This window comes from Chlorocebus sabaeus, chromosome 26 (assembly GCF_047675955.1).
Source record: "Chlorocebus sabaeus isolate Y175 chromosome 26, mChlSab1.0.hap1, whole genome shotgun sequence".
Classification (NCBI taxonomy): domain Eukaryota; kingdom Metazoa; phylum Chordata; class Mammalia; order Primates; family Cercopithecidae; genus Chlorocebus; species Chlorocebus sabaeus.
Window position 1 is genome coordinate 14,256,423 of NC_132929.1, and position 144,179 is coordinate 14,400,601.

Here is a 144,179-nt window from a genome sequence, read left to right on the forward strand (position 1 = left end):
GGAAAAACACTGCTCCTCACGTGGCAGAAGAGTGGAAGAGCAAAGAAAGACAGAGCCCACTTTTCAAAGCTCACTTTTGAAGGCATTAATCCCACCCATGAGGGCAAAGCCCTCATAGCCTAATCAACTCTCAAAGGGCAATCCTCTTAATACGATTACAATGGCTATTAAATTTCAACTTGAGTTTTGGAGAGGACAAACATTCAAAGCATAGTAAGTGGATACAAGGAGAGCCAATTTCAAAGACATGCAACCTGTGCTGTTGCACAGAACCTACTCTTAGCATAACTCCTTGCTTGGTTTAATACTGTGCCATTGCTGTCTTGAAATTCTTAGTATTTTTTCATTTTGCAGTGGGTCCCATATGTTATGCAGTTGGTACTTGGTATAAGAACCTTTATTCTTCTAATCAAACAAATCAGTGTCTTCCTAATGATGCTCTGCACCATTACTAATGTCTTGAGAGTAAAACTCCTCTGAATGAAATCTGGGAATTGCCATAGGAGTCAGTATCTCCTGAAAACAGGTGATACTAAATGCCAGAAGTTTTAGAATATTCACAGAATTCATAGGTATGACCCCAAAAGCAAATACAACATACATAAATAAATAGTACCTAATTAAACTAAAAGCTTCTGCCCAGCAAAAAAATAATCAGCAGAGTAAACAGACAACCCACAGAGTGGGAGAAAATATTTGCAAACTATACATCTGACAAAGGACTAGTATCCAGAATCTACAAAGAACTCAAACAAATCAGCAAGAAAAAAAATCAAATAATCCCATTAAAAAATGAGCAAAGGACATGAATAGACATTTCTCAAAAGAAGATATGCAAACAGCCAACAAACATATGAAAAAATGCTCAACATCACTAATTATCCGAGAATGCAAATTAAAACCACAATGAGATACCATCTTATTCCTGCAAGAATGGCCATAATTTAAAAGTCAAAAACCAATAGATGTTGGAGTAGGTGTGGTGAAAAGGGAACACTTTTACACTGTTGGTGGGAACATAAATTAGTACAGCCACTGTGGAAAACAGTATGGAGATTCCTTAAAGAACTAAAACGTAGAACTACCATTTGATCCAGCAGTCTCACTACTGGGTATCTACCCAATGGAAAAGAAGTCATTATATCAAAAAGACACATTCACATGCATGTTTACAGCAGTACAATTTGGAATTTTAAAGATATGGAACCAACCTGAGTGTCCGTCAACCCAATGAGTGGATAAAGAAAATGTGCTATGTATACACCATGAAATACTACTCAGCCATAGAAAGGAAATAAATAATGTCTTTTGTAGCAACTTGGATGGAGCTGGAGGCCTTTATTCTAAATGAAGTAACTCAGGAATGGAAAATCAAATATTGTATGTTCTTACTTTTAAGTGGGAGCTAAGCTATGAGGACACAAAGGCATTAGAGTGATATAATGGACTTTGGGGACTCGCAGTGGTGGGGGGAAGGTTGGGAGGGAGTGAGGGATAAAAGACTACATGTTGGGTACAGTATACACTGCTTGGGTGGCGGGTGTACTACAATCTGAGAATTCACCTCTAAAGAACTTATCCGTGTAACCAAAAACCACTGGGATTCCAAAAAAATTGAAATGAAAAAACTAACTAACTAAATAAATTAAAAAACAGTGTATGACAGTTCCAGTGTTAACATTTTTGCCAATATTTGATATTGTCAAGGTTTCTTTTCTTTTCTTTTCTTTTTTTTTTTTTTTGAGGGAGGATTTTAGCCTTTCTTTCTGTATATGTAGTAATATGTCATGATTATTTGGATTTGCATTTCTCTAATGCCAATGAGCTTGAGCACTGTCTTGTATAGGTTTTGGTTGTTTGAATATTCTCTTTTGTGTAATGTTTATTCAACTCTTTTTTCCACTTTTCTTCTCCCAACTTTGAGTTTGTTGTGAATTGTCTTTGTCTAATTGATTTGAAGGATTTCTTTATACAATCTGAATAGGAATCCCTTGTTAGATACATGTATTGCAAATATTTTCTCTCATTTGTGTAGCTTGCATTCTGGCTTTTTTAATGGAATGTTTTTCATGAACTTAATTTAATAAAGACCAAGTTGCCAACATAATATAGAATATCATCATGTTCTGTAAAATATGCAAATCTTTCTTTTCTTTTTATGTTTATTTTTCTTTTGAGAGGGAGCCTCGCACTGTCACCCAGGCTGAAGTGCAGTGGCACTATCTCAGCTCACTGCAACCTCCGCCTCCCGGGTTCAAGTGATTCTCCTGCCTCAGCCTTCCGAGTAGCTGGGATTACAGATGCATGTGCCACCACGCCAGGCTAATTTTTGTATTTTTAGTAGAGACGGGGTTTCACCAAGTTGGTCACGCTGCTCTCAAACTCCTGACCTCATAATCTGCCACACACTTTTAAAAAACCAGATCTCACGATAACTCACTCACTATACAGTGCCAAGGCAGAAATGGTGTCAAACCATTCATGAGAACTCTGCCTTCATGATCCAGTCACCTCCCACCAGGCCCCTCCTCCAACACTGGGGATTATAATTTAACATGAGATTTGAGCACGGACACAGATCCTAACCATATCATAAACTCACACATACATTTATATAATGACTATTTTTACTGTATATTTTAGAGCTGTACAAGGCTTACTTGCAGTTTAATGTATCTGAATTCATCTCCAAATAAGGGAGAGGAGAACGTATATTAGTGGTTCCTGCCTCTTGTCAGAGTTGGGGTGTCATAGAAGGTACTAGTCTTAGTAATCTTGGCAAAAAGTCTTTGTAAAAATCCAATAGAAATGAGGTAACTGTTCTTTATTATTGTTGATCTTGAGTGTTCTGCTGCTGGTTTTCCTAAAAAATCTAAATAAATGAATAACAAAAGTTATGCACAGAAAAATAACTAAAAATGAACAAACAAAAAAGCATGACTGGTCAAGCATGGTGGCTCACATCTGTAATCCCAGCACTTTGGGAGGCCGAGGTGAGAGGATCACTTGTCCAGGAGTTTGAGACCAGCCTGGGCAGCAAAGCGAGACCATATCTCTACAAGACATTTAAAAATTAGTCAGGTATGGTGGTATGCATTTGTAGTCCTAGCTACTGAGGAAGCTAAGGCAGGAGGATCAGGATTGCTTGAGCCCAGGAGGCTGAGGCTGCGGTGAGCTGTAATCAGGCCACTGCACTCCAGCCTGGGCAACAGAGTGAGACCCTGCCTCAAAACAAAACAAAACAAAAAAAAGCATGACAGATATTTGAAGAAACTGAAAAAGTCTAACATAGTAAATGGAATAATTTGACTCCAACAAGACCATTGAGAAAATGAGACAGAAGCAAGAAGAGACTCTGCTAAAAATTTCCTGATGAAACAACCACTGATCCAAGAGTACTGTTAATGCCAACCAGGATATACACAAAGAAATTCACAATTTAGGAAAATTTTAGTAAAAAACAAAAGATAGAAGGAAAAGCTTAAAAGCAGCTTGAGAAAAAACCAAACTTTAACATCATATAAGCTGACTTTTCAAAAGAAACAATGGAAGCAAGAAAATAATGGAATAACATCTTTTATATGCTTAATAATCACAAATCCAGAATTTTACACAGTGGAAATATCCTTAAGAAACGAAGGCAAAATAAAGATGTTTTCAGATAAACAAAACTAATATAAATTGTTTTTAGCAGACCCATGTCCAAAGAAATATTAAAGAGTGTTCTTCAGGTTAAAAAAAATGATGCCAGATAAAATCCCAATAGTGCAAAAAATAATGAAGAGTGCCACTGGAAATGGTAACTATGTAAGTGAAACAACATAAATATTGACTATTCAAAACAGTAATAGTAATGACTTCTGAAATGTAAACTATAGGGATAATTCGGGGGGTGAGGTGCTGACAAAGAGAGTTTAAAAACTATAATATTCTTCCACTGTCCAGGCAGTGGTAAAACAACGAATTAATGGTGGCAAATCAACGTTGCATATTGTCATCATTTAGGTAACCACTAAAGAAATCATGAAATAGTATATAACTAACAACTAAGAAAAGGGAGAAATGGAATAATGAAAAATACTTATTAAATCTAAAAGAAGGCAAAAATAGAAGATAAAATATCAAACCAAAAGATAGCTGGGTAGCAATATTAATATCAGAAAAAATAGCTATTAACACAAGAAGCATTATAATATTACAGAGAGATAAATAGGGACATTTCATAATGATAAAAAGGTCATGACAGCAGAAAACCATAAGAATCCTAAATGTTTATTTGCTTAATAACCAGCCTCAAAATATATAAACTTTAAAAGCCAACAACTTAAAGGAGAAATAGACAAAGCCACAATCACATTAACTAATATAACAAGCAGTCAAAAAAAAATCAGTAGGCATAAAATATTCCAAGTCAATAAGAGTTGGAAAACATAATTAATAAATTTGACCTAATTGATACACATAGCTCTCTATCCCTCCCAAAACTTCAGAATATGCATTTTTCAAGGGCACATGTAATTTGTAAAACTTAACCCTATAGTGGATCCTAAAGTAAGTCTCACCAAATTAAAAATTGAAATCATAAAGAGCATGTTCTCTGACTAAAGTGGAATTAAAATAGGAATTAATTCCCTGAGTACGAGATTGTAACAAAAAAAAAGGAATTAAGAAATCAAAAATAAAACTAAAAATATCCCTTAACTAATTGATTGGAATTTAAGCAATACACTTCTAAATAACCAGGCATCAAACTAGAAATTATAATGGATATTAGAGAGTTTTGAACTGAGTGATAATAAAAACACAACATATCAACTCATGCAGGATTCAACATATGAGGACTCATTCTTAGAGGAAAATATATAGCATTAGGTGTGACTATTAGAAATGAAAAAGATTAAAAATTACTTATCAATCTCAAGAAGCTGAAAAACAAATTAAATCCAAAGAAGCAGAGAAATAAAAATAATAAAGAGTAGTCACCAATGAAATAGGAAGAAAATGCAATAGAGAAAATTAAGCCAAAATCTGAGTCTGCAAAGACTAATAAAATTGACAGATCAAAAAAAAAAAAAAAGTGTGTGGCACCTCCCTGCACCCTCTCTCTTCCTCCTACTCCGGCCATGTGATAGCTGCACTCCCCCTTCCCCTTCTGCCACACTGTCCATTTCCTGAGGCCTCCCCAGGAGTGGAGCAGATGCCAGCATCGTGCTTCGTGTACAGCCTGTAGAACCAAGTGCCAATTAAACCCCTTTTCTTTATAAATTACTCAGTCTCAGGTATATGTTTATAGCAATATGAGAGTGGACTACTACCGCTTACCTTTGAGTGTTTTACAAATTTATGGGTATGCTTTTTGTTTGTAACTCTGACTAGGAAGGTGAGAGCATTACTGGTCTTTATTGGACTGGGGCTACCAATGCTATGTAGTCTGCAATGCAAGGAATAGGTCCATACAAGGGATCAATAGTTACACTTCTTGCAGGATTTTCAACAGTTCTGCTGGAATATTCATGTAGGTGACATGCCTGCTAATAATGATCTAACCTTATACTCTTAGTACCTTTTACATATGAACCCTAAAATATATATTTTAAATCCTTTAGATAGAGATTGAATTCTCCATGGATAGTACACAGAGGGTATATTATGTTTTGTTTGTTTGGAACTTTGTGGAGAGTTAGCCACAAATTTGGAAAACCACATCAGCTACCTTACTCTGCTATTTGTTGCTTATACAACTGATACTTTGTCAGCAATGAAGCGCATCATCTGAATATGCATTTGAGGGGTTTCCACATAGATAGATGCAAGCATCTGATCCCTTCATTGGTCTTCTGCATTTCATTAGGAGAAAAATACTACTTTGTTATAAATTACGTACCTTCCTTGTTTCCTTAAAGTTGAAGCATCGTCGTGTATATTGATTTAAAAATTATGTGTGTAGGCATGTGATATTAGTTACTAATTTTAGCTGAAGATAATTATAATTTCATTTCAGATTTCTGTTACTTAAAAGGTCTGGAATCGGATAGGTTGAGATCAACTCGATACTACGATATTTGCTAAAATTTATTTGAACACACAGAAAAGACCCAACACAGAGACCTCTTTATTACTATTATTTCTACTATTCTTTTAAAAAATTATTATCGTTACACACAGCGGTTTTAGGCACTGTCAAGCGTCCATCGCCTCGGGGCTGGGAACCTTTGCGCCCTTCTTCAGCTGTGCTCTTAGGCAGTTACCGGCGAGACCCGGACCGGAACCTTGGCGCGGTGACGCTAGTTTCCGGCGGGTTACTTAGAGCGCGGAACAGCTCTGGGCCAAAGGACCATGAGAGGGCCGGAGCTGGGTCCCGAACCAACGATGGAGGGAGACGTGCTGGACACACTGGAGGCGCTGGGGTGAGTGCTTTTGGAGACGCCTTTTTCCTGAAGACGCAACCTCTCCTTGGCCTGGCTGCTTAACCTACTTCCCCTGGGTCTCTGTGGGCCTGGGCGGCCCTGTGCAGGCCTCCTTCCCTGCCTCGATCCCTCCGGCGCCGACGGAGTTAAGCGGGAGGCGGGAGAGAAATCTATTTAGGGGGTGGAGCAGGGCCGGAGAGCTGGGGTTCGTGGCCCCCTCTTTCAAACTTCTTGCCTCGGAACTCTGTTGCAGGAATCCGCGGGGTGGCGCGGAGCGGCCCTTCTGGCACCGGTTTTCTGGGCGAGCCCGCGCCCGCGATATTTGTGATATTTGTGTTGACGTAGTTGTGGCGCCCGGAGGGAGGTGCTGGAACCTGAGCTGCTGTTGAGGACTGTTGTCTCCTACAGTGTACAACTTGTGGCTTACTTGGGGCTCTGAAACGAATGGCTTCTACTTTGACCGGAGAAAGTGTTGTAGTTCATTGCGAGTTCATTCTTTCAACCATTTCATCTGTTCGTCAACGTGTATATTAGCTTGTATGTGCATTTACACACATTTACGTTTGTAAATTTCCTCTAGGCAAGGGAAAAAGATAGTTTTCAGATTGCTTGTGGCTTACGTAGTCGCGCAGGCTACTGCAGGCTACAATGCAGTGTGGTAGGTGCTGTGAGAACTCTTAGGATGGAGGTGGGAGTAATGTTAATACTTAATAAGTGTGGTGGTTAGTAATCTCCCCCTCAACCTCGTCCTGTTTTTTTCCACACAGCTGTTATCCCCATCCCAAATTATCATGTCCTGCCCATTCATTTGTCTCTTGAACTCCCCTTCTCTCTCGTTTAATTCCTCCTCCTCCCCAAGTCAGCTCCTGGAAAACTGATGCTTTGCATATTTTATTCACCGATGTATTCCCAGCCACACACTAGAACGGAGTTCTTACAGTAAATAGTTGGTCGAATGAATGAGTAAATGAATGAAGAACAGCTTAGAGAAGCGAGCCCACAACGGTAAGCATAGGACCAGATAGTTGAGTCATACGGTGCACATTAAATAAAGAGCTTGGAGCCATCTGCACATTTGTTTGTCCTGCTACGTGCTGCTGTTTCTTGATAGGGGAAGCTGTGCCTTTGCAGTGTTGTTATGAAGCTTGAACCAATCCCACAGCCCACATTATCTTCCCTAAAACTGCATTTGCCCCTCTATCAACTGTTTCTTTAGCTGGACCCTGATAATATGTACTCTGCAGTGATCCAGTGTTACGGAGTCTTGCAGTTAGTAGATCGTGAATACATATTTGTCCAATGAAAGAACAGTGCCATTGGTTATTTAGGGGGCATTTTTACTTCTGTGAGGTCCCTTGGAAGTTCTCCCTTAACTTGGTTAAGAAGGAACCAAAACAAGAACTGAAAATACTTAGTAGAATTATTTAGGCTCCAAAGAGTTTGAGCTCCCAAGTACTTCAGGTAAGAATACTGGGATCTCATAAATGGTTTATGAAAAAGGAAAAGGCAGTGCTTTTCTTCTTTCTTCACTTCTTGAACTTGTTGTTCCTATTATAAGTGTTTTGGAAAGTTCATTGCTATAATCTTGGTTTTTATCAAGGAAAACTAGTTTCAGATTATTCAACATGGAAAGTAAAACAGTTTACGCACTCCAAAATTAGTTTTTCCTGGAATAACCATGAGGGCAAAATTTTGAAGTTTGAATTCTCTTATGATAATAAGATGTGAAAAAAGTAGTTATTTACAATATGTGTTGTAATGCAACACTGTGTTTTCAAATATCCATGTAGATGGTGAATAATGCATTTTCTGTTGTAAGGTATTTAGGATATCAGGGAAGGTACTTCAGTTTGTCGTGTAAAATAAATTAATGGGAGGCATTTGAAGGGAAAAATCTATGTGAAAGGACAATTTAGTGATACAGGTGAAAACAGGATAGGCTAGGAGTCGGTAAGTTTTGTCATCTGTGAAAAGAGAGGACTGGAGCAGATGGTTTTAGAAGTCTCTTTCAGTTCTGATAGTCTCTGATTTTGTGGAATAGTAGATCTCCGCTGGAAGTACATCAGAATCATGTGGAACTTATGAAAACTGTTCCAGTCTGGTATATAACGTAGACTGACCGAATCATAATCTTCAAGAGGTACAGTACAGACCTACATATTTTTAAAAAGATTCACAGCCTTGGTTGAGAAACACTACTGTGGAGAGAAATTTCCTTTAAATATTTATTGAACACAACTGTATATTGGACCTCATTCTGAGGAGTCAGTGGTGAGCAAAAGAGACTTGGTTCCTGCCCTTGTGGAGTTTACAATCTAGTGGAGAAACAGACATGATCACAAAAATAATTATAAACTATAATAAATGTGTCAAAGGGAAAGAACAGGGTGATATAACAGGAGGATCTAAGAAGTCTTAGAGGTTAGTAATAGATTCCTGAGGAAGTGACATTTGAGTTGAAATGGGAAGGGTGAATAGAAGTTAACTAGTTGAGGTTGGATAGATGAAAAAGGGGAACAAAGATATCCTTACAGTGAGAAGAAAATGTGAAGACTGTGAAGTGGGAAGGAGCTTGCTGTATTGGAAGAACTGGAAGGAGGCTGATGTGGTTGTAAGGTAGAGTGTGAGGGGCAGAGTGGTGGGAAATTGGATTAAAGAATTAGGTGAAAATTAGGGCATGCAGCCCCTTTTAGGCTGTGTTGTGGATTTTATTCTTGATCGTAACAGCAGTGGGATGCGATTGAAGAATTGTAAATAAAAAGGGAGTGATTAGATGTCTAGTTTGAAATTTACATCTGTCAGCAAGGTGGAAAATGGATTGGAGAATTTAGTTAATAGTCTGGGAAAGAAATGATGGTTGCTTAGTGGCAGTGGATATGGAAAGAACTACATTACTGGACTTAGTAATTGATTGGATATTAAAATTCAAAGATTCATTTCTCTTTATTTTAAAAAAGATTTATAGACACAGGGTCTTGTTATGATGCTCGGGCTAGTCTTGAACTCCTGGCCTCAAATCATCTCCTGCCTTGGTTTCCCAAAGTGTTGAGATTACAGGTATGAGCCACCAGGCCCCACCAGATTAATATCTTCAGTTGGTATTGAGCACCAAAATGAAATGATACACCTTAGAATCTAAATTGGATACAGAAGAATGTGAAGATAGGAGAAAGTTGGTAAATATGGAGAATGCAGAGGGATCAATGAATGGGGGTAATGATGATATCAGAGAATAGTTGTAGGTGAGTGGTCAAAGAAGCAAGCTGGAAGGGTAAGTAAGAGGTTGTGGTCAGGGAGCCACATATTTGGATGAGTGATTTTGGAGGTAGAGTAGTTCTGGGTAATGACAAGGGTGCAAGAGGGGGCTGAGTGACACGTGCAGGTTGAAACTGAGAGCTCAGGGTGTAAGACAGGGTATACATACAGACTTTAAAGAAACTCAGTATAATGGCAAGAACAGAGGTGGAGAGGAAAACTGAGCAAAGAGGATGTTGGGGAGTGTCCAAGAGGTAATAGATGAAAACCACAAGTGAATGGGTGATAAATCTGCGTGGCCTGTGCCTCAAGAGAACAGGAGATATTTATAAGATAATGGGAGAGCAGTGATAATGATGCTATTTTGGTAAGTGAGGAGGCCAAAACCCCTACTATCTGATCTTTAGGAATTTGCAAAAATAAAAATAACTAAGGCTAGAGATGGTAGGAATAATAATCTTAGTTTTTTTTTTTTTTGTTGTTTGTTTTTTTTTTAAGAAAGAGAATTTTCAAACAGAGTCAGAAGAATAGAAATTAGTAATCTGTTCTCTTCCAGGGTGGGAAGAAAACCTCATTCCCCATAGGTTCAAGACTATGGCTAGATGGTGAGGAAGGGAGCTCAGTACCCAACCTTGGGGAGACACAGAAAGGGCCCATGCCAGGCACTTGCCTGGAGGCAAGTGTAGCTTTTGGGCCACAAGACCTGATGGCCGCTGGGTACTGGCCTGGAAACAAGTCCTCATCTTCCCAGAAATGTCTTATTTTTGTCTGCAGCAGCTGGCTGGAGAAAGATTTTGGAAAGGTGTGTACCTGGAGCACCCAAAGGCATAACCTTCCCTTTTCCTTGGCATAGGCCTGATAACACTGAGGAAAGGCCATGGTTTGGCAACGGAGTGTTCAATAGTCTTCATCCCTGTAGAGTTCAGTGGCTCTTAGGGTGACAGGAGAGGAGATGACTTGAAAGACCAAGACTCAGCTTCTCCCCTACTGAAACACTATATCCTGGGGCCACAGTTCATGGCAGAACACACACTCACACACACATCTCGGGAACCCAGCAACTCGGGAGCAGGCAGCTCTGGGTATTGTTGGTCTGGAATTTGCCTACTTGGCATCTAAGCTGTCCTAAAGCTCTTTACAATCACTTCTCACTATTTCCAGGCCTATGTGGTGAAGTGCTCCAGCTTCCACTCTGACAGGTGACTGTAAAGGCACAGTGTAGGAAAGACCCCTACTAGGATGACCACTGCTTGGAAGCAGGGAAGGCTAAGAGGCCTGCACCTACCCAAGGCTGGTATAGACATCCTCTGCTCTGCTCTGCTCAAAGACTGGGATCAGGTTCAGCAACTCGGTGTCTGCCATGTCATCAAACCAGGACTGCACAGACACTGCATTCTCTGGGTGGAAGATGTAAGAAGCAGACAAGTTGTCCAGGATGAGGGTTTTCCTCAGGTTCCTCCCCAGGAGGCTGAGGTTCCTGACTTAGCAGCCCTAGTGGAATCACAGGACTCATGGAATAGGTGAGCTCGGAACACCCACACTGGTCCAGCAGATCCGTCACAGGTCAGCATACTTGGCCAGGTTGGCAGTGAAGAGAACACATTCAAAGAGTTCTCTCATTCGTCTCTTTCCGCGTGAGGCCTCTTGAGCACATACACCTGCTTGAGTGGTCTCCTCAATCTCTGTAGGCACTGTGAAGCTAGCATTGTTGCTGGGCTTAAAGATGCACAAAAGTTTCACCCAGGTCAGTGACCACACAGATCCTCCTTTGATCTTCCTCTGTCACCTTGGAGCAGGCATGTCCCTGGGATCTGATAAAACTGGTACTGGAGACACTGGAGCAGATCTGACTTAGCAGTGGTGTTGAATTCCTCCTTATATGCACGAGCTCAGTGGAAGAGCTTGACTGGCCATGCTGGGTGTGAAAATAGTAGAAAAGGGCCTTGAAGATGTTACATCCACAAGGCTTCTTAAGGAGGACTTGGAGACCAGGCCTTGTTTGGTGAGCACCAGGGCGTCTTCCACCTGCGCCTGAGTGATGATGGAACTGTGCTCCATCTAATTCTGCAGGTGTGGGCTGGCTGGGTGGAAGAACCAGTGAGCCCACGGTCTAGGCTGGGCTGGGGGGCCTGGGCTTGGGCTCGTTGCAACTCTTGAGACTCCAACTCCCACAGCTGTTCACATACCCCTTCTCCTTTCCTCCCTGGGCCAGGAAGCGAGGTGGCCTGTACCGAGGGTGAGTGCCCGGGGATGGGCTCCCCTGGGTACCCTGGCTCCAGTCTCCTAGTAGCAGCTCTGGGCTTCTCAGTTTGGGTCCAAAATGGAGAATCCAGAGTGAAAACGAGAGGGATAATCCTTCTGAGAAGAGATGGACAGTATAGCAAAATATATGCCGTGCTGTGGATGGAACATAGTGGACATTTTTTGGGAAGCAGAGAGAGGTGGAGAGTTGGATGAGAGGCAAAGACAATAGGTTGGGTAAATGATGGGAAAAGAAAGGGTCTTCTATTTTGTCTCTTGGCTGATGAAAATAGAAAGTAAATTAGGCCCTGGTTGTGTTGTTCAGGAGAGTTGCCAGCAGCCCTAATGGACTGAAGATTTGGATCACCCTGCTTGAAGTATTGTCCGACCAGCAACTATGCTTCCAGGGTATGAGGCTTTGTGGGAGGGCCTAGGCCTAGGGGAGATGTTCCCAGTGTTTGGAATAACAGTAGCGCTTTGATGATTAACTAAGAATATATAGAACAAACTAGGAGCTTGGTTATTCTCCGTAAATGCAGAATGGCGTTGGAAATCAAAGCAAGTATGAAATAAATGTGGTAAGCACTAAACAGTTGCTAAATGTAGCGTAATAGACTCTTAAATGCACGCTCTAATTTCTCACGTACTGCAAGAGGAGAAGGAGTGATGATAAGTATTGAGAGTTTTTTTTTTAATGAAAGTAAAAAAATAAGTACTGTGCTGCTTAAGAGAGGTCTGTGGACTAGCAGCATCATCACCACCTGGGGAGTAGAAGTGCAGAATCCCAGACTTCATTCCAGCTCTACTGAATTAGAATCTTTATTTTAATAAGACCCTCAGGAGATTCCTATGCACATAAAAGTTTAAGAAGCACTGTTCTAGCCAGAAAAGTGCTTTCATATTCTTACTCAGTTATCTAGCAGAATATTTTGAGACACTTCTGTTGCATAAGACAATTAGATACATTTCTGGATAGTGACAGAACAGTAGGGGCTAAGAGTGCGGGGCTGTAGAGAGAGGTTGTGTGGCTCGGTTCTGGGACGATTGTTCGCTATGATTATGGCCATCCCGGACGAATTATTTACCTGTATCTTCCTGAGCTTCCTCATCTGTAAAATGAAGCTAATAATCGTATCTACCTTATAGGGTATTGTGGCAATTAAGTGAGAGAATTTATATAAATCATTTAGTGCTGACCCAACATACAGTTAGCACTTTATAAATGTTAGCCACTATTGTGATTTTGATTGTTAATTAGATGTTCAGGTATGTTAAATGCATTTATTTTTTCCTCTTTTTATTTTTACTTCACCTGATGAGCTAAGGCATTAAAGATTAGATTTTTTTTCCAAATTCAGAATTTTTTCTGAATTTGATCAGTTTTTGTTGGTTTTTATTATTGACATTTCAGTTAAAAAAAAACTTACACCAATATGAATTAAATTATTTCAAGAGTTTATGAGTTTTGCTTTATTGCAGAAATGAAAGCAAGTAAGAGGATCTAAGATGTTTACTATGAAATCTCATTGAGAGGCATTGTAAGACATGGAGGAAGGCTGAGTCATAGAAGAACAGCCTTGAGCTGGGGGTGCAGAAATAATCTTCTAGTCTCAGCTCTGCCTTTACTTGGCTGTATCAGCTGGACCAGGTTATTTCCTTAGTTTCCTGATAGTTGTAGACAGGTCTAACAAGACCTACGTTAACGATGGAGCATTTGGGTTAAACGTGGATTTAAATGCTAGTGCCATCTTCTGATTCTACACAATTAGGATAATGCTAACTTAAAGCATTGCTGTAAAGATTAAATGAAATATATATATATATATGCATGCCTAGCACTGTGCCTGGCCTGCTACATAAAGGCAGGTTTCCTAATGTCATGAAGTCTTAGTTTCTTTACCTACAAAATGAGGATTTGAAAATACCTGTACTCACCTTCATCTGATATAACTAGAGAATTCAAAGAAAAAGAAATGCAAGTGGCCTTTAAACATATGCAAAGATGCCCTATGTCTTGCTCATAAGAGAAATGTAGATAAAACTATATACTGAGTTACCAGATGGTCAAAAACCCAAAAGTTTGACAACTTTGGTGAATGATGAGGGAATGGGTACCCTGATGCTTTGATGGTACAACCCCTCTGCAGGAGAATTTCATAGTATCTAGCAAAGTTACGTATCTATTTACCCTTTGACCCAACAGCCTCACCTCTAGGAATCTATCCTAGATATAAACTGACAAAAATTTGCCGAATTATATTAATAAAACACTGGAAACAGTCGAAGTGTCCTTTAGTAGATGCTGATTAAATAAAATATGGTGCATCCAGACAGTGGGGTAGTATATAACTGTAAAAAATGGTTGAATAATATCTCTAAATACTGATCTCTACTAATGTAAATGTATGTGTGTGTGAGCATGTATGTGTTTAAAGCAAGGACTAGAACAGTATATAGTAGGCTACCTTTTATCTGAAAGAGGAGACAAAAATGCATATATTTATGTTGAAAAACATGATGGAAGGACAATCCCAAACTAATAAATATGGTCACCTGGAGGGGAGGGAGGGAACAGAGTAGAGGATACAAGATTAAAATTGCAAACTAGATTTTTCTGAAGTACTTTGTTTTTTAAGTTAGACTTTGAAACCGCATTAATGTTTTACATAATTATAAGACAAAAATGAAATAAAAAGAAACAAATCCCTATAAATTAAAAGCTGAACAAAACAAATGTCTATTGATGTATTGAGTAGGTGGTTTAATCACATGGGAATGGTTTTTCTGTATATCCTTACAGGAATACATTGTAAATATAAAAAAATTAAACTGTAATTTTATTGTTGGTAGTAAGCTAGATTTCCTATTCTGAAGCCATATGTAATTTATACCTATTTTAATATATTAGGAATTTGTAAATGTTATTAAAACAAGACTTGTCATTGTAAGAGAAGATAAAAATGTAAAACAAAATAAGTAAAACCCCTACAATTCTAAATGCCAGTTGGAAATAGCAATATGAACTCCTAATATAGTTTCTCTGAATAAAGGCATAGAAACAGTGGTACCAGCTTATGTACTCTAAATATCATTAAAAGAATTGGGGCTCCTTGGAGAAATGCCTGATTCCAAGTCTAAGGCAGGAAGATGATGTTGTAGAAAGCAAGGAAAGTATTCAGAGAGTACGGGGGACAAGACAAAGGGCTCCATTGGCCTATGTGAATGGGCTACTACAAATCAGAGATAGAAGAATTTGAGTATCAAAAGAATAATAACTGTAATGGATTAAAACACATCAAATATATTATCTATGAGTTTATAATGTTAACAAAAGTTCAGTTACAAAAAGAACCATAAAAGTAGAAAACTGATCATCTAATTTAGTTAAGATAGTATATAAAGTGTTTTGAAAATTTAAGATTCTTGTGAAATACAACTTGCAGAAATGTTTAAAAGTGTAAAATTATAAATAAATGAGGCCAGGTGCGATGGCTTCACACCTGTAATCCCAGCACTTTGGGAAGCTGAGGTGGGTGGATTGCTTGAGCTCAGGAGAGCCTGGACAACACGGCTAAATCTCCTTTCTACTAAAAATACAAACATTAGCTGTGTGTGGTGGCAGGTGCCCATAATCCTAGCTACTCTGGTGGCTGAGGCATGAGAATCGCTTGAACCCTGGAGGCAGAGGTTGCAGTGAGCTCAGATTGTGTCACTACACTCCCGCCAGGGTGACAGAGTGAGACCCTGTCTCAAAATTAAATAAGTAAATAAAATAATATAAAATAAAAGGTTTAGATTAAAATGATCTAGTAGGTTCTTTTCAACTTTAGCCTTTTTAAATTTGTAATTTGTATCTGTGCTTTTTTTCACCACACTTTTATTATAATTAATGTAAGGTTATTAGACTTTATGCTGTATTTGATTTTGTGATATCTGTGGAATTTATCTTAAAATTGGTAGATAATTTTACTGTGGAATGTTAAAACATAGGAAAAAAGCTAAATGTTAATTAGATAGAGCAGGAATCAGCAAACCATTTCTTTAAAAGGCCATGTAGTGATCATTTTCAGTTACAACTACTTAGCTCTTCCATTGTAGTGTGGAAACAGCCATAGCTAATTTGTGGATTAATACATTTAATGGCTGTGTTCCAATAACATTTTATTTACTAAAACAAGCAGCAGACCTTGACACAGAGTATTGAAAGTTTTTTTGTTTGATTGGCTTATTTAGTTTTTAACTGGTATTTCTTCCTTTCTAGGTATAAAGGACCACTGTTAGAAGAGCAAGCCCTTACGAAGGCAGCAGAGGGTGGATTATCTTCACCTGAATTTTCAGAGCTCTGCATTTGGTTAGGCTCTCAAATAAAATCATTATGCAACTTGGAAGAAAGTATCACGTCTGCTGGTATCGCTATTATGTTTTATTTACTTTTCTGTTTAATAGTAAGATAAACTGATAACTTATGGTTTATAGTTTTATCAATAATGTGCCCATTGTACAAAGAAAAATCACATATTCCAAAGAATTTCAGTATGTGGTAGTAAGCATGTTTGGATTACATTTTATATTAATCCAAAATTGATACTTAAATTTGCTATAAAACTATAAGCAATTCCTATTTATCTGCTATTTTTTTCTCTTCCTGACAACTCTGATATCTGCTGTCTAAACCTTAGTATAGTTTTTTAGAAAAAGTAGGGTCTGAATTTGATTATTTAAAAGTTTAATTTTTGAATGGTGCTCATGTTGAATTAAGGCTTAAAATACTATATATACATGTAATTACTAATTTGTGTTCCGAAGCTTGTAGCTCAGGATATGGATTCACATAGGAATACCTCTATTAAAAACGTCTGTACTAGTTCGTAAAGCTTCTTTAGTTCATCACCATCTTAGTAACTGGAGTCCTGTGGGTCTTTGGTAGAATTTCAGATATTAATAGTATAATAAAAAGAAAAATTAAAAATTGTGCATTCACAAAAGTAGCTTTTTCTTTGAAAGGTATCCCTTTTTTTCTTAAGAGATGGGGTCTTGTTATGTTGCCCAGACTGGACTTGAACTCCTGGGCTCAAGCAATTCTCTCACCCCACCCTCCTGAGTAGTTGAAGCTGCAGATACGGGCTACCGCACCCAGCTTATCCTTACTTTTCAGTTGTTTTTTCCTTGCCAGATATAACAGTTCACTTGATGCAAAGTAAAATAAGTTGAATTCTAAACATATAATACGACTGCCTACATAATTACATTATGAAATAAAGATAGGCACTGAGGGTTAAATGGTTGCATTTATTTTTCTGAATATATAGAAATACAGTAGAAATGGATCATTTGCTCTGAAGTGAATTAATAATTATAGCCATAATAATGCTTTTACTATTTCAGTTGTTAACATAAGCTTTGTGATCACACATTTAAGGATTTAATGTGAAAATTTAGAAATGAATGTAAAATGGAAATAAACGAGTAGATTTTATAGTATTGTATTATATGGTAAATGCTCAGTAAATGTTTTATAATTTTTCTTTTTTAAAGGAAGAGATGATCTAGAGAGCTTCCAGCTTGAGATAAGTGGCTTTTTAAAAGAAATGGCGTGTCCATATTCTGTACTCATATCAGGAGATATTAAAGATCGTTTAAAAAAGAAGGAGGACTGTTTGAAACTTCTATGTAAGTTATGTTGAACACTTAAATGCATGTGTTTGATATGGTTTTTATTATTTTCAAGTCAAGATTTATTAATGAAGCATTAGACATTTTGTATATTAAAAAGGTTTTAATATTTTACTTAAAATACAAAGCTATCTCAGAAATGTTTATATAATATAGTATGAATTTTACCAGTATACCTTCTAACACTTGTGATTTATTTGGCCAATGTAGAATGTCCTGTGTTTGGGATTTATATAGTGCTTTAGTAATTTTTTCTTTATCTCATTCTGTCTGTTATTATTATTCCTGACTATGTGGCTAAAGTTGATGATCTCCAAGGTCCTATTTAATCTTAAAGCTCTCTGAAACTAGGCACTGGATGATAATTTGTTAAAAAAAAAAATTGTTGATCACTTACTCTTGTACCAGGAACTACTCTGGATACTAGAGATATATGAGGGTTGTTTGTTTGCTTTTTTTTTTTTTTTAAAGATAAAATTTGTGCCTTTAGGACACTTATATGTGACCAGTTTCATCAGGGAGGGATTTGGAATATAGATCATACTGTATTCAAACAATTGCCGTAAATAGTAGGTCCATGTTTGTATTGGGTTCTTTCATCATTTTTTTACTTTAGGTTAATTTTATAATGTTTTTAAAGTTCTACAAACAATGACTAATCTAATACCTTTTATTATTGAAGATTTCTCTTTCAGATTATACCATTTATAAAAAGATTACATGTGACATATTCCTCCTAGGTGCTAGTGTTTTAATAAAGTTTGTTTCATTGGAGATGAAATGTGTGTGTGTGTGTGTGTGTGTGTGTGTGTGTGTGTGTTTAGTGGTGTTAAAAGTATTGGCATTGAAATTACCTTGTATGTGTTGAGTGGGGATAAAAATTATATGCCCTCTCTCTCCATCCCAATACACCGTTCTCCATCTTCCTCCCATCTGGTGCGAGTCACTGATTTAATGAACCACTGTTAATGGGAGATCACAGTAACTCTTAGGTATTTTGGAACAGAAAGGAACCTAAGAAGCACCGACTAGAGGAACTTGCATATCCTTAATATCAGTCAATGAGAATTATGTAATCCATCATGGTTCCCTTTTTTCCTTAGCTGCTAAGAAGCTTAGCAATTGTAGTGATACAGGTTTCTGGTACAAGTAGGAATAAAGAAGAGATTTAAGAGAAGTATATCGTTTTTTCTGATTTTAAAAATAACATGCTCAGGAGGGCGGTGATGAGGAGTTAGTGTTTAATGGGTACAGAGTTTCAGTGGGGAAGATGAAAAAGTTCTGAAGATGGATGGTGATGTCATAGAACTGTATACTTAAAAATGATTAAAATGGTAAATTTTATATGGTCAACAATTACATGCTTATAGAAATCTTAGAAAATACATAAAACATAAAAGCATTTATAATTTCACTCCTTAGAGAGAATATTGTGTCTTTGTCTTCTGTGTAAATAAACACACACTGTCACACTCTCACTCACTCTTAAATAAGATAAAGATCTTGTTACAGCTTTTTCTCCTCCTCTTCATTTGATATATCGTTTATCTCTTTATTTCCCTATCACTTTTTTTTGAAAAAATAAATTGGCTCTGCTGTTGACATAACGTTATGTGTAATAGATTTCAAATTTGGAGGTATTTGGATTTTTTTCTATTTTGAAATGATTTCCTTGTTTATATTTTTGCTTACTTAAACAAAGATTATGAACATTTAAAATAGTCTCTGGTCTAGATGTGTATTGCCATATTTTGCTCCAGAAAGGTTATACCAGTTCACAGTCTTACCAGCATCTATTCTTTCTTCAGTTCAACTGTTTTAATCATATTGATATAATAAGCTTCTTTGTGTTCTCTTTGAAAGTGTTTGCAACATGTATAAAATACAAAGGGCCAAATTCTGTACCATGTAAAGAGCTTTTATAAATCAAGACAAAAAAGATAAAAATTCACTGAGAAAATATGTAAAATACATAAGACATGAACATGCATTCTACAGAAAATTTTTTTTAACTGCTTCTAAGCATGACAAGATGCACAATATCACTTATGACAGGATACCATTTTTCACTCAAAAAATCATAATAGAAGTTTGGGGGAGTAAGCCTTTTCGTATACTACAGACGTTAGACTGTGGTGGGAGAATAGCTTGTACAGCCTCTTAGGAGGACACATTTTCAGTGTCACATTAAAAATCACTAGGCCTTTGGACTTGGCAATTCTTTTGACTTGGCAATTCTTTGTCTATGAATATATATCTATTTCCCTAAGTGTACAAAGATAAAAGAAAACCATGTTCATTGTGACATTGTAGTAGCAAAAAGACCAGAAACCTGAGTGTCCATAAATATAGATAAATAGAAATGGTACCTTAATGCAGTGATGTCACTAGATAGGTAACAGGAAGAATGCAGATAAATCAAACATGCTGATATGGAGTGATCTCTAAGATATGTTGGTAAATACAAAATAAATATACAGAACATGGCCGAGCGCAGTGGCTCACGCCTGTAATCCCAGCACTTTGGGAGGCTGAGGCGGGCAGATCACGAGGTCAGGAGATCGAGACCATCCTGGCTAGCACGGTGAAACCCCGTCTCTACTAAAAATACAAAAAAAAAATTAGCCGGGCGCGGTGGCGGGCGCCTGTAGTCCCAGCTACTTGGGAGGCTGAGGCAGGAGAATGGCATGAACCCGGGAGGTGGAGCTTGCAGTGAGCCGAGATTGCGCCACTGCACTCGAGCCTGGGCAACAGCGCGAGACTCCGTCTCAAAAAAAAAAAAAAAAAAAAAAAAAAAAATATATATATACACACACACACACACACACACAGAACATGTATAGCATGTTCTTGTTTATATAAAAGAAAAGCACGTAGATGGCTACTGTGTATCTTGAATACCTATACACACACATGCCTAAAAGGGTACCCAAGAAATTAATGGTGATTGCCTCTGGGGAGGGGGATCTAAGGATCTGCAAAAGGAAGAAGGCTTACTTTTCCCTACACTGCTTACTATCTGCATGGATTAGCATCGTAAATGCTAGACTCTTGTCTGTACTCTTACATAGGGAACTTTCCGCATGTTTCCATACAGCAACAATAGACTTCAGCCAAGGTTCTGTCTAAAATATAAATTTTTGAAAAACTGATAATCTGTTTAATCAAGTTTTTATTATAAGATGGGGTCTCACTGTGTCGCCCAGGCTGGAGTGCAATGGTGTGATTGTAGCTCACTGGTCCTCTGCAAACTCTGGCTTAAGCAATCCTCTTCCCTCAGCCTGCGTGGCTGGGACTACAGGCATACACCACCATGCCTAGTTAAGTTTTAAAAAATCTTTTGTAAAGATGGGGTCTGTGTTGCCCAGGTGGGTCTTAAACTCCTGCGCCCAAGCTGTCCTCCCCCTCTTAGCCTCCCAAAATACTGGGATTACAGGCCCGAGCCACCACACCTGGTCTTAATGAAGTTTTTAAGTCAAAAGGACCTTAGTATAGTCCTCATAAAGAAAATTTAATATTGGTCTTAAAGTTTAATAATTGATCTTAATATTTTGGTATTTGACTCTTTAAACTGTCATATGTAGACTGCATGGAAAAGTCTTTAAGCCAGTGACTATCAATCTTGCCTATCCTTGACAATCACACTGGGTCTAAAACAAACCACACACAGATGCCCAACTCCTACTTCTGGATCTACTGTTCAGAATCTCAGAGAATGGGACCCTGGCACCTGTACTTTTAAATTGTTTTTCAGATGTATTTGCTGTTCAGCTTAAGTTAAAACTGCTATATTAAATTGTGGCATTTATGTCTAATTTTAACTAAACAAATAAAAACAAAGAATTTTTATTTATTTATTTATTTTAGACGGAATCTGCTCTGTCACCCAGGCTGGAGTGCAATAGCAAGATCTTGGCTCAGTGCAGCCTTCGCCTCTGGGTTCAAGCAATTCTCCTGCCTCAGCCTCTGTAGTAGCTGGGCCTACAGGCATGTGCCACCGCACTTGGCTAATTTTTGTGCTTTTAGTAGAGTCGGGATTTTACCATGTTGGCCAGGCTCGTTTTGAACTCCTAACCTCAGGTGATCTGAGTGCTGGGATTATAGGTGTGAGCCACCATGCCCAGCCAAAAACAAAGTCTTACCTACTGTAGTGAAGAGTCTCTTTAAAACAAGACTATAACCATTTAAGATTTTTGAGTAATTTTCTTAAATATGGCTGTTGAAAGGATTAGATGAAACGGTGAAAGTAAAGGGACTTGTAAACAGTTTGGGGTGGTCTATCCTGACTCAAATTGCTCTATGTGCTTATAGATCAGTTAAAGTTAGAGCTATATGTTCTTCCCTGACCTGCGTGCTCTGTACGTATGAGACAGAATAATTTACCGGAGTCTTACACATTCTTACCTGTTCTTAAATTGTTGATTTGGTGGTGGGTCTCAACTACTGGATTTTATACTCTTTGAGGGTAGGCATCATATCTTCCTTGACTTGGCATCCCCATTGTTCACACCGTTCCTGGCTCAGAACAGGTCCTTGGTAAACATGTACTTACTGAAATAGCAATCTAGATCATTTAATATGTTAATTAAAATGGAACTGAAACCAGCTAGTGTGAAATCAAAGAGAATAAAATAAACCATTTCTCTTTTTCCTGGTGGTATTAAATAAATTCATTTTAGTTTTTCGCTTCTAGTGCCCTTTTTTCTGTACCCATTCATCTGTTTCAAACTAAGTCTTAGGTTAAACCTCTATAGGTAAAGTAGATGAAAGTTAAGCTGCTGTTTTGTAGGGCCTGGATCTTTGCCTGCTTAACTCCAGTAGGAGCTACTAGGGCTCCTCCAGTGTGAAAAGAATCAACCATTTAAAGTACAGTGTAAATGCATTTTAATAGGGTGTCTATTTTATATAGCTTTAGTTGTTTTTTCTCATTTCATTAAAAAAAAGAAAGTAACGCTATGGACTAGGGAATCATTTCATTTATAAGTTTACAGTGTTCTACAGCTATTGGTATTCTTTGGATCTTTGTGAGTTGGCATTATTGGTATTAATTGATACTTGTTTTAAGTGAATAATTTCAGTGAAATATTTTAAGAGATTCTTATGCATGTATTAACATTATTTATTTTCTCTTTATTCTAGTATTTTTAAGTACTGAACTTCAAGCTTCACAGATACTACAGAACAAGAAACATAAAAATTCTCAATTAGATAAAAATAGTGACATTTATCAGGAAGTTCAAGCTATGTTTGATACACTTGGTATGCCCAAGTCGACAACTTCTGACATTCCGCATATGCTAAACCAAGTGGAATCAAAGGTATTATCTTGTTTTATTTTCCCCCAAATTCAACTGAATGCTAACATGTAAGTGCTATATTAAAAATGAAACTATTCCCTATAATTATGCGATGTACATTTTATTTCAAGAGTTTATCTTCATGTTAACCCAGTTTTGGATTCAGACCTAACAGGCTTGTGACCTAATTTGTCAGTAGCTAATATTCAGGAATCAAATCTTAATGCTTCATTTTTGCCAGAGTTTAACATGATAGAAATCGCTTAGCAAAGTTAAGGATCACTTTCCTAACCAGGGTTGTAATGTAGTATAAGAAAGAAAGAAAGAAAGAGAGAGAGAGAAGAGAAAGAGAAAAGGAAGAAAGAAGTAGAGTTATCCTACAAAGTCAAAGGAGAGTAAACTTTTAAAAAAATGGATGTTAATAGAATTGCAGTGTGGTTTCTTTAACAGTGAGCATGCAGTTTTTAGTGGATAAATGTTTAGTAAGAGTAAATGCATTATATAATGAATGGAAGAATGTATTAATTAGGACCCTGATGGGGATAGTTAAAAACAACTACAGACTATGTACCTTATGTACTTTGGCATTTTTTTTTTTTCCAGTTAGTGAACAACTCTTGTTCGCAGTCAAACCATATATTAGAGAGGATGCTACTCTCGCAGACCAAATTCTGGCCTAGTTCCTGGGTTCCATTTGTTAAATATGCAGTCCTCTAGGGGAATAATACAGGATTCATTTTAAAGGAAAATAAAATTCTTGCCTAACCTTCAAGAATAAGTACATAACTCCATTTTTAGACACAGTGCCTTAAACTAAATCCTTGTTCAGTAAAGATCTCTTTTGCATTGATAATTTATGAACTGAAAAATAAGGTTTGTCTTAATGAATGTAAGAGAATTATAGTGTCATTAAGATAAAAACAGAATACTAAAAAAATGTTTTTTGGTAGAACTTGCAAACCAGAGACTAAGTCTGTGAATCTCAGCTCAAAAACATTCTTAGAGAGTTAACAAGTTACTCTTCAGAATTTTTTTCTGTTTTCCTCTGGATGAAGACTGATCTGGGGGTTTACTACATTTTCTGGGACTATTTCAAATTAGACAGATTTCTGAGCTCATCATAATTTTCTAGTGCTTCTCAAAGTGGCTATTCCTTTTTATGGGTTTTATTTAGTATTAACAACATTCTCAATTACCTCCTTTCCCTACTTGGAAGCAGTCTGTAATGCCTAGGTTCAAATACTGGCATACTAATTATAAGGTAGTTGTTACTATGACCATCTTGGCTAAATACTTCCTTAAAAGGTCTTCCTACTCTATTCAGTTTTTAACCAAAAGTAAAAGTTTTCATGTTTTCTTTCTTCTACATGTGATTTGTCCAGAAGATACTTTGTTATCACTGGGGAAGGAAAGTATTATTTTCTAACTTAAAGTTGTTCAAATGTGTAATTATAGTGGTATAATTACAACAAATATATAGTGGTGGTATAATAACAGCAAATATATAGCATTCACTTTTCTAAATGTTTACATGTAATAACTCACTTAATACTAACATCACCCATGTGAGTAAATGCTTATATGTAATAACTCAATTCTCACATCACCCAAGGTTATGGGTAATACATCACCCCTGTGTAGTATTACCTAGACAACCATGTGAGGAAACTGAGGTACTGAAAGATTTAATAAGTTAAACAAGTGAATTTCTAAATGGTGGTAGACCTGAGGTTTAAACCCAGGTAGTCAACCTTCACAGCCTGTGCCCTTAACTTACTCTATAACAAGTGATTTTTCAGATTTATTAAAACTATTACGTAATGTTGGAATCCTAGGAATGGAGCTGAATATGATTACACATAACAAACTACAAGTATACATTGAGAATTCCTCTGGAGTGAGGAGTTACAACTCATACTTTTTATAATGTATGAAAAAACCTAAAATTGGAGATATTTACAATAGTTGGAGAATCTACAGAAATGGTCCGTTTTAAGAAAATAATAATTTCTTTAAAATATGTAACAAATATATCAGTACAGAAATTGTATCATTGTAGATGTAGATTTGCTGTGAAGCTACTAAAGCTGAAGTTTTGGAGTCACTTATTTGCATAGGTTCTTTCTAAGCTAATTTTTTTAAAACACCATTTTTGAAATGTAATCATGCCATAAAATTTGCCCATTTTGAGTGTGTGTATATATATATATATTTTATATATATATATATAGTTCAGTGCATTTTCGTATATTTACAGAGTTCAACAACCATCACCAAACTCTTTAATTTAGAGCTTTTCCATCACCCTCAGAAGAAATCTCCACTGTGCCCATTTACAGTTACTCCACATTGCAACTCCAGCCTCCAAGCTAATTTTGAATTCTTTCCTTAAAGATTGCCCCCAACATTAAATAAGCTTCATGCTCCTCAAAATCTGAACTGCCCTTGATTAGAAAAAAATTATAAATATTTCATTTGGTTTTGTAAATATTTTCTTTAGCTAATGATGGATTCTCCAGTCAGGAAGGTAAATTAATCCTTTAGTTAGGAGGATAAATTACTGAATGACCCTGATATTGCTAAAGGAAAAATAAATGCCTAATATCTTTTTTATCAAAATAAAAATGTTTCAAGTAATTTAAATTAGGGGCTTTGCACAAGTAATGAAAATATGTACATGATGACCGTAATTGAGATAGATGGCTTGTTCCCTTATGTTGTCTTGCTGAACAATGAATGAGAATACTTACAACTGGAATGTATACATAGCATTTATTTGAGAAAAATCAATGTGCTGGTGAAAGGTTTTAGTATACCTTTTGAAAATGTACTAGGAAGTAGGAAAGTGCTATCTTAAGTAGGAACTCCAAAGTTATTTCACTAAGACACAGATTCTCATAGTAGAACCTAGGTACTTCTTTAGCTGTCTGGGTATGTTCATTCTTATGCTGGGAAAGAATGTGTTCTATAGCTTGAATGAATATAATGTGCTTTTTTGAAAAAGATACTCTGTTTTGTAGTGGTATTCTGGTGTGCGATGGTATATTTTAATTATGTCACTTTACCATTTTATTCTGTAGTGTTCAGAGCAATACTTTAAACAAGCATAAGATTGTTTTAAATTAGGAATATACATTTTTCACAATCTTTCATATTTACTTTTAGGTGAAAGATATTCTCTCAAAGGTCCAGAAAAATCATGTGGGAAAACCACTGCTGAAAATTGATTTAACTTCAGAACAGGCGGTAAATCCCCCTTTTTGTTATTAATTTTATGTAATTAAATTAGTAAATATGACTTAATTTTATAAATGAACATCTATTTTGCAATATATAGTATGTGTATATTATTTTGTAGAGTTAAAATTGATTGCTCTTCTGGAGTAATATTTCCTAACATTTCTTTAGTTAAATCACTAATTAATTTTTAAAAATACCTGGTTGAGAATATTTATAATGCTCAATGTGCTAGCACAGCTGTGATCTGAAAAGAACAGAGGCTCAAAGCCAGCAAGATGAGTTATTGGTATTTTCTTTTCTTATTGGTCCAGAGTGCTTAGCAGGTAAATGTTTTACTTAAATTAACATATTTGATTACAGATAAGGTATACTCTGCCAACAGGTGGAATTTAATTTGTATGTTTAATGTCTTCTGGATATCATAAATGTTCTTTCGGTTATGCTTTAGTATTTAAATAATTTACTGTAAAGTCTCATGGGAACAGAAAATGGTGAGTAAGTGCAATATCTTTTGACTCAGTAGGAAGTACTTAGCACAATTTTCACATTTCTTTTCTTTGCAGAATGAAAGAATCTAAAGTTTATTATTTTTGTCTCCAAATTTTTAAGGAACAACTTGAAAGAATAAATGATGCTCTTTCCTGTGAATATGAGTGCCGCCGGCGAATGTTAATGAAACGATTAGATGTGACTGTACAGTCCTTTGGATGGTCTGATAGAGCAAAGGTAAGGCTGTTTTCCCATATGTGTCCTGTAGGTGGTAGCCTATAACAGCTCTTCTGGCTTGCTTGTCTGTTATGTAACCAAGCCATATTTGCACTTCATCGCTATCTCAACTACATGTCCAGGCCAACTACTGGTCTTACAAGATGATCCTGGTCTTGTATAAATCCCTGTTGCATATAACTTATTTTTTCCCCACGGTTTTGACATTTATTTTAAACTCATAGATACTGTGATTTATGCCAGGATATGCATAAAAGAAGGGGCATCATATGAGATAACGAGATAGATACGGTGAGCGATGTAACAAGAAAGCAGGATATAAGAATAGTTGCAGGTAGTGCTGATGCCAACAGGTCTTAAAAGTATCCTAAGGCTGGATGAATATAGAATGTGTTTCAGTTGAGGAGGGGGTTGGGAGGTGAGGGCATTTCCAAATTTGAATCTCTTCAGATAGCTTTCTAAAGAGCTTGTCCCATCACTCCCATTTTATGCCCCTAATCTGTACCCATGCTTAGTCTGGGATCACTCCTCACCCCCGTTCTCCCCACCCTGTATCATCACCTGGAAACTCTCCAGGCAGTAAGCTGAGACAATTACAGGCCTTCTCCTCACTTAGGGATCATTGTCCTGTGTTCCTTGATGTCCATTGTCTGACCATCATTGGTTCATATCACGTGGGTTATCCAGTTTTTTAGTTGTTTCAGGTGGGAGAGTAAATCTGGTGCTGATTATCTTGACTGCAAGTGGAATTTCAGGTATTATTATTTTTACATTTTTTGAATTAACTGGGCAGTTCTTCTGCCCCGTGTTAGACCAGTTGGGGTCACTTATGCCAGCAATTCCCAAACTTTTTGGCACCAGGGACTGGTTTCGTGGAAAACAGTTTTTCCACGGAGGGTCGGGGGGCAGGGAGAGGGTTTTGTCATGAAACTGTTCCACCTCAGATCATCAGGCATTAGCTTCTCATGAGTATGGTGCTTCTGTTACCTTGTCTTTCACATGATGTCTCTTTCCATGTGATGTATTAGTTTCCTGTGGCTGCTGTGAAAGTTTACCACAAATTTAGTAGCTTAAGTAATACAGATTTATTCTCTTAAAATTTGGAGATTAGCAGTCCTGAAGTGAAGGTATTGGCAGGGTTGCGTTCTTCCTGGATGCTTTAGGGGAGAATCTGTTTCCTTGCATTTCCTAGCTCCTAAATGCCACCTGCATAGTTTAGCTCTTGGCTTCATCTCCTCTCTTCAGAGCCAGTAGCCTAATAAAATCTTCGAGCCTTTCTCTCTCTCTCTGCTTCCATTGTCACACTGCCTTCTCCTGTCCCTGACACTCCTGTCTGTCCCTTATGAGGACCCTTGTGATTATATTAGGCCCGCACAGCTAATACAAAATAACCTCTCCATTTCAAGATGTTTAATTTAATCACACCTGCATCTGCAAGGTAACATTCACAGGTTTCAGGAATTAGGATGTGGACATCTTTGGAGGACTAATCAACTTACAAAGGGGCTTCTAAATGAATTTTATTTTTTCTTGCATTGTATTTCTGCAATATGATAAAATGCTTTTTTTTTTTTTTTTTTTTTTTTAACTGTAGTTTGAAAAATTAGGACTTCTAATGAGTTCTCCATTTTGTTTTTTTTGAGACAGAGTCTGACTGTGTCACCCAGGCTGGAGTGCAGTGGCGCGGTCTCGGCTCACTGCAAGCTCCGCCTCCCGGGTTCACGCCATTCTCCTGCCTCAGCCTCCCGAGTAGCTGGGACCACAGGCGCCCACCTCCACGCCCGGCTGATTTTTTTGTATTTTTTTTTAGCAGAGATGGAGTTTCACCATGTTGGCCAGGATGGTCTTATCTCCTGACCTCGTGATCCGCTCGCTTCGGCCTCCCAAAGTGCTAGGATTACAGGCGTGAGCCACCGCGCCTGGCCGAGTTCTCCATTTTCTGTATACTTTTTCTCTGAGAAACTTGCATCCACTTGTTGCAATTTGGGCTGTTTGCATGGCTATCCTTGGCTGCTCTACTACCTTCTAGATCCCATGGTCACTCTTTCTTTATCCCCTTGTTCTGTTGTAGGAAATCCACAAGTAATTTCCAAACAAGGAGTGCATAGGAGGTGATTTTTCTCAATCTCTTGCATTTTGAAAATGTTTAGTCTGCTTTCACATTTGAATATAAAATTCTAGGTTGAAAATATATTTCTCTAAGAATATTGAAGGCATTGCATCATCGTTTTCAAGTATTTAATGCTGCTGTTAAGAAAACTGACTCCATTCTGTGTTTTTGTGTGACCTATTATTTTTCTCTGTAAGCTTTTGGAGTATTTATCCTTGGAGTTCAGCAATTGCACAACATATGTTGGTCTGAGTTTTTTTTTCGTTCATCGTGCCTTACTAGATGAACCTTTCAATATGTAGACTCTTTCAGCTTTTATATTTTCCTTTATTTGTTTTTCCCTTTTGTTTTCTTTATTCTCTTTCTGAAATGCTTTAGTCAGATATTAAACATTCTAGATAGACCCACTTAAGTTGTTTTATTTTTTCCTCTCATTTTCCCTTTTTTGATTCACTCTCAGAAATGTTTTTAACTTTATTTTATAGTTGGTGTTGAATTTTTGTTTCTGTAATTATTCTTAAAATTTCCTTAAATTCTTTTTGTTTCTTGATTTTTTAAAAATATTTTTTGGTATACTATCATCTTGAATAAAGAAACTTTGCTTTTGTAATTTTTTTTTTTCTACTTTCAATTATCTGTTTCCTCCAGCATAATTTTTTGTTTATTTAGTTGTTTTTCTTGGTCTCTCTCATGTTGGTGGCTTCTTCAGCTGCATAGTAGTTTTTGGTTGTCCATATTTAAGAGTAAAGCACCGGCTATCCATGGTAGTGTGTGCCTATAGTCCCAGCTACTCAGGAGGCTGAGGCGGGAGGATCACTTGAGCCCAGGAGTTTGAGGCTGCAGTGAGCTATAATCATGCCACTGCACTACAGCTTGGGCGACAGAGCAAGACTTTGTCTCTAATAATAAAGGCAGTTGGGGTGGGAGGGCAGGTGGTGTGCTCACACGTATAATCTCAACACTTTGGGAGGTTGAGCTGGGATTACTTGAGCCCAGGAGTTCAAAACCAGCCTGATCAACATAGCGAGTCACAGTCTCTTTAAAAGAAAAGAGTAAAGCACGATAAAGCCTGTTGGGAACTACAGTCATTATTAGGGATCATTAACGTCAGACTTTGGAGCTGGCTGATGTGCTGTGGCAATTCTTAATGCCAACGTGTGGTCTTTGTAGTTGCTCATTTTTTCAGGAAAAGAAACCTCATTTTTTTTTTTCCCCCTATATACTGTATTTTAATTTGTCCAGGAAAGGAGTAGCAGCATGTCATCAGGGGTTGGAGGCATGGACTGTTTTACAAATAGACTTTGAGTGTTTTGAAATGTTGGTTCCCTTTTTATCTGTACCTTTTATAATTTAGGATATATGTACCTTTTATAATTTAGTGTCTTCAATATGACTCATTTACCTAGAAATCCTCTCTCATGTGTTTTACATAGAGTCTCTTTCCAAACACCTGACAGATACAGAAAAGTGAAGAGTGATTAGAAGAGGTATTAAAGATCATGATTCATGCATTTTCTTTAATAAACATTCACCACTTTGTATATGTCATGTACTATGTACCTGGTTCAGGATGAACATCTCAGTACTGCCTATGATTAGGTATAGAAGATGTGTGTGTGTAATATCTAATCAGCTTCTTGGGTGGTTAAAGCCTGATTCACTTCTGCATGTGTGCCGGGATAAACTCCAAGGGATGTCTGTGTATTTCATTGGAGTAACTGCTTTGTGCAAGAAGCTCAGATGCTGTTAAGAACTATAAGTTACCAGCGAAGTAGATGACATGATTGCTGACCTCAAGAAATGGAATAGAGTTCAGATGTGTGGGAAGCACCAGCATTACTGAGCTCTGGAAACTTAATAGAGGTTGTATATATGTTGGGTCTCCAGTTTAACCTAACAGAATTTTATTGAGGAAAAAAGAATTTAGGAATATTTGGCAAATTGTGAATGGTAGTGGCATTAAAATTGTCCTACTGTACTTTGATATTTTCAATGTTGGCATTAAGATGACAGAGAAATCCGAAACAAATGAGTTTTGACATATTCTTTCAACATTCAGTGACATAGATTCATGGGCATGTTTGACCCCTTACCTGGACTTCAGTGGGAGCTTTGAGCAAATATTCCTTTAGGAAATATCTTGATATTTTATTGTCTCATCTTGGTCTTTCTTCTTCATGTTTTAGGACAAGGAGGTTGTGTTTTTGTTTTTTTCTTATTTGGGAAGGTTTTTAAAAATATATTTTCCTTAGGCTATGTGTGGATCAGTTTTGACCTTTCATTTGGTCTTTTTCAATTGATTATATGATTATATGTCTTTGTATACTAAGTTTTCTTGTTAAACTTGTTAAATTTATTATATCTTTATCATTTTCTCCCTATTTTAATGATAGGAAAATGTGTCCGATATTGTTGAGTGACCGTTATCAACTTTGTTCTACAGCAGTTTAAATCTTTGCACAATATTTTATTATATGCATATATATACTGTATTGAGAGACACTGAGGTTTTCTCTGATTTTGCCTCTTTGACCCTGTAATAAAATCCTTGACAGCTAAATTTTTGTTCATGTCCATGATGTATTCCTAAAAGTGAAATACCTTGATTAAAGGAAATGATTTTAAGGCTGTTGATGCATACTCCACAGTTGCCCTTCAAAGAGATGATAGTCATTTATTCGAAAGATTATGCAGTTTCTTTACTGTTTAGCTAGTATCGAGATAATACTGTGATTGTAATTTTATAGCATGCTTTTTCACTAAATATATTGTAACCATTTTCCAATATCTCTAAAAACTCTATTTTAGTACCCTTTTTGAAATTAATTTTTAATTTTTTTGCAATATAATTAACATAAAATTTACCATTTTATTTTTATTTTTGAGGTGTAGTCTTGTTGCCCAGGCTGCAGTGCAGTGCCATCATCATAGCTCACTGCAACTCACTGGAGGGTCAAGCGATCCTCCCACTGCAGCCTCTCAAGCAGCTGGGACTACAGACGTGTGCCACCACACCTGGCTAATTAAAATTTTTTTTTTTTTTTTTTAATAGAGACGGAGTTTTGCCGTGTTTCCCAGGCTGGTCTCATACTCCTGACCTCAAGTGATCCTCCCACTTCAGCCTCCCAAAATGCTGAGATTACAGGAGTGAGCCACTGTGCCTGGCCAAAATATACCAAAGTATACAATTCAGTGGTTTTTAGTCTGTTCACTGTGTTGTATAACCCTATATGTAATTCCATAACACTTCCATCATCCCAAAATGACATAGCTACCTCTCAGCAGTCATTCCCAATACTCCCTACCTCCATGCCCTGGCAACTATTACTATGCTATACTTTATGTTTCTGTTGATTTGCCTTTGAACATTTCATGTAAACAGAATCATACAATATGTGGCTTCTGCTTCTGGTTTCTTTGATTCAGCGTAATGTTTCCAAGGTTCATCCATGTCATAGCATATAACAGTACTAAATTTCTTTCCATGTCCTTCTTATGGCTGCATTGTGTTTTATCACAGTGATTCAGTAATTTACTTAATTCTCTTATTTTATACCTTTTTTTTCTATATTAACAATACCAGGCATGTTTCTTTGTATAATTTTTTATATATAAATTTCAAAGTAAAATTTTATGGTGGATTCCTAAAGGAAATTTACTGTGTCAAAGGTTATGTCTCTTAATGCTCTCGCTTCCCATGGCCAAATTGTTTTCCAGTTAAGTTTATATGAATTTAAACTCCTGTCAGTAAGGTAAATGAAATGTTGTCTCACTTTAGCCTCTTTATTGCTAACTTGGTGGTTAAAAAGACTAACTTGTTTTGTCTGTTCTTATTATTGACAAAGTTGAACTTTTTTCATAAGCTTATTAGTCATTTGAATTTCCTTTTTTTAAAACTTTTATTTATATGTCTTGCCATTTTTTTTTCCTGTACAATTCTGTTTTCCTTTTGTTTGAGCTTTTTATATATAAAGGATGTTTGCTGGTTGAATTATTTGTTGAAAATATTTTCCCCAGTTGTCAGTAGATGTTGTTTTATGGCTTTTGAAGTATAGAAATTTTAATTTTTGTAATGTAGTTGTTTCTAAATTTAAAATTAAACCTCAGTTAACATTTTATTCTCTTTGGAATTCCCTTTGTTATATAGTGTGCCGTATTATTGTTATTACAGATAGCCACCAGGTCATTCCAGCACCATTTAAAAGATAATCCTTTCCTTTTCTCATTGATCTGTGATGTCTCCTTTATCATTTATTGCATTCATAGATTTCTGAGGCTCTGAGTCTCAATATACTATTTCATCCACCTTTTTTTTTTTTTCTCCTGAGTTCTAGTTAATTAGATGGAGGTAGGATAGCAAACTGTTATCTATACTAGACCTGTGCTTGCGGGTCAGGTGGGCCTTTTTTAGTAAGTGGGCAGAGCTAGGATTCTCTCTATATTTTGGAGAACTAACTTAAGCTTTCTTTGCCTCATTTTTTTTCCTATCTGCAAAATGGCATAATAAAAACCAACCACTCTAAAAGGATATTTTGAGGATTAAAGAAATAATGCCTTACTAAGTGAACGGCATTCTGGCACGTTTAATAAGTGCTCATTAAATGTTAACTGTTAAGATGATGATAATTTTGTATTATAGCATATTAATATTTGGTAGGATTATTTTTCAAAATGCTTTTAGTTATTCTTACATATTGAGTTTCTGGATTTAACTTTAGATTCTTTTTTTGTTTTCATTCTCTCAAAAACTATTTCTGTAGGATTATAAGTTAATTCTGGGGAAAACTGACAATAATACTTAATGTCCCAATACAGAAACTTGGTGTTTCTTAGCATTTATACAAGTTTGCCTTTTGTTTGCAAGATTTACTGATGTTCCCTTTTGAAGGTCCTGTATGTGGTTTTGGTAAAACTATTTTTTAGTTATTTTTTTTGTTAATATGAATAGAATTTTTTTTGTCATTTTTTAGTGAGTTGTTGCTGGTAGTTACATATTTTTTAACACTTGTTGGTCTATTTTATTTGTTCTAAATTATTCCTAAATTATCAGATATGTGGATGTTTTTGCTCTTTTCTAATTCCTTGCTTATTCTTTATCTCTTTTTCTTTCTTTCTAAGGGTTATGATTGTTTTTGCTCTTTCATTAAAATGTACTTTTCTTCCTTTTTTCCTTACCTTTTGTCATTTAGGTAAAAACAGATGATATAGCAAGAATTTATCAGCCTAAACGTTATGCTTTGTCACCCAAGACAACAGTTACAATGGCACATCTACTTGCTGCTCGTGAAGATCTATCCAAGATCATTAGGACAAGTAGTGGCACCAGCCGGGAGAAGACCGCATGTGCCATCAATAAGGTTGGTGTTTCTTTCAGCACAGTGGAAAATGAACTGATAATATCCTACTTAATGTTTTTACAGATTTTAACCTATTTTTCTTTCATGTCCTGGTAAATATTTAGAAGAAAGAGTGGCAAGGGGGTTCAGTCTAGGCTTAGTTATGTTATTTTTGTGTATGTATGTGTATTCACTTGAATTTGTGTATTCATAAATCAAAGTATTATCTGAATTAGAGGAATTACAGATTGTTTTTGTCAAAGCTTTAGCAAGAATTATTTTCCAGCTTTCTAAAAAGTAATTGTTTCAAGTACTAACAGATTCCTTACATCCTTGGTATAAAGGAAAGAAGAGTTCGTGCTTTAGAGTCAGACCAATCTGGGTTCCCATCCTAGCTCTATCATTTACTTACAGAAATGACCCGGGCAAGCTACTGAACCTCTTTGAGCTTCTGTTTCCTGATTTGGAGTATACATCAATTTCTCTGACAGTAGTCTTAAACTCAAGGAAACTGAATTTTTTACTTTACAACAGCAATAACAACAAACTAATTTAGTATGTTTATGTCAGCTTTACTGGCATGTCTTGTTCATTTAGGTAGAGCACTCCATGGCAAACTTTATTACAAAAGAGCAAAAAATCAGAAATAAGGGATTTGGATAATTTTAAAGCATCGCTTCTCACTCAGTGTAACTTGAGATAAAATACCTTTTCAGAAGGATGGTTGTTTTTAAAGTCATTTTTCTAATTATCGCTAAATTTGGCATCACCAGTGTTTGCCTCTGTGCTTCCACTGTGGCTCAATCCTATCTTCTGAAAGTGTTCTCTCTTTAAATATATTACCTAACATTTTGCATTGGGTTATAATTTAGTCTTGCTGGGTCAAGAGTTCTATTTCTGTAAGCAACATTGGCCATCTCTTCTGAGTTTATAATTTATGGTCTCATTATTTGAGGGTAGTCTTATGATCAGTTCTGGCATCTCCATATGCCCACCAACATACCATGTTTGGTAGAGAGACCAGTGAGAATAATAACCAGGAAAGGCTGTTTTTTGGATTTGGTAATTAGGACATCATTGCCATCTTTAAAAGAATGTTGCATACTTAGAACCTTGTCTCACATTGAGGATATTGCACTTTTTATCTTCCATTTGTGACATAAATCCTAAACTTGGTTTTGATTTAGAGGATCAATGGAAGTGTATAATTAACTGGTCATTTTGGTTGAGGCAGTTGCTGTTTTACTTTCCTTCCTGAAAGGCAGTAGCAGGAAGCTATTGGCTTCCCCTTGTCTGTGGTGAGCAGATGACACCCTTCTTTTTGCTATCTTTCCTCTGCTCATGGCATATAAAGCTGCTGCTTTCTACAGAAGGTTGGATACTTAAACTCTTCCCTAGTGTATTTTTGAAAGGATTATAAAGCATAGTAAAGGAATTATATCAACTGTGTTTTCCTTATAATAACATGGCATTATCATCACTGAAAGTCAGTGAGCTTAAGTTTCTTAAAAGAAGTAGTTCATTGAGAATCCTTCTCTCTCTTTGCCGTGATACCTGGAATTACAGTTTTTATATCAATCTCTGACCTCATTAAGGTCCCATGTTGTATATACTTCATAGATTTTTGAAATGAAATGTGCTTAGGAATATAATCTTTTATTGGATAATCAATTACCAAATCAATGGCAATGGAAAGTCCAGAGTTGTTGTATAAATGGTATGAATGTAAGGTATGTTGTTATATATATAAAAAAAATGTTTTCCTAAAGAAACTTCTTAGTGAAGTGGGTACTACATTTGTTACAGAATTTGCTAAACGAATTTAAGTGAGAAAAAATTAAGCCTTTAAGTTTCAAAAATATTCTCTCAGATTGTTTAAAAATAATATATTCTAGGCCAGGTACAGTGGCTAACGCCTGTATTCCCAGCACTTTGGGAGGCCAAGGCGGGTGGATCACGAGGTCAGGAGATCAAGACCATCCTGGCTAACACGATGAAACCCCATCTCCACTAAAATACAATAAATTAGCTGGGCGTGGTGGCGGGCGCCTGTAGTCCCAGCTACTTGGGAGGCTGAGGCAGGAGAATGGCATGAACCCAGGAGGTGGAGCTTGCAGTGAGCTGAGATCACACCACTGCACTCCAGCCTTGGTGACAGAGTGAGACTCTGTCTCAAACAAACAGACAAACAAAAATATATATGTATATGTATATTCTAAGGAATTTGTCGTGTATCACATATATTTTTTCATATTTCCTTTTTTAAAAAATTCATTTTTTATTTTTTCATCAGACTTGGTAAACAGGAAGTAAAATTATTTTTTAAACTGAAACACAGTAATTGTACGTATGTATGAACATAGTGATGTTTTGATACATACAATGTATAGTGATCAGACAGGGGTAATTGGCATATCCCTCTCAAACATTTATCATCTCTGTGTTGGGAACATTCAATATCCTCCTTGTAGCTATTTGAAGCTATATATTAGCTACAGTCATCATACAATGGTGTAGAAAACTAGAATTTATTACTCCTGTCTAGCCATGATTTTGTATCCTTTAACAGATTTCTCCTTATCCCACACTTAATATTTTTAATATTCAATTGTATTGCCATGTCTGATACTTTCATGTCCTTAAATATTAGCTTCTGTTTATTAGAAACAACATCACTTGAAACTTTTATGTAAACTTTAACTTTTAAAATATTAGAAACTAAAATAAAATGTTTCTTCACACAGGTGCTGATGGGAAGGGTGCCTGACAGGGGAGGCCGGCCGAATGAAATTGAACCACCACCCCCAGAAATGCCCCCTTGGCAAAAGAGACAAGAAGGCGGCGGTGGAAGGGGTGGTTGGGGTGGTGGTGGTGGAGGTGGTAGAGGAGGTGGTGGGGGTGGGGGTGGAAGAGGTGGCTGGGGGGGTGGAGGAGGTTGGGGAGGTGGTGGGGGAGGGGGAGGGGGAGGAGGGTGGGGGGGAGGAGGAGGAGGTGGTAGAGGAGGTTTCCAAGGCAGGGGAGATTATGGTGGAAGAGGGGGTTATGGTGGAAGAGGGGGCTATGGTGGAAGAGGCTACGGAGATCCATATGGAGGAGGAGGTGGTGGTGGTGGTGGTGGATATAGAAGATACTAAAAACTACAAAAATCAGATAGCAGTGCTTGCTTCTTTATAGATACATTAGACATAGTGTTCTAAATAACATACTTGAATATCATCTTTGAAGTAAACACCATGTTAGACTCCCTGGTGATACCATTCTTGAATTGTTAATATGTAAGAACATTGTTTTTTACTACCAGTTGATCTCTCAAATGAAGTGAAGACTTTTTCCATATTCTATGTACCGTTGAGCATGTTGTGTCTTTTTAAAAAACAAAAGAACAAAAATTATTTTTTAAAATGTAAATAATACCATCAAACTTGGAAAATGGAAAGTATTTTATTGTCATGATTGAATTTAGATTGTTACCTGTATTTTGTTCAGGTTTAGACATATAAATGACCCCACCTGTAATGGAAAGGAATATAGACCCTTGCCTCACCTGTATTGCTGTGGATGTGTTTTGTGGGTTTTTCATTTGATTTTACAAAATAGGGAAAGGCATTTCCAGTTGTATTTAGTAGGCAGTTGTTGTGAATCATTTTTATCTCTTATAGGAGGAGATTCCTCTCTAGCCGTGTTTCTGTTAAAGTTTCACTAATTGAAGCCCAAGTTTTTTACTGTACATACTTATTTTCTAATTGGATTTGAAATCTGCATGATTTTGTTTGACAAAGGAAAGTTTTAAGATTGAGGTCAGAAATACTTTAATGGAGCAAAGATACATACCAACTTCACATGATGGTGTGAGAAATAGTCCTATAAACTGGTCTCTTCATCATTTATGCTCTCACTTTAGATATCCAAATATTAAAAGACAGGCTGACCTGTATCACACAGAATTAAGGCAGTAATTTCCTGCTTCAGTAGATCAAGGGTAGGGCTAAGGCATCCCTTGGTAATTCTGATTCACAGCTAGATTTGGGAAACACAAAGTTAGGGAATGGCTATATGTGGTTTGCTAGTTGGAGCAGTCAACGTCTTAGCTATCAAGAGTTGTGAATCTGAATCATGGCACTAGGTCAGGGGTGCTATGGATTGAAATGACCTTAGTTCTCAAGGAGTGATTTGCCCTCATTTGTCAAATGAGGAATGAGACACTTAGCGTCATCTCGGGTTGTTTCATGAAGACCTAAGTACAAATACAATTTGTTAAAAACTTATAGAGGGCCTATTTGAATGCCTTAAGATGTAGGGCAAGTAATGTATTTTTCTCTTAGTGTAGAGAGTTAGAGAAAAAGAGCTGGTCCCGTAAATTTTTTCAATCTCAGTGTAAAATCTGTATCTCATTGTAGGCTTCTGGTCAATACCTGTGCATAACAACTTAATGTGATCCAACCAACTCAACTGATAGAAAGCTGAATTGTTCCCAGTGGACAAGTGGTATTTGATGTTTAGCAAGTTTTTTTGTTGTTTTTTTTTTTTTTGGTAAACTCTGTGGTAAAATCTAAAATAATGTTAAAACCTTAAAAGTAACTATTGAATATTCTGTAATCTTAGACATGTATTTTTCAAGCTAACCCTTTGAAGAAATGTGTTTAAGGTAGGAAAATATAAAATTTTTTGGTTATTTTTTGTGTGTGTATATTTAATGAAAAGATATAATTTCATTTGTGATAGCTGAAAAAAGACTTTCCATAATTAAGAAAATACCTTTATCAGTAGTTATGAACTCTGAAAAATAATTTTTAAAAAATTTTCAGAAAATATTTGAGTAAAATATTTCAAAAGTTACTTTAAAATCTTCATTTAAAACCTTTACTTTCTGCCTCATTTCTTTTTTGGTAGCATTAGTTGCTGATGAAGGAGATTTACAACTACTTTCAACTTTTTTACCGCTAAAGGTTTATGGTAAATATGGCAGACACAACAGTTCATCAGTTTCATTAGATTTTCCGTAAGATTTCTTTGTACCTTTATAGGAGCGCTGCTTGCGTTATTCGCTGCAATCACTTATTTCCTATCAAAGTTTAGCACTTGCTCCTGGAATCATGTTGGAGCTGAAACCACTCCTATGTACACATCCTATAAACCTTAATTGAATGAAAAGCTGAATCAGGTAGACTCTAATATTTTACTCTTTCTCCTGTAAAGTGGGATTTTCCTGATAATCTTTGTTCAGTAAAAACTTCTTTTGTAGAACAGTTTGCTGAGCAGTATCTAGAATAGCAGGAAGGAGATTTGGGGCCTTCATGTGAAAGGCCATAGTGTGAAAATGTTTTATAAATTGAGTGCAATACACCATGGAGTATGATGAATGGCACGCTACTGCTTCCTAAAATCTAACACTTTTTTTGATATCTCCTTTTTATTCTTGTTTGCCTGGTTCTCAATTTCATTTTTTAATTACCTCATTGTCCTTCCCCTTTTTCTTCTCTTTTTGTCCAGCCTGGTATCTAATAGCACATATAGACTTGATCTTACTGGGAATTTCTGCCTAAAGTAGTCCTCTTTCCTTTGGACCACATAAAGAGCATGTATTCGGTCTATACATAATCACCACACTATTACTCATAAGCACGCATTGAAAGGGAAACAAGGGTTTTCTTTGAACTTACTTTTGTTCTGCAGATCAGGGAATTAAACAGAAAAAGGAAAACACTTTAAATAAAAAACGTCTTATTACCTGTATTTGTGACAAGAGGAGGCATGACAACCTAAAAAAAATTTGTGACCAGAAAAATGTCCCGAGCAGTGATACTATCTATACCTTGGAAGGAGCACAGGTGAGAGAAATGTGGGGATGAAAATGGGGGAGGTGAGCAGGCAGTTTAATCTCGCCTTCAGGATCAGGCAGTCAGTGTGACTTCATTACTTTGTATGAAGTATTATGAATTGCCCAAATGATAAATACACACCCATCTAAATGTTCCAGAATGCATTCCACAGAGGAATTTGACTGAAATGTTTCCTCTCTCTCCATTGGTTTGGTTAAACAAAAATTAGCTGGCGATTAAGGGAAAATTGTGGCTATGTCTGATCATTCTAAACAATCATGACCACAAATAAATTGCCCTGAGTAGGTCTGTAACCTGGATTGAGCTGTCGTTACCAATTTTATACATAGCTTCAAAGGATCTCTTCTTTACTTGCTATTTTGCTTAGATGAAACTGTGGAATTAAAAGCCACAGAGAAGGGACAACCTCAAGTCTGTCTCCTTTAATGTTAAGTATTTATAGACTTAATATTTGGGGACCACTGTAAATTATGAATAAGATGAAAAGAGATTGAATATTTCTATAGTGTTACTTCTTTGTGTTGTAAAAAGATTTAGAAAATTTTAAACTGAATAGCTGCTGTGCCTTTCCTTCCAGGAAAACTCAATTTGATTAACAGAATAGGGGAGTGGTCTTAGCTGTGGATTATAGTAAAAATTCAGGTAAAGTGTTTACATGGTCACGAAGTAGAAGAAACACAAGACATTTATGTTGTAGGGATCCTAATGTCTTTTATCATATAAATATTACACAAAGAAAACTTACATTAGGTATCAAAAAACTTTACAATCTGTACATTTGTTTTTTTCTTGCAGTTCTATATTATACATTTTTAGACAGAAATTCACAACTGGTCAGTAAAAAGGTGAGGCAGCAAAGAAAAAGAGAAGTGATCCTGCTGTTAATAAAACAAGATTTGTCCTTGTTTTGGCAGATAAATACCTGGCCAGACTAAAGTCGTGTGAGATGCAAAAATGTGCACTCGGCTTGATAAGCCAAAACCTTGCTTTTGTTTTCTTATTATTTCTGTGATCCCTCTAGCCCCATGTTGCTCAACGCAAATACTATTAACTTGTATACTATACCTTGTTGCCCCTTGCTGGACTGTAAAAACCTGTGATGAAACTGTTTCCTCTTATCCATTTCAGTGATAAATTCTGCAGTACTGGATACTGTTTAGCCATTGCTAATTTGACTAATTAAGGGGACTGTGACCTTTTGAATCCCTATAGATTATTTATATAAAAACTGGGGATCTTTATTTTGAATGCAGAGTAGGAAGAATGAAAAAAATTGTGTTCCTTGACTGTTTTAAAAAATTGGAGTATACCATCTTTGGTCTATATAAAAGGAAAAGAAGAACAGTGAAGAATATGAATTTTAGAGTTTGTCCTAACTCATGTTTGTCCTATAAAAAGCAAATAACAAAGTGTTACTATTAAGTTTATATGCCAGGTAGTGGGCCTAAGCAGGCCTGCTTTGGGTATTTCTGAGTTTAAATTTGGAAAAGGGTAAATATGTGTGTAATATGATTCTTTATAATATAATGAAACACTAACTACAAGCTAGTTCTACATTACTAAAATTCAGTGCAAGGAGGAATGCAAATGGGAACTGGCCTTTCATCAAAGAGAATTCCTAAATGATCTGAATCCTCCAGGTAAGCAATACTGTATATATACTTCGTATTCTTATGAAGACTTGGTGCTATAGGCTTTAGGTTTGGAACTTTTAATTGTTAACATATTCTTGGCAATTGGACAACTTGTTTATGAATTTCAAGTCAGTCTAGTAGCAGACTTAATAGGCATGGAAGCTAAGTACCCCCAAAAAGGAAAATGATCATATGATTTTTTTTTTTTAAGAGAACTAAAAAGAGGCTGACAAATGAATTTGTGAATAGTTGCCCAGGCAACTAAATGAGCCCATTTATTATTAACCTGCATAATAGAAAACTCACAGGATTGTTACTTGTGATTTTGCCAAACAATACAATTTTACCTTGTGAGCAATTTCATCTTGTGACAAACTGAACTTTGTATTTGTGACTTTGTATAAATGAATAAAACTTGTTTTATTCACTTCCACATTTTATGGAGGAAACAAAATTCCAAGCCACATGCATGCCTGATATTGTATATACATATTATATACATATGTACACACAGTCAGCTGTTATTTAAGCCACTGATCCAATTAGCTTATTTCTAAATAGTATTAATAGTGAAGACAGTTAAGCACAAATTCAGTTAAAAAAGAGGACTTTCAAAATAGTTTACTTCAGAGATAAAGATGGAACATGAAGAGTTAAACAGACTCTTCATAGATTTTTTTTTTTAAAGCCATCAATTCCTAATTCTATCCACTGTAGAATATATAAGGACAAACATGTTTGCGTTAGGTTTATTTTAATTAGACAGTAATATGAGATGGTAATAACTACATTTCCAGGTACCTAATTTGATTACTTATTTTATGATGACTGTTAAGTTGCAAGGCTACAACTATGAGTTGACCTGCAATTGGATGATGTCATGTTTAATAGGCCTCTAAAAAGTTGTGGCTACATCGGTAGAAATTCGCTTCTAGGTAGATATGCTCGTGTGTTGTGACTGTAGTGAGGAAGGAGGGTACATAGGCTAGTTGATTAGATCTGAGGTAGTGAAGAAGGAGCCAGGTTCACAAAGTATGCTGGGATACAGAGGAAATCTACTTTTGGAATATGGGTAGTTTTCTATTATTAGCAAGCTTTGGCTGGAACAAAATAAGTCAGTTTGCAGAAAACACAGGGTAAGAAGCAAATACATTTTCCAGAGATTTTAGTTTTAAGGACGAATCAGCCAGGCAGGCCACTGAGATGCCCCTTTGTAAGGAAGCGACAGTCGTGTTTTAGATCGCATACTTTTGATGAACGTCAGTGGTATGAATAGCAAAAGTTTTGCATTCTTTAGTTTTCCCCCTTTGAGTCAACTGACTGAAAAACAATGCTGCACATTACGAATCTTTTAGGTAAATAAACAATAACAGGCTTTTCCTTTTAAAGTACTGTTTTAAAGCTGGTCAATCTAAAGTTCCTCAGGTCTGTACATTACAGTTTAGGAAATGAGATCTCCACTATACTTATCTACAGATTGTGCTACTTGAGTTTCTGGGCTAAGAACAGTCACTCTGCTCCATTTGAGCTAAGACATGATTGCTTTTTTCAAGCTGGAGGGATTCTATTTTCTTCTGTGCATATTTCAGTTGAATCTTTAGGGCATCATTATCTGCTTTCAGAGTATTTATTTCCTAAAGGGAAAGGAGAATGAGGTATGTTAATAAAGCAGCAATGAATAGCAGATGAATTACAAATTGAGAGCTACTTTTGATTGGCATCTCTTATTCACTGTGGCTGAGAATTAAAAACTATTTTCAAGATAGTTATTTTGCCCTGAATAGAAAATAGCAAGTTAAATATCAAATGAGCATTTGTAAGCAGCAGTTAGTCTTTGTTATCATATCAAAGTTTGTGAGTGGTTAGCAGGCAGAATAAACCATTTCCGAGCAATAGGTAGATAATGACAAAACTTTTGGATGTTTTCTTGCGGGAGATCTCAACTTGGCAGAAACTGTCTCTGATCAGGTCTGAGCCGTGAAAGCATAACTGAGAATTCTTTCATGCGAGGTGTTACAGTTAATTTTATCTAAGTTTTTTCCCCACAAATTACTGAAAACAAATGTAACTTTTTGATGACGTTAAGAATTTTACTCCCCCCCCAAGTTGAGATTTAGTGATCTCATTTGTAGTGGTATCATTATAGAGCCAACGGTTGATTTCCAGTCTTCTGATTTTGAGTCCAGTGTTCTTATATTATCCTATACTGATGACTCCAAGAGAATATTATATATAGACAGTGTCTGGGTAATTCGGGATACACTGGGTTGTTTCTCAATCTGAATTATGTAGGTAGCTGTCTTAGCTGCTGTATGATATTGCGCACCTGCTATGTGCCTATACTGTGTGACATGATAATGGAATACCTTCACCTTCACAAATACCCTGAAAATAGGTGGTATACCTCCAGTCTTACAAAGGAAAATGTTGCCATATAGTATAAAACTGCAGAGTTGAACCCTGGTATATCTAAACATAAAAGCTTTTATTTGCTTATTCTTTTGTCCCGTGCTGGTTCAGTGGTGCATTATACTTAAAATAATATGTAATATTTATTAATACTTACTAATTTACATTACATATTGTAAATACTGACAATTTGACTAGTTATTACGGATAGGACTGTTGAATTACACATAGACTAGTCATTGTAAGGATTATACTTAATGGGAAAGTGGGACACATAATTGTTCCTCTAAAATGCACACAGTGAATTCTGGACCTTAGGTCTATCTGACAAGCCTAAAAAGTAAAGAGAGGTGGTGGTCAAAATGGTGAGAGGGTTTACTGCCTCTGATATTGCTGAGTAGGAATTCTAGTCTTCCTACAAGCCACTTCTCAAAGCATTGTTGCCAACCACATTTTTCCCTTTCATCAGCATGTAAAATGTCAAGATTTGAGGCAAACCTTACAGAACATGGAATCCCAGCCCTGTATTTCACAAGGACCAAATAGGTTGTAGAGTTTCACAGCTGGTGTAAGCAATGTCTGGGACTGGAAACCCCAATCTTTGCCTCTAAGACCAAAGTTCTTTCTATTCTATTGAGTTCATTTTTTGAGGTTTCTTTCATCGTTTTAAAGGTTGCATTTGGCAGTTTCTGTCCCTAAAGAGGAAGGGGTTTGTCTAACCCACGTTTTGCCACCTTCTGACTTGGTTTTTACAGCACATCTTAACGATAACTCTGAGCAAGAGAGTACCATTCATCCAGAAAATCTGTTGTTCTTTTTTCGTATGTTTATCTTAATATTATGTTCTTTGTACCAAGCACCAAATCAAGAGTTCCACATACATTGTCTAACTTGTTTCTTCACATGTTTCTCTAATTCAGTTTCTGGGGATCTGACAGGAAAGGTAGAGCATTGAGGACAATGCAGGGAATCCTGAAGCCCTCATGGACAGTTTTTCACTCTGTAGAATATAGAACTATATAAGGAATCTACTAGCTGGATATTGGTTTTGTGTTTGCACTGACAGGTCTCCAGAAACACGGTGCAAACCTTGATGTTTTTGGGACAAGCCAGAAAGGCATTCCTTCTCCTCTAATAAAGTGAATAGTAGTGTTGATATTAATGTGTCCTTGCTTCCCTGTCTCTAAAATGGCTTAGTTACCTATAATTAAGAAACTACTATGCCATGGGACAGTAGGTTCTTACCAATTATAGGTAACCTCTTGAGCCAGCCCTGTGAGTTGTATACTCAAAAAGAAGTATAGTCATGATTGAACCTTCAGAATTGAGTATCTCAACAGTTGGCTGTTGGCTCTTCTTCCTTCTGCTGTTCCCATCTCCTACTTCCCTTTTTTTTTTTTTTTTTTTTTTTTTTTAAAAGATGGAGTCTCACTCTGTCGCCAGGCTGGAGTGCCATGGGTTGGCCTCAGCTCACTGCAACCTCCACCTCCTGGGTTCAAGTGATTCTCCTGCCTCAGCCTCCTGAGTAGCTGGGATTATAGGCACCTGCCATCATGCCCAGCTAACTTTTTATATTTTTAGTAGAGACAAGGTTTCACCATGTTGGCCAGGCTGGTCTTGAGCTTCTGACCTCAAGTGATCCACCCACCTCTGCCTCCCAAAGTGCTGGGGGCAGGAGCCACCGCGCCCAGCCCTGTTTTCCTATGTTTAATGTCATTGTTCCCTTCTCTCAAGCCTTGGTACCATGTTTCCAAACTCTTGTTCTCCTTTCCTTGGTAAACTTTATTTTGTCTTTTCCATTGTCTCTGTTAGGTACCTGGTAATTAGGACATTGTGACCCTAACATTGAAAAGCGGCTCCTGTTGTCATAATTGGTAATATTTTATACATTATATTGCTCTATATTCTATTCAACTGTGCATTTGCTTGCTACTGTTGCTTTCACTATTCTAATATATGTAAAAGATCAGCATATTCCCTGATGTGTTAGAAAAGATTCTCCTCGTTTATGTTAGGAGGGAGGCATTTTCTATGGTGAGCCACAATACACTCACCTTTCTCTTGTTGTTGTTGCTGTAGAACTAAGATCACTAACTTCTCTTAGAAAGATGCTTAGGTAACCGTAACGATCCCAAACCATAACCCTGATGAACATACTAAGGAGACCTCTAGGGAAGGAGGATTTAGGCAAGTTCATTTTAGTTCCATCTAGAAAAGGAGTGGTCTCAGCACAGTAAAGCTGACCAGTAGATACTGTGGTTTTTCTCCATGAGCCTAGTAAACAGTGCTTTGGGCACTGGCACCAGCACTCCGAAATGCCACCACCTATGTGGTGACAGGGAGCCCTCTATAGCCTGTGCTACTTGTGTAATGTGAACCAAGGCCCCCAGTGGGTTGTGAGAAAGCTGGAATGAATCCATCCTTTCTTCCTTCCCTCCCTCTCTCCCTCCCTGTTTCTCCCTCCCCCATTTCTCCCCTCCTCCTTTTTTGTTTTAGACTGCTTGTAATCAGCCTGATCCGAATCTTCAGTTTCCATGCTCTTTCCTGGTTTGGCTCCACTTCTCTATGATAGTCTGAAAAAAAGGAAAATGAAAAGGAAGGTACCTGTTCCAGCTCTTGGTAGGTAGGCAGTCTGAGGTGACGGAGCTCCTCCTTTGATTTTATGAGGGAGTCTTTATTCTCCCACTTGACAAAAGCCCGCTTTCTGACCAAGACTGGGCTGGGACATGGAGAGGTGGGGCTGGGAAGCACATAAAGAGTATCCTGGGCTGTCTTCCTTGGGGAAGATAGCACAAAGGGACCTGAAGGGCTCTCACTGCCAATCCAAGGCTGTGATTCAGTCTGGGTGGCCTTGTGGGCAACAGTCCTCTTCAGCCGAAGAGAAATCTTCTGTGAGGACACTCCCATCAGCATGATGGTCCGATCCTTACTCTCCTCAGCGTGTTCCACAGCCTCCCCATTAGGGAACGTAAAAGGTCCTTCCTCAGGTGCTGTAGGAAGATACAGGACATGCTAGTACTCTGGCTCAGGAAAGCAGAGACTCAAGACTGAGACATTAGTTTCAATGTGACCTTTCTTATTGTTACAGGAGTTCCATATGTTCAAAGAGGACCCATTTTCAGGCACCCAATTTAGGGGGTAAGTGAGGGCTGAAATCCAGGGGCTTTGCTGGCCAAGACATGGCCACTGGTGTCAAGCTACATCCACCCTGAGAAAGAACATCTTCTGTTTGCACACGGGTTGCCTAGAGGGTTTCTGTTTTTGGAGGTAAGTTGAAGCCCCTGCCTCAGTGCTATAGAATTTCATAAAATAAAGAGAATAAGAATACATAGACAGAAATACTCCATACATACTTTTTTTTGACTCTGAAATTTGGGAACCCTCAGCATTCGTGTCTCAGTCTTGATATAGATACCCTCTAACAGATAAGAACTCTCTGGGGACCCGTTTGTACAATGGGCACAGCTTAACCATGAGAAGGAAGTTTTAGCTTTGTGGAAATGTACCTTAAAATGTATTGCCCTTGTTTGATACTGAAAGGAAAAAGGTAAGTTTCTCTGGTTTTCTTCAACTAAGACCCACTACCCAGGACCCAGCTTAGTAATGTTAGCCATAAGAAGTAATTTCCTGGAAAAGTACAGTAAGAGCAGATGTATTTGAGGTGAGTGATAGATAGGCTTTAAGATAAGCTGCAGATCATCTCAGTTTACTTTTTGGAAAGACTCAGCAGTAATTAAAACATTGGATAGTCTGACTTTGAAGACACTGGATTAGTATAGTCAAGATGGCTTTAAAAAACAACAACAAAAGTTTTCTAATTAGTATTTGACCAGAATCAACCAGTTGTAAAACTAGAAATCTTACAAAGATCCTAGTTTAACTCTTGCCAAAGAGAACATAATTTAAATTAACATTTAATATTTATCCATTAAAGCTCAAAATTGTATCCATTAAGTGCTCAAATATTTAAATTGTTATGGTCACCCTAAAATAATTATTGTCTTTTTTGGAGGAGTGTTATGGGTGATGATTTTTTTCTATCTCCATTTTCCAACTTTTCTATAATAGTTATATATTCTTTTTACCAAACATAAATTGTCAAATTATGAATATAATCCCATCCATTACTTAGGTTGAATTCCTAGACATACAGGGAGCTTGGGACAGAAATTTGGGCACTATACACTTTGAGGAGCAAAAGGAAGAAAGCAATAAGAACAAAAAGCAACAGCAAGCCCTTCAAATTGCAGGAAGAGTCCTGAGAGACCACAGTGTTATAGAAATTAGGAGAGGTACAAGTTTCAAGAAAGTGAAAGTTGATGAGATTGAGAAAGATAGTAATGGGCTAAAAGAAATCACTGGAAATTTTGATTTGATAAGCAGATATCATCCCAGATAATAATGAGGTGGAAACAACTAAGAATGGATGATATCCAATAGTCATTTTTGCCATTATAAATAGAGCTTGACTTTTAGCAGCTTTATAATAATATAGTAATTTTCATTTTGTTGCCCATGATACATGTATGTTTATCCTACCTGTTGGTCTACTTCCTGAAAATTACTTATCTTCCCAGTGTGGGGCAGGGTTTGGAGCAAGAGGAGAGATGGCCTGGAGAGGAGAAATCTCTAACAGCAGCCCCTTCAGGGATTCCTTTTTGAGGTCTCAGGTTCAGGCTGTTCTCTGCTACCTTTGCCACTTGAAAATCTGCATTTTATGTGACAGAATTGTGGTGCCCTAAGGTTATGTGTAACTCTGAAAATACAGAGTGCATGAATGAAATATAGGGTATAGGCCTATTTTTCACAATGGTGTTTGTGATTTTTGTTGAAAGTTGAACATCAAATCCTTAGTTGATTAGCATATTCTTTCTAAGACCCTGAGAGGATTTTTTTCCCCCTAAGAACAAAACATCCCAAAAGTTTGAAGTCAGCCTGTATTTAGATAGATAGTAAGGGGAAGGATTTAGGAAGACAGCAGAAAATTTGTACTTGGCTGATGTGATAAAAAGGAATGTACATTTCTTACATGGAAGTAAAGCACTAAAGCTTTGATCTAATTGATCAACAAATGCATATTGATACATACTACTGAACGTTAGAAATGCTTCAAATGCAGAATGTATACTATATGGACCTAAAGTTTTCTCTAGGCATCTGTTTTAACTATAGTGGCCTTACCACTTTAGGGAGCTTATTTCAAAAGAGTAATGATATTAACATATGGTACATAGGTGTTAAACCTGATTTTAAGTGCTTTATATAAATAAACTCATTTATTATTTCCCTTTTTGGTTCTAATTAGAAGTTACATGGCTTCTTATATGAAACTGGCACTAACCTAATAAGCATTGGATTTTTGCTGAAGACCTGTCTGTTCTTCAGTTAGTCAAGGTGATCAGTGTTTTGACATGCTGGCTAACCAGCCAGCTCCGAGATCAGGGCCTAGTATAGCACTATGAAGCCTTGTGCCCCAACCCTCCCCAACAAGCCATTCATGTTACTCTTTTTTAAATAGCTCCTCATTTTATCATATAGACAGGCACTTGTCATTTAAGACTCTCTAGACTGTCTCATTTTTCTACTTCATCTCTTACCTAAATCACCTTAACACCTTTTTTTGTTGTTGTTGCTCACTATCTCAAGAGTACTAGAGCTGTTCTGCCCTTGGCCTTTTGCTCCTACTGTACATCCTATCTGGAATGTGCTCTGCCCTCCTCCCATAACTTAATTGTACCCTTCCTTCAAGACTTAACTGAAATTCCACCTTCTGCATAAAGTCCCAACAGCCCCAGTACAGCGATCTCTCTGCTATGTCCTCCTGTCATTTGCTGTCACTGCAACCTATTTGGTTCTTAGCATATACTCTTGCATTGTTTCTAAACTGCTCTATATTTATAATATTATCTTCCCCCTAACTAGAACTACTCCATGAAGACAGAGACAGTCTGTTCTGCTTCTTTGCACTTTAGATCTGGGGCATCTCAAACATTCTTAAAGTCATTTCCTTATTGTACTGTTGTTTGCATTTTAACATAAGTGAATTTGCTAGTTTATTTCTTGAATGTTGAATGTTTTGGCTTAGTCCTAGGATTTTTCTTGTATGATTTGGAATTTTAATCTGCAAGCTCCACGTGAGTGGGAGTTTTGCCCCCCACCCTTCCTTTCTATATTTAGCCTTCTGTTTCTAGAATTTCAACAATTACTGCTACCTGGCCCCTCAGGGTCCTCCAGACTAGGACCTGGTCTTAAATTAATGGCTTGGGGCTCCTCTCCTGGAGAAAAATTGGGGCTATCACAGACAGTCACTCAGCTACTAGAAGACTGCCTGTGGCTAAGTCTGCTGCCCGCTGCTAAGTGATAGTCACAGGTTTTTAAGCACTGGATTTTTCCTTCTCAATTTTAAGCAGTAAGTCTGGTTCTGGTCACCTTTCATGCATAGGTGGTCTCTGTTACTATGCAGCAATCAAATTCGCAGTTGCCTCTACTTGCTTCTAGACCTGCAGCCAAGCAGACCAGTAGCTTTCGCATCTACTCCTTGCTGTGTGTTTTTAGTACATGTCTGACCTGTGAGATGTGTGTCTTTGTTTTTGAATGCACTGTGCCTTTTAATGTTATTTATATACTTTGTATGTTAATTTACATTATATATACACACACATACATATGCATGTACATACATATTCTCTCTATCACTGTTTTGGGTTTGGAGCTGGGGATAGGGTGGGATAGTTAACTGTTAACTTGAGGGACTATCCTGGCCAGAAGTCAGTATCTGTGCTTGGTGTAGGTGCTCAATAAGTACCTGCTGATTTTTATGCCTAACTAGGACTCTGCTGTTCTCACACCTCAAGTCTGAGACATAGGCATCATGGAGCTAAAATCTAAAACTGGGGGAGGAGTCAGCCCTGGCCTAGCTGTTGAGGTTAAATTTAAACTCTAACATAGAGTCATGAGGTAATCTTTTCTCCTCTAAAACTTTTCGCTTCCTACTTCACTTTCCAAGATGAATGTTCCCAGTGCCTACTTACCATGGAGCAGATCTTTGGCTCCCAATGAGCAAAGGTTGGACACTGGCCCCACAGAGGTGTTGTTCTCTGTGGGAGCTACTGGGTTCTTGGCTCGCTTCTTGCACTCAAACACAACCAGATCTTTGCACTGTTTGTGGCAGTTCATCCCGCAGTCTGTGGACAAGACATCCTGGGTCAAGAAGTCTTTCACTTTTCTCTCTTCCCCAGTGTGTCTCACAACCAAATTCATGCAGTGCTTTCTTGTCACACATGTCTGTTCTATCTTCTGGAGCTAAGACACAACATTCCTAATGAAGCTAGCATTCTTCTCACTTGGTGAAGCCCAGAGCTCACATTCTTAATGTAGCCCTTATCAGTGAGTCTCAGCATCAGAAGCAGTATGCTGATACCTTGGAGGGAAGAGATGGTGTCCTGGTATCCCACACATTCTGCCTACTCTAGTGAGACCCTCTGGAAACGCTCAGCTGTTAGGTCTTATTTTCTTTCTTGCAGTAAAAGGTTTCCTTTCTTTCACTCCTGAATTCTCCTAGTGACAACGAAGGACAGTTATGTCCTGAATGATAAAGGGCCTTTAGTAATTGTTTATCTTCTGTTCCAGAAGAGATTCTATCCTTTTCACTGGGGACCCACCCTTCCATGACTATATGGGAGCACCATCTCCTACCAGCCATCCCTGTTCTAGGCCAACATCAACAGAAAGTGGATTTGATAAAGGGAAACTGCCTAACTGTGCAACCGGGCATTTCTCTCTTCGGTGTGGTGGTCATTCACCGAGGGTGTCCTAGGAAACCACTTTGGGGATGAGACTCTGAACTCTGCTGAGAAGTTGTGGACTAAATGGACAACTACTACGGGCAAAAAAATGTTTTAGAGGTGGGACTCTTAAGACCAGGTGATATGGTTTAGCTCTGTCCCCCCATCCAAACCTCACCTTATAGTGCCCATATAATCCCCATGTGTCATGGGAGGGATCTGATGGGAGGTAACTGAATCATGGGGCAGTTACCCTCATGGTGTTCTCACGATAGTGAGTGACTGCTCATGAAATCTGATGGCTTCATAAGGGCTTTTCCCCCTTTTGCTCAGCACTTCTCCTTCCTGCCACCATGTGAAGAAGGATGCGTTTGCTTCCCCTTTTGCCATGATTGTAAGCTTCCTTAGGCCTCACCAACCCTGTGGAACTGTGAGTCAATTAAACCTCTTTCCTTTATAAATTACCCAGTCTCAGGCAGTTCTCTATAGCAGCGTGAGAATGGACTGATACACCAGGAAAAACAGTTAACAGTATTGAGTCTTACCTTTACATCGATATCCTTGTTTGATCACTCCCCAGAGCTATGAAACAAGAGACAGAATGTACCACATGTCATTCATCCATCTGGTGTGAGGCTACAAGGTGACATTCCTTTATTTTCCTTCATTCTACTCTCTAGCTCAAGTGGGAAGGAAACCTGATTTATCTCTCATGTCTTGTCCCTTCTGACCTTAAATTAAACATGAGAAGAGTTTATGCTGATCAAAGTTTCTCAAGAAGCAGCTTTTTTTCTTTTTGAGAGTCTTGCCTGGTCGCCCAGGCTGGAGTGCAGTGGTGTGATCTCGCACACTGCAACCTCCACCTCCTGGGTTCAAGCAATTCTCCTGTCTCAGCTTCCCAAGTAGCTGGGACCACCAGGCATGTTCCACCACACCTGGCTAAATTCTTTTGTATTTTAGTAGAGACGGGTTTTCATCATGTTAGGCAGGCTGGTCTCAAAATCCGGGTCTCATCCGCCCGCCTTGGCCTCCCAAAGTGCTGGGATTACAGGCATGAGCCACCATGCCTGGCCCTCACTAGCAGCCTTATGACTCAGACATTTTCCAGAAATGGATGAATCATCAGGCAAACAGGTTCCTAAGGTCACCAAACAGAAGGATATAGAGCCTTGCATCAGGACCTGGGTTTAGGGGGAAACTATTGGTCAGGAGTGGAACGGAGGAGGGGCATAGCCCATATCATCTCCTAAAGACAGAAGGTATCTCATATGTCTTTGTTATAACACTTGAAACAGCACATAAATATTATACTTTAAAAGTATATCCCTAATTCAGCATTTCTGGTACCATTTATCTAAGGCCTCATGCAGTAGAAAAGAAAAAACAATCAGGAAGAAGGGAGAGACAATGAGTGCAGGTAAAAACCACACGCTTGAGTTCTAGGTTATTCTAGGTGTCTGTCTGGGCTCCAGGCTGGGATGGGTTTATAAGGATTGTGAGGTCTGTGCCTGTCTTAGTTAAACTAGCCCACACTCTTCCCCAAATTCAACCCTGGAGCACCCTAAGAACAACTTACAAATCCAGCACAGTTGTCACAAAAAGTGGGCTTCAGGTAGGTGGTCTCTTGGAAGTTGTGAGGAAAGCCCAGGCCCAGCTTGGAATAGATTGAGCTGGCTCGCATGAAGTAGGCTGTGATCTCATCCCTGCTGATGAGGCCTTCCCTGCCAGCAAATGACCAAGGCAAGGATGTGAGTATAAGGGGCATGGAGGCAGGTAGCAAGGGGGGCTTGTAGCCTTAGAAACTCACCTTTCTTTTTATCCTCAGTGGTAATATGGTATGTGCTACCTCATGATTACTTCCATGGGCCCTACTCTTAACAAGGATACAAGATGACATGTTGTAAGTAGGTGAGGCAGCATTAGTCATTTCCACAGAGGTGTTCTTTGGCCAAACCAGGTTTTCCTAACTAACTTGACCACTATCTATAAGACTTGAAAAAGAAACAATGTAAAATGTACATGTGTATAGGGAAGGAAATGTCATGCTACAGTTTCTGACTTTAGACAGTACCTAACTGGAACCCACTAACCATACAATTGGTTTCCTATAGGGAACCAAAATAGAATTTATTTAACCTTGAGAAAAGTAAATATGCAAAGTATGAATAAGTATTAGTTGGTTCCCAAAATCTGTAATGACAAAGCAAGAAGGAAGACTAAACTTTTTTATTTATAGTTGACCATTTCTAAAGTGGCAGATTTATGGAATGTTCAGTTTGGAATTTGTTTGTTTTGGAGACAGGGTTTCGCTCTTGTGGCCCAGGCTGGAGTGCAGTGGCATGATCTTGGCTCACTGCAACCTCTGCCTCCCAGGGTCAAGCAATTCTCTGCCTCAGCCTCCCGAGTAGCTGGGATTAGAGGTGCCTACCACCATACCCGGCTAATTTTTTATGTTTAGTAGAGAGGGTTTCACCATGTTGGCCAGGCTGATCTTGAACTCCTGAGCTCAGGTGAGCCGCCCACCTCGGCCTCCCAAAGTGTTAGGATTACAGGCGTGAGCCATTGTGCCCGGCCCAGAATATTTCTTAAAGCATGCATATTTTATGGTCTGTTCTTAAGTGATCACAGCAGCAACACATCTGAGTTTTCAAATGCTTCTAGTGACATACCTATAAACCTATTCTCACCAATGGGCTCATAACCACATCTTCCTATGTACAAATCCTCACCTGTCTTTGTCCATCACACAGAAGGAAAATGGAAAACTCGCAGCAATCTTTTCAAATTCTTCCTGAGAAATGTATCCATCCTGGTCGTGATCATAGTTCTTGAAGACAGACTGTGAAAAAGGAGTTTTTTGGTGATTACTAAAGAGAAACCGGTCTTCTCTCCCTTTAGGTCAGATGACGAAGAGCTGGGGCAGTTGGGTAAAAGCCTTTAATAACCTGAACAAGAGGAACAGGGAAACCTGCTCCTTTAGCTGTGGCAAAGATGTGGCAGGTCACATCTCAGGCCTTTGCTGGTAGCAGCATCTGGAGGGTGGCCATGTACTTTGAATCATTAGCACATCAGTTATACTGTCATGCTGGCTACTCCTAGTTCACTACACAGAGGATGTTCTCCCTTCACTCTACCCTTTTTTTCATCACTCATCTCCAGTTGCATCTTCTTTGAGAAGCTTCTACAAACAGCCCAGTTGGAAGTGCACTGTCCTCACTCTTAATCCTCTTGTTTCTCACTGTTAGGCTCTTTTCTGTTGTTACACGGGAGTTGTCCACGAGGATAAATGCAGAAGTATGAGAATATATACCCCTTCCTCAGCAATTAGCACAGAGAATTGAATCAAGCAGTACAAAATTTTTCAGTTTTAGGTTTACTGTATTATCCTTTACTATACTCAAATGTATCCCATTACTTCTGTACTCCTGAATCAACTGACAACCTTTAAACATATGCTCTTCTGCTAGGTCTTTAAGAGGAGGCACGACTGCCTTCATATAAGGCTAGTGTGTATTGTCAAAATTTAACTTCTGAATTGTTCTAAAGCCACAGTAAGAGAAGTAAGTGGTTCCTTTCAAGATTATTGCCTTTATATTTCCACCATTGTACTCTCCTCTCCCCTTTGCCCCACATACAAAACTGAGCCAGGCAGTGCCTTGCTTTTGTGTGCTGAAACACCGCTGTACTTACATCCACCATCCTCTGGACGTGTTTGCTAATGGTCTTTGGATCAGGTTTGGGAGATACTCCAGAAGCCCAGTCCACTACTACTGGTGGCTTTGAAGGTGTTAGTGGCTAAAATGAAATATTTAGAGAAATCCTCATGACTACAATGCAGTATTATAACCTGTAGCTCCTTCTTTTCCCACTACCTGACAGTTACATTTATGGACAATCTTCAATTATGTTCAGTGGCGAGGAGCAGAGAACCCACAGGCAACTGAAATCTTCTAATAATTTTGGCTAACAAGGTATTGTGCTTTACGGTTTCCAGAGTGCTCTTCGCATACATTATCTGCAGCTACAGATAATTTGAAATTCTCAATCTGCCTGAGTTGCAATTCCCTCTCCATTAAACCTTTTGTCAGAGCTATCAACAAAGAGTAAAGTGGATCATTTATGCTTCCTCTCTATTCTCCAGTCCCTCTGCAGTAGAAATGTGAATAAGGAAAAGCCTAGCTAAAAGGCAGGAAGACACAAGAAAAATAATCTGAAGCCTGGACAAGCTCTTTTCCAAATACAGTCATGCATCACTTAATGACTGGGATATATTCTGAGAAATGTGTCATTAGGTGATTCTGTCACTGTGTGAGCACCACAGTGTGTACTTACACAAAGCTAGATGGTATCGCCTGCTACACTAGGCTATACGGTATAGCCTACTGCTCCTAGGCTACAAACCTATACAGCAGGTTATTCTGCTCAATACTGTAGGCAATTGTAACAATGGTATTTGTGTATCTTAACATAGCTAAACATAGAAAAGGTAAAAATACGGTATAGAAATTTTTTTTAATGGTTCATCTGTATAGGGCATTTAACCATGAATAGAGCTTTCAAGACTAGAAATTACTCTGGCAAGTCGTGAGTGGATGTGGAGGCCTAACATTACTGTATACTCCTATATACTTTATAACCATTGTACGCTTAGACTACACTAAGTTTCTTAAATGTTTTTCTTCAATGATAAATTACCTTATTTTACTGTAAAAGCTTTTCATTTTTTTTAACTTTTACTCTTTTGTTATGACACTTAGCTTAAAACACACATTGTATAGCTGTACAAGTTACTTCCTTTGTAGCCATATTCTACAAACTGTTTTCTATTTTAAAAATGTTTAATTTTTTAAAACTTTTTTTGTTATAAACTAAGATACAAACAATTACACACACTGGCCTATGTCTACACAGAGTCAAGATCATCAATATCACTGTCTTCCACTCCACATCTTGTCCCATTGGAAGGTCTTTAGGGGCAGTAACATGCTTGGAGCTATCACCTTCTGAAGGACCTGCCTGAGGCTGTTTTACAGTTAACTTTTCTAAGTAGAAGGAATGCACTCTAAAATAATGATAAAAAGTATTGTATAGTAAGTGCATAAACCAGTGATATTTATTATCAAGTATTAGGTACTGTACATAAGTGTATGACCTAGACTTTTTACAGCTCAGTAGGTTTGTTTACACCAGTATAATCACAGACACAGTGAGTAATGTGTTGTGCTACAATGTCACAATGGTTCTGTCACTAGGCAATAGTAATTTTTCTGCTCCATTATAATCTTAAGGGACCACTGTCATATATGAGGTCTATCACTGACCAAAATGTCATCATGTGGTGCATGACTGTACTTGAAACTTGGCCCAAATTAAAATCTCTTTGAAAAAACAGAACGTACCCTTTCCATTGAAATGCCTCTAACCTGAAAATGGAATCTACTAAATATTTTCAGTCAAATCTTTCATTACAATAGAATGCTAGAACTTGATCCTTCTATGTGGAGGAGTGCAATTTAGCCACCCCAATACATGAGCTGGATTTCTTAAGTGTGGGTAACTCTCTTCCCTTGAGTACCACTTGTTTTAGAGTTTGGAAATATCCCAGGAGACTGAAATGATTTTACTTGCCTGTGGGAGGGCAGGGCAGATAACCTGTGAAGTTCCTACTGTGGGCAGTGCCAGGACTGTATACTATTTTGAGGACTTCTCAGCATAGGACTCCTGTCAAAAGACTCAGCAGACTGTTCTTTTCACCCAGAACATTACAGGAAAATGGGGCTTTTCTATCTACCAACCTGGAAATCTTCAGAAATTTAGCTTCTGATTAGTATGCATATTACTCTCATTATCATCAATCAGAAAAGAAATTTATGTGGGGCCGCTTCTTAATGGGAGGGGGATGTCACTCTGGTGCACAGTAGTATCTTCCTTCTCTACGTTGTAAACCACTGACTGATTCCACCACACCTGGCGTTCTGATGATACAGTTATTTACTGTTCACTAGTTATTCACTGGTCACACATTAGGCTTATCTCTTCAACTACATCACAGCTTTTTAACGGACAGGAACTATTCCTCAGACATATGTTGAAAAGTTTTCTCTGTTCCTAGCATAAAGTTGAGCACTTAAGAAAAACAGTATACTTATTAAACTGAACCGAAAGTCTGTTCCTGAGGATGAATGAATTCGAGGAGAAGCTTGTAAAGCACCTGTTACATGTGGAGTCTTAACATGAAAAACTCACTGGAGCTCTGTGGTTCCTTGGTTCCCGGGCATAGGAAAGCTCATAGATTTCATCCTCAGTGTAGTAGAGATCCAGGGATAGCTGCGGATCAAAGCAGAACAGGGTTCATTGCTAAGATGCTGTTTGCCTCTCCCATGGCTGATGGCTCTTTCTTGGATTATCCTGGCCAGTAGTTTACTCTTTTAGGCTCTAAACAGTTTGTTTTTAAAATTCACAAAACAGGTAGAACACCTACTACTGCAATAGGGCAAGCATTACTTCTTTCTCATTAAAATGTTTTTAAATTTTGGACATATCTCAGGATGCTCTCTTTTTAACTATGATTTAAATCTAAGCCTCTATATAGAGCTTAGGCCAAAGGCCTTGTCTGGACAGATGACCAATACATCACTTGTTCTCTCTCAAAGCAGAAAGATGATCTAAAAGGATGGTGTGTATGGTCTGAGACTATTAAATTTGAGTCCAACAATAAAATTCAGTTTAAATGGTAAGACATATTAATTGATATTAAGAGGTAATGAGTCTGGGTGCATGGTGGCTCATGCTTGTATTCCCAGCATTTTGGGAGGCCAAGGCAGGTGGACTGCTGGAGCTCAGGAGTTTGAGACCAGCCTGGGCAAAACATGGCAAAACCCTGTCTCTACAAAAAATACAAAAGTTAGCCGGACGTGGTGGCGTGTGCCTGTGGTTCCAGCTACTCAGGAGGCTGAGGTGGGAGGATGGCTTGGACCTAGAAGGCAGAGGTTGCAGTGAGCTGAGATTGCACCACTGCACTCCAGTCTAGTTGATAGAGCCAGATCTTGTCTCCAAAAAAAAAAAGAAAAGAGTTAATGAGTTTCATATATCTTAGAACTATAAAATGTTAGGAGAGAAATCCTCAGGAATATCTTATTCTTAACCTTGAGTCTGTGGATAGGCTTCAGGGAGTTCAGAACTTGAAATTACATGCATATTTAAAAATATATGGCTTATGGGCCAGGCACAGTGACTCACGCCTATAATTCCAGCACTTTGGGAGGCCGAGGTGGATGGATCATGAGGTCAAGAGATCAAGACCATCCTGGCCAACACGGTGAAACCCCATATCTACTAAAAATACAAAAAATTAGCCGGGCGCAGTGGCGGGCACCTGTAGTCCCAGCTACTTGGGAGGCTGAGGCAGGAGAATGGCAGGAACCTGGGAGGCAGAGCTTGCAGTGAGCTGAGATGGCGCCACTGCACTCCAGCCTGGGCAACAGAGCGAGACTCGGTCTCAAAAAAAAAAAATATATATATATATATAAAATATATATATATAAATATATAATGTATAAATAATATATAAATATATAATATATAAATATATATAAATATATAATATATAAATATATAAATAAATTCATATATATTATATATTTATATTATATATTTATACATTATATATTTATATTTATACATATATTTATAAATATATATAAATATATATATGGCTTATGTACATTTTTCTGGGAAGAAGGGTCACAGCTTTCATCACAAGATTTATAATCCAAAGAATGTTAAGGTTCAGTGCATGTTTTTACAAATGATATCTGAGGCACAGACTTGCCAAGGTCACCTGGCTAATAAGTGAAAGGACTAGGATCACACACCAGCTGATGTGAAGCCCAGGGTTCTATCACAATGCTGCTGTGAGGCAGAAAGAGGTTATGATCATTATTCTACTCCCCAAAAACAGCAGGTTAAAAACTGTATAACTAGAACTGGAAGAGAAGTTAGAAGTCATTCCAGAGACTAATCCCTCTGAGGAGAGGAATCTTGGAGGGTTATATGTCCATAATCACACAGCTGGTGACCTACAGAACTGCAGGTCTGGAAGGGAGTTCTTCTGATCTCACCCCATACTCAAGATGCAAATCCTGTTCTCTCACACCACTGGCAAGTGTTCATCTACCCTTCGCTTGAATATCTCCAAGAGCAAAGATCTAAGCCAGGAACCAAAGAATAACTCTGGGTGTTTTTTGTTTTTTCACTTACTGCCTGCCCTTTTTATGAGAGCACATTCATTCTCTTCATCTTTTACGAAGACTTGTATCCTAATTTGCCATCAGCTCCTCTGAGAGAGCTTAGGACTGCTTTTGTAGGGGTAGTGAAACAGTCCTAGAAGTCTGAAGGGCACAGCCTCTAGAGTCCCAGCACCTGGGTCTGAATCAAGCCTCTGCTACTTAATAATGTGTGGTCTTCTGGCAAGGTGGATCTTTGTGCCTTAGTATCCCTATCTATATGTTGGAGAGAATAATAGTATCTGCTTCATAGAGTGAGGATTAATAGCTAATATTTGGTAAGGTGTATAGAATGGCACCTGGCACGGAGAAAGTGCTTAGTAAGTGTTCTCCTGTGTGAACCTCACCGTCAGCAAGTGTACCAAGTCCTTGTTGGCCTCCAAGGGTGGGGCCACCTCTTGCAGCTGGACCAATTCACTGATATGATTATACAGGGCCAGTAGCTTGTGGACGTTCACTTTCCCGTCCTCCAGGTAGTCAGGCATGGCTTCATACAGGGAGATGAGGTCCTTTAGATGCACACCCAGAATGGGGATCTTGAAGTCGGTGCACTCTCCATAGGCTCGCCGATAATTGTCATAGTTTCTGGAGGAGGACAGCAGCTCAGTCATCTCACCGAGAACCTACAAAGCAGAACAGACCAATCACAGGTACCCGCTAGGTAGTGTGTATTGTCCGTAATGACCACCTTGCATATTTGCATCACCTGCCGTGATCTCATCCCATCCAGAATTTGTTGAGCAGGGGGTTATTCATGTAAACGGTACAGATTATGACTCCCCAATTAAAACCTCAGCTATGTCAAATATCACAATATATTTACAAACACAAGATATGATTGAATCTATTATATTACTTAAACATTATAAATGGGGGTTTTATCATTTTTATTTTAAAATGTCTTTCTTTTCAAAAATAAGGACCTGATACAAAAATTTAAAAGGTGCAAGAATATATAGTGAACACTATCCCTCTAACTCCTGTCCCCAAGCCATGTGATTACTTTCCTTGGTGTCTTCTTAATGCTTCCAGAGACACTGCATTGATTAACAGTTGAAATGTGATGTCAGGAAATGTTGCTGGCACGGGGAAGAGCATGTGTTTTAAGAGTGGAGCTTCAGTAGTCTATTGTGTGTTATTCTCTATGAGGTGCTCGGTGGGCCTTTCAGGATTCTCAGAATGGGCCTATGACTAGAAAGCAAGTGACATTCCATTCACAGACTAAAACCTTGAACTAAAAACCTGAATAGACCCGATCAATTCCGAGCAAAGGACAGGAGAGAGGACACTAGAGGTTACACCCTGCTTCAACCCTGGAAGTGGGAATGGCTGCTCACCAGCACAGAAAGGGAGCAGCCAGATCTGGTTTTCTTTTCAATCACATGTCATTCAAGTCAGCAAGCAGTTCACAGAATCCATTCCCCACGAGTGATAACCAGCTTTCTCAGAAGCAAAGACATGAAGTGACTGTCTGCCAATCATGTTATCATACAACATAAGGAGTCCTCTCTTATCCTTAGGGGGATACAGTCCAAGATGCCTAATTGATGCCTGAAACAGTGCATAGTAACAAACCCGACTGCTGTCAAGTGGAACACATTTCTGTTCATGTTTTCCACCCACGAATGTAATGCCATTCCCATCATGCACTGTGGCCATAACTTTTGCAGTTTGAAGTGCAAAAGAGAAACTAGAATGAACTTCTTTCCTTTTTCACAATTTCATAGATGAAATTCCTTCTTTCTTAGATCTTAGCAACCTCAGCATATGATTTTTTTCTTTCCTTATTAAGTGAAGAACTTAGAGGAAACACTTTGGGCTGTTCTCTGGTGTATCCAAATTGCCAACATCATTACTCTTGCATCATTACATTACAACATCATTACTGTGGGGCCATTATTAAATAAAGTGAGAGTTACTTGAACACAAGCGCTGCAATACCATGACAGTCAATCTGATGACCGAGATGGCTACTTAGTGACTGATACGAAGGAGTCACAGAAAGGATGGAGTGGGATGGCTTAAGATTTCATCATGCTACTCAGCACAGTATGCATTTTTAAACTTATGAATTGGCCAGGCATGGTGGTTCATGCCCGTAATCGCAGCACTTTGGGAGACCGAGGTAGACGGATCACCTGAGGTCCAAAGTTCAAGACCAGCCTGGCTAACATGGTGAAACTCCGTCTCTACTAAAAACACAAAATTAGCAGGGCGTCCTAGCTACTTGGGAGGCCGAGGCAGGAGGATTGCTTGAACCTGGGAGGTGGAGATTGCAGTGAGCCGAGACTGCGCCACTGCACTGCAGCCTGGGCAACAGAATGAGACTGTCTCAATCAGTCAATCAATCAATAAAATAAAACTTATGAATTGTTTATTTCTGGGATTTTCCATTAAATTTTTTTTGGACTGCAGTTGACCTCAGGTAACTGAAACTACGGAAGACAAAACCTCAGATAAGGGGGGACTACTGTAACCCTTTTAGACACAGTGCCCAAACTTAATAAAATTGTGGCCTACAAAATACCAGTTTTCCACAGTGAAGAGCTTGGAGTTCTTGGAGTCAGACCCCTTCAAATCACTGGGAGATGGCAAGAGAGCTTCCTCCTCATAAACCTCCACCAACGGTGCAGGTGAGCCCCAGGCATGGAAGGGGTTCCCACGACAAGAGTGTAACAGCAAAAATGATAGAGATATTTTTATTTCCCTCCGAAGGTGAAATCAACAACTTGGGGACTTCGGCTTCAACCCTGGACTTACTAATTCACTATGCAGACCATCCTGAGGGTCAAGTAGCTACTACAGGAAGCACTGCTGTGGGGGACGCCAAGCCAAAGAGCAGCAAGCTCTCTCTTGTAAGCTAAACCGACTTGAAGACTTCTTTATCTCTGTGACTGTTTCTGTCACCTCTGAGGCGCGCAATCTTTTCAACTGCTGCGCCTGGTTTCAGCAGAACTGTTAAGGAATGAAGAGGTGACTAAAGATGATGCCCTTTTGATCAGACCACTGGGGAGTGGGGGGCCTCTCCAGAGGCCCAACACTGTGATAACAGATAAAAGACTCCCCAAAAGGGAGCTGAACACCTGGGAAAAACAGCTAGGGCAATGAACTCAGGTATCTCTCCCTAAAAACAGAGTTCCTCTTCATGCCAGTTTGGAAAGATCTGGGCTTGAGTATAGTAAGGTCCTTTTACATGAGATGAAAGAGCTCAAAGAGCAGACATTATCTAACCCATGCCATACATTTATATCCTCAGTATATCACAGTGGTTTATATTTATAACAGCAGCTCCAGCTGGGCTCAGTGGCTCATGCCTGTAATCCCAATACTTTAGGAGGCTGAGATGGGAGAATCGCTTGAGGCCAAGAGTTGGAGACGAGCCTAGGCAACATAGGGAGACCTTATCTCTACAAAAATTTAAAAAAATAGCTGGGCATAATGATGCACATCTATAGTCCTAGCTACTTGGTAGGCTGAGGTGGGAGGATCGCTTGAGCCTAGGAGTTTGAGATTGCAGTGAGCTATGATCATGCCAGCCTGCGCTCCAGCCTGGGTGACAGAGCAAGACTCTGTTTCTGTAAAAAAGAGAAACAAGCAAAACAGCCCTAGGTCATAAAAGATTAAAGTATATTCTGTAAAATCTAATAATGTAGGAAAATGCACAGGACATTTAAGAAAAATATTCATTAATAAAACATTATATATTACAAAATGGTATCTGAAGAACTCATATCCAATTATCTGCTAAAATTCAACTATCCAGAATGTCATTCTCTAAGGGTTCTGGATAGCTAGGTTTTTAACATATCACTATATAACTACACTCAATGTGCGAACTGACCTGTAGTCAACCGAACCACAATTCTCTTTGAGAACACATTTTAGAGCAAAGAGCTGCAGTGAGGGAATCTGTCAAAGATGGTAACTGAATATTCAGTGGCCTATGCACATGGGAAGAGGCACGCATTGTTTCAACTGGTCCAGCAGGAACATTTGCAGTGACACTGTCTGAGGCCAGACAAAATCACAGTTACTGTAAAAAATGTGACTTCTCCATCCTATGGATTTCCTTAAGGTTTCACTCCCTGCCGCTTAGCCTGGTTGACAAGGGATGGTGTGGTTTGGAAATGCTCTCTGGGCTGTCCCCCCAAGGAGAAAATGTTGGCATACGTCCTGAGAATGCTGCTAAGGGTCCCAGAGAAGACAGTAGCACTGACCTTATTGATTTCATGTGGGACATGCGAACTTGTCTCCTTGAGCCTCGAGATTGAGCTGTGACACAGCCCACCTATCACAGCCATCAGTGTATTGAAGTTCTGTAGTTGGTGGAGCTTCTGTGACACAGAAGACAGATGACAGCAGAGTCACTGTACATGTCAGTTACATGGGGAGCTTAGAGGCTGCCTCTTATCTCTGTGCCATGAGTCTCCCTTACACTGGCTGAAGACTAGTTACGAGGCATTGCAATTCCCTGTCCATGTCTCCCCTTCTTCTTAATTCGAACTGGTAGATTCCAAATCTGGGAGGTGTTACATCTCTCTCCTTTTGTTGTAGCTGATCTGTGGACCACCTTCTAGATCAGTGCTTTCTTAGAATCACCTAAAGTATTGGTTTAACACAATGGTTTCTGGACCAAACCCAGACATTCTGATTACCTGGATCTGGGGTTAGGCTTGGAGATCTGTACTTTTAATATGCCTTTAGTTAAATCAGAGCAGGTGATCCAAGGTCAGGGCTGTTGACTTTGAGAAACACTGATCTAGACCATCCAGAGTTGGAGAAAGATATTATTAAGTATAATCTTTTATTTATTCCAAATTTACCAGACTTTTATTTTTGAGGGTAAGGACTTTGTCTTATTTTCCCATGCAATGCCAGTGCCTATGTAGGACAGTAACTGGGACAGAGAAGCTGGAATCTCTGGGGAACTTCAAATATGGGTTCATAGTACCTGTTTTCCTCTTATAAAATGCCCCTCAAACATTAAATGCAGCCATTCAACATGGCATGGGCTCAAAGACCTAAGACAATTCAGGCTGGTCCAGCTCCAGTAAATCTTAGAACTGCCCTTTCCCTTGCCATGTGGGCCAGACTCGGGAAAATAACGTAGGCTGGTAAGCATCTTTCGAAAAATGTTAAAGATCTAAACAGATCCCAAACTGGATCCTGACCCCTGATATGGCCTGTATGGCCCCCTCCCCTCCACACTGTCCTTGTATGGAAGAATAGACAAATCACCAGATCTAGATCAGGTTGAAGGCACACAAACCTCCCCACCCCCCACCATGGTTCAGGAGGGAAATCAACAGCTCTAATAGGCTAAGCTGGAGGAAAAGGGGATAGAAGGTATACCTCATAGCCCAAGCCAAAAGTCTCAAACCAGTTATTCACCTGAGCCACCTGGATGAACTTGATGAAGACTTCTGCTCGGAGCTGCGGGGTGGGGCGGCTGAGAACCATCAGTTGTACCCACTGGGAGATACCATTGCACAGAGCAATAGATCTCTCCATGGTGGGGTTTTCCTTCACACAGCTATTTACAAGGTAATTCTGATAATCAGAGAACTGCAGGAAAAGAAAAAAGAAAAAAAAAAAAAAACTATCAGTACTGTACTCTGGTATTCCAGAAGATTTAAGGGACAAGTCAGGTCTGCTCAGTTGATGGCTGGGAACTGCCATGGAACAGAGGAGCTCCTGGCCCTTTTCTACAGCATCTTGGCCACCTGCCAACAAGCATGGTGGGAGGAAAATCTTTCTTATTCTACCCACAGCGTGATCTCTGCATCGAAAGTTATTAGGAATAAGTGGATGTGTAGACACATTAGTTAATCCAAATACTGTATTTCAGTAGATATTGTTACCGACTGTTCTAAATTCTGAAGAATACAGTACAGAATAAAGATCAATATTGCTGCAAAGGTTAAGGGAATAAAAGGTAATTCCCCTGACAAAAACAAATCTCTCTTTCCCCAGCTGTTTTCTTACCTTAAAAATGTGATCATAAAATCTGCCCTATCTAGGACATAGAATTGTTATGAAGATCAAAGAAGATAATGTGTGAAAGCTTTAACTTTTTAAAGTGCTATGTATATGTAAGGTTGTGCTAGTGGAGTAGTTATGAATCTCATGCTAATACAAGCCTGTTTGTATTTCCTTCTCACCAACTTGAGCAGAGGCAAATGGAGTACATAAAACGTGGTTAGCTATATGTTCGCTGACCATGGTTTCTCAACTTGACAATAGCATTGACTATGGTTGGCAATGAAACAGCATGTGTAAAACTGGAAGTGTCCCTGAAGATCTAGTCTAAGTGATGTTTGTAGCTATTGTGTCCCTGTCACAAAGAATCCCTCTGCTCAAATTGTATAACCAAGAGGGAGGCACAGTCTGTTTTGTTCTTCTTCAACATTCCTATGGAAGTCTTTGGTGCTTTTCCCCAATTACTTCTAACTCTTCCCTTTGAAAGAAGGTGTGACCATATGACATAGTTCAGCCAGCAGAATGTTGAGTGGAAGTGATGTAACTTTGGAGGGAAAGATGTAAGAGCCAGTGAATGGTCTGCCTTGTTGCCTTCCCACTGCTGCAGAGATCTTGGAAATTCCTGGCAAGATGAAGCCTCCATCATCTGGGTTTCTGGGGAACTCTGATCAGCCTCTGCTGACCCATGTTAGACATGCAGTGTGAGTGAAAAATAAACTTTTACTTAGTTAAGCCATTGAGATTGTGCAGGAGGTGGGTTGGGGGGGGTTGTTACTACAGTACACCTTAGTTCTGCCTAAGTAGTAAATATATAGATGAGAAGAAGTCACAACCCAAATAAAATAGTTGCAAATGAACTGAGCCCCATTTTACTGTGCTATAGCTGCTGATGGGTGGAAAGCCTATGAGTAGGACCAAAATCGCTCCTTAAGAGAGAGATATAAAGCAAACATCTTACTGATTCTACAAGAAAGTAGCTACAACTTATTGAATACATATATTTTGAAAATATTCATTCAATTAATATATTCCAGTGGATACATTTAATATATCCCTCCCACTATAAATGTAACATTAAATCTACTTGTTTTTTTGTTTTAAGAATTATCCCAGTAACATCCTCACTACCCCTAAAGTTTTATAATAAACAGAAGATATCAAATGCCTTTCAATTCACAGCAAAGAAATTTCCCTCCAACCTCTTGTTGGAGAGAAAACTTGTGTTTGGTAAAACTGTTCAGCACTTTACAGGAAAAACAAAAAAATCCCTGAAATAGTCTTCTATGAAGGCACCTTGCCAGTCAAAAGAAATGAAGGTTGAAACTGATGTTTTTACTTGCAGATAGAACACTGCTGAACCCCTGGGGACACTGGCTGGGATTCCTTGTTCTGCACTGATTTTTCACTTCTGCCTCCACTGATGTGAGCACTGGCATGAAGCAGCCATCCTGCAGGCCTGACCAAGCAGCCTGCCGGTCTGACCCCTGCAGAGCTCAGATTTCCTGTGTGATAAATGGCTTTTTTCAGTTGCTCTCAGCTCTGACTGCTGTCCTTCCCCCTGACAGGGGAGGCACTGCCAAATGGGAACTCCCCAGGCAGAGCCTTTCAGTTTGGGTCTGGGGTACTGAGGGGTGCAGAGAATGGAGAGTTAATGCTTGGAGAAGTTATTTCCAAATGGAAGCTGGGAGCTTCCTGACTGACTGGCCAAACAGCTGTGTGAAAACAGAAGGGATGTCAACATTATGAATGAAAATGTAAAATATCCTTTGTAACCTGGTCTGCAGGTCTCCTTCCAGACACAACTGAGCTCAATAAATTGGTGGTGACCGACCGAGAGAGGCATGTAGTCCTAGCCTCAGTTCTGACTGTAATCAGCTGTGTCGACCTTGTTCAAGTCAGTCCTCTGGGCCTCCATTCCCTCACCAGAATACCAGTCATTTTAATAAACGGACCCAGCAACTAGGTGGTCTCTATTTTTAGCACAAAGGTGAAGACTGTATCTGTTGGTAGGGTTAGGGGCTAAGTGGACTAAGGGTTTCATTTCTCAGGAAAGCATATTGGCCAGTGAGGGTCTGTTGGCATCTGACACGTTGACAAGTTCTCTTATATAGAACTAATGTCCTTTGGGATCACATATGGAGTTTCAAGGATTGCAGTGAGGACAGGATGCACCTGTGTACTCTTTCTGTTCCTGATGATCAACTGAAATCTCTCTTCCTTTGACTCTGCTTAGTTGCCCCAATCGAAAGGTTAGGGGGTCAGCACAGCTTAGCTTCTAGAATCACAGTGACTTCTGGGCCAGCACCACTTCAAGGATTTAGGTATGTTCTGGGCTAGGCCAGTAGAATCTATTTTGGGATTTCCCAGAGCCATTTAAAGCTTACCCCAGAATGAATTCAAGCTCTGAGAGGACATATCCTTTCCCCGCCCCCCTGCCCACCCCCCCACTTTTTTTGAGGAAGATTAAAAAAAGAGTTATTGAAGCCTAATGATTATCAGGGGTATGAGGGGAAGGGAGGCGGGAGAGAGAGAGAGGGAGAGAGAGAAGGAGAGAGGGAGGGAGAGAGAGAGAGAGAGTGTGTGTGTGTATGTGTGATGTGTGCCCACAGTATGGTAACTTGAGTGAGTGGTGGGATGGTATGGGTGGGGGCATGGAAGAAGGGCGATGGGAGAAGCACAGGAGTCACAACCAAAGGAATTCAGATGGTACTGATTTTTCCAGACTCTATGATGTCTGGCAGGAAAGCCCGCCACTACTGAGGGGGCCTCTAAGGTTATGAAGTGGATGGGCTGTTGAATTCTCATTTTATTTTCAGAAATGCCCCAGGGAAGATTTTTCTCCCGCCCCTTGGGTACATACTGATATCCTTCGGAAGGACTTGAACTCCAGGTAGGTGAGGTGCTCGGAGAGCTCTTCCGGTTCCAGGTGGTCAAAGAGCAGGGAGACTTTCCGTTTCTTGCTGGTATTTGATTTTATCCTTTGAGTAAGTTTCCTGGACCAGTCACGGGCATTGCTTTTGTGGGTAAATGTGAAAGGGAGAAGACAGGGCAAAGGAATAAATCGCTTTTTGCAAGTAAATCCGTTAACATTTTTCACAAGAATATACAAAACACCATTTGCTAACTTTCCTTGGCCAAAACAGCGCATTCACAGAGTTTCTCCAAATCAGTTTTTTCCATGGCAGCAACCAAGAGGTCTTGCTGGTTTTCCGTGAGCCCTTTAAATGTGCAGTTGGGTACAGGAGCAATGAGTTTACTTTAAGGCAGTGGGAAGGAAAGAGCCTCAGGTATCGGTCAGTTTCCTTGCCTTTGGTCCTGGCCCCTTTGTGTATCCTGCGGTATGTGTGCTCCCTCCATTCCACTTGTGTGTTCCTTCAATCTCATGTGAATGATAGGGACTATCTGGTTGGAAATCCCAAGGTAGTGAGACAGTTTTCATGCCAGGAAGAGCTCAAAGAACCACAGCGAGAAGATGTCATAAAGGGAGGGAATCACGTGTAGAAACACGTGGTCACTCTTGGCAGAGTTGTGTCATTCTCCTCAAATGTCCTCAGCTACTGAAATGATCAAGGAAGCCTCGCTGACCCTAGAGTGCTCCCTGCCCCCATTATTTTCTTGTAATCAACCCATGCATTTCTTATTCAGTTTCCTTCACTAAACAAGCAAAGGGAAGTGGCCCCATTTTGAAAGACAGCAGGTTGCCTGTCTTTTCCAAACTGCGATTCCTGGGAACCTTGTCTCTTGATAAAAGGGTTCTGTAGTCAGTGAGCTTGGGAAGTGCTATAAATTTTGTAGCCTCTTTGGCCAGTGAGCATATTACACACGCTGAAAACCACTGCAAAAGGAAAGTTCATAACTCATTATACCTCAATTATATCTGGCCAAGTAATATCCCACAGACTAATAATTCCTACAGAATATACTGTGGAAAATTTTGGTCAAGAAAAGTCAGCTAGGAAATATTGGGACAGGGAGACCTGGGGTTGAGAATTGCCCTGGGCTCTAATTTCATCTTTAAAATGAAAAAACTATTGAATAATCTCTTATCTTTCAAGTTGTGTAATTTTAAGCAGAGAAGTACAGAGAATCCAAACTGATAAACGGACTTATTTGGGGCTCTGAAATATCATCTTGAAATCATTTCTGCGTGGCTGTTGTGCATCACGGACAGGGCCTCAGAGGCTAGCTGATGCTCTGTCACTAGCTTAACTAGCTGGACCCCGGAGGAGTCACATTCTTGCTGAGCCTCAATTTCCCAGTCAGAAAAATCAGGATGTTGGATGAAATGATATCTAGAATATATTATCAGTCCTAGAAGTCTATTTCTTAGGGATTTGTACTATTTCAAAATAAAGCAGCCTCACTGTGAAAACCTTGGCATACAGTGCATACATTCCCCTCCCCCTAATTAGGAAAGGCACTCATTTTCCCAGAAGGGGGTCAGTCTTATAAATAAGAATTCCAAGGAATAATTTAAAACATTCCTGGGATCCCATCCGGCTCTGGAAGTCTGAAGTGTCTTTCATAGACATCCATATATGTTAGAAGCCCTCTCCTGAATGCATTTTTTTTTTAGCAGTCCTGTCCCTATTTACAAGTTCAGGGGTGCCTCCTGGCATTAAGTGTGAGTTCAGTCATTTGCACTTTCAGTTTTTCATGATCTGGATTAATTTTAGTCAATATCTTGCTACCTGATTTCTTTTTGACTGGGACTTACTTTTTCTGCTCTTGGATATAAGTCACCTAGTGCTTTATCACTGTGCAGCTTCTCTGCTTTTCTGTTAAATGCCAAGCCTTCACTTTGGTGAGGCAGTTTGAACCTGCCTATGTGAGGGGCTTCTCAGAGTGGCGAAAGAGAGCAGCAGTCACCGCTGGGGGTCAGAAGCCTAGCAAGCAACTGGGATTATATTACAGGAAGGAGGTGGTTTCGAAAAATGAGTCAAGACCCTGACACTCACATTTGAGTTGTGTCAATCAGGCGGCAGTGTAACTCCTCACCCTTAGCTTTCACCAGTTCCTGAAACTCCTCCATAGTGTCTGTCAAGCTGGCATCCATTTTAAACATGACCCAGAATTCTGTTATCCAATACCTACAAGAAGGGGGTTAAAAAACACAATCCAAAACTGATACCTAGGGCTCACAATGTGTTGGGTTCACAAAGGAATCTACTGCCACAAAGAGAACTCAGAAAAAGGCAAAGTCTGATTCATCTACTAGTATACTGAAGGAGCTGGGGTGGGAGCAGAGAAGGAAGAAACCTATCCATTGAAAACCTTCTGTCCCTCCACACAAATGCTGTGGTAGGGTAAGGCATATCACAATCAAAGGAGCCATGACAAAGATTCAGGCGTAATCATGTGGGTCAGAGATAATTACAAAGGACAGAACTATAGATAAACTAAATGTCCCAAATGAGGCAATCTATTCATAGGTTATGCTTTATCATATTCGAATGTTACATGGCTATTAAAAAGAATGTTTACAAAAAGTCTTTAATGACTAGAGAAGATTCTCATGCTATAAAGTTAAGTGAAAACTAGAGGATATAAAGCCGTATATATATTTTCATCTCAAAAAATTGGCATGAAAACAAGACAAAGGAAATATACCAAAATAGGTAACTGGATATGAGTGATCATTATTATAGTTACATTCTTTTCTACATTTTAAAAAATGTTCTATAATAAGCTATATTACTTGTATAATTAAGAATAAAAGTAAAGAAAATGACAGACCTTTAATTATTTCTCTGTTCCCTCCTTTATGTCATTTGATACCAAAGACTGAAAAAAGGTTGGTCTAAAATAATTAAGCTCAGGTACATCAGAGAAAATTCACTGTTATGAAGGACTGCTCTTTTCCGTCTGTCCAAAGGTGTTCTATAGGGTCAGGAGAGGCAGGGAAAGTCCCTTGCTTCACCTTTCATTTCACCTTGCTCCACAGAATCTTGAAATACATAGAAAACATTACCTTACAAAATAGCAGATCTTCAGGCAAAGTCCTGGTGAATTCTTTGCCAAAGCTTCCTTATAGGTAGGGCTGTGGTTAAGGGAAATGGAGGCCTGTTACAGAAATCAAACGACTTTCCATCTTTGGAAGTATCTGCTGAAACTACCTCCCCAAATATTTTTTCTAAAAAATGAAAATGTGATGCTTTATCTTTCTGGCCAAAGGATAAAAACCAACTTGATGTGTCCACCTGTATGCATATTATCGCCTAGAAAGGTGATTATGGTAATTTTCTCTCCAGCCCATGTCAACCTGGCTTACGGAAGGAGGCAGCAGCACCGCAGAACTGAGAAATGAATCCTGTAAAGAGGTCCCAGGACAGGTAACTTATAAGAAGTGAAGAAGGGGCAAATGACTCCTTGCCTGTGCTCAAAAAGCAGCCCCTATGAAGGACAAATGAAGCAGGAAAAAAAGAAAAAACAGCAGCCCCATTTATCTTTTAAAATGTTTCTTTTAACTGATACACATGTATGCAGTGAATTCGAAGAGGAAGAAACACATATTCAGATATGTCATGATAATGAAGAACAATAATATGAAAGTTACAACATATACACCTAGAGGATGTCAGTAGACTGACCTCATAGATTGTAACGGCAAGTCGGACAGACCGTGTGAAGAATCTGAAACAAAACTGGAGATCACCTTAAGGATCCTTTGCATTCTGAGCATTCCAAGAATATGAAAGAATAGCAAGATCTCATCAAGTTCACATATCTTTAAAGATAAATGGAAGAAAATATTCATTTATTTTAAGAGTGAAAGAAATGAGAACTCCAATGCCATAATGAGCCTGAGTAGGTCCTGCCATTTCCCATCAACAGACTGAGGCATCAGGCTGTGTGGGCTGTGTGCCCGTAAAGGCCATGCCTTGTTTTCCTTCTGAAAACTGCATAATGACTACAATATAGGGTTCAGTGAATTCCAGCTGGGCCCATGAGAGGAATCCAGTGAACAACCCAGCAAAAATTTTAATTAACTGGGACAGGACTGGTCTTCCTTCTGTGGGTGTACGTATTTTAACCTTTGGAAAATTTAGAGTTAAATAAAAGTAAAAGAATGAAAATCGTAGTACTGATCTTTTTGGTTTGGAAGGAAATCTGTGCATTTTGAAATTATATATGCTTGTAATGTTTAAAAGCATATTAGAATGATAGTGTTGAAACTTCAATTTGCAATATATAATTAAGTTCTTTAGACTTGTGGTTTTAAATTGAAACCTTATTAAGTTTATGCATGGCTTTGGAACATCTAAGATAATGATAGCTTTACTGTTTATAAATTTAATCTATTAGAGTTTATAAAAAGACTATTTAGAATTCAGGGAGGTATCTGAAGCACTTAAAAATTATCTAAGATATAAAATGCAGAACTGTAGTTTAAAACCATTGGAAATATTTAATTAACATTACTGAAATTAACGAAACATTTTTCAAAGTCCCTTAAAAATGCTTGCTGAAACATGCTAGACTTACAGAAACAGTAAGATTTGCAAGCTAAACTTGAAACCCTAAATAAGAACTATGGTTATAAAATTTGTAATTTTAATAAAATGACTTCTAGTTTTAAAAATTACATTTTAATACATGTACTGCCTATAAAATCTGCCCTTTAGATCACAGCACCAAAACAAAAACCCACAAAACCCTACATATCAACAAAGGTAATTGACATAAAAATAAGTGCAGGGAACTGGCAGACTTCATGATGTAGAAAGTTTTTGTGACTGCCTTTCTTTGGGTGGGAAGGTAGAAGTGAGAATGAGATGGCTTTATGTTTCTTTATGCCACATCACTAAGAAAAGGCACCACTTCAATGCAGAGAGATTCAGGCATAAGGCACATAGATAAATACCTCTCAGATTCTATATTGTTATCATTTGTTCTACTTGTTGAAATTTTTATTCTTCCATTTTAAAGGGGAAGGCACAAAAACCACACTTCTGTTTTAAAGCTAAGTAGATACATTAAATTGACATGGTGACTTTTACTGTGTCATTCACCTTCTCCCAGTGGCTCCTTATCCTTTCCTTCAAAACTGTATTCTGACAGTGCACATTGGCTGCACGTTGGTTACACCGTGGCGCAGCATCAATGCTGTAAATCCAGTCAGTCTACACGTGAGTGCTGAGCCTGGGCACCATTCAGAATGCCATTCAGAGGTCCTTAGAGCCCCTATGCCATGGCAAAGGCTGCCCACCACGGGAGCAGGGCACCCTCTTTCTCACTTCATTCAGGAGCTGAAACAAATACCAGCACATGCAGGCTAAACAGTAAGAGGCTCAGGCATCTGCTGATCTTTGTAAACTTCAGTGTTTGCTGGAACCCTCAGACCCCAGACCTTTTTCTTCTCTTCATAGCTAGTACTATGGCTATAAAGTACCAGTACAGTTCTGACTGTACTTTTCAGGCATCCAAACTATTCAAAGCATGTTTTCAAATTTATCCCACTCTTCTTTTAACAACGGAAATCAAGAGACCATCTGAGCTTATTTAACTAAAAATTATATTACTTCCAGGTCAGAGAACAGGGAAACTAAGCGTAAAGAAAGAAAATAATTTTGCCTTCAATGTTTAACCTGGCTTTCATTACAGGAGTATTATTTCATACTCTCAGAATCCCTTCCCCTACCCCAGGTTACATCTTTATCACATGTAAAAGTTCTTGTAAATGCAAAAAGTATCCCAATGTTTGCACCCATAGTAATGCAACATTTATAGTGTCCTACCATGAAATAGCCACGAAACTAAGTTCTAGATACAAGATAAATAAGCCTTGCTCCCTATCCTTGAAAAACAGAGTCTAGTGGGGGAGATGACACACAAATAGGTAAGTTACAGTGTATGTACTTTTAAAATACAAAAATATATTTATATCTTGCTTAATTTGTAATTCAATCAACTTTTCAGTACCCTTGCAATCTTTATATTATTAACCAAATTGAAATCACAGCAGCTAGACACAAAGGTTCTGCGGTTTACTTAAAACGGTCATCTACAAAGACCAGAGGACACAGGCATTACACTGCAAAACTTACAGACTGAAGTTTAGGTAGACAGATTCATTTGGCTAACAGAATAAAAACACTTCCCACTCCCTGTGGGTTTTCCAGCGCAGACTACATCCAGGCCAGAGATAGGAGAAACACACTTTGACTTAAGCAATACAAAACTAAAATGAAAGGAATTAAATAGATTTTCAATCAAGAATACTACTTTAAAACACTAGAAGTATTTTTAAAAGGGGAGAAGGGCTGGAAAAGTCAGGAAAAGCTTCCCAGAAGGGTACTGAAAGAGCTTGCTAAAACAAAGAGGGTAGAGAGGCTTTGAAGGCACAGGAATTATAAAAGGCCCTATTACATCCAGTATGTTGAGAAGTTCAGTGAGGAAGGGAAAGGGTTTCTCAGAGAGCTACGGAATGAAGCAGGAAAAACTCGCTGGGGACAGACTGAGGAGGCCCTTTTCCTGGCAAGCTAAGGAGCTGACATTAACTCCGTAGTCTGCAGAGGCTCAGAAGCAATGGCCTGCCCAATTTGCTTTGTAGGAAAGAATTTCAAGGGTAGCCACCATGAGGTGGGGTAGGCGGACCATGTAGATACAATGACCGGTATGGGACAGGGGTCCGGGAGAGGGACTGCGGAGACATGAACTAAGGCATGGTATAGGAATGGAGAGCAGAGACCAGGTAAGTCATTTCTGAAGTCAAAGGCCCAGGATCAGGTGACAGACTATAGGAGGTGGAAGCAGGGGAAAAGTCAAGAGTGCTTCTGATGTTACTGGTTTAGGCAAGAATAGATACTAACACTATTAACTGAAATTGACCATGACAATACACTCATGTGCTGCATAACATTTTGGTCCATGACGGACCACATCTATGACAGTGGTCCCATGAGATTAAAATGAAGCTGAAAAATTCCTGTTGCCTCGTCATGTCTTCATAATCCTGACCCAATATAGGCCTAGGCTACTGTATTTGTGTCTTAGATTTTGACACCAAAGTTTAAAAAGTAAATAAACATTAAACATTTTTAAAACAAAAAAGCTTATAGAATATAAAGAAAATATGTTTGCACAGCTGTACAGTGTGTAGAGTCAAAGTTTTAAAAATTAAGTTTATAAAGTCACAGTAAGCTAAATTATTATTGAAGAAAAGTATTTTTTATCAATTTAGTATAGCCTAAGTATATAGTGTTGATAAAATCTACCGTTGTGTACAGTAATGTCCTAGGTCTTCACATTCACTCACCACTCACCCCTGACTACCCAGAGCAGCTTCCAGTCCTGCAGGCTCCATTCATGGTAAGTGCCCCCCATACATACCATTTTTTAATCTTTATACCATATTTTTACTGTACTTTTTCTATGTTTAGATACATACATACTTACCATCGTGCTACAACCACCTATAGTCTGCAGTACAGTAACCTGCTGTACAGGTTTGTAGCCCAGGAGCAACAGGCTGTACCATGTAGCCTAGCAGTGTAGCAGGCTACGCCATCTAGGTTTGTGTAAGTCCACCCTTTGCTGTTCACACAATGGCGGAGTTGCCCAATGATGTATTTCTCAGAATGCAGCCTAGTGAGGCAAAACAAGGCTGTACCAGTGTCAAAGGAGAATGAATGAGGTAGTGGCTGTGGGTGGGGACAGTGAGCTAATGAATATATTAAAGTCTTAAGTGTTAGCAGGACAAACTGGTATAAACCTAAGAAAAATGGTTTAGGTTAGATGGCTGGGTGCAGTGGCTCATGCCTGTAATCCCAGCACTTTGGGAGGCTGAGGTGGGAGGATGACTTGATGCCAGGAGTTTGAGACCAGACCAGGCAATAGAGTGAGACCCCTCTCCCTGCACCAATTTCCAAAAAAAAAGGGAAAGGTTTAAGTTAGAGAAATGCAGACTTGAAAGTCACCATCAGCACAGAAGAATGGTGGAAACCGTGGTAGAAATTCTGGTGAGAAATCACCCACAGAAAGGAAGCTGAGTGAAAGGAAAACCAGGACATTATACCTATATGTAAGCAGAGCTCAAAGAAGCCTCTAGGTGAAAAGCTGGAGAAGGCACAACCCAAGATGTGGGAAAGCCGGGAGAGTGCAGTTCCTGGAGCCTGGAGGGACAGCTGGGAGGAGAACGGGGTTGTCAGTCATGCCCAATGCTTCTGGGGGTCAATGGAAACAAGGATGAGAAAAAGCCATTGGGCTTTGCAGTTAGGAGGTTACTGGTGACATCAGAGGAAAGTTCAAATACTGGGGGCCAACTTAACACTGTTACGAAGTGAGGAGGACTAAAGAGATTGGACATAGTGAGTGTGGACTATTTTAAGACGCTTTCACATCAAATTTTTAACCCTAACAATGAAATGAAGGGGAGGTAGGGTTAAGAGCTGATTTTTAGATGAAGAGACTTGAATGTGTTTTAGGCTAAGGGGCAGGTGCCATTGAAGAGGTAGAGTTTGAAAGTAGAGGAGAGGCAATAGCTGGTGGAGTAAGATTCTGTAAGAAGTATGAGGGACCATGGGAAGAGGAGAGGGGGGTCTGCTCCCACTGTGTAGGCACCCAGTAGTGCACTAAGGGCAGGAACCCCAAGGTACAATTTTGGGTTTTTTTTTGAGACAGAGCCTCACTTCATTGCCCAGGCTGGAGTGCAGTGGTGCAATCTCAGCTCACTGCAACCTCCACTTCCCAGGTTCAAGGGATTCTCCTGCCTCAGCCTCATGAGTAGCTGGGATTACAGGTGTGTGTCACCACACCCGGCTAATTTTCATATTTTTAGTAGAGATGGGGTTTCACCATGTTGGCCAGGCTGGTCTCGAACTCCTGACCTCAAGTGATCTGCCCGCCTTGGCCTCCCAAAGTGCTGCGATTACAAGTGAGTTACTGTGCCCAGCCACCCCAGGTACAATTTAGTCCCTAGGCCAACAAACAAGTTTTTAGGGAGGAGTATTTAATCATTGATATTGTTTATAATCACTGGTACATGAAGTTAATAAAAAGTAGGCATTGAGTTGGTTTCATGACGGTTTAAAATTCTCTGCAGAAGAGGCACCCACTTATGACCTGCACCTCTTATTTATGTGCACTTCTCCCAATGCTCCCCCACTTTGTGTGCTACTGAAGAACACCTCCTTTGAGATGAGAGGGAAAGATTCATGAATAGGCATAGAGAAGGGATTCAGTCCTGATGGTTTTTATCTTTTCTGTGTGCTGTAAGATGAAACGTGGGGAGTTAGGAGAGTGGGAAAGTGTTAGAGCAGCTACAAGTCATGACACAGTACCAAGAACCTGAACCTTGGGTGCTAAACGGTCTCACTCCACCTACAACTCTTCTTCTGTGGGGGTTGCTGCTTACAGTGTCACCAGCGAGAAGGAGAAAGCAGGAGCCTTCTCCACCCTACTTGATTCATACCCCATAATAAGGTTAAAATCCAGCAGGTTTTTCTTGGCACAGTCAGTCCTCCTGCCTGAAGCAATAAGGCACCAGCAGATCCTCCAGACGCTGTGGCACTGGGAATCTTTCTTCAGAATGTGGAGAAAGTTGAAGTATTGGACAGGAAAGCCAGAAAGAAATTTATCTTTGAGTCATGCTTGCACTTGTGTCAATCTGCACAGGATGAATGTCTATTTTGGACACTCTACAGAAACAGTATTTTTTACTATTAAGAGACTGAAGATTGTGCTTGCATATTGATTTCTTTGACCACCCCCCAGAGCAATCAGCATCAGTAACATTGCCCCACCCAACAGAGGTTACACGAACACACCCCCAACACATGCACCCATACCCCTGAAACAACGTATGAACCTATTTGCCACTCAGGGTTATTTTAAACCAATAAAAATAAAAGCTTCGAATTTCAAGCTCTGTTTTGGGCGGATCCCATTTTGGGATTGCCAGCCTCTACGTTAAAGGATATAGGGTGACAACTTTTCGGAGCAGTTCTGCAGAGGAGATGATAATCCGATGCATGGTGAGCACGACTTGCAACAGATGGTTCCTTCGACACAGGTTTCCATCCGCATCTGAAAATATAAACAGCAGCACCTGCGTTAGGCCCTGGAAGGAAATGAGTCACCTGGTAGACACCTGCACACCCTCCGTGACTCAGGTGCAATCCTTCAGGCACAGTGATTTTCTTCCCTTGTCCCTGGCACCGCCCCCCTCTGTGTTTCTCATCCTCCCACGACATTCTCCCCTTGCAGAATGTCCACTGTGATGCCCATTCATTACCCCTTTCCCTCTCCACAGTGGTGAAATCGGGAAAGGGATAAAATCCGCATCAGCACACTTGAGTCTCACTGAAAGCAGAAGCAGATCCAGGTTTTGTGGGGCCTAAAGTTCATATAACTGGTCGGGGTGGGGGCAGGGAGAGAATTCTCTAAGGTCAAAGTGAGAAAAGTTGGTTTTTAATAGATTGCAGTTAAAATATCTTACCTTTACAAATTTTACAAAAACAAATGGCCATATGAATACACTTCTAGGGTCCTCCCATGGCCTGGGAAGGGGCTTATGCAAGTGAGGGGCCCTGAAATATATGCTTCTCCAGTTTTATGGTTAATATGCCTCTGGATGGAAATAAAAGACTATGGTCAAACATTACATTTTAAGATTGCCAGTGGATTACAAGTACTCATGATGATTTGTATTAAAGAACACGGTTAGCCAGGTTTTCCAAATCCCAGCTGGCACCAAATAATCAGATGCATTTATACACTGGCATTGGGTAAAAAGATTCCCCTTGGAGTGGTTTTCAAAAATCTTTTCAACATTTATGGCATGAAGTGTTAGGAGCTGTGCTGGTTATTCATTGCCAGGTCGATTCTTTCACCATGACAGCCCACTCACTTGCCAGCTAGCTTCCAGTTGGGTTAGCCATTGGGAAGCACCAGCAAGACATGGGAGTGGAGGGAAGTCAGGATATTTGTTTTTCATTTTCTCTCTGCATTGACACCACTCCCCTGACAGTGACTACAATGAATGATCACACTGGTTGGTCCTCCCTTCCTGGCACCAGCTCTCGTTGGATCTAATACTATTAATGTCCTTTGACCCACTGGCCCCAAGGGTGGTAATGACTTCTGACTATTGATAGTTTCTGGGTACATCTCTTAATTCCACTCTCATCTCTGTAAGTAGTCCCTTCATTATAGTGTCTTCATTTATACAAACTGAATTCTGTTCCAGACTGGGAACTTCAATTATTCAGGGCAAAAGTATCAAATGAAAGAATATACATGAATTTTGTCATCTGTATTGCTCGTTAAAATACATGAGATTAAAGGGGTTATCATGTTCATTCTGCTTCAAGTGTACCAAACGGCAAATGAAGGACAGTGCTTTTGGGCTCAGGATTCAGAAGTCTTGGCTCCTCAAATGATGACCTGAAGTCATATCTCTTGAGAAAATATAAGTGGCTGGGCACAGTGGCTTACGCTTGTAATCCCAGTGCTTTGGGAGGTCAAGGTGGGAGGATCGCTTGAGGTCACAGGAGTTTGAGGGTACAGCGAGCTATGATAACACCACCGCACTCCAGCCTGGGTGACAGAGCGTGAGGCCATCTCAATAATTTAAAAGCGTATATATTAAAATTAAACGACAAAATATATATACATATATGTAAACTGACAGTGTCTTTCGTCTTCCCATCCCCAAATTCACCATTTCACTGGCACTCTGTTGCCCTTACCCCCTGCCCTCCTCTGTTAGCATGGAAGGCCAACACTTCACTGTGCTCTGGGTCTCCCCCTTTCTCAAGGACATTGATCCTGCATTTGTCCATTTTCTCTCCCACAGCATCAACTTTTCTCTCTGTGGGTTTATTTCCACGGTCATTTAAATATGACTCTGCATCTCCAATTCAAAACCAAGTAAAACAAAACAGAACCTTAAACTCTCATCCTCTCTAGCTACCTATTTCTCCATTCCCATTTTTAGCAAAACCTCACTGTTATCAGCTTCTTTTCTCCCATTCACTTTTCAATCATTCCGTTTGACTTCTGTGTCCATTATTCCACTAAATCTTTTATTTTCGAAGTTACCAATCAGCTCCACACTGCCAAATCCAATAGTTACGCCTTGGTCCTTATCTTACTTTATGACTCAGTAGCATTCAACCCAGCACAACCCAAGTTGATGACTCTCTTTCCTGGAACACTTTCTTCTCTTGGCTTCCATAACATCACACTCTCCCAGCCTCTCTCTCAGGCTCTTCTTCTGTCTCCTCTTTTTCTGCTGAGCTTTTAAATGTCAGCATGCTCTGTGGCTGAGGCCTCCTGCTGCTGCTTTTATTTATTGACAGTTTTTAAAATTTAAAACTTCTGAAATTTTCAATTAAAAATAAAACTTTCACTTCTTTATTCTAGATGAATTCGTTTAGTCCCTTGGCTAAAATGCCATCTATATGCTGATGACTGCCCAACTGGTCTCTTCAGCCTTCACTACCCAGTTAGTATGTCCGGTAGCCTACCTGGCAAATCCCATTCAACGTCTAAGTTCCAACTTAACTCATTCAAACAAAATTCCTGACCTCTTCCTCCTCCGAGTTCACTATTCTTCGCATCTTCCTCATCTCCAGAAACGGCACCACCAACCATCCTCTCAGTAACCCCAACTACAAACCTAGGCATTATCCTTCATTGCTCATGTTCCTTCACATTCAATCCATCAGGAAGTCTTGATTCTACCTCCAATATATATCTCAAACCTGCTCATTTCTCTCTATCCTTGACCTCACCCTAGTTGTAGCCACCATGATGCAATGACTTCATCGAACTCCTTGCTTCCGCTCTTGTCCACCTACAATCTATTCCCTGTACAGCAGTCAGGACTGAGCTTCTGAAACCCATAAAGCAAGTCGTGTACTTAGTACACTTCAGGGGATTCCATTCCACTTGGAATAAAACAGACCCCTTACTGTGGCCAAAAGAGCACTACATGTCCTGGCCTCTTTAAATATCATCCACTTCACTTCATACCACATTACTCCTCTCCACACGTCTAATTATACCTCGAACACTCCCAGCTTATTCCTACCTCAGGCTGTTTGCATTTGCTATTCTCTTCAATGTAGTCTTTCTTCCCTTGAATGATTGATGCCATTTTGATCTTAGTTTTAATGTCACATCCTCAGAGAAGTCTTCTCTAAACTACCTAAGGTATTCCTTACCCTGCCTGAGTTTTCTCATAGCACTTATCATTATCTGAAGTTATCTGCTTAATTTATTTAATTTTTTATTTTCTAAATCTCCAGTAGAATACAAGCTTCACGAGATGTGGGCCTTGTCCATTTTTCCCACAACTATATTTCCAGGGCCTAGAATGGTACTGACACATGACTCATTCAACATTTCTTGAGTAAATGAGTGAACTATGTCAAATAGGAAACACCTTAACTTTTTACATATATTTAGAAATTGAGTTTGCTTTTGTCATTACCTATTTCATTTGTGAAATATACACATTTATTTTCTTCTTGGTCACAGTTTGCAAAAGAAATTCAAAGTTACAATTTGGTAAATCATTTTTATAAAGTGTTCATCTAGCTTGGTTATAGTTTTGTAAATCTTTCATTAATTCTTCTAAACTTGTACTCTGTCCAGGTAGGGTATTACTTTACGTTTTTTGGCCCCACATAATTTCCATAATAATTATTTCTTGCCACAAAAATTCTGCATAACCAACCACCCCAAAACTCAGTGCCTTAAAGCAGTAATCACTGACTTTTGCTCAAGCTTCTGTGAGTTGTTCAGATTCAGCTAGTGCAGGCTGGGTGCCGCTAAGGGCCCTAGCCTACATGCCTGCCAGCTTCCTTGGGCCAGTAGGCTAGCGGGGGTAGGTTATCTCATGATGATGGCAGAACACTGATGGGTAAAACTGGAAATACCCAAGGCCTCTGAAGCCTAGGTTTGGAGCTGGCATACTGTTTCTTCTGACTCATTCTGTTGGCCAAAGCAAGTCACACTACTGAATATAAAGTCATAGGGCAGGAACTTCAAAGTCACATGGAACACATCACTAACATAGAGAAGGTAAAAAGTCAGGGGGCAATAATGCAATCAAACCTACCACAGTTACAAGGGGTGACTTTTCAATGCAGCATTTGACAATACAGTCTTTACAATGTACCCTTCCTCACAGGTAGCAGTGTTCATATTCCTGAACACTATGGTGAAACTACAGTGAAAAGAAGAAACTGTGAAATATACTTGTAGGGTATGCATTAGAATGTTCACATGAACCATGGAACAAAAGCCAGCTTATTCAGTATGGATAGCATCTAAAACTGGCCATCTCAACTTTCCTTTATGGCTGGCTAGCATCTTCCCATGGATGCTCATATATGAGGAAAAGGGACTTAGACGTGTCCTTGTTGAGATCAAAACTAAGTCACCTATGGAAGGATTCCAGGAACTAAAGGGTTTGCCATGAAGAAAACTTGGGGAACAGATTAAAATTGTCTTCAAATATCTGAAGTGTTCTTCGTGGGAGTATGTTTAGACTTGTTCTGTGGGGCCACAAAAGGCAGCACTAGAGTAGATGGATAGAAATTACAGGAAATACGATTGGGCACAATGTGTGGCAGAAAATTCTAACCATTAGTACTGTCTAATGATGGAAGCATTGCCATCACAGAGATATTCAAAAAGAGCCTGAAGAACAACACTTAATAAAAATTATTGTAATTAGCATAGCAGCTATCATTTATTGAAGCCCTACTAAATACCAGGAGCTGTGCTAAACACTTTAACCATTTTCTAATTCTCAACAGCCACCCTGCAATGTTGGCATTGTTCACAACTCACAGCTGAGGAAATCAAAGCATAGAGAGATTAGGTAATTTGCTCTAGGTCAAAGAGACAATGGGTGGAGGAGCTGGGACCTGGCCCAAGGTCTTTCTGATTCCAGAGCCCCTTCTCTTTCCACTATACCTGGCTGCATGCTGAATTACCATTTGTCAGGATAAGGAATTCAAGAATAAAGTGGGAGCTGAGCTTTACAAACTCTTCCAGTCCTTATGGCTACAAGTCTAAGAAATCTCACTAAGGTCACAGCCGCTGCACATTTTGTGAAATAGCTTTTGTACTCTGGTGATTTCTGAAAAACTCTTGTGAGCTTTGGTTGATTGATACTAATCTTAAAAATTGCCTTTAAGAACTCAGGGTTCTGTGCTTAAGATTCACAATCATATTCACACTTCACTTTTACCTTGCACCGCTTCTTCCACAGAGTTTCAGTGATGTTCCCACAATGCGGCTTGTTAATCCTCACATGGTGTCTGTGGGAGTGAGTGCTGGCAAATGGTAAGGCCGGGAGAGGATGACTCACTCGGCAATGGGAGGCAAAGATGTGGTTAGGGAAGCAGCAGACAGAAACACTCTCTCTACACCCAGTCCAGAACTCCGAGGTAACTCCTCTCCAGTCCTGGTTCTACTTTTCAACGAGAGAATGGTTCATTGTAGTCACCTGCCCTCATTCCCACCACCAGCTCTCCCACACACAAGCTCCAGCCTCTATACAATCTCATGAGGGATGTGTCCCTTCCTGCCCTCATTCCGTACAGCATGCACGTCTTCCTTTTTGAGAGGAAGAGGCTCCCTTTGAAAGACAAGACTTTCAAAGCGGGTGGTCAAGGAAGATCTACCTTCCAGGCTGCTAGATTTTATTTTCATATTTTGAGATAATTGCTGCAAGCTGATTTAAATATTTCAATGAATAATTCCATTTTGTTTTCATCTTTAGGCTTTTTAAAATGCAGGGTGTCATACTAAAAATTCTAATAAGTAAAATGTGCAATGCATAATAAAATGTGCATATTTTTTCATTACCATCTGCTTCTCCTTACACTTACAGGAAAAGACTTTAAAGGGTTGAAGCCTCAGTGGGGTACACAATGTTGATCTTACATACTCTGCCATTTGACTAGGGGAGTAATGTACGCTGCTAGAGAAGCATATTAATTAAAGACTCACCCAACCTGCAGACCACTTGCTCAAGAAAACAGAAAAACCAAGTGGATTCTGGAGAGTCATTTGTCTCTGGGCCAACAGCCTATTTTCCACCATTAGACTCAGTGCTGGCATCCCATAGTTTATGAGATCACAGACAATCAGGGTGGAAAAGACTAGCCATCTTCTACCTTTTCTTTCTATCCAAATGCATTATTCCCTCCTAAAACCATCACAGGTAAGTGGTTGTCTAGCCTCTACTTGGACCCCTCCAATGAGGATACGGCTTCCTAACTATTCTGTATAACAACTGTTCATTCTACTTCAATTAGAAATAATTTTTTGACACCACTAACCAACAAGACAATGAATCCACCCTATGGAAAGCACTGTCCTAGGTACTAAAGGAGATCTGAAGAACTATATGAAAACTGCTGTCATTGCCTGAAATAAGCTGCTTGCCTGTGAGAGAGAAGACCTGCTCCCTGATGATCAGAGTCTCGTGAGAGAAAACTGGCAGAGGGTGGCGATGCAGACCCTGCTCCTTGCTGATAAGAGGTGGTGACCAGCTTTCCTACAGTGAAGGCTTGTCTGGGGGATGAGATGGAAACACCTCACTGCAAGATAAACATGAAACATGAAATCAAATGTCCAGGACCAGACAGCAGCTCCAGAACAGTCACTTCTCCTTTGTTTTGGTTTCCAAGGAAATCTCTTGATGTGTGAAGGGATTTTGAGTGTACCAGAGACAGATCGGTATATGAAGGATAGGCAAGCTGTCAGCATTGAGGGCCTAACACGAAATATCAGGTGTGCCACAACCAGAGGCCAGAGGGTGGCAATGGGAAAGCTAGGATCAGAAAACCTGGGGGCAAGGTTAGTGCAGAGCCTGTGGTAAGGCTGAGGTTGATGATGGAGGTCAGTCTCTCCAGAAACATGGATAGGCTGGGTCTAGGTTGAACCTGGTAGGTATATACACAGAATTCTGAATAACTAACTATGTGATAAATATTCCAAAGAAATAAAACCTACTTGTCAGCAAGACTATTACATTCATTAAATCCTGTTTGGAGAGTGTATAAAAATTGGCAAGCTGAAAATAAGCTCAGTAGTTTGTTTTCTGGTCGTTGTTTGTTGAGTGTTTTAGAAGTGACAGCAGCAACTTAGGCAGGAAGTGCATGTGATAAAAGAATGTGGTGATACAAACTTTGAACTTATATACCTTCTACGACCTGAGCCATTTCACACATATCACCAAGGCCACTTTGGTCTCTGTTAGTCCCCAGCCCCTCAAGACTCAGGGGAGGAGAACAATCAGGAGAAAGCAAGTGATCTGTTAAGGATTAAGTCCCGCCTCAAGGGAAGGTTGGAGAATCCATTATGGTTGCCACCAGCAGCATGCTTGTAAGAGTTTAATGAAAAGCTCTCCTGGGAGAGAAGTGGGAGAAGCCTGGTTTGTAGTGTTCACATATCTGCATGGTGTAAATACTTCCACTATGGCCAGTTTCAAGCTACCAACGTGGAGTCACTGAACATGTGGCTAGGAAGAGATGCTTGCAGTCAGCTTTCAGGACAGGTGTGGGTCAGCTCCAGCATGCACACACCTCAGCTGCAAGCCTCCTCAAGAGGGCTGGTGCTCGCTGGGCTTCCTTCTGTATTCCTTCCTGTCTGGTCTCCTTGCTCCCCAGGTGTTCCTGAACCCATTCCGCTCCTCATCTCACTCCTAATCTCATGCCCTCTGGGCCTTGCCCAGTGACTGGACGGTTAACCCAGATCAACAAATTCCTCTGCAGGAGACAAGGACTTCAAGGATGAATCCTCTCAGAGAAATCCACATTGCAACAGCAGTTTCTTGAAGTGGTTGGTGCCCTAAACCAAGAATAAAAATGTTAAGATAAGGTGAGAATTTGGGAGAAGGGAAGCTCAGTTCCTTGTAAAGCTTGTCCTGTTCTTCTTCTTTCTGGGATAACCTGGTGTGTCATACCCTGGCCCACGTAGAAGAGCCTGCCATATAGTTAGACTAGTGTCTATTTCTTGTCATATTACGGTGTCCAGGAATTTATGGAGCTCTGAATATCTTGGTTACAATTAGCTTTTAATTATTTACTTGTAATGACTGGGGGATACCATAACATGAACAATACACAAGCTTTAAATTAACCCTAACCTGCAATTTCAAACTTCTACAACAGGCCTTTAAGTGGAGTCTTACCAAAGCAGGAGAGGGGCTGGCCAGGCTCATCTATTCTCTCCCACTCAACCGCTGGGGCAGTGATGACAGCTGGTGCAACAACCAAAGCCACAGACACAAAAGGGAAAGATCTGGTTAACCAACCCCCAGACAAAGGTGATTTGTTCTAACCAAGCCTCCCCTCAACTCCTGCTGCAGAGAAGCCAACGTGGAAAAAGACTGGAAGGAAAAGAACCCGTGCTTCCTCCCTCTGTTCTGTTGATATTCAGTGTGCTGCTGGGGCCAGAGTAGTGGAGCAGGAAGGAGGAGCAGGCCCTTCAAGTTGCACAGCATCTAGGTCCACACGAACAGACCTGTACAAAATGGGCACATACCCACACAAACCATCCCTGAAGCAAGCGAGTGGCGGAAGAACCACACTATTCTCTCTGCATGAGAACACCTGATAATAGTATGTTACATTTTTGTGGCACTTAGGTTCAACAAACAGCTTCACCTGTGTCGAACATTTGCATTGTACAACAGCTTAATGCAGCAGCAGGACCATGGGCTCAAATTTAAAAATGCGAAAACCGAGGCAGCATGCCTCAGCCACTGTGAGTTGAGGCACCTCCACAAGAAGGGCCCTCTCACTCCCAGCCCAAGGCTCTTTCTTTAGCATGTCCTTCTCCTCGGGGCTTAGCAGGTAGGTAGGAATATACTGGGAAGAGCGCTACCATTTTGGCCATCCATGTTACATGGCTAGCCCCCTCAACCACACCTCTACTCCTTCTTCCTCCCCAGGGAGCCCTACACCCCCACAGACCCACCCAGCCTTTCTCACTGGAATTACAGTACATACTCTAAAAATGTCCTTAGAGTGCCTAACCCTTAAACCCACCACTTTTCATGACATCAACACAAGTCAGCTATTATTGGCACCATTTAGTCAGGACAATTGGAACTCAGAGAGTCTGGGAGCCAGTGGCCAGGGGGTGAAAATGCCAGGTCCCCTGAGAGCCCACCGTGCCTGCACTGGCCCACCTCTCCCTCTTCCCAGAGCAGAAGCACTCTCTACTGCCTCAGCCAAACCAGACATCAACAGAAACGCTCCTCCCCGGGCATGGCTTTCCTTCCGAAGTGTGAAGTGCTATGTAAAGAATGACCCAGATTTTTTGGATGAGCAATTGAAGTCTATAAATGTCTAACCAAGTGCATGAATTGCCTAAAGTGAGAAAGAGCTTTTAGCTGTATCGTCTCTGCTGAGCAAGACCGCTGGCCTTCCTTGGGGATTGCAGTCTCGATCTGGACTTGTCATGTCTGAAGAATCATGAGTCTGAGAAGTCAGGAGGGAAGTTGGTCCTCTTCAGTTCTGGAAATTGGACACAAGTCTGTGGGTGGGGTTTGAGGACTGGGGCTAGGAAATAAACACAAGGGCAGGAAGGAGGTACTGCAAGACCCAGGCAGACCCAGTGAGCTCACTCAGACAACGCCATGACTTCAGACTCTAAGAGCATCTGTTGAAGTCAGTGCCAACTGAATATACCCGGCGGCTACTTCTTCTGGGCCCCATCAAACTCTCTAGGAACAATGGAATTATCTGGCTGGGTAGTTATGCTACAGTTTGATTCTTTGATGAGCTGCCATACACGCAACCCCACGCTCACAGACATTGACCATTCCCATGCAGCGCTATAGGAATGAGCCAGGTAAGGGAAGAAGGAGCAATGGGGCTCTGTCTTAGCTTCCCAGAGGCACAGAGAGAGCTGCCAGCAGCTTGCTAGGAGGGGGGCTGGAAAAGGGCCAGTGGACCCAAAGAAAAAGAAAGAAACAAACTGGGAAGAAAATCTGGGTCAGGCTCTTAGCTTGCTTACTGGCACATATTTCTATCACGTCATTCTTGTCTGTTAAATTCTTGGCCTTTTTTTGCATATTTTCAGACATACCCAGTAGGCATGAAGAAGCAACTTGGGGAACTTCCTCAATACTTACACAATAAAATAATATAAGGCCCATCTGAGAATTACTGGTTAGCCATGACCTCAGCCTTCCTCAGACAATTTTTCTCAATGAGTGACTTTGTCCCATCAGACCCACAAGCCTAGATAACAGCCTCATTCCAGTGCATGACGGAATTGTGACAGTGTATGCTGACATAAAATAGAGATCCACTGACCATAGTCTTATGTAAAATACACTTTTCACCATAGAAACTGTCCTTCAATTGCTTATAATTCTCTGCCATGAACAGTCTCGTACAAAAAAAAAAAGATCACATCACCATGTAGGGTAAAAGTAACTGAGCAAAGTCTTCTAAAATCAGACAGAAATTATTCTGAACATTTCCTCACCCCTTCTTTGCTTGTGGTTAGGATTAGATGATGTTTGATTAAATACATAAAAATGCTTAGAAAACTGTGAAGCACTGTAACAGTAATGAATTATTCTTATTTCTCTTGCTAGATTTAATCACTTTTTTTTTTTTCTCCTTTGTTCTAGTTCATCCTTGGCTATTCTAGACCGGGACCATGATTTTTTGTCCCTTAACTCTAACCACCCCTCAAGGAGTGGCTGTCCACTGTAGTTCATCACTGTGCCAGTGAGACTGGACTTAGTTTCCCTCAAGCATGGGGTCCTCCTTGGCAGTTAGTTGGTGGTTGTGTTAGTCCGTTCTTGCATTGCTATAAAGAAAATATTATTTATAAAGAAAAGAAATTTAATTGGTTCAAGGTTCTGTAGGCTGAATAGGAAACATAGCAGCATTTGCTTCTGGGAAGCCCTCAGGAAGCTTACAATCATGGTAGAAGGTGAAAAAGCAGGCACGTCACATGGTGAAAGCAGGAGCAAGAGGGAGAGGGCAGAAGTGCCACACACTTTTAAAGGACCGGATCTCATGAGAATTCACTATCATGGGGACAGTACCAAGAGGAGGGTACTAAACCATTCATGAGAAACCTACCCCCATGATCCAGGCATCTCCCACCAGGCCCCACCTCCAATATTACATTTCAACATGAGATTTGGGCAGGAACAACATCCAAACTATATTAGTGGCCTTCCAAGCTTCCTTTCAATCCTAGGTTTTAAGTGCACTCCCCCAACCCCAGAACCCTCAAGACAATCTTAGAGTTTACGGAGGTGTTAGAGAGAGGTGTCCAGGAGGACCTGGAGAGCTACTCTGAAAGTGAGAACTGCACCGGTGACTCAGGAATCTCTTCCTATCCGAAGGAAACTGATCTCTATTCAGTAGTCAAGAGCTAAATAGGAATGTGCTTCAAGGAGCCAGGCATAGTGGCTCACGCCTGTAATCCCAGCACTTCGGGAGGCTGAGGCAGGCAGATTACCTGAGGTCCGGAGTTCGAGACCAGCCTGGCCAACGTAGCAAAACCCCATCTCTACTAAAAATACAAAAATTAGCTCGGTGTAGTGGCGGGTGCCTGTAATCCTAGCTACTCAGGAGTCTGAGGCATGAGAATAGCTTGAACCTGGGAGGTGGAGGTTGCAGTGAGCCAAGATCCCACCACTGCACTCTAGCCTGGGGGACAGAGTGAGGTTCTGTCTCCATAAACAAAACAAAACAAAAAAGAATGTGCTTCAGAACATCCTAAGTCATGAACTGATATGTTGTATCACTGTCCTACAGAAATAGCCAAAATACAACACTGAAACTCACAATGTTGTCACTTATTGGAAGATGAGGGAGACCAGGAGAAATACTTGGGATTGCTGGAAGAAATGCAGCATCTAACCAGAAGAAATGAACTACATTCAAGGTTTGGCCACCCCCCGGCTTCTCTTCTTGCTAACATGCTTGGAGCACTTCCTGTGTACCAGACACTGTTTCAACAGAGCCTTTACATATATTAACCCTGTGAGATAGGTGCCATCTGACAGACGAAGAAACTGAGGCAAGGACGTAAGATAATTTGTCCAAGTTTGCACAGCTAGTAAGCAGTAGACCTGAGATTCAACCCCAGGCTGCTTGGCTCTGGGACGGCCCTGATTGTTTCTGAGCCTCAGTTTGCTCTTTGCAGAATGAGAGCTTGATAATGTCCTATCCGCAGCCCTCCCAGCAGAGAAAGAATGAGAGATGGCACTCAAGATAAGAAAAGAGTATTAATATCATTTGAGGAGAACAAGGTTCTGAACTGAGTTCACACCACTGATGTCTGGTTAACGTGTGGGTCCCGAATAGTTAGGCTGCCTGACAGCTGTCACGTAGGCACATGAAACCCTCAGCCTGGTGCTGAAGTACTAATAACCTCTAGTTATTAGCGTTTTATGAATGATCACTCTCTCCTCACACGTTGCCTCCTCTGAGCCTCACAACTCTGAGAGATGGGCATTATTTGCATTATTTTATAGGTGAGGAAACAGAGAGAAAAGTGGTATGACTTGCATAGTCACCCATCTTATGAGTGACAGTGCTGGGACTTGAGTTCCACTCTTCTGAGGTAAACCCTGCCCTTTCCACCAGCTACCACTGCCTCTCACCCTGACAGTTGTCAAGACAAAAAGCACATCCTCCACCTGGGTATTGAGGGTTTCCAGAGCTGGCCTGCATGCTAAATGAGAATATAATAAATGCCACCATATACTGAGCCATCTACCGTGTGCCAGGTGTGGACTAGGCCATGTTACAGATATGTGCTCAGTATTTACTACAATTCTGCATGATAGATGTTTTCTGTTTCACACATGAAGAAACAGACTCAAGAGAGGTAGAAATAACTAGTTAACTTTGGGAGGCCAAGACAGGCGGATCACGAGGTCAGGAGATCGAGACCATCCTGGCTAACACGCTGAAACCCCGTCTCTACTAAAAATACAAAAAAAAAAAAATTAGCCGGGCGTGGTGGCAGGCGCCTGTAGTCCCAGCTACACGGGGGCTGAGGCAGGAGAATGGTGTGAACCCAGGGGGCGAAGCTTGCCGTGAGCAGAGATCGCGCCACTGCACTCCAGCCTGGGCGACAGAGCGAGACTGTCTCAAAAAAAAAAAAAACAAAAAAAACCCAAAAATACAAAAAACTAGTTAATGTCCCACAGCTAGGAAGTAGCAAGAAGGGGTTACAAATTATCACCCTGGTTATTTTATCATTATGATTCAGGTTTTAAAGTTATTAATACCTACCATAGGCCTGCATTGCCTTTTTATTTTATTTATTTTTTATTTTTTGAGACAAGGTCTCACTCTGTTGCCTAGGCTGGAGTGCAGTGGTATAATCATGGCTCACTGCAGACTTGACTTCCTGGGCTCAAGTAACCTTCTCACTTGAGCCTCTTAAGTATTTGGGACTACAGGCACACATCACCATGCCTGGCTAATTCTTTTTTATTATTATTACATTTTGTAGAGATGAGGTCCTGCTATGTTGCCCACGCTGGTCTTGAACTCCTGGGCTCAAGCGATCCTCCCACCTCGGCCGCCCAAAGTTCTGGGATTACAGGCATGAGTCACCGTGCACATCCCTGCATTGCCTTTTAAATGGGAATCCTTCAAGAGGAATTAAAAGGTTGTGTCTATTTTCTCTCTGTTCCGTACAGTCTCTAGTTCTCTGCTGTACACTGGTGCCATTTCCTTCATTTAAATCAAAGCATATAAGAACAAACAATGACACTGACTGGCAACTACCGATAAACACAAAACAGTAACTGGGCACTGAATATGAGGAAAGGGTGAAATGCATTTGGAAGAGAGAAGTAGCTAAGGATTTGCATCCCCAGTATCTGGAGATCTGAGGGCATGTGGGAAGGCGATGGTGAGGAAATTAAGACAGGTTTTAAGGAAATAAAAGGGTAAAAAGAGGAGGCAAGAAACTATAAGGACAAAGCAGGGACTAAGATTTAGACTGTGCCTTTAATCTATGTTAATGTCTCTGGCATTTCACTCCATTTACAGATCTAGGCAGAGCAGCTCCTTGCCATATGGTGACAATCAGATGAGTCTGAGATGCCCAGATATCTTTAAGGATCCTGAATTTCAAGGTCATTGTGCAACAGAACAAGGTGTCCTTAAGTGAGGAAAACTTAGGTTAAAATTCAAAAAGCTTTGTTAGGTTTTTGTTTTATCTAGGTTTTCCAAAATACATATACTGAAACATTGATATTTTTCAGGCCTAAAAAGGGGCCATCCTTGAAGGAGCTGATATTCTGAGTTTCCTTAGGACCTAACAGGTTGATTCCAGGATTTCTTCAGATTTGCAGTGTCCTGCTCAATTACTCAACAACTCTCCTTGGTTTGCTCCTGGGAGACTGCTCTGAGCAGAGCAGAGCAGAGCAGACCATAAGACAATGCTGAAGGCTGGGCAACCAACCCCACAGACGGGCACTAGAAATACCACCAGGCAACGCTGACTTACATTTGCATAACACTTTGTACTTTACAGAGTACTTTCACATGCATTATCTCATTTGACCATCACAACAACCTTGTGAGGTGGGTAGGGACTGTATCCATTTTACTGATGAGAAAGGCATAAAGACAGGGCTACTCCCCAGTCTGGCCAGCTGGTGTCTGATTGATGGGACATGTGCCAGGCTGGTTAAATATTTTGGAGGCCAGCTGTGGTGGCCTGTAATCCCAGCACTTTGAGAGGCTGGGGCAGGAGGATGGCCTGAACTCAGGAGTTTGAGACCAGCCTGGGCAACATAGCAGTACCTCATCTCTACTAAGAATAAAAAGAAATTAGCCAGCATGGTGGCTCATGACTATGGTCCCAGCTACCTGGCAGGCTGAGGTCAGAGGATCATTTGAGCCAGGGAGGTCGAGGCTGCAATGAGCCATGATTGTGCCACTGCACTCCAGCCTGGGTGACAGAGCAAGACCCTGTCATTCATTCATTCATGCATACATATATATACATAAATATTTTGAAAGTCACCCCTGGATAAATCACTAACCCATGGATAATAATACCATCAAGTGTCGGAGTTGGCATTCTAGGCTTGGCTTTACTCATCACAAGACCAGAGTTCTTTGCTCAAAGAGCACTGTGATAGGTACTGTGGGATTGCAGATATAATAAGCACCCTGTCCCAGCCTGAAGAAGCTACAGGCAATACTGCAATACAGGGTACAGTCAGAGCCTAGAGGGAGGGTCAACACTGGGGCAGTTCAGAGGAAGTGGAAAGTCAGATTTGACTGGAAGAAATGACTGAACCCTCATAAAGATGGTAGCATTTGAGATGGGCCTTGAAGGAAGGGTCAGATTCTGACAGACTGAGATGCAGGTGAGACTTTTCAAGACTTCCTGAGTAGCTTACCAACTGGGGTGGCAGCTCACCCATGAAGTACCTATAATCCCAGCACTCTGGGAGGCCAAGATGGGAGGATCACTTGAGCCCAGGAGTTCAAGTCTGCAATAAGCTGATACTGTTGCTGCATTCCAGCTTGGGTGACACAGAGGCAAGGCCCTGTCTCAAACAAACAACACACTCAACTAAAAAATAACAACAAAAGCAAAACAAAAACTGGTCCGACTGCAGTGGTGTTTACAACTAATTGATCACAACCAGTTACAGGTTTCTTTATTTCTTCTCCACTCCTGCTGCTTCACTTGACTGGCCTAAACAAAACAACAAACAAAAAACCACCAACAGAACTCAAAATAGATTCCAAGGCCTTACCTAATACCTACTCCATCAAGAGATCCAAGGGTGGAGCACGGAATTTGCATGCTTAAAAAGCTCCCAAGCGATCAGATCAAGTTTGATTAGACTGCTTTAGACCATGGAGTTCATCCTTGCCCTGGAGTAGATCTACAAGCTATACTATATGACCCCATGAAGACCCTTCCAATTTCTGAAATCAGCAGTGAAGCCTTTCACCTATTCTCAGGGCACCATGCAAGGGAAGTACTTAACACAGGTGATTTGGTGCCTGCCTACATTACAGACTCCTTGGTGGGGCTTGGTTAATTCTAATTTGAAAAGCATGATCAGAAATCAATCTGGTGTGAGCCAGATTTAGTATTTAGTATTCCATTTGGTTCCTTTTATTGATGCAATTTCTCTGCCAAGGTCATCTTACTTTACTTACATCTATTCATCTTACTTTAAATCCTCCAACATATTTATTTATAACAGCTGCTTTGAATTCTCTATCTACTAATTCCAAAAAATACCATATTTCTTTAATGGTATATCTGATGAGAAGTTTTCGATTTTTATAAAGTTCAATTTGTTAAATATATTATTTATGGTTAGTCCTTTGTGTCCTGTCTAAAAAATACCCTAAGTTTGCAAAAATATTGTCCTAAATTTCCTTCTAGAAGCCTTATTGTTTTAACTTCACATTCAGGTTAACATTATTTGTAGTTAGGTAATTTGATTCGTCTCATTTTTTGTGTATGGTGTGAGACACAGGTCACAGTTCATTTTTTTCATGACTGTCATTTGTTCCATCACTATTTGTTGAAAAGACATTCCTTTCTTCATTAACCTGCTCTGGTGCCTTTGTTGAGGATCAACTGACCATATATGTAGATTTCTTCCAGAACGTGCTATTCCGTACCACTGATATGTTTGTCTGTCCTTATATGTGTATCACATAGACTTGATTACTATAGCTTTATATTAAGTCTTGAAAACAGGTAGTGTAAATTTTCCACTTCATTCTTTTTCAAGATTTTGGTTATTCCAGGTCCTTTCATTTCCATATAAACTCTGATGACATCATCTGAAACTCTAGTCTTTTTTTTTTTCAGCCTTCTCTCTCTGAGATATTGACCTATCTTTGACCTTACTGATCTTTCTTTCTTTCTTTTTCTTTTTATTTTTTCACATCCATTGTAGAATTAAGCCCATCCAGTTAATTTTTCTTTTTGGTATATTTTATTTTTCAGTTCTAGAATTCCATTTGGTTCCTTTTATTGATGCAATTTCTCTGCCAAGGTCATCTTACTTTACTTACATCTATTCATCTTACTTTAAATCCTCCAACATATTTATTTATAATAGCTGCTTTAAATTCTCTATCTACTAATTCCAACATTTGTGTCATCTCTGAGTTCATTTCTATTGATCTTTTTTCTTCTGGTTATGAGTCACATTTTCCTGCTTCTTTTTCTGTCTTATAATTTCTGTTACATGCTGGGCATTGTGAGTGCAATATTGATCATTTGAATTATTAATATGTTCCTTTATAGTGGTATTTAATTCATGGGACCTTAAATTAATCCTGTTGAAACTCAGATTTAGGCTTCATTAGGGTGAGTCAAGATTAGCTCATATTCGAGGGCTAAAGTAGCCCAACTCCTACATTGCAGTCTTTTTCACGTCCCACCTGAATGCCCAAAGTGTTATATCACTCCGCTTTGGCTGGTTAGAACTGCATTATTTCCCATGAGACCTCCTTTAACTCAAAGACCCCCAGTAACTATTAGTGGTCAAAGAGTCTCATTCTATCCATGCATAGTTTAGTCTTTGGAAATACCTTCTCTCTTGTATGCTACTCCACAAATGCCAGCCATCTGAGAATCTCTGAACACAAACTGTTCTCTCTGTGCTGTGGTTTGAATGTCCCTCCAAAATTTGTTGAAATTTAATATTGTCATTGTAACAGTATTAGGAGGTGAGTCCTTTAAGAGGTGACTGGGTCATGAGGGTTCACCCTCATGAATGGATTAACTCCGTATCTTGGGAGAAGGTTAGTTACCTTGGGAGTTTGGCCCCCTTTTTCTCTGTCTCGCAAGCTCTCTCTCTCCGTGTGATGCCTTCTGCCACATTATGACATAACAAGATGTGGTCCCTTCATTTTGCACTTCCCAGCCTCCAGAATCGTGAGTCAAATAAATATCTTTATAAATTACCCAGTGTGGTATTCTGTTGCAGCAGCAGAAAACGAACTAGGATACTCTGCAAGGCAAGATGCTGCTCACTGGGCTCCAATTTCCTGTACCATGATTTGTAAAGTGCTCTCAGGGAGAAAGCCAAGAGGAGTTCTGAGTTCATCTCACATCTTTTTATTTTATCCACAGTCACATGTCTGTCTTGTTTTCCAAGACCCAAAAATAGTTGCTTCACATATTTTGTCCAGTTTCATAGCTGTTTGTAGCAGGAAAATAATTCTAATAACCAGTATTCCACTATGGTCAGAAATGAAAGTCATCGTTTTGATGTTTAATTTTTTTTTATGGGAAGTCCCAGTTCTTTGGTAGATTTAAATTTGTTTACCCTTTATATGTCCCACTGGAGGTAAATAACTCATACTAGCTCTTCTGTGGTTATTACTATTGAGACATACATACGTTTACATTATTAAGAAAACAAAGGGGAAAACCCACTTATTTGTCTTCTTTTCAGGTTCTGCCATCTTATATTCTCACAGATGTTATTTCTGTATAATTTCTTAACTATTTATCTCCTCTGCACTCTCTCTAGCCTTTCCATTCCCATCTTAAAACCCAGAAACTAAACTTGAATCTAATAGCATGCTGCACCCTAGTGTTTGGTCAGATCTTGGTCATGACAGACACTGCTTTGTATGCCCAGCACAATAGCCTTCCTTTAGGAAACGCTCCTTCCCCAAATTTCGTCATGTGGTTTTAGAGAGAAATGCTGGATTATTAAATGACTCCAACCCTGTGGCCACAGTTAATTCATTCAAGCAGTAGCCACCTGGCCAAATCTAAACCAATCAAAGTTCTTCCCTGGCAGTTTTTTTTTTTATTCACTGAACTTGAGGAAAAAAAATATTAAATCTCTAATGGTAAGAGATGCACGATTTACAGCTGTTAGTGCCATGAAGAAAACAAATCTTCGGTGAAAGAAAATGATGAGCTGACAAGTGGAGAGAAGCAAGTCAGACAGAGAAGAGACACGTACATACACAGAACATATGCAGTAGTCTCCTAAAAGTATTACAGTCCCTAATTTCAAGCACTCCTAAGGCCTGCAGGCATCCTGTACTCTTCCTGTGTTTTAGGTATATGAAATACTCCATATTATTTCTAATAAATTCCCAAAAATAGTTCTGGTTGGATATCTGTCATTGTCCTGATTAATATTTTGAAAAACGAGAGACTTTTCAGGTCTTCCTTATTGAACACTGCATTAATATAGCTCAAATTCATGTAAAATTTTAAATTATAACACTATCTTCTAGGCTCATAGCTGTTAGTGTCCATTACGACAGCATTCTGGTAATTTTTTTTTGACACAGCTATTCCAACCATCTTGTATCTCCATGATGTGATTTTGGATCCTCTGGCAAGCTGCATTATTAACCTGAAAAAGCCATACGCTAACACTTAACAGGTCTATACTAATAATGATTGCTACTGTTTTTGAGTATCTACTGCACAATGGAATTTTAAGAACACTTTTTTTTTTTTTTTTTTTTTTTTTTTTTTTTTTTTTTTTTTTGGAGACAGAGTCGTGCTCTGCCACCAGGCTGGAGTGCAATGGCACAATCTTGGTTCACTGCAACCTCCACCTCCTGGGTTCAAGCGATTCTCTTGCCTCAGCCTCCCAAGTATTCTATTGCAGCTGGGACTACAGGCATGCACCACCATGCCCAGCTAAGTTTTGTATTTTTAGTAGAGACGGGGTTTCACCATGTTGGCCAGGATGGTCTCGATCTCTTGACCTCATGATCCGCCCACCTCGGCCTCCCAAAGTGCTGGAATTACAGGCATGAGCCACCATGTGGGGCCATAAATTCTAACTTTCTAGTAAGATACCTACTTCACAACAATCCAGGGGAAGTATCTACTAACTTTCGGGTTGATAGAAACAGTCTCAGAAACATTAAGACACTTGTTAAGGGAATAAAGTTACTATGTGTCAGCATTAGGACTGGACCTCAGAATAGAATGGAGGTATTACTCCCTTAAAATGGAAAGGTTATTTTTATTGATGCAATCTCTAATTATTTTAACTTTTGGAAAGTTAATATTTTGGGGAAGACACATGACACTACTGACTCATGTTGAATTTACAATCTACTAAAATCTCTTGATATTTGTCATAAGAACTACAATTAATAGTTTCCCCCCATCCAGAACTTATAGGAAGCATTATTTTTAAACTTAAGTGCAAGACTGTACGTTTATTTTTATTGAAGTCCTGTTTGCCTAAGTTCTTTGTGCTGTTATTCACATTCCTGAATTCTGACTTACTAATTATACTATTTCGCACAGTGTGTCTAACCAAAAACACAGATTGTGTTTAAATCTGAAGAAAATGTCCAGAGCCACTCATAAATGGTTCACCTACAGAAGGATATCCTTCAATACTCACATCTGTATGTATGCACTTTGAGTTTGACTGTAAACTAGCTTTGAATCTGTTTATCATGTAGCCTATATTTGCCCATCTAACATTCATTTATTGACTTCATAACAGAGCCTGTAAGTTCCCACATGCATACTCTCAGACCTTACCATTGTAATGCATGCCAGCTCAACTTCCACCAGCCTGAGAGGTTACTGGACGCCCTTCACACTCCTACCTGTGTGCAGGGCAGGCCAAATGTGCTGGAAACTTAACACCCTCTACAAGCAGCCCTCAACCAATGACCAATGGGACTTTTTACATCAATACTCCAGCTCCTTTCCCCTGGATAAGTTTGGTCTGAAAAGAGCCTTCTACTCTGACTCCCAAAGTTGTAACTTGGTAATGCATCCTCCAAGAGCTGCCTTCCTATTCCCCTACCAGTTTTTCCTAGGACCACCTTCCAAAGTAAACTATTTGTACTTAAAAATCCTTGTCTCAGGATCTGCTCCTGGGAAAACTCAAACTAAGACGACCTTGTTAAATTTTCACCCAAAGTAAAACCGCCTTTACAAGTTTTTACCATTATTCTCCATATTGAAGATGAGCAAACAAGACCCACATGTGGTAAATGGCAGACTCAGCTTTGGATTTCAAAGACTGCCACGCGACGTGGCCTCCATAACCTTTTCACTGCTTGCTGAAATCAGCTGTGCCACAGTCACGGCATTTCCCTGCTCCCAACTGTGTGTGTGTGTGGGATGGGGTGGGGAGGAGAGCAGCACAGTCTCTTACTTACTCAACTCCAACTCCTGCCTCTGACAGTAGCATTAACGATTACAAGTTTCCAGGATTTTTTTTTTTTTTTTTTTTTTTTTTTAATCTTTTTGGATCCCCAGGAATTGAGCATCTCAGCGCTGACTGGGGAATGGGCAGTGTTATAAGGTGTCAAGTACATGACATGGGTGAATTATTTTCATGATGTGTAACCAAAGTAACCATTTTCATTCTTTATTTTCCTCTCCCTTCTTTAAAACAGACACAGTCACTCTATTTTGCCACCTAAGAAAATTTAGAGAAATGTCCTAAAATCCGTTTGAATTTTTTGTAACCCTAAATCATCTATTTTTCCTAGGTTTGAGGACACTTTTAATTTTAATATATTATTAGAGGTTGGGTGCGGTGGCTCATGCCTGTAATCCCAATACTTTGGAAGGCTGAGGCAAGCAGATCACTTGAGCCCAGGAGTTTGGGGCCAGCCTGAGCAACGTAGTGAGACCCTGTCTCTACAAAAAAATACACACACACGGGCACACACACATACAAATTAGCCAGACATGGTGGCACATGCTTATAATCCCAGTTACTCAGAAGGCTGAGGTGAAAGGATCACTTGAGCTGGGGAGGCAGAGACTGAAATAAGCCAAGATGGAACCACTGAACTCCAGCCTGGGTGACACAGCAAGACCCTGTCTCAAAAAAAGATTATGGAAAATTAGAAGCATATATACCATAATGAGCAAAACAATGTAAGGGACCTCCATGCACTCAGCCAGCTGCAACAACCGTCAGCATAGAGCAGATCTGGATCCATCTACACTCCTGCGAGTGTGTATGTGTACACACACACATGATTTTTAGAAAAAAGGTTCCCATACTAGGACTGGCTGAAATGTCTTTTAAGTCTCTTTTAATCCAGAGGGTCCTCCTCCATCATTTTTCCTTGCAATTTTGAGGGTGCACTTTCTCAGTTAAATGAAGCTCAGTCCATCTCAGGTAGACACTGGTAGTTGCTGACAAGGTAATGAGACTCTTAGGCACTGGGGACAGAGAGGGTGGGGGGATCACAGACATAATAAATGTAGGGAGCTTTTCCTTTAGCGATTCAAGCAAGGCCAAACAGTCATGTGGACCCCAGCATCCATTCCTGAGACCAAGTGCTCATCCTTGGCAATAAATGAAGACTGAGTCCAGTGACCAGAGGCGAGGGTCCTGTGGCTCTCATTTGGGAGGCAGCCCCTCAGAAATAGCAGTAACTCACAGTCTGGCCTGAACTCCCTAGGACTGGAGGTAAATGGTGAACCTAGCAAGGTAGGTTTGGATGAAGTAAATATGGAATCCAATTGTGGTGCTTGTGAACTGGGAAAGACGAAGGGCAGGGAGCGTGAAAAAGCCCCCATGCATTTGGCATTTAATAAGTGAATCCAAAATTAACCAATGATTAATTGCTCATCAGATTTAAGGATGCTCCACAGTCTGTAACTATATTCCAGCAAGATAGACTCATAGATGATTAACAGAGACATTTCTTGGCTTCCTGAATATTGTGGGTTCCCCCTTAAAATGAAGCTGTTCACAAGATTACAAAACCAAGTAATATACCATGCTTCAGATACATCAGTGAAGAGGAGACAGACATAGCTCCATTTGCTCCTCCAACTAGAAATCCTCACTTTCTGGCAAGGATATACCTTTGATAAGTTCTTGGATGGCTTCATCCCCAACTGCCTTACTTTTCTGGTGACTGCATTCTTTCTTTTGTTCCAAAACTGGCAATCCCTGCTTCCCTCTTCTCCTCTGCTTCCCTCTTCCCCCTCTAGTCTCTACTCCCTTTGCCCATTTCAATGAATCACTGATGTTCTTCTAAGTACATCTCCATCCTAGGCAGCATCTTCTGCTGGAAGGCTCTAGTAAGAACCTTAGCAATCTCTCCAGGGCCCTTGACCACTCTTTTGGGGGGGGGGGGGAACCAAATTAGACAACATGGCTTCCTTCACACCACTGCCCACCATCTCTTCTATGCTGCTGAAGAATGACACGTATACCAAATTGTGACATCTCTGTGTTTCTGCTATGTATCTCACCCAGTGGCTAACTTCGTAATATTCCCTTAGAAAGTTAACAGGCTGGGCACAGCGGCTCATGCCTGTAATCCCAGCACTTTGAGAGGGCGAGGCAGGTGGATCTATTGAGCTCAGGAGTTCAAGACCAGACTGGGCAACATGGTGAAACCCCATCTCTACTAAAAATACAAAAAGTAGCTGGCTCTAGTGGTGGACACCCAGCTACTCAGGAGGCTGAGGCCCAAGAATTGCTTGAACCCAGGAGGCAGAGGTTGCAGTAAGCCAAGATCACACCACCTTACTCCAGCCTAAGTGAGACTCTGTCACCAAAAAAAAAAAAAGAAAAAAAAAAGAAAAGAAAAGAAAAAAGTTAATACAGACAAAAGATCTTTTCTTGTTTCTGAAAGTAAAGTTTCTCTTCAACAAACCCCATCTCACTTTCACTATACTACAAAATAAAAAAAAAAGGTTCACATCACGAATTTTTAATGGAAGTTTTGTTTCCTTCATTTATTACAATTGTAATCAGCCATAGTTACTGCAATTAGCACGTAGCATTGAAAAGAACTGAGTACTCTTCTTTTCTTGTAATGTCTTTAATTCCTCATTACCACCATTTCAGTTGCCAAGCAACCTTCACTTTTATGTCCTATATTTGAAGGGACTAAGCAGAATTATTTTTAAAAAATCAATTTTAAAATGGAAGAGCAACCTTGTGTGCTAGCATACCTCTTTATAAATGATGATATTGATTTCAAGATCAAAATTGTTCAAGATATAAATTATGGAAAGCAAAAAGTTATAGTGAGTTTATTATCAAAAAGTCAAGGTGATTATAATACATGTAAGTATCCATAGAAGAGAATCAAGAAAGGCACACCTAAGAATGTTGATAGTGCTTATCATGCTCTTGATGGTAAAATGGGTAACTGTGGTTTTCTTCTTTTTGTCAGTCTGTATTTTCTACGTTCTCTGTGGTGAACATGAATAATTTTAAAAGTTATTAACATTTATAAAGTACGTATCAATGCTGAGGGAGAGTTAGATCTTTGTAAATACAAGAACTTACAAAATAGTGGGAACTAAATGAGACTACATGTGTAAAATATTAACATAAACACTGTGGTATTCACAGTAAATGTTCAAAAGTTAGCTATTACTAGTATTTTAAAAGTCTATGCTAGTGGTTGATCTTATGTATTATCTTACCACAAAGTCTATGTAAGAACAAGAAACACTCAGTCTATATTAATAATTTTTAAAGACTGAGTTAAAAATTTGGTGGGGTTTCTAGACTCTATCCTACGAATACTGACTCTTCAAATAGATCCAAAAGCACATTCTTAAAATATGCAAATTCCTGAAGAACTTTCTTCAAGTTTAATATCATGATGGAGACCCCCATTACACCTTCTCCCAGACGCTTTAAGTCTCGGAAATCATTTCAGTGGTATCACAGCGAGGGGAAACGGAGGCTCTGAGTTACAAAGTCACCAGTCCAAGCACTGTGGTTTTAAGGAAATGATAATCTGAGAAACAAAACTGAAGGCTTCTTTTTTTGCCAACTTATTGACAAGCTTGTATTGATCATCCACAACAACGTATGATATAGAATTAGACACTGGATTAAGCAAAACTGTGATTAAAATGACAATGGACTATTAATCAAATCTTTGGAAGAGGGATTTTTTTTTTAAGGTTTAGAATTTTAAAAAGATAAATAGAAATGGGCAAATTTAAATACATAAAAATACAAAGTTTCTATACATGACAATATCAAAACCAACATAAAAATGAAAATGAGAATAAAAAAATGCCTATGGTAAATGATATTCAAAGAGTTAACAGCTTTTTATATAAAAAGCTTTTGCACGCCTCTAATAATACAAGCATTAAGCAGCAAGTGATAAATAGGCAAAGGATACGAACAGACCGTTCATAAAACTGGAAATACAGTAGGCAAACAAACTTACGAAAACTACTCAACAAAAGCTTGATTATATACACCAATAGTGTCTGTTACCATGCAGTGGGTAATGAAGGCAAATGATTTAGCAGATGGAATCAGAAATCAAAATAGAGATAGCATATAATACATGAAGAACAAAAGTTCACAAAATTGAGGGTTGGTCAGAAACAAGGCTGGTTAATCTGAGAGATATTTTAGAGGTGAATTAAAACGATAAAAACATAAACTAACTTTGACTTCAGAATGAGAATCTCTCATGTTGTTTTCATGTTCCACTGTCGCTTATTTAAGAAAACTTTTCAACCGCACTGATACATGATTTCCTTAACTCTAAGGTCCATTATTCCTTTCCTTTGAAGAACACACAGAGAGGTTATTTTATAAGATACATAGATGAAAGCAGCAAAATAATGGCAGAATTATTACTTTCTCTTAATTAAGAGATAAAAAATAGAAATCCCAGCTTTTAGGGTCCCTTCCCACCTCAACATTTGGTTATGTAAGCACCCTCTGTATCCGGGAGACAGTGGTGTGCTTGTAAATGTTTAACAATGGGCTCTCCAGTGGAGGGATTGAAAAGGAAGCCCTGATTAGTAGTGTCTGTTGATTTCCACGGTGCAAATACTCACAACAGACTACTAACAAGCTACTAACATGACTTCACTGAACACGGAGCTGGGAAAAGATGCATGCTAGCATACCATTATGCTAGCATTTGTACCAGGTAGACATAACAGACGTAACCTCAAAAGCAAAGATAACAGTAAAACGTAGTCATGAATTAGGAAGTGGTGAGTTTTGAGTATTTCTTATCTTTGTTTTTAATATAATCTAATTGTTAGTTATATAACTTACTTTTCAATCATGGTTGTGTTTCACAACTAACTTACAAAATTCCTGAAAATTTAACGATCGACTCTTGTGAGCTGGCATGAGCCAGCCCAGCACACCACTGCTAGGAGATAAGGAAATAATTTTTTTTTCACAATTGCATCTTTCTATGAAGAAAGAAATTAAGACATCAATCCACATCATTCTATGTGTCTTCAACACATGGCAAATTATTTTTGCCCTCTGGTCTTGTGGCTCTTACACAGACCTCTGACTACATCGTTGGTGGGAGCCAGTGCAATTAAAAATGATGGCCCCTTATTCAAAAATTACTAAAAATTTCAAGACTGTGACAGCATTAAACCAAGCATGGGAACCTGTGGGCCTTCAGAGGTGGCGTGCCCAGGAAGCTGGCCTTGTTTACATTCTCACTCTTTCCCTGTTCTTTTCCTGCCAGCCACTCTAAGGCAACCCCAACTAGGTTGTAGCCAAAGCTCACTGTAAGTCCAGAACCAGACACAGATCCAGCAGCTGTAATTGTTCTGGGCGGGAGTGGACAAGTTCTAACATCAGCAGGTGGGCTGTGGCTGGGGCCTGAACCGTAGATGACCTTCTCCAGGGGTCTCAGGGTCCAGCACAGCCGTTTCTGTCAATTACTGAAAAGACTGTTTCTGCTTTCACACAGTTTCCCAATGTGTTTTCATCACAGACTTCATACACTTCAGGTCAACATACTGCCTTAGATAATCTGTTGCCAAAGTAGCACTCTTGGGTAAGTCCTCAGGGGAAGCACTCCCCAGTTCCTCCCCAGCTAAGCCACTACTATAGCCCTCTGACCCATGGGGACTGGCATGCGTTACAGAGTAGACCCTCCCAGCACCACAGGAAACTGGAGTGTTGAATAAAGGTGGAAATCTACACTAGGAACATGGCCTCTGAATGCAAGAATCAAACTGTAGTTGTAACAGACATCCACATTCTATTTACATAGCCAAAAGACAGGCTGGATGTGTTGCAGGGGGCTCACTGCAGTTGAGAAGAGACAGCAAAGCAGGGCTCCCAGGATTTCAGACCTGCTCTTAGGCAGGGATCTCATTAGATCTGGCTGGATTGCTTTAAGGATCTCCAAGAGGCCGGCTTCACCATGTGCTTTTCTAGTTCACATAGCTGAAAAACCTATATGCTCTATTGCCTCCCTGGAGATTTGTGCCCTTCAGGTTTTCCTAGGACGCCTGAGAAAATGATCTGGGATGTTCAGGAAGCAAGTGTGCTATACAAGAGTATTTCTCAACATCCGTTCACGGGTCACCTCCATCAAAACCAGTGACTGCTGGCTGAATGGCAATCTCTGGGGATGACTGTGGGGAATCTGAATGTTCAACACACTCCCTGATGAGTATTCCTCACGCCACAGTTAGAGAATCTCTGGAATAGCAGAAAGAACGTGAACCTCGGGGGAAGACTGACCAGAGTTCACATCTCAGCAGCTCTCTCACTAATGAGCTGAACCACTTTCCACAGGTCATTGAACTTCCCGGAGCTTCAACTCTCTATTAGTTAAAGGAGCAAAATAACAACCACCTCATAGGGTTGTTGGGAGGATTAATGGGGTCAAGTTAGGTAAAGGCTCAGGACCCTACAGAGTCCACGGTAAAGTGTTTAACTACTGTCTGTCCACTGTGTCTGTCTCCAGCTCTCTCGGCAGTAAAACTCACCTCTCTGGATGGCTTTACTGAATGAACTGCTCAGAACTCCTGAGACACTGTCTAACTTACGCATAAGCATTGGCTCTGTTCTCTACAGCGTGGCCTGCAGTAAACACTGCCAAGCAGGAGAGCACAGATATGAGTGAAGGGGATTTCCCATCTCCTCCTTTCTCAGGCCTGGTAGTCACTGAAACTCATGCTCATGAGAGGGCAGACCAGCGTGGCGCACTGGTGATGCCTGCTCATCAAAGATGCAGCAAAGGCCTCCTTGGAATAAATAGTGTCCAGTCTTATAATAATGCTAATTCATTCTAGAGGGCTAAGAGCAGCCTGGGAGCTGCTCTGATGACTAGAAGCCTTAGGATGCAAGTGCCTCCCAGGACCATCCTTTACACGTGAAATCCTGTAGCCACAACTACCAGTGACTGGAGGGCTCCATTGAGGAGGCTTCTGGGAGAGCTGTGTTCTTCACACAGGACCTGTCATCGACAGTGGCTAAGGCTTCTGCCCCTTCCTGACACTACAACTGACTTTGTTCCTTGGTGTTGCCTGTTGTTAGGTCTACATGCCCAATGATGTCATGGCCCTTGGCTTCTGGTTTTATGCTCCTGCTGCCCTCTGGGCACCTTGCTTTGGTGCACAGATCAAGTTGCAGAGTGGTAAGAAATACCTCATCTTTCCTTTGTTACGGAGAGGGCTATGGCCCTGAGTGTGTGTTTGCCTTTTGTGGCTCCAATCTTAAAAACAGATGGAATGTTTTACTTTCAATAAGCTGAGGCCTATAAAATGCTTTTAATATCCAACTGCTCCATGGTGGAGAAAACATACCTATTAGTTTTGGGGTATTTCTAGTTTGGAAAGTCTTTGGATAGCATTAGTGTAATTCACACAGGAATTCACTGATTCACTTCGCTCACTAGAGAATATCAGGCAGACACCTGGTATATAGATGGGGTCCAATCAATGTTTCTCACATTGAATGGAGTTTTATTTCTAACTGGGGAGACAGCAGGACTGTAGAAGGGTGGGCACCGCGTGCAGGCCTGTCCTATGTGGCGTGCAGGTCTCCCCTGAGTGTAGGAAGGCCTGTAGTAGGAGAGAGATCCAGGCTGGCTCCAACCCAGGTTGCAAGTGGCTGCTAGGGGTAGGGGAAGGAGAACAGAATCAGCACATCCTCTCTTGAGACTGGGGGTGCAAGGCAAATTCTTTCAATTCCCAAAGGTTTATTTTCCTGTTTGTTCAATGGAGAGAGTAATATCTAACCTATTTCAGAGCTGTTCTCAGTATAAAAGAAAATCAATACAAATGGAACTCTGAGAAAAAATAAGACAGTCCGTAAATAGAAGATGTTAGGAAGCATTGCCCTTCACACTAACAGGTAAGATGAAACATGGAGTTTCTTCCCACGTCTCACTGGGAGTAGGAGGTCTGCTTGCTGGGGTGGAGTTGTGTGTGGTGTGTGTGTGTGTGTGGCCCTTTCTGAGGCAGGTGTGCAGTTTTCTTTCCAATGCTGTCAGAAGTTGTCTTGCATTGAGAGGGAGACAAGGAAAGAGCTTTGTGAATTCAGACATTTGAAGCCTTCCATTTGGCCCCAAATGCTGGCAGCCCTCTTATAAAGGGAAAAAAAGTAAAAGCCCGGATGATCTCATAGGTCTTTTCTACCTCTGAAACAGATGGTGTGATTCACATATATTTGACATAAGTGTGACCAGCTTGTGATGATTTGCCTTATTATGCTCAGCTGAAGAGGGGATTAACTAGTAATAATATGCTGAGAATGTAAAGCATGACCTCTGATTAGAATAGAAGGCGGGAGTGGGGTGTTTCATGGTTAAAGCAATGAACTATGACTCAAGGCCTAAGTTTCTAGTCACAGATCTCTAACCTTGTATGTGACACTGAGAGGCTTGCTAGAGGCCTTCGAAAGTCCTCTTAATTTACCGGTACTGGCCACTGCCTTTAAAAGCAATATAAGTCCTTCTTCTGAGAACAGTGTGGGTGGTAATTAATGGTTAATAATGCTAAAGAGATAGCCATCAGTGAGACTTCTGAATGCCCATGATGCTTTAAGCAATATTCAGACTCTTATCTAGAAATGCTAGCAAAATGCAAATCCCACAGTTTGCAGAAAATCTATTCTTTTTTCTTTGAGACAATCATCTGCCCTCTCCAGCATTATCCAACTGACTTTCTGCAACAATGGAAATGCTCTCTCCTCTGTTCAACAGTAGGTGCCATTTGTGGCTATTGCACGCTTCACCTACGGTTGGTGAGGCTTAGAAACCCAATCTTACATTTAACTTTAATTAATTGACATGTATATGAAAATAGCCACATGTGGCTACTGCATTGGATAGCACAGCTGTAGCCAATTCAAACCTCCTGAAAGCAAGAAGGTGAGGTTGACAGGCAGTAGAAACTAAATTAACAATTATTCAGTCTTTCTCTTTAAAAGTTTCTTTCCCTCTTTTATTCAAGTTGCTGGGTGGAGTACCTGAAATTAGGGTCTGAGGCAAAAGAGTAGCAACGATAAAAATAATGATGATAATAATTCCCCCCCCCCCACACACACACACTTCTGTACAGTTTTTCCTGGGTTTAAAATGAGAAGACATCTAAACTCATTAACAAAAAGCTAGCTAGATTGCTTTAACCTAAAGCAACACTTTTCTATACAAACCTGAGACAATAGCCAGTAAGATAAGCTTCAGAAGAAGCTTTAGCCTCACTCCACACTATTGTCAGATCACCTCTTAAAGAGACCTACGGAAGCACAGGCACATATTTTGCTATGGGCTTTTCTGTCATAAAGTCTGCTGCTGATTCCTGGCTCCATTTCCTCTGCAGCGCAGTTTCCATGCCCCAGCCCCATAGATGGGTCAACTGATAACCAAAGAGCAAGGAGAGAGACAGACAAAAGGTGCTGGCTTCTGTTCCTTCCAGACACAGAGCGTCTTTTCTTTTTTGCCTCTTTCAGGTACTGTGATGAGAACCTCTGCAGTACATAATACACAAAACCTTGAGATCTTACCTTACTAACTTCCCACAGCACTCCCATGGCCCGTGAGGGACTTCAACAAATGGTGGCCGTTCTCCTTGACCTACGTCCTCACCCATGAAGTGCACTTACTCAAACTCTACATGGTACAAAAACTTACTCTTCCTGCATGCCTTCTGTATTTACCACCCTGTCCTTTGTATATATGTGTGTATATATATACCCTGTCCTTTGTATGTGTGTGTGTATATATATGTTTCCTGAACAGTATGTTTCTCAGGTGTTATAAGCTCTGATGGAAGGGGGAGTTTGGTCGCTGTAGTTCTTCTTGAGTACTGCCTAGCACAGTGTCAGACGCAACTAAGGGCTTAATCAATGCTACTTGATAACGGACAAAAGACTACTAGACTCAAAGGGACTTTTACGGCTTTGGGATTTTAAGCCACTTTTTTCAGTTCAACATATTCCAGAACACGATATATTGCCGCTGCCTTTGGAGGGTCTGTTAAGGGGACTGAATTAGGCTTGGTTATTTTGGGGGTAAGGACTTCAGAATCAGTCATGTATTTTTCAGGTTGATGAATTATTTGAAGATTAGAAAAACAGTCTTGAACTAAGCCAGCAGTTGCACCACAGGCATGGAAGGAAGGAAGATGGCATGATAAACACACTTCTGGTCCCTCTTTTTTCAATAGTGAAACAGAAAGAAGAAAAATCCTCATTCAGGAAATAGTCACAGCGACCTGCTAAAGCCGAGCAAATCTGACTGCTGAAATGGTGTAAGGATCTTTGCAGTTTATTCGGGTTGGGAAGGAAGTGCGAGTGGAGTACATGATGAACGATGGCCCCACATTGGCCGTGCCTCCCCGGTCTCCACTGTCCTCTCGTGTATCTCCTTGCAGCACATTTTCTAAGGAGATTATTTTGAAATAGAAAGCCATTCATTCTGCTCACAAAAATTCATCTTAACTGAAAGATTAAAGTGTAAAATAAGGCTGAAGTATAAAACAAAGAGAAATCTAATGAAAATTTAATGCTAAACTAGTAATACTAAAAATCCTTCCTCTTTTCCAAGTTAAAGTCTACAACAAACAGCACTTTAAAGCAGCTATTCGCAAAGTGTGGTGCTTGGGCCAGATGCATCAGCATCTCCTGGGAACTTGTTAGAAATGCAAATTCTTGTGCCCCACCCCAGACCTACTGGAGTAGAAACTCTGGGGGTGGGGCCCAGCAATGTGTGTTTAAAAAAAACCAAAAAAACAAAAAACAGCCTCCGTGTGTGATTCTGATATTCTAATGTTTGAGAACCATTACTTTAAACCAATGCTGGAATAGCTGAAACTTTTCAATGCTGTACTAAATTGTACTACATGAATATCCTTAACCTGTCGAGTGTTTCCCCAATTCTATACATAAGGTCTGAGCAAGCACTTAACACACACAGCCACTAGTCCGTCATTCTGAGATCTCATGGATCTCGAGCTGCCTAGGATCTGATTAAGCCTCCCTTAGCTTCCCAGGAGGCTCCCAGGGCTGGGGCAGGCTGGCGGGGTTGGTATGTCTGAGCTGTGCCACACAGGCTCCTCTGCTTCAAGGCGAGAGATGGAGGGATATAAAAAGGGGCCCACAGGGGGAACACGAAGCTGGAAATCTTTGAATTCAATGATTTCATTGAAATCCATCAATTTTAATCATGTGTTGGGAGGAAATATTTAGTACTTTTCAATCACTATTTCACAAATAAAAATCCAAAAATAAATCATGCTTATAACATTTAAAAAAAAATCTTTTCAGATAATTGCCTGACGGCTGCACAAACGTGTCTCTCTCACGGTGAGCAAAGGTGCTGACAGAGTGCAGCGTCCGAAATGTGTGTGTCCACATTTATTTCCCAGTCCCTTGACCCTGCATTGCAACATTTATTAACCAATGTCTTCTCGTCACAAACCTCCCGGCTTTACCCAGTCCTTTCCTATTCCATCACATCTGCCCTCCAGATTGCAAGGGGAATTATTGAGACTTTATTCCTCCAAATGATTCCAATTTCTGTTCGATAACAAAGTTTGCTCATGTAACAGTCTTTATGTGCCCCAAGAAGGCAAGGACGGAAAAGTCTCAAAGTACCAGATGCACAATATCCTTTTATGATATTTGTCATCACAAGAAAAACCTCCATCCTGAGAAAAATGGAAATGCAAACTCTCCTCAGTAACTTTTCTCACTTTAAAATTGCACTTCTCATCACGACCTATTACACCCACATAGTCATGTGCCATAGGCTCTGCAGACTGTCTCCAACATTTCAAAAGCTCAAAAGCTATTTTTAAAGCCAAAACACCATCTAGATTGCTGTTCTGTAAAGCACTTTTAAAGGAAGAACAAAGTAATATAGTGATTTTTATGCCTGTGGGCAGGTAGCCAACTCACCAAAAGATTGAATGCAGCTGTCAATGAGATCGTCCAGGCTGGCTCCTTTGGCTAAATGTCCCAGAGACACCATCATTCGGAACTGGGTGATCTGGGCCAAGCTGGGATGGGAGGGGAAGGGGCTGTTGGCTGGCTTCGCCTCTAGTCTTGCTTTAGGGGCAGCTCTGCAGCCATGGGAAGGTTTCCTGGGGAAAGAGAGAAGGCAGTGAGGGGACAAACTGGCAGCTCCACGCTCTGAAGGCAGATTGGAGAGGAAGGGAATGGAGATAAGACAATTAATCTCAGGAGTTGGGCTGATAGAAGCCATACCCCTCCCACTTGGCAAATGCACCAAACGACTGGTTGGCTGTTAAAGAGACATCTCCCCAGCAAAGGTGAGATTTCAGGGTTGCAACTAGGGCTCTTCATGCTGGCATTAGGATTGCTCTGTCCTACTGTCTCCCAGATCCTGAAGGGGAATGGGCAGAGGCAAGACTATCTTGACAGTCCTTAGCTCCCAGCAATATATATATTTTTTCAGCTACTAAGCCACTGACTGGAATCTTAAAAATTGTTTACATTGGTCTCATCTTTGGCTAACTTTGGCCAGGCATGGTGGCTCAGGTCTGTAATCCCAGCACCGTGGGAGGCCGAGGCAGGTGGATCACCTGAGGTCAGGAGTGCGAGATCATCTCTGGCTAACTTCATTCATCTTCGGCAACACCTGAGATGCTACACAAGGTCAGGCAGCCTCAGAATCATCGTTAAGGACCTTAAGGGAGAAGTCAAAGACTGAACCCAAGTGCAGGAAGTGAGGGGTGATGATGGTGGTGTTTAGATTTTAAGTGAGTCCTGCCTTTCTTACAAATCTTTTAGTTTTAAGATCTTGTTTTTCATGGTTGATAATACAGGTAACCATTATGAGTCATTTTTGTTACTAAACATCATTTTTTCAAATCCTTACTTGGGTCCTTAATGATTAAAACAGAAAGCAGAGCTGTGAGAGCGTTGTTCCAGAACTCAATGCACAAGGGCAAGTTTGGATCTAGAAATGGCGTAAGAGTCCAATGGACTTTCATCTACTCACACGTAGCTCTATCTTTGGTCATGACCTCATCAGTCCAAGTCATTTTGCAAAATGATTTGGGAAGTTTACTGTCCTCTCCATTAAAAAATACACATACACACACAGATCCGTATCTGTAATCTTTTTTGGTTTAATAGTGATGAGTGTTGCTGGTAACTCTTCTAAGCATTTAGTTAATTCTCCTCTCTCTACTGTGGCTTTGGTGATTTTGTAGTTTACTACCAAAGCAGCAAAGAGAAAAAGGAAAACAACATATCTCAGAAGTGTAACTTTACTCACTACATATTATGATAAATGTATAATGGCATCAATTAATCTCTAAGTGCTTATTCTATGAGTAAGGCATTGTGATTGGCCCGAGAAGACCACAGAGATAGTCTAGGTGAGGGTACTTTATATACTCATTACATACTAGTTGCTGTTGTTACATAACAGTAGTCTAGAAGTTCCTTAATACAAAAATACAGCTGAGGAATCAGACTGAGATAATGAAAAGAAAGCCATATAAATGTTAAATAACTGTTCTATGAGTGTCAAGAGTAAGAAGCATGATGTTCTCAGAGGAGAGAGAGGCAGTTTGAGGGAGAGTGTCTGGGAAAGCTGCTCTGACAGGATATAATCTCAATCAAAGGGGCTGAGGAAGTGCTCAGATCAAAACAAAATGCTAGGCACATGTGGGTTTTGAGAAACCAGACTGCTAAGAGATGGTGTGTAACTGAACTATGGGGCCACTCAGTACACAGCTAGACCTGTGCAGGGGCACCCTGGCCCTTCAGGTTGTTTCAAACTAGCTCCAGGGCGCTGGTCTGCAGTGGCTGCTCAGTTCTATTCTGACCTGGTGCAGGTCCAGTGAAATTGAATCAACAATTGGTTATTGGGCATCTGCTAACCCTAGGCAGTAATTCCTGAAACATCAAGTCAGTGGTACAGGACTCAAGTTTCTGACCATAACTGATTTTCAAACAGGCCCTGTGATAACCGCATAATTGGATCAGTCTCTAAAAACAAAATAATAATGGCGACATGAATTGAGTACCTATGCTATGGCAGGTACTATGCTGGGGACTGACCCTGTCTTGAGGCTTACAGCCCAGAAGGATGTTATCCCCATCTCATGATGCTGAAACCGAATCTTAAAAAGGGTAAATGACATAGCCAAGTTTATAAAACTCATATATAATAAACCTGAGATTTGTACCCAGCACCTCTCTGGCTTTATTCATTTAATAAATATTTGCTGTGCTTGGAACTCTGCACATTTCACAACATGAGGAATAGTACTAGACCATCACAGAGAGGCTGAAAAGGTCAATTCAATTTAAAATGAAAGTAAAATCCTTCAAAAGCATAGCTGATCATGTAAAGGCTGAATCTCAGTCCATATTCCTTTTTCAGGCCCTCAGAACTCTCCTCAGGTCCCTAGAGCTGGACAGACTCTTTATGGTCATTTTCCAAACCCCTCTTTTATAGGTGTGCAGGTCCAGAATCGGAAGAGCAACGTGCCTGGCCACGACTGCAGAGACAGGCTAGCAGCCAGCCCCTTGTGGCCCATGCCTTGCGCCCCAGGTAGGCTCCCTTCCCTTCCTGGAAGCACTAACAGCTCTCTACACCTGGGCTACCAGCCACTGCTGGGATTACTCCACTTTCTGCCCCAGCTGCTGCCTTTGTCACCATTAAGACCTCCACCAAAGGCCGAATGGGGGTAAGATTAAAAAAAAAAATAAAGTCACTCATTGTAGAAGTCTCCTTCTCTCAGCTTTCCACAATACTTCTCCCTAGACCTTGGAGAAGAGGCGACTACAACTAGAGGCTCTATCTACACACAGAGCTCTTCCTGCTAGGGGTGGAGGGGAGGTGGCTACAGATCCAAGGAAAATTCCGTTTTCTTTCTTGGTGGGTGACATTGACCATTCAAGCCTCCTAATCCTGCCCTGTTTTCTAATTCTGGTAATGTTTCCTAGTGTCACCAGTAAGAGAAGCCACTTTGTTTCATAAGGGGATTCTTGAAGGTTGATGCTTTTACCAGAACCAGGAGGGATCAGGGTAAAGTACAGGGTAGTAAAAGGGAAAAGAGGGTGCCAAAAGCAATCTGGGAAGTATGGAGCCCAGAGAGACTCAGAGGGCTACAGCATGAGAAAACAGGGAGAAGAGAAAGCATTAAAAGTCAAAATGCAGCCTAAGAGTTCTAAGAAGATAGGAATTATTTGCATGATAGACTAGGAAACCTGGCTTTCTTGCTGTACAGTCTCTTAACTGGTTGCCTTGTGAGAAATCCTCAAATCGTTCTGCCTTTTCTGGTGAAATGGCGGTAGACGAGGATTTATAAAATGCTTTATTATAGACAGGTCGAAAGGTGTTTTAACAATCCATAGAATGAATGTCCTCTGAGTCTGTAAAGGCATATTTAAAAAAGAAAAACAGTGGCCAAATGTTTTCTTGTAAATGAAAAAAACAAAACCCCGAGAGAAACGAATTAACTTGAAGGTGTTTTCTGAGCCTAAAAGTGACCAAAGTCCCATAGGTTTGCTGAAGGAGACCGTCAAAACTCTAAACTGGTTTAGGTGAAATCCTCTCCAGGCATAGGTATCTCAGTGGAGATCAGTTTCAGGCTGAGCTTTGTATGAAGTCCAGCCTAGAAAAGTAAGGGATGAAATGGAGTAAGGGAACTGGAACTTCCACAACTTTCTTTGCAGTGGAAGGTGACTCTCTTGACTTCTAGTGTGGATTCCTTCCAGTCCCATCCTCTCCCCCTTATAATACTCAATTTAATGTACTGAACTCCTCCTTCTGAACCTAGTGCAAAGTACAGTGGTGGACCCTCAGCGGACACCCGGATGGGGAGAGGCAGGGCGTGCATACAGGGCCAAGAACCCTCCATTCCTGGGATTATAAGCACGGGAAGCCCAGCATCGCAAGCTTCCTGCCGCTACTGGGTATGGTGGTGCAAGGCACAGTCCCATCAGTGTCGATGTGAATGGAGTTGTGAAGTGGACAATTTGTCTAGCCCTACGCCAAGGCCAGGCCGTTGTTCATGCTGTTGCCTAGTTCTGGTCCTTTGGCTACAAACTCAAAGCTGCCTGGCCAAGAGCCCTTTCACTCACTGTCCCTCTTTTTTCAACTTCTATTATCCAAGACCCTCTACAGAATCATAGTGAGGGGGAGAGGGACATCCCATCCGGAAGGCCATATGTTTCGCTGACCCACGGATCTGGAAACTTCCGTGGGGCAGGGGCGACCAAGCGGTGCCACCTCTGCGGGCTCCCTGCAAGCTCCCTCGACCGTTCTGGGCAGGGCCGGGTGGGACCGCCAGGTGGCGCAGCCGGAGCCCCGCGCCCCAGCAGGTGCGGGCGGCGCGGAAAGTCCGCGAGTGGGAGTCCCGATGCCGGGCGGGGAGATGTGGGGGAGGAGGTCGGCGGGAGGGCGCCGGCTCCGCGAAGAGCATCGGCCCTAGCAGATCTCGCCGGGCGAGCTCTGGCCTCACGGCCGCCCCTCCACCGCCCCTCAGCCCCAGCTCCCTCCCCGAAGCCCCGGGCGCAGCGCGCCGTGCGCTCTAGACACGTCCGCCCGTCGCGCTGGTGTCCCGGGACTCCGGCCGACCCCGGCCTCCCTCCGCCCTCAACTTCCCTCGGGGCGTTGGGGCGGCGGGCAGGGGACTCTTTCCCAAGTAAGGACACAGGCGCTCCCGAGGGCCACGGCCGCCTCTACTCACCGCGGAGCCTCTCTCGCCTTGCCCAGGGTGCCCATGGCCGCGGCCCGCGCTCCCGAAGCCGGCTCACCTAGCGCGGCGGGGCGCGGCGCATCGCCCCCGCCGCCGCCGCCGCCACCGCCACCTTCTGCCGGCCCTGTCCCCCTGTGCCTCGTAGCCCCGGCCGCCCGCCCCCCCTCGAGCCCGGCAAGCCCGACCGAGGCGCACCGCAGGCACAAACTTTGTGCGAGCGCGCCCCCTCTGCCTCGCGCGCGCGCTCACACCCGCCCGGCAACCACCTGACACGCTGATGCTGGCGGCTGCAGGAAACGTGCGGCGCCCCGCCGCTCTTCCCCGAAACCTGCCCCCTCTCCGCGGGTGCCCGGGCCCTGCGCCTTCCGCGGTTCTCTCACCCTGCCCGCCGTCGACCTCTCTTGGCCAAAGGGTTAAGTCTCAGGGAGAGGAGCGGGCTCCCGGCTACCACACCCGCGCCTTGCAGGGCAGCTGTGCCCGGCGACCTCCACCTGAGGTCGGGAAACGGGCTGCGCCTAGCGGCTCCCATGGGACCCCCTTTCCCGCAGCCGACCCGCAGCCTCCACCCCGCTGCCTGCGGCCGCTGCTCGGAGCATTGCAGTGCGGACGCCTTGTCCCCTCGCGGGCCTCTCCTGTATATATCAGAGCGCGGAGTCCGGCAGGGGAAAGGAACGGAAAGACAGTTGTGAAGTTGCCTTGACCTGCGCATTGGGGTCTCTTGGTAGCCGTCTGCAGGACTGGGCCGTAGACATGTGCCCTGCGCCCTGGACGAGGGCTGCCCATGTGGAGGTGCGCTCCGCAGGCGTGATCCGTATCGGGCCCAGACGCGGCCGCCTGGCGTCGGTGGGTGTGGGAGACGTGGGGACAGCTTTCTTACAACGTCAGTGCGCGCAGAAGACCTGGCCAAGAGGGGCGGCCCACCCGCTGCTTGTCCAGGTGATAGTGCTGATAATCTCAATAGCTAATGATTGAGTGCGGTTGTGCTAAGTGCTTTCTATACATTACCTCATTTAATCCACCCTCCCTGATACAAAGATCACTGTTGTAAAGATGAGAAAATGAAGGTTTAGAGAATAATATGCCTCAGATCATACAAGTAATAAACAGCAGAGAGAGCTCTGACTTGGACTGAGGTCTGACTCCCTGTGATCACTGCTGCCCTGCCCTAATAACATACTCATTATCACGGCCACAGACCATAACTCTAGCCACAGTCATAGTTGTCTTCCCGGCCATAGTGTTCTGGACCTTAAAGCCTTCCTCTATTTCATTTCTATATTTCCTTATATTTTTATGCTACCTTGTCCTTAAAACAGAATTCAAGATAGCTTACAAGAGCACATAACCTACAAAAAGAAGTGTGTGAAATGAAAAATAAGGCACAGAAGATGGAGCCAAAAATGAACATCATTTGAAATAAATGCATCTCATAGAGTCCAATACCCTTGCTAAAGTAGGACCAAAATTTGTCTCCTGCATTTCTAGCAGTCAAGTTTAAAGAGAGGCCTTGTCTAAAGTGCAATTCCTATCACATGCAAGACCAAAAACAAAATTGCTCAAGAGAAGATCCCCCTTTCTTGATACTGAGACCAGCAAGAAATTTCTCCAGAGAATCCTCATGAACCCTGGGTGATATAAAGAACCAAGTCCTCAGTCACAGCCACAGATGCAGAAGGGGCAGGTGAATGTCAGGAGAATATTAAATAATGACACCCTTCGTCACTCACTGGGTCTAAGGCTCAAACATTTTTAGTGTTATCTTTTATACACCCTTCCTCATGCAAGCCCTACAACCTAAAGAAACAAGGTGGCAGATGTCTGAGGACGATAAAGATTCGTATCTATATATAAGTCTATCTGTCTATCTCCCAGCAGTCCTAAGTGTGCAGTCTTAGACTTTTTTCACAGAGATCTTCTCATTACTGGGTAAACAATTACTTTTCACTGACTCCTCTACTCCAGAATGAGCTCTTTACCACTCTCTTCACTAATACTTAAATCTATAATATTTACACTTTCAATTGCCACGTAATATTCCATGTCCCTGTCTTACCTCCACAACTAAACTAAATTTTCCGAGGTCAAGAATCAGGTCTTTTGCTTCTTTAGCTTCCACAGCTGCCAGCTTGAGGCAGTCCATGTGGGACATTACTAATAAACTGCTGTGGATTTGATTTTGAAAAGCAGAATGTGCTGACCTCAAAGAAGAAAATAAGATCCTTCCTGATTATTTCTGGAGAAAGGGTTTCAGTGTTTCTTTGAAGTCCCCTGTCTATGGCAGGAGTGACAAGGTTAATGGCACTGTCCCCAGTGGCTTTCATGGGATCCCCATCACAGGTTATCCGATGCTGTCAGTATTTCTCTATTGCTTCGCCCTTGAAAATAGAACCCCTTCCATGCCATTCATTGCACTGAGTCTTTGGACAGCAAAATCTTTGTGTGTGGTAGGGGAATAATCCGGCCTTATACTGCATATGCATAGGTATGTATGCCAAATGGATGCCTTTATGTAAATGCATCACTATATTTATATGTAAATATACATATATGCATAATACTAAATGCACACGTAGGCAGTTACATCTACACACCTACAGTCCATGTATATACAAATGGTTGAAATCGAGGTTATTAATTCATTTACTACATGAGTCTTGCTGAGTTTTCTAAAGAAAGAGATATGCCCAGCGAGTGTTTTTCTCTTGAACTTTCTGAGAACTCTGCACTTCATGTCCATCTGATTCTGCTTCTGGGCCCCTTCGAGCTCTTTTTTGAGGTTTTCTGGCTACTCCTACCTGAGCAATAAGTCTTTTCCAAACATCTAAAAAATAAGAAGTTTGTCTGTGTCTCTTTTCATCATCGGTCACGTGATTAGTCTCCCTGGTGTTATATGAGGCACCTCTGACCTCAAGAACCAACTTCTTTTTTTTTTTCTTCACAAAATACATCATTTAATATAACATTCTTGTAGCTAATGAGGATAATATTCATGCTTTTAAAAAAATTATTATACTTTAAGTTCTGGGATACATGTGCAGAACGAGCAGGTTTGTTACCTAGGTATACACATGCCATGATAGTTTGCTGCACCCATCAACCCATCATCTACATTAGGTATTTCTCCTAATGCTATCCTCCCCCAACCGCCCCCCCAACACGGACAGGCCCCAGTGTGTGATGTTCCCCTCCCTTTGTCCATCTGTTCTCAATGTTCAACTCCCACTTATGAGTGAGAACATGTGGTGTTTGGTTTTCAGTTCCTGTGTTAGCTGGCTGAGAATAATGGCTTCCAGCTTCATCCATATCCCTGCAGAGAACATGAACTCATCCTTTTTTATGGCTTCATAGTATTCTGTGGTATATATGTGCCACATTTTCTTTATCCAGTCTATCATTAATGGGCATTTGAATTCATTCCAAGTCTTTGTTATTGTGAAGAGTGCTGCGGTAAACATACATGTGCATGTGCCTTTATAGGAGAATGAGTTATAATCCTTTGGGTATATACCCAGTAATGGGATTGCTGGGCCAAATGGTATTTCTGGTTCTAAATCCTTGAGGAATTGCCACACTGTCTTCCACAATGGTTGAACTAATTACACTCCCACCAACACTGTAAAAGCGTTCCCATGTCTCCACATCCTCTCCAGCATCTGTTGTTTCCTGACTTTTTAATGATCGCCGTTCTAACTGGTGTGAAATGGTATCACACTGCAGTTTTGATTTGCATTACTCTAATGACCAGTGATGATGAGCTTTTTTTCATGTGTTTCTTGGCCACATAAATGTCTTTTGAGAAGTGTCTGTTCATATCCTTCGCCCACGTTTTGATGGGGTTGTTTTTTCTTGTAAATTTGTTTAAGTTCTTTGTAGATTCTAGATACTAGCCCTTTGTCAGATGGGTAGACTGCAAAAATTTTCTCCCATTCTCTAGGTTGTCTGTTTACTCAGATGATATTTTCTTTTGCTGTGCAGAAGCTCTTTAGTTTAATTGGATCCCATTGGTCAGTTTTGGCTTTTGTTGCCATTGCTTTTGGTGTTTTAGTCATGAAGTCCTTGCCCATGCCTATGTCCTGAATGGTATTGCCTAGGTTTTCTTCTAGCATTTTTATGGTTTTAGGTCTTACATTTAAGTCTTTAATCCATCTTGAGTTGATTTTTGTATAAGGTATAAGAAAGGGGTCCAGTTTCAGCTTTCTGCATATGACTAGCCAGTTTTCCCTACACCATTTATTAAATAGCAAATCCTTTCCTCATTGTTTTTTTCAAGTTTGTCAAAGATCAGATGGTTGTAGATGTGTAGTGTTATTTCTGAGGCCTCTGTTCTGTTCCATTGGTCTATATATCTGTTTTGGTACCAGTACCATGCTGTTTTGGTTACTATAGCCTTGTAGTATAGTTTGAAGTCAGGTAGCATGATGCATCCAGCTTTGTTCTTTTGGCTTAGGATTGTCTTGGCTATACAGGCTCTTTTTTGCTTCCATATGAAATTTATAGTAGGTGTTTCTAATTTTGTGAAGAAAGTCAGTGGTAGCTTGATGGGGACAGCAATGAATCTATAAATTACTTTGGGCAGTATGGCCATTTTCACAATATTGATTCTTCCTATCCATGAGCATGGAATGTTTTTCCATTTGTTTGTGTCCTCTTCTATTTCATTGAGCAGTGGTTTGTAGTTTTCCTTGAAGAGGTCCTTCACATCCCTTGTAAGATGGATTCCTAGGTATTTTATTCTCTTGGTAGCAATTGTGAATGGGAGTTCACTCATGATTTGGCTCTCTGTCTATCATTGGTGTATAGGAATGCTTGTGATTTTTGCACATTGATTTTTATATCCTGAGACTTTGCTGAAGTTGCTTATTAGCTTAAGGAGATTTGGGGCTGAGATGATGGGATTTTCTAAATATACAATCATGTCATCTGCAAACAGAGCAATTCGACTTCCCCTCTTCCTGTTTGAATACTTTATTTATTTCTCTTGTGTGATTGCCCTGGCCAGAGCTTCCAATACTATGTTGAATAGGAGTGGTGAGAGAGGGCGTCCTTGTCATGTGCTGGTTTTCCAAGGGAATGCTTCCAGCTTTTGCCCATTCGGTATAATATTGACTGTGGGCTTGTCATGAATAGCTCTTATTATTTTGAGATACATTCCATCAATACCTAGTTTATTGAGAGTTTTTAGCATGAAGTGGTGTTGAACTGTATTGAAGGTCTTTTCTGCATCTATTGAGATAATTGTGTGGTTTTTGTCATTGGTTCTGTTTATGTGATGGATTACGTTTATTGATTTGCATATATTGAACCAGCCTTGCATCCTGGGGATAAAGCCAACTCGATTGTGGTGGATAAGCTTTTTGATGTGCTGCTGGATTCTGTTTGCCAGGATTTTATTGAGGATTTTCACACTGATGTTCATCAGGGATATTGGCCTGAAATTTTCTTTTTTTTGGTGTGTGTCTCTGCCAGTTTTGGTATCAGGATGATGCTGGCCTGATAAAATGAGGTAGGGAGGAGTCCCTGTTTTTCTATTGTTTGAAACAGTTTCAGAAGGAATGTACCAGCTCCTCTTTGTACCTCTGATAGAATTTGGCTGTGAATCCATCTCATCCTGGGCTCTTTTTTTGGTTGCTAGCTTATTAATTACTGCCTCAATTTCAGAACTTGTTATTGGTCTATTCAGGGATTTGACTTCTTCCAGGTTTAGTCTTGGGAGGGTGTATGTGTCCAGGAATTTATCCATTTCTTCTAGTTTATTTGCATAGAAGTATTTATAGTATTCTTTGATGGTACTTTGTATTTCTGTGGTATCAGTGATGATATCTCCTTTATCATTTATTGTGTCTATTTGATTCTTCTCTCTTTTCTTCTTTATTAGTCTGGCTAGTGGTCTATTTTGTTGATCTTTTCAAAAAACCAGCTCCTGGATTCACTGCATTTTTGAAGGCTTTTTCTTGTCTCTGTCTCCTTCAGTTGTGCTCTGATCTTAGTTGTGTCTTGTCTTCAGCTAGCTTTTGAATTTGTTTAATCTTGCTTTTCTAGTTCTTTTAATTGTGATGTTAGGGTGTCGATTTTAGATCTTTCCTGCTTTCTCCTGTGAGCATTTAGTGCTGTAAATTTCCCTCTTAACATTGCTTTAGCTGTGTCCCAGACATTTTGGTATGTTATGTCTTTGTTCTCATTGGTTTTGAATAACTTATTTATTTCTGCCTTCATTTTGTTATTTACCCAGTAGTCATTCAGGAGCAGGTTGTTCAGTTTTCATGTAGTTGTGCAGCTTTGAGTGACTTTCTTAACTCTGAGTTCTAATTTGATTGCACTGTGGTGTGAAAGACTGTTTGTTATGATTTCTGTTCTTTTGCATTTGATGAGGAGTGTTTTACTTCCAATTATGTGGTAAATTTTAGAATAAGTGCGATGTGGTGCTGAGAAGAATGCATACTCTGTTGATTTGGGGTGGGGAGTTCTGTAGATGTCTATTAGGTATGCTTGGTCCAGAGCTGAGTTCAAGTCCTGAATATCCTTGTTCATTTTCTGTCTCGTTGATCAGTCTAATATTGGCAGTGGGGTGTTAAAGTCTCCTGCTATTACTGTGTGGGAGTCTAAGTCTCTTTGTAGGTCTCTAAGAACTTGCTTTATGAATCTGGGTGCTCCTCTATTGAGTGCATATATGTTTAGGATAGAGCTTCTTGTTGCATTGATCCCTTTACCATTATGAAATGCCCTTCTTTGTCTTTTTTGATCTTTGTTGGTTTAAATCTGTTTCATCAGAGACTAGGATTGCAACCCCTGCTTTTTTCTGCTTTCCATTTGCTTGGTAAATATTCCTCCATCCCTTTATTTTGAGCCTATGTGTGTCTTTGCATGTTAGCTGGGTCTCCTGAATACAGCACACCAACGGGTCTTGACTCTTTATCCAATTTACCAGTCTATGTCTTTTAATTGGGGCATTTAGCCCATTTACATGTAAGGTTAATATTGTTATATGTGAATTTGATCCTGCCATTATGATACTAGCTGGTTATTTTGCCCATTAGTTGATGTAGTTTCTTCATAGTGTCGATGGTCTTTACAATTTGGTATGTTTTTGAAGTGACTGGTACTGGTTTTTCCTTTCCATGTTTAATGCTTCCTTCAGGAGCTCTTGTAGGGCAGGCCTGGTGGTGACAAAATCTCTCAGCATTTGCTTCTCTGTAATGGATTTTATTTCTCCTTTGCTTGTGAAGCTTAGTTTGGCTGGATATGAAATTCTGGGTTGAAAATGCTTTTCTTTAAGAATGTTGAATATTGGCCCCCACTCTCTTCTGGCTTGTAGGATTTCTGCAGAGAGACCCACTGTTAGTCTGATGGGCTTCCCTTTGAGGGTAACCTGACCTTTCTGGCTGCCCTTAACATTTTTTCCTTCATTTCAACCTTGGTGAATCTGATGATTATGTGTCTTGGGGTTGCTCTTCTTGAGGAGTATCTTCAGGGTGTTCTCTGTATTTCCTGAATTTGAATGTTGGCCTGCCTTGCTAGGTTAGGGAAGTTCTCCTGCATAATATCCTGAAGAGTGTTTTCCAGCTTGGTTCCATTCTCCCCGGCACTTTCAGGTACACCGATCAAACGTAGGTTTGGTCTTTTCACATAGTGCCACATTTCTTGGAGGCTTTGTTCATTCCTTTTCATTCGTTTTTCTCCAATCTTGTCTTCACGCTTTATTTCATTAAGTTGATCTTCAATCTCTGATATCCTTTCTCCCGCTTGATTGAGTTGGCTATTGATACTTGTGTATGCTTCAGGAACTTCTCATGCTGTTTTTCAGCTCCATCAGGTCATTTATGTTCTTCTCTAAACTGGTTATTCTAGTTAGCAATTTGTCTAACTTTTTTTCAAGGTTCTTAAATTCCTTGCATTGGGTTAGAACATGCTCCTTTAGCTCGGAGTAGTTTGTTATTACCCACCTTCTGAAACCTACTTCTATCAATTCGTCAAACTCATTCTCCATCCAGTTGTGCTCCCTTGCTGGTGAGGAGTTGTGATCCTTTGGAGGAGAAGAGGCATTCTGTTTTTTTGAATTTTCAGCCTTTTTGAGCTGGTTTTCCTCATCTTCATGGCTTTATCTACCTTCAGTCTTTGATGTTGGTGACCATTGGATGGGGTTTTGGTGTGGACGTCCTTTTTGTTCATGTTGATGCTATTCCTTTCTGTTTGTTGGTTTTCCTTCCAACAGTCAGGCCCCTCTGCTGCAGGTCTGCTGGAGTTTGCTGGAGGTCCACTCCAGATCCTGTTTGCCTGGGTATCACCAGCAGAGGCTGCAGAACAGCAAAGATTGCTGCCTGTTCCTTCCTCTGGAAGCTTTGTCCCAGAGGGGCACCTGCCAGATACCAGCCAGCACTCTCCTGTATGAGATGTCTGTTGACCCCTGCTGGAAGGTGTCTCCCAGTCAGGAGGCACGGGGGTCAGGGACCCAGTTGAGGAGGCAGTCTGTCCCTTAGCAGAGCTTGAGTGCTGTGTTGAGAGATCTGCCAGCAGGCAGGAACATTTAAGTCTGCTGAAGCTGCGCCCACAGCGGCCCCTTCCCTCGGGTGCTCTGTTCCAGGGAGATGGGAGTTTTATCTATAAGCCCCTGATTGGAGCTGCTGCCTTTCTTTCAGAGATGCCCTGCCCAGGGAGGAGGAATCTAGAGAAGCAGTCTGGCTACAGAGGCTATTCGGAGTTGTGGTAGGCTCCGCCCAGTTCGAACTTCCTAGCAGCTTTGTTTACACTGTGAGGGGAAAACTCAAGTCTCAGTAATGGCAGACGCCCCTGTTCCCACAAAGCTTAAGTATCCCAGGTCAACTTCAGACTGCTGTGCTGGCAGCAAGAATTTCAAGCCAGTGGATCTTAATTTACTGGGCTCTGTGGGGGTGGGATCTGCTGAGCTAGACCACCTGCCTCCCTGGCTTCAGGCTCCTTTCCAGGGTAGTGAATGGTTCTGTCTCACTGGCATTCCAGGCACCACTGGGGTATGAAAAAAAACTCCTACAGCTAGCTCTGTGTCTTCCCAAATGACTGCCCAGTTTTGTGCTTGAAACCCAGGGTCCTGGTGGCATAGGCACCCAAGGGAATCTCCTGGTCTGTGGGTTGCGAAGACTGTGGGAAAAGTGTAGTATCTGGGCCAGAGTGCACTGTTTCTCATGGCACAGTCCCTCACAGCTTTCCTTGGCTAGGGAAGGTGGTCCCTGACCCCTTGCACTTCCCTGGAGAAGTGATGCCCCACCCTGTTTTGGCTCACCCTCCATGGGCTACACCCACTGTCTAACCAGTCCCAGTGAGATGAGCCAGGTTCCTCAGTTGGAAATGCAGAAATCACCTGCCTTCTGTGTTGATCTCGCTGGGAGCTGCAGACCAGAGCTGTTGCTATTCGGCCATCTTGCCAGCCACCCAAATGTCTTATCTTGTACCCTCATTTACCCTCTCTTCTATTTCTCCTACCTTTTTGATAGGTGTCTGGTTAGGGACCATTGTCTTCCTTTCCTCACCCCTTGGGTGAGGCCCTTCCTCTGGATGCTTTCTTTGTGATTCTTCCTTCTGTCAATCATGGATTCTTAATTAATGTCCATGAGGAGATTAAGTGGGGAGGGGGGACTATACTATATGTGAAGCTTCTGAAATTATATCTAAATTTTTGTATATGTTTTTTCTGGGGGAAGGGTTTTTAGCTTTCTTCAGATTTTCTAAATGATCCATTACTTAAATTAGGTGTTTTAATTTCCTCCCATGGCCTTAACAGACCTATATGACTCTTCTGTCTGAATATCCACCCTTGTCACCTAACATTCAGACCCACATTTCCAACCACCACCTCCTTTCATTGTTCCCCAGGGCTTCCTCTCCATCTTTAAAGTCACATGCTGGTCTAAGCCCCCATCATCTGTTACCTGGACATGTGTAATAGCCTTGTAACTGGCCTCCCTAATTACATAACGTCCTTTTCTCTGATTCTTCTTTCATGTTGCTTCTTTCCTGTACATGGTCACATAATTTCTTTGTTTCCAAACTGCCTAGGAGTCTCCAGTTGCCTACAGAATAAAGTGCAAACTTTTTAACATCATGTACCTTCATGACTGGATCTTACCTCTCCAGCCATGCCCTCCCAAACACCTGACCTCTTTGAGTGCACCTTGGTCACTTATAGAAATTGATGCTCAGTGTGCCCTTTGTAGCCCCAGTACTTTTGCTTGTGTGCTTCCTTCTGCTCCCCATCTATTTTCAACAGGTAAGCACACACAAAGGGAGCTACACCACACACATCAGAACCAGTGGCTCACCCTAGAAGGCATATGCAGGGCTGCCTCCAGGTGCAGAGGGACGCAAACCCACCTATCTGCATCTGCTTCGTAACTGGTTGTGCTTGGAGAACCTATTGGCTACTATGACCTCCAGTCCACTGCCTAGCACTGATTCATCCATTTAAGATATATTTCCTGGATGCCTTGAGAATCTGGTAGAGAACAAGATAGGCAAGATCCTTGCTCACATGAGCTCACATGTCTAGAGGACAGACAGTAGCCAAGTCAACAAATAAATAAATATGCCATGGTTTCACACCCTGATTTCCAGGAGCTACTACTCCTAATCTCATGGGGCCACTATGAGATGCACTAATTGAGACCTCCACATGGAACTGTGAGGACAAAACCAGTTAGGAGCACACAGCTCCAGAGAGTGAAGAGACAGGGAAAGGGAAAAGGAGGGAGGGGATATGGTACCATCCTCTACTCTCCTGCGGAATGCTGCTCCTGCTTCTGACAGGGAGAGTTGGCCTCAATATTTTTGGCTGTCCCATTCAGCAGTACATTAAATATGATAAATCCCCACTGCTGCTCACCTTGGTCCAAGCCTGTGAGGAACTGCCCATATGAGAAGTGGCTCCTTGTGCCTCTGTGCCCTTTCGGGCGGGGCTGGTGGTTGGCCTCCTGCTTGGTGCTTGGTCCTGGGCGTGTTCCGGAATGGGCAGTGCACCTCTCTGGGGGTCTGTCTGTCCCACAGGTCTGCTGCTCCAGAGAGTGCTCCGTCTCCCCGAGGCACCCCCAGGATTCTTCAAAGGAAATTTTATAAATGTCATGCAAATTGTATTTTAAGCTACATCATCACAAATATAGACCCTAAATATAATAATCCATTCTTGTTTTCAGTTACTGGGAAAGGTGCTGCCTGTCTCTTCGAAGGCCCTTTCCAGAGCCCCCCAAAGTCTTTTATTTGGATCACAAAACCCCCATTTTCAGTCAGATTGGCGTAAATAGTCTCTCTAAATATGATCAAATTTCATCTTGGTGTTTTTTTTTAAGGATGCAACACAACAAACAAATTGAAATACATGGTGTCTCATGGCTTTTACTTCTGGTAAGAGGAGAGTTCTTGGAAGGGTTTGAGCAGAGGAGGGATGGAATCTGACTTCTGCTTTAAGAGGGTCACTCAGGCTAATAAGCAGTAAGGATGGAAGGCTCTTGGTACAGGTGACCTCCATAATTTAAACCATAAGAGTCTGGCAGGTCTGTGGCTTTCAAACTACTTCAAACATTGCTCCACAGTAAGGAGCCGTTTTATACTCCATTACCATCAGGTGTACATTTATGCTACGTGTAAAACTGAAATACAAGCTACACGAACAACATTTACCCTTACCACATGTGCTTCATTCTCATCCTTCACATTTGTTTTTGTTTTTCCATGACATTAAAAAATACGCTGGTCAGAACCCACTAAATCCATCCATGACTGGGTTGGGATCACAGTTTACAAAATACAGGTCTCTATCTGTCTTCCATGATAACAACAGATCTTGATGGTTACTTCTGGAAAAGGGAACTCAGTGGCTCTGAGTCAGGGGACTCTTACTTTTCATTATCCCTCCTTTTGAAGCTTTTATTTTTGTATTATTTGCATGTACCTATTCAATAAATAAATGCTATTTTGACTCATTCTGGCATAGAACTTATTGCTTTCTGATTCTGGCCTAAATAGGTTTAAAAAACCAGAGAGCGAGGCCAGCAAAGGTAAGTTGCTGGTGAATCTACTTTGTTCAACTTCATCAAACAATAACTTTTTTTGTTGTTGTTGTTTTTTGCAAATATTTGGGTGGCAGAATGGCATGGTGGTTAAATGTGTGACCTTTGGAGTTAGATTGAGTTGAACTCTCAGCCCTAATGCTTCTTAGTAATGTGACTCTAAGAAGTCAATAACTTTTCTAAGCCTGTTTGTAAAACTGGGTACAAACAACACCTACCTAATAGAACTTTGCTGATGACTGTATGCCGTGACCTACAGCTTGCATGCAGAGGCACTGAAGACACATTAGGGTTTTGAGTGCTGCTTCTGTGCCAGGCTGTGGGCCTACAACAGTGAATGTTTCAGTTACCTAGTAAGTGCTACACCATGACATCCAAGGAGCACCTACCCCAGATCTTGGCTGATGAAGTGCTAACCTCTCAGAGGAAATGAGGCCCAGGCTAACACGTAGAGTGAGATAAATAGTGAGCTGAACACAAGTGAGGCAAAAGAGGAGGAGGTGTTTTAGAGAAGAGGAATATGCAGAGGTAAGGAAGAGTAGAACGCTTTGCTGAAGCACAACACTCAGGAACTTATGCTCTGATTCTCTCTCCTCCCTACCTGCCAATGTATAAGTGAAGTTTCAAGTCTGACTTAATCTTTTCGCCTTCGCAGAGTCTGAGAGGTTTCACACCTTGAAGAGTCCCCCGTGAGTTCCTTAAATCCCTCGCTCCACTTTGGATGTGATTAAATTAACACCACTCCTAAGTTTGCCTTTGGGTGCTTGAGATGAAGGCTGCTGAAAAGAAGGCTGAGTTAATTAAAATTCAACACTGGGCCTCTTTCAAAAGCCTGGCATTGCAATCCGAAGAGCAATAATTTAAATGCTAAAACCAGTTTCATAATGCAACGACTATTTTTAAAACTCCTATTGTATACCCAGCACCTTACTGCATTAACGCTACTTAATAATTTAACACCTACGAAGATACAAGGGTAAAAGCTGGAAAAAAAGAGTTCATAGAAAGATTCAAATCGGCAGGACCAGCCAAAGGATGTGGTTTTCTGGGTACAAAACTGTTTAATTTAATATGCATTTTTTAAATTACTGTGATAAGCATAGTATTGAAATGAAAACTCCTAAGTATTAATAGATAAACTTGCATATGAGCAGTGGAGAAGATCATTGCGAATCAATGTGGGTGGGTGTTTCTCACACTGCGATCATCTGCAGATGCATTCTTAAGGGCTGCAAAATTTTTTCTCCCTCAAAAGGGGTCATACTTTACCCATTTAAGGTGTCCTAAAGTAGTCAATTTCACACACAGATTACAAGCATTTTGCTTCTTGGTTTTCAGTTTTCCCAGTACCTCTCTGCCAAAGCACAATCTTCCTCATCCCACATAGGGCTTCAGCATATTTTTTTCAGCTTGATTCTTTGTCATGAGAATAAGGAGTGAAACTCTCATGGGGAGAAAGCCGTCTTATGGAAGTATAACATGGGATAAAATAATTTATCTTCTATGTTCATCTGTTTTGTGCTCTCTGGGTTTAGGAGTGGGAAGCAAAATTGTCTCAGCTCAACCCTGAGGATAACTATGTTTTCTGTGAATACAGAGTTTGTATTTCACAGGTCATCAAGTCACACACAGGAGAGTATCATGAAAATTAGAAATGCATTGATTGAAAAACAAAGCTGAAAGCTTATATTTGCTGCAAGTATGGATCCAGATTGGTCTGCATCTGTCTAATTTGCAGTTGATCCAAACTTTTGGTCAAAATAATTTATCAGTACACAGCCTCAGGAGAACCCAAATTTACTGTAAAACACTGCTTTTTTCGTATATTTTTTCTTGCATTTTGCATCAGATGGAAAATACTTGACTCTTAACAAAGTGTGTAGCTGGAGAAGTCTGCGTTGTGGCTTTGCAAGTGTGACTGAGATTTAATTCTTGACTAGGTAGTCAGCCACGTATTCAGCTTTATTGATCTTAACTACTCAGTGAAAAGCATCGCCATATATTGTAATAAATGTAATCAGTGCCCACTTATGTGTGATTTTCAAGTGCCCTAAAAGTAAGGCTTTGCCTCCCGAGGAGGGCTACCTCATGCTGGATCTTAATTTGGCCCAGGCAGGTACAATCCTACTGTAGTGTTAGTTGCTTTGACGTCAATAGTTTGTATTTGGATTGGGGGTGTGAAGAAATCTGGGTTAGATTTATGATGCATGTGTAAAATAAACAAGTTATATATAATCAATGTTGGTGGTTGTTTAAAAAAAGTCCTTTTGAAAAATCAAAGTCACTGTGACTTTTGCCCTGTACCAGTCAGAGGAAGTAAATGGGTAGAGTAGGGGGTGAGGGTAGAAGGTAGAGGTGGGAGGTGGGCAAGTTTGCTTCAGGCCTACCTATGACCTCTCCAAACTCAGCAGGAGTGGCAGAGCCACATTTTTACATGCATGCACCCCTTCCTCCATAAAAATATATTTAACAATATATTTTGGCCAGGCAGTGGTTCATACCTGTAATCCCAGCACTTTGGGAGGCTGAGGTGGAAGGACCGCTTGAGCCCAGGAGTTCGAGATCAGCCTGGGCAACATGACAAAACTCCATCTCTACAAGAAATTTAAAAAAAAAAACAATTAACTGGGCATTCTTGGTGCATGCCTATGGTCCCAGCTACTCAGGAGACAAAGATGAGAGAATCATCTGAGCTTGGGAAGTCAAGGCTGCAGTGAGCCAAAATCAAGCCACTGCACTTCAGCCTGGGTGACAGAGCAAGAGCCCATCTCAAAAAAAAAAAAAAAGAGAAAAGAAAAAAAAAAAACAACCAATATATTTTGTGATTGTGTTGGCATAAGGATGACTATAACCCAGACTGGATTTATTATATCCATTATCATATTCCTTTTTTCTTTGATTTTAAAAGAAAATTTAAATTTGAGCCCTCGGCACTGTGCCTCCTGGATTAGTTGGCCCTGGGAGTTAAGCTTACTCTTTCATGAAAGACAAAGTGCTCTTTCTTGGTTCCAGCAGAGCTGGTGGCTTCTGCCTGTTGAAAAAATGTTAGTGTAAAATAAGAAGAAAAGGTGAATTTAGAGGAGGAACTCCTTTCATGTCCCTTTTGAACTTGCAGTAAGGGAGGCATATGAATAATCACTACCTGGAGAGTAGTAGGGTGGGAAATGGGATGGGAAGTGAAAGCCTGTCTGGGTGAGGAGAGGTAAACACACAATCCTCTTTAAAACTAGGGGTTCTAACAGGATGTTTAGGGCAGTGAAACAACTCTGTATGATATGATAGCAACAGTTACATGTCATTAACATTCACCCAGACTTGTAGAATGTACAACACCAAGAGTGGACCCTGATGTAATCTGTGGACTCTGGGTGATAAAAATATGCTAATGCAGGTTCATCAATTGAAACAAATGCACCAGTTTGGTGGGGAATACAGATAATGTTGGAGGCTGTGCTTATGTAGAGGAAGGAGGTATATGGGAAATCTTTGTCATTTCTGCTCATTTTTTTTTTTTAGGAGACCAGGGATGCTGCTAAATCAATTTTGCTGTAAGTATAAAATTGCTCTAAAAATAAAATCTATTAAAAACAAAACAAAATAAATAAATTGGGGGCTTCAAACGGTCATTCAAGTTTAGAGGGTCTAGCTTAGAGGAACCAAAAAAGCATTACCTATGGTCCAGGTAGCTGTCACCTTAGTGACTAAGAAGTCCCTGTCCTATAGCAGGGAGTGCGCAAGTACCTGCTTCTGGGTCAGACTTGAGCCTGGGGCTGTTATAACCAGAGGCCCAACCAGAAAGGACTCGGCAAGCCCTGGGCTATTGAGGACTATTGGGCACAACTGGTAGGAGGCAAAACACATAAACAAGCAAACCAAAAAAGGGCTAACTTACATGTTAAGTTATGCTGGGCTACATTCTGTGATCGAACAGAAGGTTTTTTTCTTTTTCCTCTATATTTTGTTTCCCTTAAATTTCTTATGATTATATAAACCAACATATTGAGTACATCCTGTATGTCAAGTATGGTGCCAAGATGTAAGAATGCATTTTAGAGATTCCAAAATGGCCAAATAGGAAGAGCTCCAGTCTACAGCTCCCAGCGTGAGTGATGCAGAAGACGGGTGATTTCTGCATTTCCAACTGAGGTACCGGGTTCATCTCATTGGAGCTTGTTGGACAGTGGGTGCAGCCCACAGAGTGTGAGCTGAAGCAGGGTGGGGCATTGTCTCACCCAGGAAGTGCAAGGGGTCGGGGAATTCCCTTTCCTAGCCAAGGGAAACCCTGACAGACAGTACCTGGAAAATCGGGACACTCCCACCCTAATACTGTGCTTTTCCAATGGTCTTAGCAAATGGCACACCAGGAGATTATATCCTGTGCCTGGCTCAGAGGGTCCCACACCCATGGAGCCTTGCTCACTGCTAGCACAGCAGCCTGAGATTGAACTGCAAGGTGGCAGTGAGGCTGGGGGAGGGGCGTCCGCCATTGCCGAGGCTTTAGTAGGTCAACAAAGCAACCGGGAAGCTCAAACTGGGTGGAGCCCACTGCAGCTCAAGGAGGCCTGCCTGCCTTTGTAGACTCCACCTCTGGGGGCAGGGCATAGCTGAACAAAAGGCAGCAGAAACTTCTGCAGACTTAAATGTCCCTGTCTGACAGCTTTGAAGAGAGTAGTGGTTCTCCCAGCATGGAGTTTGAGATCTGAGAACGGACAGACTGCCTCCTCAAGTGGGTCCCTGACCCCCAAGTAGCCTAACTGGGAGACACCTCCCAGTAGGGGCCTACTGACACCTCATACAGCCAGGTGCCCCTCTGGGACAAAGCTTCCAGAGGAAGGATCAGGCAGCAACATTTGCCACTCTGCAATATTTGCTGTTCTGCAGCCTCCGCCGGTGATACCCAGACAAACAGGATCTGGAGTGGACCTACAGCAAACTCCAACAAACCTGCAGCTGAGGGTCCTGACTGTTAGAAGGAAAACTAACAAACAGAAAGGACATCCACACCAGAACCCCATCTGTATGTCACCATCATCAAAGACCAAAGGTAGATAAAACCACAAAGATGGGGAGAAACCAGAGCAGAAAACTGAAAATTCTAAAAATCAGAGCACCTCTTCTCCTCCAAAGGAATGCAGCTCCTCACCAGCAACAGAACAAAGCTGGACAGAGAATGACTTTGATGAATTGAGAGAAGGCTTCAGATGATCAGTAATAACAAAATTCTCTGAGCTAAAGGAAGATGTTCGAACCCATTGCAAGGAAGCTAAAAACCTTGGAAAAAGATCAGACAAATGGCTAACTAGAATAAACAGCATAGAGAAGACCTTAAATGACCTGATGGAGCTGAAAACGGTGGCACGAGAACTGCGTGATGCATGCACAGGCTTCAGTAGCCAATTTGATGAAGTGGAAGAAAGGGTATCAGTGATTGAAGATCAAATGAATGAAATGAAGTGAGAAGAGAAGTTTAGAGAAAAAAAGAGTAAAAAAAAAAAAAAAAAAAAAAAAAAAAAAACGAACAAAGCCTCCAAGAAATATGAGACTATGTGAAACGACCAAATCTACATCTGATTGGTGTACCTGAAAGTGACAGGGAAAATGGAAGCAAGTTGGAAAACACTCTTCAGGATATTATCCAGGAGAATTTCCCCAGCCTAGCAAGGCAGGCCAACATTCAAATTCAGGAAATACAGAGAACGCCACAAAGACACTACTCGAGAAGAGCAACTCCAAGACACATAATTGTCAGATTCATCAAGGTTGAAATGAAGGAAAAAATGTTAAGGGCAGCCAGAGAGAAAGGTCAGGTTACCCACAAGGGAAGCCCATCAGACTAACAGCGGATCTCTCAGTGGAAACTCTAAAAGCCAGAAGAGAGTGGGGGCCAATATTCAACATTCTTAAAGAAAAGCATTTTCATCCCAGAATTTCATATCCTGCCAAACTAAGCTTCACAAGCAAAGGAGAAATAAAATCCTTTACAGACATGCAAATGCTGAGAAATTTTGTCACTACCAGGCCTGCCTTACAAGAGCTCCTGAAGGAACCACTAAACATGGAAAGGAACAACCGATACCAGCCACTGCAAAAACATGCCAAATTGTAAAGATGATCGATGCTAGGAAGAAAATGCATCAGCTAATGAGCAAAATAACCAGCTAACATCATGATGACAGGATCAAATTCACACATAACAATATTAATTTTAAATATAAATGGGCTAAATGCTCCAATTAAAAGACACAGACTGGCAAATTGGATAGAGTCGAGACCCATCAGTGTGCTGTATTCAGGAGACCCATCTCACGTGCAGAGACACACATAGGCTCAAAATAAAGGAATGGAGGAAGATCTACTAAGCAAATGAAAAACAACAAAAAGCAGGGGTTGCAATCCTAGTCTCTGATAAAACAGACTTTAAACCAACAAAGATCAAAAGAGACAAAGAAGGCCATTACATAATGGTAAAGGGATCAATTCAACAAGAAGAGCTAACTATCCTAAATGTATATGCACCCAATACAGGAGCGCCTAGATCCATAAAGCAAGTACTTAGAGACCCACAAAGAGACTTAGACTCTCATACAATAATAGTGGGAAATTTTAACACCCCACTGTCAACATTAGACAGATCGATGAGACAGAAAGTTAACAAGGATAGCCAGGAATTGAACACAGCTCTGCATCAAGCAGACCCAATAGACATCTACAGAACTCTCCACCCCAAATCAACAGAATATACATTCTTCTCAGCACCACATCACACTTATTCCAAAATTTACCACATAGTTGGAAGTAAAGCACTCCTCAGCAAATGTAAAAGAACAGAAATTACAACAGACTGTCTCTCAGACCACAGTGGAATCAAACTAGAACTCAGGATTAAGAAACTCACTCAGAACCACTCAACTACATGGAAACTGAACAACCTGCTCTTGAGTGACTACTGCGTACATAACAAAATGAAGGCAGAAATAAAGATGTTCTTTGAAACCAGTGAGAACAAAGACACAACATACCAGAATCTCAGGGACATATTTAAAGCAGTGTGTAGAGGGAAATTTATAGCACTAAATACCCACAAGATAAAGCAGGAAAGATCTAAAATTGACACCCTAACATCACAATTAAAAGAACTAGAGAAGCAAGAGCAAACATATTCAAAAGCTAGCAGAAGGCAAGAAATAACTAAGATCAGAGCAGAACTGAGATAGAGACACAAGAATAGCTTCAAAAAATCAATGAACCCAGGAGTTAGTTTTTTGAAAAGATCAACAAAATTGATAGACCGCTAGCAAGACTAATAAAGAAGAAAAGAGAGAAGAATCAAACAGGCACAATAAAAAATGATAAAGGGTATATCACCACCAATCCCATAGAATACAAACTACCATCAGAGAATATTATAAATACCTCTACACAAATAAACAGGAAAATCTAGAAGAAATGGATAAATTCCTGGACACATACACCCTCCCAAGACTAAACCAGGAAGAAATTGAATCCCTGAATAGACCAATAACAGGATCTGAAATTGAGGCAATAATTAATAGCCTACCAACCAAAAAAATTCCAGGACCAGAGAGATTCACAGCCAAATTCTACCAGAGGTACAAAGAGAAGTTGGTACGATTCCTTCTGAAACTATCTCAATCAACAGAAAAAGAGGGAATCTTCCCTAATTCATTTTATGAGGTCAGCATCATCCTGATACCAAAGCCTGGCAGAGACACAACAAAAAAGGATTTCAGGCCAATATCCCTGATGAACATCGATGCAAAAATCCTCAATAAAATACTAGCAAACAGAATCCAGCAGCACATCAAAAAGTTTATCCACCATGATCAAGTTGGCTTCGTCCATGGGATGCAAGGCTGGTTCAACATATGCAAATTAATAAATGTAATCCATCATATAAACAGAACCAAAGACAAAAACCACATGATTATGTCAATAGATGCAGAAAAGTCCTTCAACAAAATTTAACAGCCCTTCATGCTAAAAACTCTCAATAAACTAGGTATTGATGGGCTGTATCTCAAAATAATACAAGCTATTCATGACAAACCCACAGTCAATATCATACTGAACGGGCAAGAACTGGAAGCATTCCTTTTGAAAACTGGCACAAGACAGGGATGCCCTCTCTCACTTCTCCTATTCAGCATAGTGTTGGAAGTTCTGGCCAGGGCAATCAGGCAGGAGAAAGAAATAAAGGGTATTCAGTTAGGAAAATAAGAAGTCAAATTGTCCCTGTTTGCAGATGGCATGATTGTATATTTAGAAAACCCCATCGTCTCAGCCCAAAATCTCCTTAAGCTGATAAGCAACTACAGCAAAGTCTCAGGATACAAAATCAATATGCAAAAATCACAAGCATTCCTATACACCAATAACAGACAAACAGAGAGCCAAATTATGAGTGAACTCCCATTCACAATTGCTTCAAAGAGAATAAAATACCTAGGATTCCAACTTGCAAGGGATGTGAAGGACCTCTTCAAGGAGAACTACAAACCACTGCTCAATGAAATAAAAGATGACACAAACAAATGGAAGAACATTCCATGTTCATGGATGGGAAGAATCAATATTGTGAAAATGGCCATACTGCCCAAGGTAATTTGTAGATTCAATGCCATCCCCATGAAGCTACCAATGACTTGCTTCACAGAATTGGCAAAACTACTTGAAAGTTCATATGGAACCAGAAAAGAGCCTGCATTGCCAAGACAATCCTAAGCCAAAAGAACAAAGCTGGAGGCATCACACTACCTGACTTCAAACTATACTACAAGGCTATAGTAACCAAAACAGCATGGTACTGGTACCAAAACAGAGATATAGACCAAAGGAACAGAACAGAGCCCTCGGAAATAACATCACACATCTACAACTGTCTGATCTTTGACAAACCTGACAAAAACAAGAATGGGGAAAGGATTCCCTATTTAGTAAATGGTGCTGGGAAAACTGGCTAGCCATATGTAGAAAGCTGAAACTGGATCCCTTCCTTACACCTCATACAAAAATTAATTCAAGATGGATTAAAGACTTAAATTTAAAACCCCAAACCATAAAAACCCTAGAAGAAAACCTAGGCATTACCATTCAGGACATAGGCAAGGGCAAGGACTTCATGACCAAAGCACCAAAAGCAATGGCAACAAAAGCCAAAATAGACACATGGGATCTAATTAAACTAAAGAGCTTCTGCATAGCAAAAGAAACTACCATCAGAGTGAACAGGCAACCTACAGAATGGGAGAAAATTTTTACAATCTACCCATCTGACAAAGGGCTAATATCTGGAATCTACAAAGAACTCAAACAAATTTACAAGAAAAAAATCAAATAACCCCATCAAAAAGTGGGCAACGGATATGAACAGACACTTCTCAAAAGAAGACATTGATGTGGTCAACAAATATACGAAAAAAAGCTCATCGTCACTTGGTTATTAGAGAATTGCAAATCAAAACCACAATGAGATACTATCTCACACCAGTTATAATGGCGATCATTAAAAACTTAGGAAACAACATGTGCTGAAGGGGATGTGGAGAAATAGGAACACTTTTACACTGTTGGTGAGACTGTAAGCTAGTTCAACCATTGTAGAAGACAGTGTGGCGATTCCTCAAGGATCTAGAACTAGAAATACCATTTGACCCAGCCATCCCATTACTGGGTATATACCGAAAGGATTATAAATCATGCTGCTATAAAGACTTCTGCACACGTATGTTTATTGTGGCACTATTCACAATAACAAAGACTTGGAACCAACCCAAATACCCAAATGCCCGTCAATGATAGACTGGATTAAGAAAATGTAGCACATATATACCATGGAATACTATGCAGCTATAAAAAAGGATGCGCTCATGTCCTTTGTAGGGACATGGATGAAGCTGGAAACCATCATTCTGAGCAAACTATTGCAAGGACAGAAAACCAAACACCACATATTCTCACTCATAGGTGGGAACTGAACAATGGGAACACTTGGACACAGGGTGGGGAACATCACACACTGGGGCCTGTTGTGAGGTGGGGGAAGGGGGGAGGGATATCATTAGGAGATATACCTAAGGTAAATGACGAGTTAATAGGTGCAGCACACCAACATGGCACATGTATACATATGTAACAAACCTGCAAGTTGTGTTGTGTACATGTACCCTAGAACTTAAAGCATAATAATAAAAAAAGATGTAAGAATATATTTCACTTTATCCTCACAAACAAATTTTGTGGCGAATTACCATTGTTACTTGTTCCTGCTTTATAGATGAAGAATTTAAGGCTTAGAAAGGTTAAGTAACTCATTCAGGAACACACCAGTGAGAAGTGAAGCTAGGTTTCAAGTCAATGTGATGGTGGAGCTCAAGCTTATCACCACTTTGCTACACTGCCTACCCACAATATAACATAATAGCTTCTGTACCCTAAACAGTTCCACTAGCTGGTTATTACTCTTTATGAGGAGCTGGGTGAGGCAAAGAGGGTAAATAACCAACTCTAACTATATTGTTGATGCTCTAAGAAAGCGCTAACCTTTTAGCTGTCTTGTCAACTACAAGTTACAAACCTGAGTGTCATAGGGGTCAGAATTTTGGTCTAGTGACAAGCTGCTCCTTGGCCCACCTCAAGTGAGAATTGTCCTAAAGTGACTTAGCCATTGGTTGGGGAAAGAGAAGTCTCTGACTTAAAACTTCCAGCCTTACCCTAAGTTTTCAGTTTCAAGTTATTTGAAAAGTGAAAGTACAAATGTTGCCAATGTGCTATTAAATATGTTGGTGGAGGCCACGATCCCCTAAGATACCAGTGGTCATGTGCCAGGTACCATACGTTGTGTGTGCGTGCGTGTTTACGTATGTGAGTGTTTTGGGACAGAAGTGTGGTTCTTGCTGCAATCTCTTCTCCATGATTCCTTTTCTGAGGGATTTGGGCCTTCCCTTTAAGCAATGGGGAATTATAAAATCAAGTGATTCAATCATTATTCCTTATATCTTTCTAACTACAAACACAGAAGTTTTACTTATTAATTTGTTTTTGTAACAAGACTCTTAGCTAGTCATTATACCTTTTATTCTCATGTGTGAACTATTAATGGAACTGTGCTCCAGTCTCAAAATCTACTTTCAACAGCTGTGAATATTTTTCTGCAATGCAGACATAAATTCAGACATTTGCTCAGACCTGGTTAAATTAGGGAAAATTAAGACCGATACGGACTTTTCTCTTTTTTGGATTATTTTGCCCAGTCCCTCAAGCTCCCACCCTACACCATCCTGTCCCGGAATACTCCAGACACCCAGTGTTCTCAGTATCTTTCTACCTCGTTGCTCTACCCAACCTGCTTGCAGCTTCTGCTACAGATCTGAGCACTGAAATGAAGGATCCCTCAACTTGCCTTGCTCTCAGCAAAGGGGAAATCAAATGCTAGGACGTTATCTGGCTCAGTGACGCCACTTTTCTCCCTGGTCCCCAGCCCCTTTGAAAGACTCATAAGTGACACGAACTTATATTCATTGCTATTCCACCAGTGTCTCAATTTTCCTTTTACTCTTCCAGAACATTAGAGTACCACTTTTCATTTTATCTTCATTTAATGTGGACACCTGGCATCTCTGCCATCCTAAGAGTGCATACCAAATCCTGTCCTTACAAACAGTGGCATATACAAAAGAAGGGGTGTATGGTAAACTATCCAAGGATGCCTATAAAACAGACCAGGCTAGAGAGGAAATACAAGGAAATGCAGGCAAGCGGGATGACTTACCTAGTTTCTAGCTCTGCTAAAGCAGGAAAGGTCCAGCTTCCTGAAAAACTGTTTAATTCTGTCCACCCCACCCCCAAACGCCGGCCCCCCTCACTTCTTCCTTTAGTGAAGGATTCTTTCCTCTGCTAAAAGCTGTATTTTTGCCCTCCTGACTTGGAGGCAGTGAGTGTTGAGTTGCTTGAGATGGACAACAACTTAATATTTTATTTGCCGTAACGTTAGTAAAGTTTAGCACATATCCCTAACCTAGGATAGGTTTCTGAGAATCAGGGGTGGCTTTTGAATCAGAGTCTCAAGGCCCAATGTTTTTGGCAGATGCAGCTCTTTCTGAACAGTAAGTCATTGTTGAGTGACATGAATAGGACCAGAGCTAAAGAAAATGGAGGTTTCAAAAGATTGTCTAAAACAAAAGTCCTTTCAGTCCCTTGTATTCAGCGTTTCACCCCTCACCGAACCAAAGTTGCTCATTTTGCAGGGAGAATGCACGCGAAACCGTGCTGCCTGGAATCCAGGCAGTACTGCACTTTGATTGGCAGGCCAGCCACCATCTGAAGGTACTTAGTGCTCATTACTCATCAGTCCATCCGGAAGGGTAAGAAAGAAGTAACCCTTTCCTGCCCTGTTTGCACTTATTCTCACCTTGTCTTTCATGAGGAGGATGGCTGTAGTTACAGATACATATCAAACAGAAAGCAGTCATATCATTCCAACAGGGAATTGAACTCAGCGGAATGGTTGCCAGTTTACCAGGTTCCTTCTTTCATTTTCTTTCCTTTTACTCCTTTTGAAAGCCGTCGAGGTCTAGTTGTTTCTTAAGGAGGTTTAACTCGGATCTCAGCGCTGATCTGAAGGCTAGTCAGGGTCTTATCAACTCTGGCACTGAAGTTAATCCCGCCCTGGGTGCAGCTGGGAAGGCTCAGCTCTCTGAGACCACAGAGGAGCCCAGGGACATGTAAAGATGAACTGGGTACCTGCAGGAGCTGAGGGGCCTGAGAGACCCCTGGAAACATGCTAGCATGAGCCTTTATAACTGGGACTGTCTGGAACAAGGCAGTTCCAGGCTTTCAGGGACAAGGGGTAAGAAATCCCAAATCTTCCTACATTTTTCCTATTACTCTAGTAGACAGGTGGCTAATTTCTCTTAATTCACAGAGGACTTTCCCTTCCTGTTCATTGTTCATTACTCACAAGAGTCCTTCCCAAGGCATGGAGATAAGTGCTACAGGGTGAGTCATTAACAAATTGAGAGTTGCATCAGGTCTTCAAACTCTAGCTTGGCCTTCTGACCAAAAGAGTGTCTAGTTTTTCTTGAAAAGATTACATCACAGGTGGTAAAGCATTTGTCTTTGTCTTTCCTCATCCTGTTTCTGTTTCCTGGTTCCTAGCAGGTGTTATGTGAAAAGTCTGATCGGCCTTCCCATAACTGATCCACATTTTATAATTTGATGTTTGCATGATCCCTCTGTGCTGAGTTATTTTGTTTCATTAAAAAGGGCAAAAGGCCACGTACTTTTAAAAAAATGGTTACCGGCTGGGCGCAGTGGCTCACGCCTGTATTCCCAGCACTTTGGGAGGCCGAGGCGGGTGGATCACCTGAGGTCAGGAGTTCAAGACCAGCCTGGCTAACATGGTGAAACCCTGTTTCTACTAAAAATACAAAAAATTAGCCGGGCGTGGTGGCACGCACCTGTAATCCCATCTACTCAGGAGACTGAGGCAGGAGAATGTCTTGAACCCGGGAGGCAGAGGTTGCAGTGAGCCGAGATCGTGCCATTTGGGCAACAAGAGTGAAACTCTGTCTCAAAAAAAAAAAGGTTACTAACATTTTCCATATCCTGGAAGTCAACCCTTGTTCTGTGCTGCACCCGGTCTTGTGGTTTAGGGAGGCAAATGCCAGCCTAATCCCTAAGAATTTCAGTGTTGGCCTTGACTATCTCACCTTCATTTTTTAATCTGGGACTTGGAAATATAAACCGAAAATATACCTATATTTTTACTATGAATGTAAATGTCAAATATCTTCTGAATTTCATAGCTTGCTTTGCCAAGAAAACAAAATCATAAGAATGTTGATCACAAATACATATAGTGAATTTCTGGAGGGGCTAGCTAATCTCGGAGGTCTACTGCCTCTCCCTCTACTTGTTCTTTGAAGCTGCCTCAGCCAGGACACCCCTAAACTAGTTCCAAAAAGGGTGGGGCCTGGAAAGGGATCAGGGTCCATCTTTGCTTAATTTTGACTGAGCTCTATGCTCAGTCAAAATTATCAACTATCAATTAGATAAGTGACACAGTAAAATGTCACTAATCCACACTCACTACTTTTAGAGATTAGTAATTCCAGAGGTATGAGATGAAGCTTTTGTTTTTTAAAATATCTGTATGAAGAAAGGGTTTATTAAGCCTAAGCATATGATTGTAGGAGCAAATTGTTAACCTGCTAAGAAGAAGACTACCTTTGAAGATTCACATAGCTTTTAAAATGCTGGGGCTGGGTACTAATTACAGATAAGTTTAGCAAAGTAGACAGGCAGCATTCTAAAGAAATCTTCAATTAATGTATGTCCTGTGAAGTAGAGAAATAAGAATAGCAATTCAGAATTCTGTATCCTTAAAGATATTCTGTAAGTCAGATTTTAAAAACAAAAACAAAAACAAAAACAAAAACCTGGCATTGGGCTTCTTTATACCAATTGACCCAAACTTGAGAAGTTTAACTAGATATCATAAGGTTGTGAGGCTTGGGGTGACTGACTGGACCACAACTTTTTGAGTGCAATCTGAGGACCATTGCGATTTAGGTGTGGTGTTCTCATGTGTGGGTCTGTTTAAGAGCATGTGTTTTTATGTGTTTGTGAGTGTGTGCATGCATGCAGGTGTATATGCTATATGATATGAAGGAAGATGTTTTTCAGACCCCCAAATTCCAGCAACCAGTTTGAAGACCCCAAAGAGGAAGGAGATCAGCATGAGAATACAGCTTCATCTTCCCATCCTATGACTTCACCCTGCACTCTTTATCTAATCAATGATCTCCACACTTTGGCCCACTCCAAAACCCTAACCCTGAATTCCTCAGGGAGATGGACTTGAGATTTCTTCTCATCTCTTTGTAAACCAAAAATAAAATTCAAAGCCTCCCAACCATCTGGATGGACCCCTCCACTCAGCCAAGGGAGTTCTGAAGTTAACTGGAAAAACCAGTTCAGGCCGTGATGGGAAGGGGGAGCCGGACATGTCTCATTCTACCCTCCTCC

The 144,179-nt window shown here is 40.5% G+C and overlaps 2 protein-coding genes, 1 long non-coding RNA gene and 1 pseudogene across 5 annotated transcripts; 2 read left to right on the forward strand and 2 right to left on the reverse strand.

Moving 5' to 3' along the window:
* The first annotated feature begins 6,288 nt into the window (after positions 1–6,288).
* Positions 6,289–38,957, forward strand: FAM98B (family with sequence similarity 98 member B). Its single transcript, XM_008017093.3, has 8 exons — positions 6,289–6,407; positions 16,165–16,310; positions 17,439–17,573; positions 22,716–22,894; positions 26,039–26,119; positions 26,723–26,839; positions 34,139–34,306; positions 37,030–38,957. The coding sequence occupies exons 1-8, from the start codon at positions 6,337–6,339 to the stop codon at positions 37,417–37,419; spliced, it is 1,287 nt and encodes a 428-aa protein (XP_008015284.3). The 5' UTR covers positions 6,289–6,336; the 3' UTR covers positions 37,420–38,957.
* Positions 10,809–11,930, reverse strand: LOC140710441 (carboxy-terminal domain RNA polymerase II polypeptide A small phosphatase 2 pseudogene; annotated as a pseudogene).
* A 1,853-nt stretch (positions 38,958–40,810) lies between the features above and the next one.
* RASGRP1 (RAS guanyl releasing protein 1) lies at positions 40,811–117,909 on the reverse strand. 3 transcript variants are annotated; one of them, XM_008017096.3, is made up of 17 exons: positions 117,807–117,909; positions 112,322–112,506; positions 79,137–79,242; positions 72,188–72,250; positions 71,175–71,306; positions 69,077–69,230; positions 65,629–65,802; positions 64,455–64,571; positions 60,585–60,860; positions 58,199–58,279; positions 55,643–55,747; positions 54,682–54,791; positions 53,529–53,673; positions 52,498–52,534; positions 51,200–51,352; positions 46,773–47,158; positions 40,811–43,393 (listed from the first exon to the last, which is right to left on the reverse strand). In XM_008017096.3, the coding sequence occupies exons 1-17, from the start codon at positions 117,812–117,814 to the stop codon at positions 43,259–43,261; spliced, it is 2,367 nt and encodes a 788-aa protein (XP_008015287.1). In that variant the 5' UTR covers positions 117,815–117,909; the 3' UTR covers positions 40,811–43,258. The 3 variants fall into 3 exon arrangements, with proteins under 3 accessions (XP_008015287.1, XP_008015286.1, XP_037865752.2); XM_008017095.3 differs by lacking the exon at positions 117,807–117,909 and adding an exon at positions 117,097–117,326; XM_038009824.2 differs by lacking the exon at positions 117,807–117,909 and adding an exon at positions 117,097–117,280 and having other exon boundaries at positions 43,294–45,599; positions 46,811–47,158.
* Positions 45,626–48,368, forward strand: LOC140710442 (uncharacterized). Its single transcript, XR_012091456.1, has 2 exons — positions 45,626–46,042; positions 46,665–48,368. It is a non-coding gene; the product is annotated as an uncharacterized lncRNA (long non-coding RNA).
* Positions 117,910–144,179: the final 26,270 nt, after the last annotated feature.

What these genes read in the sequence shown, in the direction of transcription:
- FAM98B (XM_008017093.3), top strand. Translation starts at nt 6,337, where the DNA reads ATGAGAGGGCCGGAGCTGGGTCCCGAACCAACGATGGAGGGAGACGTG. An exon ending in GACACACTGGAGGCGCTGGG is followed by an intron (nt 6,408 to 16,164) that starts GTGAGTGCTTTT and finishes CTTCCTTTCTAG; the next exon opens with GTATAAAGGACCACTGTTAG. An exon ending in CCGCATGTGCCATCAATAAG is followed by an intron (nt 34,307 to 37,029) that starts GTTGGTGTTTCT and finishes TTCTTCACACAG; the next exon opens with GTGCTGATGGGAAGGGTGCC.
- RASGRP1 (XM_008017095.3), bottom strand. Translation starts at nt 117,131, where the DNA reads ATGGGCACCCTGGGCAAGGCGAGAGAGGCTCCGCG. An exon ending in CAGCTGCATTCAATCTTTTG is followed by an intron (nt 79,243 to 112,321) that starts GTGAGTTGGCTA and finishes TTATATTTTCAG; the next exon opens with ATGCGGATGGAAACCTGTGT. An exon ending in AGTTCATCCAGGTGGCTCAG is followed by an intron (nt 64,572 to 65,628) that starts GTGAATAACTGG and finishes TCTGTGTCACAG; the next exon opens with AAGCTCCACCAACTACAGAA.